We start from the raw sequence: 127653 nt of genomic DNA, 5'->3' as shown, positions 1-127653 counted from the left end.
ATATTCCAATTTCAAAGTCTTCATTTCAGAGTTAACCACTCACCACCATCAACTAACAATTTTAAAACTATTTTCTTCTAAGAAAAAAACCTTAATTTTAATTTTTTAAAATTAATTCAAATAGATTATTTTCGTTATTACTTTATCAACAGCCTTAGATTATATGTCAGGTACTAATTTATAATTTTATTTATTTTTTATTTTTAATTTGTTTAAAAAAAATTGTTGTCTATGCGTTATGTATGTGGTGAGTCAAGTGACACTCATGTAAATATATCACTGTTATGTGTCATTTTTTTTATTCAAATTATTTTTTATATTCATTTTATGATTTGATTCAATTCTAATCTTTTTTTAAAATAAAACAATGTTGCTTCTTTTTAAATTAGACTAAATTTATTATTTGTATAAATATTATACTTATATTTATATTAAAATTAATCTTTTTATTAAATATTTATAAAATTATTTTTAAATCAACATATTATTGAATTTTATTTAAATAAATTACTTTTAATCTTATAAAAAAATATAGATTAACAATATAGTAGTTTTAAATACATGCTCTTTTTAAATGAAACTTAAATTTATTTAATAAATATAATAATATTTATATGGTAAATAACAAAGTATTATCTAACTTAAAATAAAATAATATATAGAATAAATATTTCTGACTTAAAACTATTAAATTTTAAAATAAAAATTATTAAAAAAATCAATTTTTACTACATAATTAAAAAATAAAAATATACAATAATTTAAATGATTAATATCTATTGTAATATTTGTAAAGTAATTTAATATGTAATTACTTTAATTATTTTTAATTTAATAAGTTAAAAAATCAATTTTAATAAAAATATCAATATAATATTTATATAAATTATAATTTTAATTTTAATATGGAGAGGACAATATTATTCTAATTTAAAAAAGTTGTGATTGAATTGAAACAAAAATACATACATAGAAACTAAATTAAATATAAGATAGTAACCTGCAACATTAGCATTAACTTGACATGAATAATATCACAAAATAATTTGACACATGGAAAACAAAATAATTTTAAAAAGAATAATTAAAAATATTGCAAAATGACACATAATATGTATTTAGTATTGTTGGTAAGATATTAAGGAAAAATATCTAATTAATACGATTTTTCAATTGATACTTGATTAAAGAAAAAAAATCAAGTAAAAATATATTTGAATATTTTTAACCAAACTTAGAACCAAAAAATAATTAAACTAAAATATTTCTAATAACTAATATTTTTTCAAAATAGTTTTGTCATAAAATAGAAAGTATAGATAATGATGATGCAATCGAATATAAAAATTTAATTAAAATTAGGATATTTTAAATAAAAATATTGTCAAATAAAATAAAATTAGATAAGATCTGCTTATATTTTAAAAATAATTTTATTTTCTTACAAAAAAATATAACATGCAGTACCAATTTGGTTCCTTTTCTTGTCTAAAGGATTGATTATACTGGGAAATAATTTTATCTAGTAACTCTAAAATATAATCATATATAATGTTCATATAATTCATAATATATCTTTTTTTTATATATGAATAACTTGAATAAAAGCAATGCATCTATAGTTACCCATAAGTAATAACTACCTATTACTAATATATAAGATATTATTTATGTATTTGTTTAACTAAATGTATCTTTCGAATATTAAGTTTTATTTTATAATTCAAAAATTTATACAAAACATAATTTTCCAAAAAAAAAAAAACCACTAACTTTTTTTCAGTTAATTTACGAATTTGAGTGTAAGATAATTTTTTATAGATTATTTTTTCCTCCACTTTAAGAAAATAGTTCAATTTTACGATGACATCATTCTTTTTATTTTTGAAGTGCAACACTTCTTTTTGGTAATAACATTTTATATTGGAATCGAAGAATTTTTTTTTTCATATCATTAATTATATTTTTTTTAAAGAAAGTAAAATTACTATTACGTTTTCATTCAATTTTGATATGGACACATGATTCATCAATACCCTTAAAACACATAAGAAAAAGAACGAAGAAATCATTTAACATACAATCACCAATTTACAACATCAACAAGCAGAGAAAAATCAATGGATATGGGACCAATTGCATGACATGGAGCTCGTGCACAACCAACATCAAACTAAATTAAACTCTGAACATTAAATCACGACTATGACTCCATGTTAGAAAAAGAGTCTTGTAGATATGACCAACAACAACACTATAAAGTTACCATATCAACTCTATTGGATGATTTTATTGTGTAAATTTTTTATACTTCCATATGTTCAACCTTAGAATTATGAGCATCACGCTTCCTCAGAAGTGGAAATGTCTCAATATTGAAAAACACGACGATTCACCAAACTTAGGCATGCATCTGAAAGCACATATGACACAAGCAAATTTGTTTTCCAATAATTTGGAGGTGCATTGCAAGGTGTTTCCAACTACCTCAAAGGACCACCATTATAATGGTATTATTTTTTACCAACAAAATTAATAGAGTAATTTCAAACTTTTTGCACAATGTTTTCAACTCATCTTTCAAACAACAAATTCATGGTCACAAACTCAATCTCTTTGAATAGTGACACAAAGAGAAATTGAACCCTCCATCAATTATATAACTTGTTTTGCTAAAGCATCACACAACATTCTTAAACTCCACCATATATTGTCGATACATACTATGAAAACAAGTCAAATATACAAGAAGGGAAGTATGAAAACAAGTCAAATATACAAGAAGGGAAGATTGACTGTGTATTAAATTTTTTTCACGATAATTAAAAAGAGCAATGTCTAATATAATTAAAAAGAAATTAAGTCTAATAATTGATTTGGCATAATTTTTCATTGACAAGATCATTACTAAAAGGATTTTCGCAAACCTTGTAAAAAGAATATCCCTTTTACTATGAAATGTTAAAGATTACATATCTTATTATCTACTTGAGTATGAACTTATCAAACAAATACATCTAACGGGATATGATACTTAAAAAAGCAATATACTTTTATTTTTCATATTTTGTTGTAAAACACATAATGAAAATCACTTAGAGTAATGCTAGGTTTGTTGAAATATGATATAACACATGTGACCCTTACTAGACTCCAACAAGTTTATTTATGGACAATCTCTTTGCAATAGAAGGAAACATGGAAAAGTTGTGCAACCAAGAAACACAATACATAACCATCAAAGAAAATACAAAGATGAAAACAAATGATCGATGAATGGTGTCACACAACCATCTTCTTAGATGAATGATTTATAGAAATCTCAAAGAGTGAGAAATACACATACCTCATATTGAGTTTGTAGATAATATAGTAGTTCATCCTACTACTTCTCAATCACCTTTTGATATTGTTTATGTGTTTAATCCTTTAATCCTTCTATATTTATTTTCCCTTCATAAGGATATGATGTGTAATGATGTAAATGCAAGAGAAAATTTTATAAAGGAACTACATGACAAGGTAAAGAATGAGACAAAGCACTAAGAATTCTTTTCAATTCCTAAAGAGAATAAACAACAACACAAATAAATTAGATATACATGAGGAGTATGGTTTGAGTTGTGACTTTAATGTTTATGATCTCTCTCCATGTGATATATGGCTTTTGAATTTGTGGATGAATTCCCTCTTAGATTAGAAAAAAGATGTAAATAAGGATGAGAAATAGCTTGTTGAAGATAGAGAAAAGAAACATAAAGTATAAAAACAAGAAACATGTGGCAAAGAAGAATAAATACAAAAAAAAAATCAAGAAATATTTATAAAAGGAAGATTCAAATAGACGAAAGAAAAGATAAAAGACATGTAAATTTGTAGATTCATTATATTATATGATATTCATTTATTCTTTCAAAATATCCTATAATCCAAAGGAATTCTTGACTACTTATGGGTGGTTGTAACTCTTTCACTTGACCCTTTATAGTTTTGCAAGCTAATGTGTGCCTTTTGGAGAATAGTTGGTACCAGTCATAGTGAGTTCCTCCGTAAATAAAGGAACTACTTCCTTAGATTTAAGGAATAACCTATGTGCTAATCTAGATTATGAGTTAACTAAAGAGATTAAGAGAGTTAACTTAGTTAAAGTGATTGTTGTTTTTTCTTCTCCCTTAGGAAGAACATTGTCTTTATAGAAGGAGGCATCTTTCAATTGTAAATTTACTTTTGAAGATTGAATAAAATTCTTTTTGTGAGTTTAATTTGAAAGTTTTAAAAGTTATTTAAGCCTTTAGAAAGAGAATTTATCGTATCTTTTTTAAAGTTTATTTCTTATGCTCTAAGGGTATAGGCATTGCTTATTATTTTTTTTAGTGTTCAAAATATATAAGAGTAACTACTCTCTTATTGGCGGGAGTTGAACATAATGTATTTTATCTCTTTGTGATTATTACTATTCAATATATTTATTTTCCACCAGTCTTGTGTTTTATTTTTATTTTTAATTGGATGATTATTGTATGCATATTTGGTAGTACCTACTGATAGAAAAATAGTCTGGAAAACCTAATTGGGATAAGACAACTAATAGATTTTACATGCTAGACACAAATGTAAAAAGTCATTGATAACAAGTGAATCTTAAACTTAATATGAACTTATAATTAAAATTGCAAAGATGTTAGACATTTTATTATTAAAGTTTAGACTTGTTAAGACATTAATGCTTGTTTCATTTGTTTAATGCTCGAGTAGAAATTTAAAACATATTGTTTGGTTTTTTCTGTATGAAATTGGATCATAGATTGCAATCTAGATGAAATCTTTACCATATATTTCATTAATTCAATTTTATTGGTTTCTTAACTTTAGATTTATTTCATACACATAAACAATTTTTATTCTTTTAAAGTTTTTAGTCTTAATTAGTATATAAATATAATTTTTCTTAACAATGTAATGGTAAACAATATTTGAATTTATCTACTTTATTATTTATTATTTATAATACATTTATCAAATTTATAACAAGTTTTGTCTTGATTTTTATTCGGAAAACTTTATCGGATGACGAAACTTACTACACTCATCATTTGATATTTATCACACGTGACATTCTCTTCCATCTCTATGTCCCAATCCATTTTCTAATTTCTTTTACAAAATATTTTTGTTTCACATATTTTTTTCACGGGTTTTTGGTGTTATATACAAATTTAAATCACCATAACCATAAGACATGTTTTCACAAGCTTTTTTCTTTTTAAACATCTCTTAAATTTTTTATTTTTAAATTAATTGTAATAGTCAAACATAATTATGTTGCTAAAATTAGTTATCTTTATTGGTAATTATATATATCCTATTACAAGTATTACAAATTAGTAGTAGTATTACTATTATTAATTTTAGTATAACTGCTATCACAACTTTTATTATTGTTGTTAGAACTAATGATAATATTACTATAATGATTATTGTTATTATTATATTACTACTAATATTGTTATTATTCCTATTAATATTATTATTGGTAATATTATTATTGTTATTATTTATTACTATTATTATTTTACTTTTATTCTTCTTGACTCTGATCTTTTTCTATAAAAAAGCTAAAAGGTAGAGTTACTAATAAGTTTATATTTAAATTAGGAAAATGATACTTGAACAACCATTTTTGACAACATTTAGACACGCGCACACGTGTCAAAATCTGAGTGGTCCAGTTGGAAAAATTAAATGAAAATGGACCACTCAGATTTTGACACGTGTGCGCGTGTCTAAATGTTGTCAAAAATGGTTGTTCAAGTGTCATTTTTCTTTAAATTATGACCGCTAGTTCAGTCTCCATTTAAGATTTTCATAGAACAAAACTAAATTTGTTAGTTCTGGAAGTCAACGTTGAATAATGTATAACTTTAAATTCAGTTGTTTATTTTGAACTCGTTAATGATTTAACATCAAAATGGCTGTTAGCCCTTTACTTTTAGACAAAAACCTTATAAGCTTGTTTTGTACGTCATAAAAATACTTAATTATATACTGAATAGTATGTTAAATTTATACATAGAGATATACAAGCTATTTTTTAAAATAGAAAAATATATTTTTTTAAAATAAACATTAATGAGCACAAGCTAAAGTTTATTAATATTTAAAATCTGATTACGAGAGAGATATTGGAGTGCAGTGAGTATATCCTTATAATAATTGCATGCTGAGAATACAAAAACACATGTTTATCCACTCTCAATTGTTACTTTCTTCACTAAAAAGGTCATTTCAACAGGTTTCGGATTAAAGACATCCTTCAATTTTTAAGTAATATACTATCTTCCAAATCTTGGACCTCACTGAAATTAGTGTTGCTCTCAACTTTCAATCAAACCAGGCAAATTCTTTGCGCACCTCCATATTTTTCGTCTTGCTACTTATGAATATAAAAATTCCTGTTTTATTCTGTTTGGTTTGTATAACCTAGAAGTAAAAAAATCTCTTAGATTTTACAATTCCAAAATCAAGAATGACTTTTGGATTGTAAAATTCAGAAAGTAAAAATAACGTAATTTGGAAGTCACTTTTTTTTAGAAAAGACTTTCAAATTATACTTAAAACTAAAATAAGAGTTTTGGATTATATAATTTAGATGTAAAAAATAACTTATAGATCTTACAGTCCAAACACTAAAATAACTTCCAAATTATGCTAAAATTAACTTTTAGATTGAGCAACCCAAAAGTTAAAAACGATTTGAAATTGTGTAATCTAAAAGTTATTTCTTTCTTAAACTTCTCCTACTTCCAGAAGTCAATTTTAGTTTCCAAATTTAAGATTCTACACTCCAAAAGGGTTTTTTTAAAAGAAAAAATAGATTCCACATGGTGCAATTCACAAGTAAATTTTTTTTGACTTGGTGCAATCTAAAAATCTTCTTTAAAAAATGATTTCTAATTTGAAAACTTTTCGAATTGTACAGTTTGAAAATCATTCTTTATTTCAGAATTACATAATTTAAAAGGGACAAAATGATAAGTTTTATATTCAGGGAGGAGGGAAAATATGAAGGTGTGTGAAGAATTTGCCATCAAGCCATGGTCGTGATTTCCTACTTTTAAAAGCTGAAACGGATCCAGCTATCTCATTAGACCAAATCTTAAACATTTGTTTTGTTTGGATTCAGAATTATGTTTGGATTCAGTATGAGGAGGATTTTGGGTGAGTGGTTTGTTTGTTTCTCCTGTGATTGAGATTTTCTCCATGGCATTTAGAAACTTGCGCAAGTGCTTGATGTACTCAGGAAAAGCCTCAAGGTTGCAATGACCTCCACCCTTTACCCACAAAGGGTCATATTTTTCCTTCGAAAGTTCCCACAATCGTTTTCCGTGGGACCAGTCAACGATTTCATCATTAGTTCCCTGCCCATGAAACACAACCAGACAAATAAAACTACTATTTGCACGGAAAGTGCATTATTTAATCAAAGATAAGGTCTTTGTACAGACTACTCAACTCATCAATAGTCACACATAATCCAGACCCTAACATCTATGTTTGAAATTTTGACTCAAATTTTGCTACAATGATACTATGCTCTGTGGTCTTATCTAGTAAGAACTTATGTACAACAGGGTCTTATGTTGTTGCAATGTTTCACCACAACCTAAGAAAAGAAAACATGCGTTGATACTCTAAAATATATGCATTGATTAGATTATGGATAGGCTTCAAGATTAAGAAATAATAGCATGAGCAATAATAGGACAAATTGTGCTGTAAGGATCCATCCTCTTCCAATAGCAGCAGAACACAACTGACAAATAAAAGCATAATTGGAGAACTGTTTCAAATGTAACATTTCATATTAAATATTGTGCCTATGTTTCAAATTTTTATTTGAATCATTGATTGCTTTTTAAATTCAGGTTCGAATGGAAAATTTGCCTGATACCCCCCTGAAAACAAAACTTAAGATATGTTACTAACTTGTGTCTCCATTGCTAGGCTGTTTCAGTTCCAGAACTAAAATCTATTGTTTGCACTTTGTAAGAGATATTCAGCTAAACAATTGTTGTTAAGAATATGAACTGATTCACTAAAATTATTGAAACAAGATCTGAAGACTTTCTGCACACTGGTGAGAAGTATAATGGGAAAATATTTTAGTCAAATAAACTACAGTACCAGGAAAATAATTCCTTGTCGGGTTCAACCAAGTTTTCATATTTACCTAGTCGATAAATATAGCAAGCAAATATGAAATTCTATATAGAACAATTTTATCATATACTTAAAAAGTAGAAGAAACAATAATCTATTTAGGAGGGAAACCTGAAGAAAGAAACCAATGAGCTCTTTTGAACATCGCAAGAAACATGATGCAGAAACTATAATAAGAAAAATAGATAGAAAGATAACCTTACATGAATAACTAAGACTGGACAGTCAACATGCCTTATTTTGTCTATATTCTGAAATTAGTAAAGAGAAGTATGTTAATACAAAACTCTGATAAATTTCAATATAGGTACTGATTAAGAATTAGGAAGATCACTCAGAAAAAAACTTACTTTGAATATGTCAAACCAAAATGTGACCTTGACAGGGTACAAGACTCTTATCCCTGAAAGGATTCCACTGTGAATAACAACACCTCTCAAATTCCGTAACTTAGTAGCCAAGTGTATTGTGGGCCCACTACCAACTGATTGGCCATACAAAATCAACTCTTGTGGCTCAACTCCATATTCTCTCTTCAAACAATCATACACAGCCTCTATGTCAGAATATGTGTTGAACTCTGATGGCTATCAAAGTTAGAGATAATCACACATAACAGATTCAGTTAGATTGGTGTAAAGAATGGTTTGGAGAAAATGTAGAATTCAAATGGAATGGATTATCTAATCTATTAATCTTGCATCTTTATATCATATTTCATGGTATGCACAATCCCAAACCTAAGGACAATCTAGACATCTATGATCAATTCAATCCCTTGTAATTTTTTGTTTGGAAACAACCCAATAAAGTAAATAAAAGAGAAGTGAAAGTTGGGGCAAAGGAATCAGGGATGATACTTACCTTACCTGTAGAGGCTCCATATCCTGAATAATCATAGCTGCATGGTAGCATAAAGTTTCAAAATTATATGCCGAAAGGAATATTACTTATTTTACTTCAAACAAGTATGTACAATAACATTTATGAACTATTAGGGTGAACAAAAAATATATAATTCAAGACACAAACAACTGGTTTGGAAACAGACACAACCTTTATTAGAGAGGACTTAACTTTGCATTCAATAAGATTCAAAACCAAGCATCCTATTCTCTGAGGAAGGAGCAAGCACAACAACAAAATAGTAAGGCAGGATGGCAGATTTATCATGAAAGGAGTTTAAAATGAAAAAGTATAATTACACTTGAAAGGTAGTTATTATAGTTAAGAGTTAGTTAGCACAAAGAAGCCTATTAAAAAGAAGCTTAAAGGGAAAAAAGGAAGACAATTTATTTTAGACTAGAGAGAAGTGTAACTTGAATAATCCAGTGAAAAGGAAAGCGCTCCTTGGTAATACTTTTTACACTTGGTCAAATAAATTAGTTCTAATTTTCATTTCATTATTTTTCTTACAAAAATGTGGATGCTTAACAATTTTGGTTCGACGTACTGGATTTACAAGATGCGATTGTAACTGACTTTTACCTTTTTCATGTGCCACACGTGCTTCTTGGAAGTGTAATAATGAATTTTTCTCTAATTTTAGGAACTGCCGTGTGTCTCTTCCTAATTTAAAGGAATCAACCATATATGTAAGGATTAATTAAGAGTTAAGTGTTAAACATAGGAATTAGTTGAGCTAACTTTATAACTTAAGTATAGTCTTATACTTACATTTGAATTTTCTATTTTTTCTATACACTTGTTCGGGTCATTTCTTCTTCTAGGCCATTTTCTATAAAAAGAAAGTCTATGTCTCTATTTTAAATCACTCTGGAATATACGAAATCATTGTCAGATATATCTTTCAGATTCTTGAGATAGTTCTTCTTTTGTTTTGAGTCTTATCTTGAATTGTTTTTCAAATGGCCAATCCTTATACACTTATCTTTTGAGAATCATCTTAAAGGTGACATGTTCTTACTCTTTCTCAATCCATTTTATATTTCCTTTTGCAATTTGTGCTTGTTTCTATCTTGCGTTTCCAGTGTTGTGAAAATAAATCACCACGGAACCCATGTTTTCGCTACCTTTTAATGTTCTTTCATGGAGTCTCTTCTCTCCAACACCTTTTGAATTGATCAAGATCGTTTCATCTCTTAAGGATTGCATCTCATTAGTTCAAATTTTTGTGATAAGAATCCAGGAACCAATCTCGGGAGGATCTTGCAACAACACTACAAAGGAGATTTGGAAGAAAAAGTGAAGCATGGCATTTGAGCGAAGATTTCATCGAAAAATTTGAAATCTTGGTCTCACTAGCAAATGAGACATTGGAAGATCAATTTATTGGGTATTTTTCCTCATAGGATTACTCCAGAATATTCGAAATCAGGTTCGTCCACATGACCTAAAGGACCTGATTTGAGCCTTGAAAATTGTACAAGGCGTGGCGGTAGCTATGGAGGATGAGTAATATATCAATGTACCTTTGTATCAAGAACCTTATTTAGGTTTCCGTTATCAAGGTGGAAGAGGAATTATGTCTTGAATGAAACTTCGAGGAAGCACAAAGAACTTACACTGGTTCAATGAATTTAGACAAATATGGCAATGGAGTGGGGAATCGTTCTTAAGATCGTCAGTGACCAAGCCTAGTTCGGGTCAAACAATGTCAGGGATTATAGGAACCAAGAATATTCCATATCAAGAGAAGTGATATGAATCTCTATTATTGGTGTGACAAATCGTTTGGTCCAAATCATAAGTGTCAGAAAAGAGTTTGAGGGTTGTTCTTTTTGCCGTTGGTGAACTTATTAATGAGGTCGAGTAGATAGTGCAGTAATATTAGAAGAAAATATTTTTGTAGAAAAAGGGGTGGATGATAGCTTTTGCCAACTTCTTTTGAAGTTTCTCCAATAACTTCATAGTTGAACTACACCCAACCTAGAGAAACATAATTTATTTTTTATATCTTTATATTTGTAGCTTGTTTTGGACGGTCCTTGGTAATCTTTTGTTTGTCTTGATTAAGTTTCCCAAAATGGTATCAGAGTTTGGGTCATTCCAATCTTCTCCAAGAGCATCAAAGCTAAAAACGAATCCAAGAACCACGAATTAGTCCCAAACCAATAATATGTTAGAAATATATTGCTAAATCAAGAAACCGGCCTCTATTACAAGATCAGTCTCTAGAAGTTTTTTGGTCAAATTCAATTTTCTTTATTTTATATTATAATTTTACATTTTGGTTGCTTTTATTTGTTACCACTGACGTTGTTACTTGACCTAAGGAGAAAGTATGAGAACCGGTTGTGAAGAAAAAATCCACTCCATCTGTTATAAATTTAGGGTTAAACAATCTTGTAAATCAGTAAAAGACACATAAGAATATTTGTGTATTCCAAGCTCTTTAGTCATTCTTTTTCGGTCTGTGATGTCAGTGTGAAGTCATGAGCGATTGAACACCATGTTGCTAGAAGTTGATGTAACAACCTCCCACATGTAATTTATCTTATCCATTTCAACATTATTTTATTATTCGCTTAATTTTTTTTAAAACCCTATTATTAATTCTTGTTTGTCTTGATCCTCCAAAAATGATTTCATAATTTTAATTGTGATTGAAAAACCCTTTTATAAATTAATATTTAGGTAAGAACTGTGATATAGCTACAACTGAGAAAAAGGAATTTGTTTGATCTTCCTTAATTGAGCAAGACATTTTCTCACCAAAAAATTGAGTTAAAGAAAATTTTATAACAAATTTAGTTAGGATCTTAAAACTCACCCTGATTCTATACATATTTAAATAAAAACATATATTAATTTATGTGTCGAGCTAACCAACATTAATGTAATTTATTTTTAATCCTTATTAAAGCTAGTAACGCCTTACTTAATTTTAACATTTATTTAGGTCAGTGTTAGTTACATATATACTAATCTAATTATAATTAATATCTAATAATATTTAAGAATTAGCTTGTTATACGTGATATTAATGTTATTAAAATTTTAATTCAAATACTCATTTAAAAATGGTAAAACATTAAGATCTTTTTTATAATGTTCTCCTGCCAAATCTTATTTCTCTACATATTTTATTATCTCTTCTATCAAGAAATATTCATGGTTGTTGAAACTGTGAAAGTGGAGGATGTAAAAGCCTAAAATAAATAAATAAACTAACATAGAAGCAATCATGGTTTCACTGAGAGAGAAATGTAAAGAGAGGAAAAAGAAACCTCATGATATTGACGCGGAGGTGTGCCCTGAGTTCGAGGAAGAGGTCATGCATCTGACCTAAATCAGCGGCATTGCCATGGGAATAGAGCAAGGTGAACCTGGCAAAAGGATGTTTCCAAAACGTCGCAACGATCTTATTCCCACCCTTCGTTTCCAGTACGTGAGCCTCCAAGTTCTTGTCCCCGCTCACGCCGGAAATCACCACCCTCCCGTCCCGCTCCCGCGAAATCTCATACGTCGCTGGCTCCGGCGGGAAAAACGCCAATCTCGCCGCCACCGGTCCTGTAACATTGCCCATTCAACAACGCATCATTTCCAAGGATCTTCCACTCCACGATGATCTTCTTCCTTCTTCTTACAATCGCGTATGGAACAGAATTTCAACGGAAAAGTGGTTTTGTGTGACGAAATCAAATGAGATGAAAGGTGAAAATAAGTGAGGAGTCGTGGGAAATAGATCCGAGATAACCGTTACTCCTCCCCCCAAAATCTAAACTTATTATAGAAATTAAAATAAATTTATAATAATAAGAGTTAAAAATAATCTATACAGAAAATTATGATTAAAAAATTTATTTTTTAATTTATTATATAATTAAATATCCAAAATTATTTACTGTAAAATTTAATTATAATATAGTTTAAATATTTAAAATATTTATTTTTTAAATATTAAATAATTAAGAACAGTTATCAACAGTAAATAAAAGTTACTCGTCTTCTAATTCGATTTAAACTAGGCATGGTTATGTTATGAGAGATATAGGAATAGATTATTTTTGAAAAAAAAAATAATTAAATATTTGTTGATAATTAACATTTTGGTTTAAATAAATTATGGGTGCGTGTGTATATTATTGGGACAAATTACTCATCTTAACAATAATTATGAATTTAATTTTGAACTTATAATAAAATGATTACATATTTTTCTACAAATTAAATTTTATTACACTGTTTTCAACAGACTTTGAGACGACTTTTGCATTCCTTAATAATGAGACATGCATCTTCCTTTGACATACAAAGTAAAATGTGAAAATTACTTGCACATAGCGTAGAATATTATCTTATATTATACATAATATAGCAACAAAATTAGAAAGAAGTATCCACCAAAAATGCATCAAGGTCAGCTATATCAAATTGTTTCTCTGACAATATCGTCTCATGAAAATTGATGGAATTACATTAATATATTTAAAATTATATATGAATTATTATTGTTATTAATATAATAAAATGAATATATATTTTAGTATAATTATAATAAAATTAATATATATTTAAATAAATATTTTTTCGCTTTTTGCCTGATCTGTTAGGTTAATCTTGTATAGTCTAATCCTTTATTATTATGTTTTCTTCTTTTTGTTCATTTCATGTAGAATAACTTCTCCGATACTATTGCATGCTAGACAGATTGTTTCTTTTCACAAAATCATATCCATAATGGATAAAATCCAGATATATCATATTTATTACTATTTACTATTTATTAAAGGTTTCAAAAAGTATTAAGCAAAATGTTTTGATCAAAATTTTAACATTTTCTGAAAAATATTTGTTAATTATTTTTCAATAATTTTGTAATCAATAATTAAATTATTTATTTTATTTATAATTAATTTTAAAGATATATCGTGTTGAAGAAATTTATATTGCAATTGTATAACATCACAAGTAGTTATTGCAAAATAGTTATTCTTATGCATTTAAGGTTACAATATGAAAATTATCAATTGAACTTTCTTTTAAAAATTATTAAATCATTAATTTCTTGAAATAATACAAGGTGATAAAGCGTATAGTTAAATGTATTACAAATCGCTACACATTCATTTTAATAGAACATTAACAGAATATTTCTAGTAAAATAATGTTAAATTAGTTTACTAAGTTCAAAAATATCATAATATTCATGTTAAATAATTTTATGTAGTTTAGATATATCACATTATACATGTCAAATCAATTTACTCGTTCTAAAAATATTACACCATATATGTCAAATTTCATAAAACTTAATATCAAATGAAGATAATTTCTGTGATATTGGCATATTTTTTTCACTCGCTTCATATTGTGAAAATAAAATCATGTTAACACAATCAACAGATATACACAAAATATTAACTTCTATTCAATTATTTAATAATATAACTTTATTTACCGTGTAAAATATTAAATACTTACAAGTTACTGGCCCAACAAAACATGATATCTAACTAAAGAGGAATATGTTTTCCTTCATTTAGATATCAAACATGACTCTTTTTAGTGTCTTAATTTTAATTTTAATTTTTTCAAAAGTTGTTAATTATCCTTAAGCTAATAATTTCCTTTTTTAATTAAGAACTTTCATTCAAATCAAAATTTGAGAAATTGCACACTACACTACTAAATCCAGTGGTGGGCTAAAATGCAACATTGTAATGGCCTTTTGTAATGTTAGTCCAAATTATCATTTTCAACACTTTACTAGCACACTTATTAGTTGAAATTTCAATAATATAAGTAAGTTGTATTAAAAAGTTGAACGGTAATATATATCACAATTTATTAATGTCCTTAAATAAAAAAAGTAATTAATAAACTTATACAAAATATAAGTAAGTTGTATTAAAAAGTTGAATGGTAATATATATTATAATTTATCAATGTCCATAACATGCTATGATAAAGAAAAAATAATTTAACCAATACTTTAGTTAAACATGACAACATGTGCTTAAGATTCAATTGAATACATTACAATATGAAGAGTTAAATGGATCATCACAATGAAGAATAATGAAGGCAAAAAAAAAATTCCAAATGGAAAAGAGCGAAAACAATACAATGTTGTTGGTTGTCAAGATCTAAGACATTCTATCTTTTATAACATAAATATTTCAAGAAGGAGGAAAACTCTACTGACAAAGCAATCACATGGTCAAGAAAAACATTGTGTATAACCCATTGAAAGTAAATGTTGCATGAGGACGTGACAATCATCACAAAGGCCGATGATCTTAGAGTTTTCATCATCAATGCAACAAGATATCATACTTGAGTAACCATCTAGCATCTTCACATTCTTTAATGTATTAAGAAATATCCTTCTTTGTTCTCATGACATAATAAAGGAATACAATTTTAATTTTTATCTAGCTAAACGTCTTCTTTTATCCTTATATCTTTCATGTTTTTTTTTTAATAAAATACATGTCAAACATCATTATCAACTATGACATTTTAGTTAAGTTGATATCCTATAATTCATCATTTGTTATCACATGAACTAGTCCATTGAAAAGAGAGAAAAAACCAAAAACATGAGGCCAAACCAAACTCAAGCTCAAAAAATTCAATACAAACTCCTGAAAAAGGAACTAAACAACATGGAAGATATCTTTTAAATCTTGATGAACTTGAAAATGATTTTTTTTTTCATCTTTGAGTATTATATACAACAATTATCCCACATTCTTCTCAAGGTTATGACCTAAAAATTGTACTTCTAATAAGAAAGATTAAAAAATATGCTTTGTTTCTTCAATTGTTTTTCATAGGTTCCCTCTACTATTTGATTGAAGATTGTTATCAAAAGTTATGACATTAACCAATTCCATATTTTTTACACACTCATTGTTTCTTTCATTGGTTATTCCAATAGGAAACAACCATATGTTTTAACATAAGGCTATATATGTGTCGAGTAACTAGTATCTTATATTTAAATACTTTCGTTTTGCATCTATTAATTTTAAGATACTTGTTATAGAACCCAAATCCTTCTTAGTTATGGTTTTTTTACTTAATGTGACAATCATCCTTTATGCAATTGTTCATTGTTTGTCAACTCTCTTTTTTTCACTTCGTACAAACGTGAAGTAAAAGAAAGTATGACACAAATCACAACTAGTTTTCAACGGAAATTTGTCCCAAGTCAGATAATTAACACAATCCAACCAATATACAATATATGAGTTAATCGTATGCAAGAACAACATAATGACGTGCAACTCCTAATAGTTGAAAAAAAATACTTGGATCCCACTAACATAGATGATGATCATAATTGAGCCTCTAGATAACAATACGTTGACCACAAAATATCTATAGTCAGTATGGGACAACCAACTTACAGTTTTATCTACACAAGTTCATAAATATACATTTAGACTTTTGAAAGGTATTACAAATTGTACATTCCAGAAGTTAAAATTCTTCTGTATATAGTGTTTCAGTTGCACAATCTGGAAGCCAAGTTCAAAATTGTAAACTAGAGAAAAACTTCAAAACAAAAAAAAAATGAGAAACTTATCTATCCAAACTTCCCTTCCTTCACAATTCTCACTTCACCACACAATCTTGTGACAATATTCACTCTACGCTTCAAGCATCATCACCACAAACATGAAGTGTGTAAAAACACTCAACAAACAACAACACAACATCAAAACTTCAATCCCCATCTGCTGTCAAATTTAATACCACAAGGGCAGACTTGGAGAATTTATGGTGGTGCACACGGTGATTATGTGGGTGCAAAAAGAAAGGCACATGGAGGAATAGTATGTATCTCATTTCGTCCTAAAGATGTCAATTTTCGAGGTCTAGGTCATCAATAGATTATGCTTTTTACATCTCCATCACTATTAGCAAAATACAAACAAAGAATATTAAGATTTGACGTAATACGTTATGCATAACGTATTGGATATTCCTTTATGTGTAGATGAAATATACATGAGTATAAACACAAGATACTCATCGCATGTTAATTCACGAATATCAATGTCCAATATGACATCAATCACATTATCAATATATTATTAACAGTCTTACTTTTTCTTTCCTTCTTTTCTACCTTGTGCCTATTATTTCAACAAAGTAAAACAAATGAAATAGATGTTAGTAAAGTTGCTTACCAATTACAATAACCAGAAACTTTGCATTTTATTCACTTTTGATATGTAGTGACCTAAAACACGAAAGAACGAACCCCAATGACGCAACCAATGCCACCAGGTACCCAGCTATGGTTCCGTAGCTAACAGAAATTGGCCATTCCTACAAATTAAGATGAAATATAACTTAATGCTATGAAACAACAAATTAAATTAACTATTTCATTTGTGTTAAAATAAAAGAAAGAGGCATGGGTTGAATCCCTAACGTGTGTAAAGTACATAGGATTATGTATTCATGAATAAGAAAATAAAAAGAGACGGGTTTAAGCCTGTTACATCTAACAATATGAAAATTATTAAAACTGGTATTTAATCAATTTATACAACTATAACAATCTTATAGGTTTTGGTTTGGTTAATAATCATGGTATCTTGAAAAAGATAGATGATAAGAACTTAAGAACTCAAAGAACTCACCTTGAAAAGCTAACTATTATAGGAATAAACCAAAAACTCAAATACTGTGCCAAACATATCATATTACTTGCATGGGACATAGACATTCCATAATACCCAAATTCATATTGTAGCATGGTTCACAAGAGTTAGCATCTGAATGACTTTCACTCTACAACATTGGTAGAATAGTTCATCTTAGATAGACTTTATTGAAAACCTACAATCTGCTTTGTGTTATACCTAGTTTCTAGATATGACCTTTCTTTTTCTTTTCTCTTTCCTCTCATCCATTGTATTTAAACTACCAATGTCATTATATATATGAAAACATAAGCGAGGGGAATCAAGCTCCCCATTCATCTCTATTATTTTGTATTCATCTCAAGTTGGTATCAGGTTGATCCTAGTGTACTTGTTTTGAGGCTGTCTATCCTTATCCTTCATTGTTGTTGTTGTACGATGAACACCTAGTTTGCTTCATCTCATTGACATAACACATTTCCATTGTGTTTTATTGTCATTTGTTGTCTACCGTTGTTGACCCCCGTTTTTTCTTTGATGACCACCAGATTTGGTGTCTCGTCATGCGACGTCCAACCATCTTGGCCACATCCTCTGACTATTTTCCACATGCAACTTCTTTGTTTGTTGTAGCTTGGCATATCAAAGCCACACACCGCCTTCCCCTCACTGGAGCATCTTCACGTCTCCCTTAATAAGGTTTTCCAAATTCCATGCCCATGTTTCGACCCCTATTTATGTTGTCTCAACCTTGGTTGACAGGCTTATCTCTCCTTTGTCTCTCGAGCTTCATCCTCACTCATATTCCTGCTCCACCTTTGTTTGTTGTCTTTTGCAATTGGCATTGGTTGTGATATGCATGGTTATCGAATTGAAATTCGAATCGTGAATCATTTTTCAAATTTTTTTAATCGTGAAGCGAATCTGTTATGAATAGCAAGATACATGATAAAAAAATATGATATTTTTAAGTAAAAATAAGTGATATAAAAAATATTAAAAATTTCATATATTAGAATGAAGTCAAAATATTCAATTCATAAAACCAAAACATAATAACAATAATAAGATCCTATTTCCTATATTTAAATCTTACATCTTAATCTTACACTTTCATTCATCATCTTCAAGAAAAATGTCACTTAAGTCATCTTATTCCTCTAATATAAGATTCTCTTGCAGCTCATATTCATCTTCATCCTCTTCCTAAACTTCTCAACCACCTTTTCAATTTCATTATCATTTGCTCTAATAGTAAACTTTCCCTTATATAAAAAAAAACAAATAATAATAATAATGCAGTGCAGTAAACAATACTAATTTTAAAATATTCATTGAAGTATTTGCAAAAGAATAATTTTGCATATAAGAAAAAATATAAGATAACAAATAAAAGGATATAAAGTTAAAATAAAAGATCATGTGATCTAAATTCTAGATGTTTCAGAAAAAGTGGTATTAGAATTAATGTGGATTAAAGTTGATGTGAATGTGCTGCTGTTCCAGAATCAGTTAAATATTATTAAAATCATAATATAGAAACTTTCACAAAAGTGAGAGATTAAAAATACTGTGTAAGTGTGCTGTTGAGGTAGATTTAGAATATGTCTCAGTTTGAATTTGTTAGTATTCGTTTGAAATAGTGAGGGGTACATGCAAACATGTTCTCTTCTCCAACTTGTTTTCTTCTCCACTGCTGCCATCTCAGAATATTTTCATCTCTCGTATAACCTTCTTTTTTTCTCTTCTTTACACTTCATTTCCCGTGTCATGAAGCATATGCAGTGTGTGTCACTTCGTGAAGTGTATGCATAGCTGAATCGGGTGTAACAAAATTGAATCGTGAATCATACAATTCCAATCCGATTCATGTCACAATTCAAGGCATAAAACGAGTCACATTCCGATATTTATCATGGTAGAAGAATTTTGAACCGAATCGCGATACGTATTGCGATTCATATGAATCATATGATTCTAACTATATGAAGGTTGAATCATATGATTCTAACTATATGAAGGTTCGGCAAGTTCTCCTATGGACAGAAGCTTTACTACAAGATATTGTATTTTCATTGGAGGAAATATTATGTCTTGGAAAAGCAAGAAACAAAATGTTGTCATCCGCTCTACAGTTGAACTTGAGTATAGTGTAATTGGCATCTCTCCTTTGTGAACTTGTATGAACAAATGAAGATGTATTATGATAATCAAGTTCCTCTCCAAATTGCTTCAAATCTAGTATTCCAGGAGAAGACTAAACACATAGAAATCGATTATCATTTTATTTAGGAAAAGAGGCTGTCCAAAGAAATATGTACTAGTCAGTCAAATCCAATAATCAACTCGTAGATGTGTTAACAAAATCCTTGAAAGGACCTAGGATTGATTATCATTTTATTTAGGAAAAGAGGCTGTCCAAAGAAATATGTACTAGTCAGTCAAATCCAATAATCAACTCGTAGATGTGTTAACAAAATCCTTGAAAGGACCTAGGATTGAATTTATTTGTTCGAAGCTTGGGACATACAATTTCTATGCTCTTGCTTAAGGAGAGAGTGTTAGAAAAGGTCATCTTAAATAGAGTTCATTGAAAAGTTGATATGTGCTTTATCCTATGCCTAGGTTCTAGATATGACCTTTTTTATTCTTACAATTTTCCTCTCATCCATTGTATCTAAACTATCAATATCAATACAAATGTGAGAACCTAAGAAAGGGGAATCAAGCTCTCTAATTCATTTTCTATTCTTCAAATTCCTATCATAGCATCGTTCAACAGAGTCAGCTTCTCAACGACTTTTACACTATAACACTTTACTCAATGACACTTTCACTTGTTAGAACCCTATGTGGGTATCTCTTTCCAAGAAACTAACAACTAGAGTTGGCACCACCAATTAATTCACACCCAAGCACATTGGGTCTATCTTCAAAAGCTAACTACTAAGGGAAAACCAAACAATCAAATACTGCACTGAGTATTTTATAGTATTTATTGGATTGGCATTCCATGATACCCAAATCCCTATAAATAAACAAAACCAAACAGAAAAACAAATGATTTTGACTCAATATCTTAAATTACAATATTTCCACATTCTAGATTTAAGTATATTTACCTTCCTCACAATAGTATTATAAATAGGACAAAAAAGAAATATTCTCAAAGGGCTTGACAGTTGTTGTCTCTCATGCTAATGAAAATTTTCCACTCCCAAAACAAACCTTGAAGCAATGTTGTCAAAATCATCATATACCATAATTTAGTCATATCCAAATTGATATGGGATCTCCAACATATCTCCTCAAGTTGAAGACTAGACATCTCAAGTGTGGGACTAGATATTTGGGAGTGGTTCAACAACATGATAACGAGTGACATGATAGACCCAATAGATCTACTAAGGCTAGCTCTGATACCATCATAGAAAACGAACTTTAAATCCAACTCAATGTCACAAAACTGACTTACAAGACACCCACCAACATTTTATAAGTGGATCATAGCTTTAGCCGATATGGGATCTCCAATAAAGTACAAACTGGATAAAATGTTAATACTTATAGTAAAAACAAGTGAAGAGGTGAAGAGGTTGTGCATAGAGGCTTTTGAAATAACATGAATTTGGTAAGAATTGGTCTTCCTATTTGCTTAACAAAATGGTCAATGAATTTAAAGACAAAGCACTATAACAAAGAAATCAATTACCTGCCATGGCCTCTCCCAGTCAAGTGGCATTGGCCAAGCCCCAAACCAAGCCCCAATAACTGCTCCATGAGCTGGTAAACAAATCAAGTACTCTATAGATCCATTTGGCCTAAAAATATCATAAGAATAACAATAATGTAACTAAAAGTAAATAATTGAAGGACCAAATAAACCCAACACTATAAAAAAAGTATTCAACATACAACATTAAATATATTCATCAAAATCCCAATAAAGAAACTTCATACGAACAAACATGTTATGAATAAGAAATTATTAGCCAAAAGAAACCTACTTTGTTTGAGCAAATATACGTCTCCAATCAGCCCATGATGAACCAAGAACACATGATGCTGGAACTGTCTGAAATAACATCAAATGTGAATTTATAAAGTACACATAAACATGGGACCACAATTTAAAAAATGTTCATCCCAACAAAAGTTGTAAATTTGCAATTCATTCATGGAAAAGGAAGAGGACTAAATATGTAACCTTTGAAAACTAATTTCAAAACTTGAAAATATAAATTTAGTGGGTCATAATAATTGAAATGGTGTTTGTGTTAAGAATGGGTGACAAAACCAAAATGAAGTCGAAATGACCTTACAGGTCTATTATAGGAGGAACATAGAGGTTAAAATGTAGTTAGTTGTAACTGTCAAGAAAAAATACAAGTCAGGCCATTACAAGATGCAGTGTTATCAAATTTCGGCCATGGCGGAAACTGGTGACGGCTTCCCAACAAGGTGGTGGCGAAGCTGGTTTTCCATGACAACTTTTTGCATGGCTGCTGGCAGTGGTGGAATGGTGATGGCAAAAAAGTGAAGTGGATAAAGAGATAAGCAGCAGCAAGTGGAAGAGAAAATGCAGCGGCAGCTGGGAGAAGAGGCTAGGAGAAGACTGATAACGGATTTTTGGGTCGCCGATATTTTTTGATATTTGATATTGATAACATTGATAAGACGCAAATCTTATTCTCATAATTTGGCCATTCGCACCCAAGTTTGATCATGCCAAACAAGAAACTTTTGGTTTGTCTAATATAAGCTAAATAGTGAAACAAGTATTAGACAAAAACAAAAGACAGTATTAGATCATGAACAAAGAACAAGTTGTTGACAAGATGCAAGTCAACCTTAAAGTAAAAACCACAAGATCAGACTGCACAATAGACACATGTTAAACAAGGACAAGGGAGTGACACTAATGCATCAAACGTAAGAAGTGCTAATTGCCTATGTTTAAACTAGACGTCCATGCCATCAAAAGACATATTGCTCTACTAGAAGATCAAATCAGCAGAAGCAACTCTTACAAGACAAATATACAAAAGACATGAAATGTCTCGTCCAAACACCATACATGTTCAAAATAGACATAGCAAGCAAAATTACATGCATGCTACGCTAGGTGTTAAAGTAAAAAATAGATTCTTAAAAGCACAAAGCAAAAATTCATCTTTCACAAGTCAAGAAGAATAGACACACTTCTCAAGTATCTTGTACTAGACCCATCTTTATGATGTCACACCGCCTAATCTCTATGAGTTGATTATGAATGCCTTCCAAGGAAAATTCTTACAAAAAGTACCATTCATCAATATGCATAAAATTACCTCCTTTGGAGGATCAAGATCCTTTACAATGGCTGGCAAAAGTAGAATTTTTTATTTTCAAAATGCAATAAATCAAACTTACAGAATGCTTAAAGTTGGCCTTGATCAACATGGAAGGCGATGTTGTACATTGGTTTCAGTATTGGCAACGAAAAACCAAGAATCTTTTTCGGAAGGGTCTTTCAGAGGCTTTGACGAGGAGATCTAGAAACAGTGGTAGAGGCAAAAGTGATCATATTAATTGATAGTGGAGCCAACTATAATTTCGTGTTCACTAAATTGGTAAAATAGCTGGGTCTCTAAATTGAACAATACACAACCTTACTATGTTAGATTTGGGGATGGCAATAAAAAATCTACTCAAGTTACAAAAATTTGGAGCTCTATTCTTATGAGATGAAAGATATGTTTTTCCCTAGTTCAAATTAGGAGAAGTGGATGTGATTATTGGAGTAGCAAGGTTAGTGACTAAGGGGAGGAAAAGGTAAATTGGAAGGAGTTACTAGTGTCTTTTATGCATCAGTGTCAAAACATTATTATTAGAGATCCCAGTCTATCCAAAACTCTTATTTCTTCCAAATCTCTAAGGACTATGGATAGAGATAAAGTGACGTTAGTTCTATAGGAATGGAAAAATACATATCATATAGCAAGAGTTGTCTAGAGAAAGCAACTATAGGAATTGTTGCTTGAGTTTTCTGAGGGTTTTTTAGAACTAAAAGACATTCCACCTACTAGAGATATTGATCATTAGATTCCCATTAAAGTTGGAGTAGACCCTCTGAGGGTGAGATCATATAGATATCATCATTTGCAGAAGAATGAAACGAAGTCATAGGTCACAAATATGCAAGTCTCAGAGAGTTATAGGCTACAATCTGGAAACTTCTACAATTGCATTAAATGTATGGTGTACATGATCAAGAATAACAAGTAGCACCTGACAAATGGATGGGGTTTTCTTTACCTTGTAAAAGACTAAGCTGATGCCTAATGAGCAAACAAGTTCTCAAACAGATACGAAGTGGAAACCATCCAATTTTAATTATCGTATAATAGAAATAACTAATAAGTTGAAGATTTCACAAATGGTGGCTTTTTTTTTCTGTTGAAGTATAATGTCTTTATTTTATTATTAATATTTATGTTAGGGTTTTGTTAGGGGCTTCCCGCCCTTTTATCTTTCAGAACTATTGTCTTCTATAAATACAGTAGTAAGTTGTATTAGACTTGCTTAATCAAAATATAAGACTTTTCATTTTCTCTCAACTTCAAGTTGGTATCAAGAGTCAGACCCTTGTGTCTTCTTTGTCTATCGTTGGCGACATCATCTCTCTGTCATTTCCGCTGTTCGCTTTGCTGTCCGCCGCTGTCGCCGTTGCTACCGCCCAACGTTGCTTTCTCCGGCGAAGTAAAGGGTTAGGTGCTCCTTGAGAAGCGCAACCCAACCCTGGTGGTCTCGTCCTCCGAAGCCTCCGCACTAGACGCGACGCGTCGCTTCTTTCCGGCCCGTCCGCCGCTGCCGTTCAAACAGTAAAAGTGATAGGTTTCTGATTAAGAAACCTAATCAAGAACCCTCTAGTTCACCTCTCAGAATAGAAAGAAAACAAGAATGGAAACAATTCTGTGTATTATTCACAAAAGAATTCTCTGTACACTTACAGAAACAAGGGCTTAACCCCTTTCACAAGACAAAGCCTGTTAATCAATCAACTACCAAAAGTCCTTCTCTTCCTAAACACCCAACTATTTATACAACCGTTATTCCCGCCCTTCCTAACTGTAATAAGCAGTTAGGTTATTTAACTAAGTAATTCTCTTCCTTCTCTCATAAACTCTCCATCTCTTCTCATTCCTATCAAAAAAAGAAAAGAATATCCAGACAAAATGCAAAGTATCACGAAGAAAAAAAGGGCAGAATAATATGAGACAAATTGATAGGAACTTTGATACTATTGAGTGTCTAAGTCCTATATCGAGTAGTATGATATGTTTGGTGGAGCATTTAAGTGTTTGGTTCTTCCTTCCTTAATGGCTAGTTTTAAAGACTGGCTCCCCCAAAATTTTTGGGTGCTTATCACAAGTCCAATCAAAAACATCAAAACAATCTCCCAGAAGCTGTAATTGCTACAGAACAGAAATGAAATAGTCACTTACCGTGAATACCGACATCATGAGAGCCCAATTTATAGTCTTAGGAAGATACCTGTCTCAAGTAAAATTGCAAAGTCAAAACATGCTCCGGTTATTTATGGTGATCTTCAAAATAAAAAATGAAAAGCTATTTTTAATTACATAATAGAAGAGGCAACAAATTAAAGATAACACAACTTGTCTCGCTTTAAAGGAACAATAGTAATTACAAGTAATCCTTTTTCTCATCAACAACGACCTTATGTTACAAAAAGAAAAACACTGTACTGTGATGTAACTACTTTAACATACTGAAATTTAACAGGCGCCCCCAAAGCGATAGCTCCTAAAAAATTCAACAATGCCCCTGCAGAATAAAAGAGAAATATTAGAATGAATAAAAACAAATTTTCATGAAGAAGATTTATTAGTAAAATTAACTTAGGCTAAAACGCCATTTGAGTCCCTGAAAGTGTAATCTGCAAATCACTTTAGTCCATTATTAAAAAGGTTGTGACTCGTAAGAAATATTACCTTATATGTGTAAGAATTAGAGAATTATTTAATATTTTCAAGTCTCATTTGAGTGTGCTTAATTTGAGAGACTGTGGTATACAATTTCAATTTCAAGGACCAAAACAGTGTTTTACCCAGACAAACTTTCATCCTCGTCTTTAACAACTTACTATACTAAGCCTGAAGTTGAAAAATGCATCATCAAAAAGGGAAAAAAGAAGTTTAGACTCACCTACAGGCACCCCAAGAACACCTCTTCCAACAGCTCTTAGGTACTGCAAAGAATAGAAATCGCAAGAAAACAACATAAAAACTTAGAATATCCCCAGAAATCGGAGAATTATTCGGTTTCTGAGAAATTAAGGAGCACGAATTACCGAGCATTGTTGGGGATTTTGTCGATATCGACTGTATAGAAGGATCACGATCGGGAGCTCTACAATCTAAACGAAGCCATAGAATGAGAAAATGTGAAAGAAACAAAGAAAAAGTGAACGAAAATTTTACAGAAAAAAAAGAAAAAACGAATTGAAAGTACCGAGATGAGGAAGAGTGTGAGAGAAGAATGAGAAACGATGTCGATGGAGAAGGCAGTGTTGGCAGCCCAAAATGCGAAGGCCAGACCAACGACGCACAACGCGTTTACTATAAAAGCCTCAGAAACTGAGATTGAAGGTGACGCTTCCACGGTTGAGGCTTTCGACGCCGTCGTTTTCCTGCTGCTTTTCCGGCGATCCATCGAAGAAGATCTTCGCAAATTGAAATTTTGAATCGAATTGAACCAGGAAATGCGGGGGCTTCTCCAAGCACCTCTTAAAGATTCTCTCTGTAATTCTAAACTCGTAATGCCAAAACTATCCTTGTAAAAAAAATTCTCTTTCCTATAATAACCCCATTCACCTACTTTTACTCTCACATTTCTTTAACTTATCATCGCAACTCCTAGCTCCATTTTGTTCTCCAATCCCAGCACCACAACTTACTTTGTTGATGCTCTTGTGAGTTACTTAATAACACTAGCGTTTGTTCATACACGTCTACACTACACATTCATTCACTCCAAGATTACAAGGTATATATTTGTTTCGATATCTTCGTTTACATTTCATTTTAAATTATTAGAACAGTGTATATGAACTTAGAAATTGTGGATATAGGAGTAGGGTTATAGATTTGGAGAAATAGGAGGGAATTTCGAAATAGATTTTATGAAATTTTGAAATTTGATTAAAGGATTATCAAATTTATTAATTGGATTTCGATTGATAAAACTTTTTAACCGTACGTAAGTATTTATATATTTTTTTAATTTTACTTATTTATTTGTGTTATAGTTTTCTTTATTTATTCTTTTTAAATTAGTTACTTTTTACTTGTATTGGTTTTAATTTTTTATGAATTTGTTTGTTATAAAAATTATAAGAATGAGAAGTTTATCAACATATCTGACTAAAATTTTTTCACAATGTTAAGGCAAAATGAGACTTATAACATCGTGAAAGATATCGTCTTGAAAAAGTTGAAACATTAAGTGATTTTGATTTTCATGAGGAGTAAAAGATTTTTATTGAGGAGCAGGATGATATTGTTCAAGAATAACATGAAGTAGGTGGATTTCCTAGAGGTCTACATAATATATTATTATTGACTAGCTATATTGATCATGTTGCATTTGTGTTATTGTAAGGCCAGGTTAGTTAAGTAGTTGAATTTTATTTTATTTTTTTAATTTTAATGGTTGATGAGTTATTTGAACTTTATATCCAATTGTTTTGTTTAGGACTAAGAGAAAATCAACTTGGTCTAACATGGAAAAAAATTAAACAAATTTAGAATATGTCATTTGGTTGTTCAAAATTTTGTATAAATTCTGGTTTGGTGCCTCTGTGCAATATTTCTTACAGTTATGCCGATAAAGGATTGATATTGACATTCGTTGAGAGATGACATAAAGAGACAAACTCTTTTCATCTCCTTGTTGGGGAGATAAATGTCATACTAGATTATGTGTCTACGTTGCTACATCTGCATACAGTGAGATAATTATGTTTGAATGAAGTCCTATACTATGAAGCGACTCGGGATATGATCTTCAACCTATTAGGCATGGATTGGCAAGTGCTACATCTAAATTGAGATAATGTCGTGGTCTCCAAGTTAGATTGAGCTGGTTAAGAGAATTATATAACTATTGTGAGAACCAATTAAAATGACACACCAAAAGCATAATGCACTGAAAATGACAGAGAAAATGTTAGAATGAGAAAGATGAAAAAGAAAGGGTTGAGAGGAATGAGAGAGGTGAGTAAGGGTTTGGGGGTTTCTTTATTTTTTTTAGTTTTGATAATAAAAATTATTAAAATAGCCTTAACCTTAAAACTTAGAATCTATTTAGAATCTATGACATCTAAGGGTATTTTTATCTACTAAAACGCGGTATACATTATTAAAATGTACAAACTGAAAAGCGTTAGCAAACCCATATATATATATATATATATATATATATATATATATATTCAAAACTATTTATTCTATCAGTAAACTATTTATTTATTCTTAACAAATTAATAGTTTATATTTGATATTAACATTCTCGAGACCAGCTAAACGTACAAACTTAAACCTTTTCAATCTTTTTCCTTTTTTTCATTTTCAATTATATCCAATGCAAAACCTAACTCATCATGCACTCTAATTAATCATACCGATTACTTCTTCCTTTCTTCAACTTCTTAAATCACAAACCAAAAATGTCCTTTTCCTGTAATAATACTTCTCAATTCGTATTCTAATAAATATTATGTGTATTGTGTTCTGGCTTCGGAACCAAACTATGGAGAAAAGTAACATCAATTTATGGTTACTTTTTTAAGAAAAAATTAACGGTGTAGAATTTTTTTTCTTACGTACGTTAATGTTAAAAGGTATCCATTTTAATCCGACATTTCAATAAATTTAAAAAACACCCTATTTATTGTAATACATGAAAATCGGGTGAAGAGCTTATATGACAAATTGTATATGCTTGAAATTTAATAAATAATGAAACGAGGACATGCAAAAAATAACCTTGAATATGCTGATGTAGGAATTTTTTCCATTTTTATTTTTTAAAATAGTATGAAATTTACTATATTGAAAAATGTTTTATCCGTTATTAGTTACTTCTTCCATTTCCTAATTTTCATAAAGTATATTTTATAATCAAGAATATTTATTAATTAAGAGAACGTAGACAAACAATGTACTAAAATAGTATACTTGTGCTGAATTTCTAAAATGATGTGTATAAAAAATATTTATTAAGGAAATAATCTTCAAACAAGTGTATTTACTCTAAATTTAAAACTAGAAGAGTGAACGTCTATCTACTACACAACTCAACCAATCTACTTCACAACTCAAAACACGAGACAACACTGAAACTCACATCAATCACAATTCAAATTTTTTTTATCAATTTCTATACGCAAAAACTAATCCCAATTTTTTTTATCAATTTCTATAAAAAAAAGTAATATGTATTAAGATAATCATAAACCATTTTAATTCTCTTTTAAAGAGATCATAATTATTATTATCCAATAAAAATACTTTTAATTTTTATGGATAACAGAAACCAAAAGCTTGGTCAATCAAAAGATAAAGAGAAAATACTAGTATTATTAATAATTATAGATGTTCAGAACATATATTTGATAATATGTTTAATATAAAATCATGACCAGCCTCCATAAATATAAAGAGACCGTGTGAATCATAGTGTAGAACAAATATCAAAGTTCTTTCCCAATTGGCGTGGTTGGGGAAATTAATAAATTAAAAAACGGTGAGAAAAAAATATATATTTTGCTATATATATATATACCACCTAATTTGAGCCAAACTGAAGAAAAACCCCAACACACTACTTCTACTACTACAGTTTCATTTGAAAATAGTAACAAGCGCAGCAGCGATCCTCGTATGTGGTTTAATAAACTTCTTAAGGCCTTCTTCTTCTCTGCCACTCCCTCCCGGACCAAAGCCGTGTCCTGTTCTCGGGAATTTCCCACACATGGGCCCAGTGCCTCACCACTCCCTCGCCGCCTTGGCCCGCGATCACGACCCGTTGATTCACCTGCGTACCGGATTCGTCGACGTCGTCGTGGCGGCGTCCGCGTCGGTAGCCGAACAGTTTTTGAAGATTCATGACTCTAATTTCAGCAGCCGGCCACCGAACGCCGGAGCCAAATACATATCCCATAACTACCATGACCTGGTGTTCGCTCCCTATGGCCCGCGGTGGCGGTTGCTCCGGAAACTCACCTCCTTCACCTCTTCTCCGGGAAGGCCCTGGATGTATTTAGACACTTGGGTGAGGTGAATTTTCTGTTTCCACCGTGTACGTAAACTATACATACGTAAACTATACATACATATACATACATATATATACATATATACATACATATATATATATATATATATATATATATATATATATATATATATATATATATATATATCATGCATATTTCTATTTTCATGTAAAAAATTATTTTATTTTTCTTCTATGAATATTTGATTTTATAGATTTTTATGAATTTATTCATTGTGTGTATATAACAAGGGCTTTAATTCTATATAGGTTTAATAGCCAATTTAGTCCCCACTTTGGTTGAAAAATCTCAATTTAGTCCCTTGTTATAAAAGTGTTTTACATTAGTCCTAACTTTTAAAATAGTGGGTCAGATTGGTCCCTTTCGTTAAATATAAGTTAACGAAATTAATGGATGATGATGTGACACAGCTTAAAGCTGATGTGTTAGATTGGTCCCTCGTTAGCTTTAAGTTGTGTCACATCATCATCTATTAATTTTGTTAACTTATATTTAACAGAAAGGACCGATCTGACCCACTATTTTAAAAGTTAGGACTAATTCAAAACACTTTTATAACGAGGGACTAAATTGAGATTTTTCAACTAAAGTAAGGACTAAATTGGCTATTAAACCTTCTATATATATGAATTCTGTGTTTTAGTTTAGATTATACCTTTTTATGATGGAAAAAATTACATGCTAGTTTGAGGAAGTTTTATTTGGATTTGAGTGGTTTAAAATGAAGAGACGTGTATGTAAGTAAAGAAAATTAATTTTGTAAACCTTATGTGCTATTATTGTTAGTTTCTATTTTACTATTTTTTGAGTTATTATTCTTAACTCTATGTTTTTTTTTCTTCTAATTTTTTACAGAATTTAATTTAAATTACATATATTTTTTTTTATTTTTTTTCTTTCAAACCAATATCTTTTCGCTTTTGACTTTTTATTTTACTTTGTAAATTCAACTATTTCACATTATCAATGTGGAACTTGTTCTTAGTCATAAAAACTTTTCACATGATTTAAGCAATAAGTTTACTTTTTTTTTCAACCCAGATATTAAAAGTGTCGACGATTTTAATGTCAAGGCACAATTTATTTTGTAATTTATTTAAAGTAACAACCAAATCAAAGTGTGGGTTTTAATATAAGGCTAATTTAATTCATGGATATGAAAACTCTCCTTAATCTAGAAAACTCTTTTCAAAGCTTCTCAATTTAATATCACTTATTGCATATGTTTTGTTAACATTCTAAAAAAATAATTTCAAGATAGTCCCTAAAATATGTTAAAAACCCGAATTCATATTTACAGAAGTTGAAAATTATTTTTTTTCTACAGACGTACAATTTTACATTTTAGCGACGGATATCTAACCTACTAGAAAAAGACGTACAACACCATCTATACACTATTTTTTTAAGAGAAGAAAATCGAAGAAATAATATGGTTTTAATTTATTGTTCTTCGCTATAAAAATATTGATAAAAACATTTAATATTTTATCACTTTGTAATAAATATTTGAAAATAAAGTATTTTTTCAATCTATCTATTAGCATATTTAAAATAAAATAAGTTTGAAGTAAATTCAATGCTCGAAACTATTTTTTACTACAAAAATAATTACAAATATCATTAACAGTACTTGAAAAATACATGTATTAAAAAATATGTTTTGTAATGCGAAATTTATTCTATTATTATTCTTTTTTGTAATATATCTATTAGATAATAATACTCGAAAGAAGTTTTTTTTGAACTGACCCGCTACTTTAACCTAATCACAACTTTCATCCATCACAACAAAACTGTTTTCCTTTTTATGTTTACTTATTTAAGATATATTTTGCTTATCTTTATTTCATAGAGTAAAAAAGGAGAATTTTCAAGAAATAAAATAAATATCACTATATTTAAAATGTAAATATGTTTTTTTTTTCTTTACAAGATAAATATTTTCCCTAATTTAGACGAGAGAAAGTGTCAACAAACAAACCAATTTATAAAACCAACAAAAAGAAAAAAAAATTGTGCTCGGTGCATGTTAGAGACAGAAAAAAATGACAAATTACATTCATTTGACACAATTAAATAATAATATTCTCATTATAATTATATTATTTTTTATTTTAAAATCATAATATATATTATCGCAAAACGGGATGGCGAGCCGAAAACAAATGAGTTTGTAAAAAAAATTTTGGAGTTGACAACATAATTTATTATGAAAAAATTATGGAAAACCAAAAAAATAAAACATGGTCTCCGAAAATAAACTAGATTTTAGGTTCGGGAATTGGTTACGAGTAAGGAAGATATTAACACCCTAGTGCACCTGTCTAAAAGCAGCATCCTTAATTAAATGTATAAAGTTGACGTGGTTTTGATAAATGTTTAATTTTTCCTTAAAAAAAATAAAGAAACTATTAAGAAACAAAAATATTTTTTTTTTATTTTATGAACCCGACAAGGATTGACCTTACCCTACGTATATCCAATAAAGAATAAAGATTTGGTTTGACAAGATTGACATTTTTTTTGGTTTTAAAGATTTTCTATTTTTTTTATTATTTAAGAATGGTGGGAAAAAGAAAGAAACTGACCATAAGCCGACAATTACTTATAAAAAAAATTTATGATTTAAAAAAAAACATTATTAAAATAATAGCTTTAGGAAAAACTTTAGATTACAATAAAAAGAAAAAAAAAAGAATGGTGTAGAGGTGACATACCTTTTTAGCTTTCCGTAGTCTCGTATTTCTTCTTTGATGATTTGAGTTGACAGAACACTTATGGGTGAGAACCTATTTTATCAATTAATTCTTAATTCTCAAAGACATTTTGGCAAGACTGATTTTTGGTTTAATTTGTCCGATTCGACAAATGCAATTGAATTTAATTTAGTATATTTTGTACCATTTGAGTTTAACTATGATAACTCGATAATTTCACATATATTATTATATTATTAAAAGTAGAGTGAATATATATTTTTTATTCTGTGTCAAACTAACTTCTTCCTTGCAAATAATCATCGTTTCTTGCTTCATATACTGGTCATCCGGGTCTCTCTCACTTCACACATACATCAAAACTCAAACCGATTCAAATTCTCTTCGTTCATTCCTCTACTTTTATTCTCTCAATTTTCACGAATCAAACCTGAACGATAAGAAGGTACGATGTGATAATCTTCTGTATTCTTATTCCAATAAATAAATATTATAGCATTTTTAGTTTCTATTTTAAGGAACATAAAGTGGTCCATTAAGTCATTATTTTTAACTTTTAAGTGCATAGACGTTATGAAGCATTTAATGGCGAGACTTTATATAAGAGAATGAGTTACTTTTTAGTTTTGAATACTAGGCCTACTCCTCTATTCAGAAAACACACATCGAGTTTAAGTGAGTTAAGGTTTATAAAAACAAAGTTGTTTTTATAGATTGATTTAGATTTTTAAAAAGAGAACCCAACAAAGATTTGGTTTAGCAAAATTGACATTTTTTTTTGTTTTAAAGATCTCGTATTTTTTTATTATTTAAGAATGGTGAAAAAAAAAAGAAACTGGCCATAAGCGACACATACTTATAAAAAAAAATTTATGATTTAAAAAAACATTATTTGTGTGTAAGAAAAATAATATCTTTAGAAAAACTTCACCGTACAATAAAAAAAAGGAAAAATTTCAGCCTACAATAGAAAGAAAAAAAAAAGAATGGTGTCAAGGTGACATACCTTTTTAGCTTTCCGTACTCTCGTATTTCTTCTTTGATGATTGCCGTTGAGAGAACCCTTATGGGTGACAACCTATTTTTCTCTATACTCTCTTTCTCTCTTTTTATTATTTCTGCATATTTCTCCTTTAATATGAATCGTCGTTGTAATGATGCAGGCGAAGTGTTGAATCCCGACGATTTACGGACAAGACTAATGAGACTCTCAAGAGTGCTCGCAAGACAACGGTGAGCAGTGGCCACGCGCAGTACACTCCTCTCCATCTCGCACACTCTCTACTCTCCGACAAGGGGAATCTTCTCTCAAGCGCAACCCAACGCAAACGGAGAGGAATCGACGAGCGAGGCGAAGAGAGTGTTTAGCCAAGCGCTTAAGAAGTTGGCCTCGCAATCTCATCCTCCGCACATGGTTTCGGCAGCCCGAGCCTCTTCAAAGCCATCAGCAAAGCGCAATCGCTCCAGAAGAAGCGTCGCAACACGCACCTGGACGTCCACCAGCTCATCCTCGGCATACGCGACACATACTTATAAAAAATACAATAGAAAGAAAAAAAAAAGAATGGTGTAGAGGTGACATACCTTTTTAGCTTTCCGTACTCTCGTATTTCTTCTTTGATGATGGTCCTTGACAGAACCCTTATGGGTGACAACCTATTTTTCTCTATACTCTCTTTCTCTCTTTTTATTATTTCTGCATGTTGTTCCTTTAATATGAATCGTCGTTGTAATGATGCAGACGAAGTGTTGAATCCCGATTTACGGACAAGACTAATGAGACTCTCAAGAGTGCTCGCAAGACAACGGTGAGCAGTGGCCACGCGCAGTACATTCCTCTCCATCTCGCACACTCTCTACTCTCCGACAAGGGGGAATCTTCTCTCAAGCGCTATGCAACGCGGAGGGAGAGGAATTGACGAGCGAGACGAAGAGAGTGTTTAGCCAAGCTCTTAATAAGTTGGCCTCGCAATCTCATCCTCCGCACATGGTTTCGGCCAGCCCGAGCCTCTTCAAAGGCATCAACAAAGCGCAATCAATCCAGAAGACGCGTCACAACACGCACCTGGACGTCCACCAGCTCATCCTCGGCATAAACGACACATACTTATAAAAAAAATTTATGATTTAAAAAAAACATTATTTGTGTGTAAGAAAAATAATACCTTTAGAAAAACTTCACCGTACAATAAAAAGAAAAAAAAAGGAAAAACTTCAGCGTACAATAGAAAGAAAAAAAAAAGAATGGTGTTGAGGTGACATACCTTTTTAGCTTTCCGTACTCTCGTATTTCTTCTTTGATGATTATCGTTGACAGAACCCTTATGGGTGACAACCTATTTTTCTCTATACTCTCTTTCTCTCTTTTTATTATTTCTGTATGTTGCTCCTTTAATATGAATCGTCGTTGTAATGATGCAGGCGAAGTGTTGAATCCCGATTTACGGACAAGACTAATGAGACTCTCAAGAGTGCTCGCAAGACAACGGTAAGCAGTGGCTACGCGGAGTACACTCCTCTCCATCTCGCACACTCTCTACTCTCCGACAAGGGGGAATCTTCTCTCAAGCGCTATCCAACGCGGAGGGAGAGGAATCGACGAGCGAGACGAAGAGAGTGTTTAACCAAGCGCTTAAGAAGTTGGCCTCGCAATCTCATCCTCCGCACATCGTATCGGCCAGCCCGAGCCTCTTCAAAGCCATCAACAAAGCGCAATCGCTCTAGAAGACGCGTCACAACACGCACCTGGACGTCCACCAGCTCATCCTCGGCATAAGCGACACATACTTATAAAAAAAATTTATGATTTTAAAAAAACATTATTTCTGTGTAAGAAAAATAATACCTTTAGAAAAACTTCACCGTACAATAAAAAGAAAAAAAAAGGAAAAACTTTAGCGTACAATAGAAAGAAAAAAAAATGGTGTAGAGGTAACATACCTTTTTAGCTTTCCGTACTCTCGTATTTCTTCTTTGATGATGGTCCTTGACAGAACCCTTATGGGTGACAACCTATTTTTCTCTATACTCTCTTTCTCTCTTTTTATTATTTCTGCATGTTGTTCCTTTAATATGAATCGTCGTTGTAATGATGCAGGCGAAGTGTTGAATCCCGATTTACGGACAAGACTAATGAGACTCTCAAGAGTGCTCGCAAGACAACGGTGAGCAGTGGCCACGCGCAGTACACTCCTCTCCATCTCGCACACTCTCTACTCTCCGACAAGGGGAATTTTCTCCCAAGCGCTATCCAACGCGAAGGGAGAGGAATGGACGAGCGAGACGAAGAGAGTGTTTAGCCAAGCGCTTAATAAGTTGGCCTCGCAATCTCATCCTCCGCACATGGTTTCGGCGAGCCCGAGCCTCTTCAAAGCCATCAATAAAGCGCAATCGCTCCAGAAGACGCGTCACAACACGCACCTGGACGTCCACCAGCTCATCCTCGGCATAAACGACACATACTTATAAAAAAAATTTATGATTTAAAAAAAACATTATTTGTGTGTAAGAAAAATACTACCTTAAGAAAAACTTCACCGTACAATAAAAAGAAAAAAAAAGGAAAAACTTCAGCGTACAATAGAAAGAAAAAAAAAGAATGGTGTTGAGGTGACATACCTTTTTAGCTTTCCGTACTCTCGTATTTCTTCTTTGATGATTATCGTTGACAGAACCCTTATGGGTGACAACCTATTTTCCTCTATACTCTCTTTCTCTCTTTTTATTATTTCTGTATGTTGATCCTTTAATATGAAGCGTCGTTGTAATGATGCAGGAGAAGTGTTGAATCCCGATTTACGGACAAGACTAATGAGACTCTCAAGAGTGCTCGCAAGACAACGGTAAGCAGTGGCTACGCGGAGTACACTCCTCTCCATCACGCACAGTCTCTACTCTCCGACAAGGGGAATCTTCTATCAAGCCCTATCCAACGCGGAGGGAGAGGAATCGACGAGCGAGACGAAGAGAGTGTTTAGCCAAGCGCTTAAGAAGTTGGCCTCGCAATCTCATCCTCTGCACATGGTTTCGGCGAGCCCGAGCCTCTTCAAAGCCATCAGCAAAGCGCAATCGCTCCAGAAGACGTGTCGCAACACGCACCTGGACGTCCACCAGCTCATCCTCGGCATAAGCGACACATGCTTATAAAAAAAATTTAGGATTTAAAAAAAACATTATTTGTGTGTAAGAAAAATAGTACCCTTAGAAAAACTTCACCGTATAATAAAAAGAAAAAAAAAAGGAAAAACTTCAGCGTACAATAGAAAGAAAAAAAAAGAATGGTGTCAAGGTGACATACCTTTTTAGCTTTCCGTACTCTCGTATTTCTTCTTTGATGATTGTCGTTGACAGAACCCTTATGGGTGACAACCTATTTTTCTCTATACTCTCTTTCTCTCTTTTTATTATTTCTGCATGCTGCTCCTTTAATATGAATCGTCGTTGTAATGATGCAGGCGAAGTGTTGAATCCCGATTTACGGACAAGACTAATGAGACTCTCAAGAGTGCTAGCAAGACAACAGTGAAGCAGTGGCCACGCGCAGTACACTCCTCTCCATCTCGCACACTCTCTACTCTCCGACAAGGGGGAATATTCTTTCAAGCGCTATCCAACGCGGAGCGAGAGGAATCGACGAGCGAGGCGAAGAGAGTGTTTAGCCAAGCGCTTAAGAAGTTGGCCTCGCAATCTCATCCTCCGCACATGGTTTCGGCCAGCCCGAGCCTCTTCAAAGCCATCAACAAAGCGCAATCGCTCCAGAAGACGCGTCACAACACGCACCTGGACGTCCACCAGCTCATCCTCGGCATAAGCGACACATACTTATAAAAAAAAAATTATGATTTAAAAAAAACATTATTTGTGTGTAAGAAAAGTAATACCTTTAGAAAAACTTCACCGTACAATAAAAAAGAAAAAAAAAGAAAAAACCTCAGCGTACAATAGAAAGAAAAAAAAAGAATGGTGTTGAGGTGACATACCTTTTTAGCTTTCCGTCCTCTCGTATTTCTTCTTTGATGATTGTCGTTGACAGAACCCTTATGGGTGACAACCTATTTTTCTCTATACTCTCTTTCTCTCTTTTTATTATTTCTGCATGCTGCTCCTTTAATATGAATCGTCGTTGTAATGATGCAGGCGAAGTGTTGAATCCCGATTTACGGACAAGACTAATGAGACTCTCAAGAGTGCTAGCAAGACAACAGTGAGCAGTGGCCACGCGCAGTACACTCCTCTCCATCTCGCACACTCTCTACTCTCCGACAAGGGGGAATATTCTTTCAAGCGCTATCCAACGCGGAGGGAGAGGAATCGACGAGCGAGGCGAAGAGAGTGTTTAGCCAAGCGCTTAAGAAGTTGGCCTCGCAATCTCATCCTCCGCACATGGTTTCGGCCAGCCCGAGCCTCTTCAATGCCATCAACAAAGTGCAATCGCTCCAGAAGACGCGTCACAACACGCACCTGGACGTCCACCAGCTCATCCTCGGCATAAGCGACACATACTTATAAAAAAAATTTATGATTTAAAAAAAACATTATTTGTGTGTAAGAAAAATAATACCCTTAGAAAAACTTCACCGTACAATAAAAAGAAAAAAAAAAGGAAAAACTTCAGCGTACAATAGAAAGAAAAAAAAAAGAATGGTGTCAAGGTGACATACCTTTTTAGCTTTCCGTACTCTCGTATTTCTTCTTTGATGATTGTGGTTGACAGAACCCTTATAGGTGACAACCTATTTTTCTCTATACTCTCTTTCTCTCTTTTTATTATTTTTGCATGTTGCTCCTTTAATATGAATCGTCGTTGTAATGATGCAGGCGAAGTGTTGAATCCCGATTTACGGACAAGAGAAATAAGACTCTCAAGAGTGCTCGCAAGACAACGGTGAGCAGTGGCCAAGCGCAGTACACTCCTCTCCATCTCGCACACTCTCTACTCTCCGACAAGGGGGAATCTTCTCTCAAGCGCTATCCAACGCGGAGGGAGAGGAATCCACGAGCGAGACGAAGAGAGTGTTTAACCAAGCGCTTAAGAAGTTGGCCTCGCAATCTCATCCTCTGCACATCGTATCGGCCAGCCCGAGCCTCTTCAAAGCCATCAACAAAGCGCAATCGCTCCAGAAGACGCGTCACAACACGCACCTGGACGTCCACCAGCTCATCCTCGGCATAAGCGACACATACTTATAAAAAAAATTTATGATTTAAAAAAACATTATTTGTGTGTAAGAAAAATAATACCTTTAGAAAAACTTCACCGTACAATAAAAAGAAAAAAAAAGGAAAAACTTCAGCGTACAATAGATAGAAAAAAAAAAAAGAATGGTGTAGAGGTGACATACCTTTTTAGCTTTCCGTACTCTCGTATTTCTTCTTTGATGATTGTCGTTGACAGAACCCTTATGGGTGACAACCTATTTTTCTCTATACTCTCTTTCTCTCTTTTTATTATTTCTGCATGTTGCTCCTTTAATATGAATGTCGTTGTAATGATGCAGGCGAAGTGTTGAATCCCGATTTACGGACAAGACTAATGAGACTCTCAATAGTGCTCGCAAGACAACGGTAAGCAGTGGCCACGCGGAGTACACTCCTCTCCATCTCGCACACTCTCTACTCTCCGACAAGGGGAATCTTCTATCAAGCGCTATCCAACGCGGAGGGAGAGGAATCGACGAGCGAGACGAAGAGAGTGTTTAGCCAAGCGCTTAAGAAGTTGGCCTCGCAATCTCATCCTCCGCACATGGTTTCGGCCAGCCCGAGCCTCTTCAAAGCCATCAACAAAGCGTAATCGCTCCAGAAGACGCGTCACAACACGCACCTGGACGTCCACCAGCTCATTCTCGGCCTTCTGGAAGATTCTCAGATCTTAGACTTGCTCGGTGTGGCAACACCGAAGGTGAAATCAGAATTCAAGAAGCTTCGCGGCAAGGAAGGAAGGAAAGTGAAAAGTGTTGTAAAAGCTGACAATAGTAGAATAAAGATCACGAACAATATACTTCGTGAGGCGTGTAGATCACTGTCCTTAAGGACTTATCCGCGGTGTATTGCGCAAGCCCCCTAGGATACAACAGCAACTTCTCAGAATTTCTGAGGATCTCAGAGCTAGCAAGGATCTCTTAAAAAGAAAATAAATAAACCCAGAATATTTTTAGGGAAAGAGAGAGAATGAAATTAGGAGAAAATATCTCTAAGGTAGAGACTTGCGGTCCAATCTCAACTTCCTCCGCAAGTGATGACACATATCTTTGCAATATTTTATTAATAAATAATAACAGAAAGCGTCACGGGTGACAAAACCTTTCAGGTACTAAATTTAGCTTAAAGAGTTTATTCAAGAGTACTTTACCTCATCCTTATGCTTAATATGAATGCCAAATGATAAATTCGAAAAGGCATTTTGGCCAGACTGATTTTTGGTTTAATTTTTCCGATTCGATAAACGCATTTGAATTTAATTTAGTATATTTTGTACGATTTGAGTTTAAGTATGATAATTCGATAATTTCACATATATTATTATATTATTAAAAGTAGTGTGAATATATTTTTTTTATTTTGTGTCAAACTAACTTCTTCCTTGCAAATAATCATCGTTTCTCGCTTCATATACTAGCCATCCTTCCATTCTCTCTCACTTCACACATACATCAAAACTCAAACCGATTCAAATTCTCTTCGTTCATTCCTCTACTTTTATTCTCTCAATTTTCACGAATCAAACCTTAACGATAAGAAGGTACGCTGTGATAATCTTCCGTATTCTTATTCCAATAAATAAATATTATAGCATTTTCAGTTTCTATTTTAAGGAACATAAAGTGGTCCATTAAGTCATTATTTTTATCTTTTAACTGCATAGACGTTATGAAGCAGTTACTAAATTTTAAATGTAAAGCTCATTTATTTTGAATCTGTGATGGCGAGACTTTATATAAGAGAATGAGTTATTTCAGTTTTGAATACAAGTCTACTCCTCTATTCAAAAAACACACATCGAGTTTGAGTGAGTTAAGGTTTAGAAAAACAAAGTTATTTCTTCTTTGATGATTGCTGTTGACAGAACCCTTATGGGTGACAACATATTTTTCTCTATACTCTCTTTTTATTATTTCTGCATGTTTCTCCTTCTCTCTTTTTTTTCGTCCCCTTTTTCATGACAGTGTGCTGTCATTATTTTTTATCTTTTAACTGCATAGAGGTTATGAAGCAGTTACTAAATTTTAAACGTAAAGTCCATTTATTTTGAATCTGTAATGGCCAGACTTTATATAAGAGAATGAGTTACTTTCAGTTTTGAATAATAAGCCTACTCCTCTATTTAGAAAACACACCATCGAGTTTGGGTGAGTTAATGTTTAGAAAAACAAAGTTGTTTGTGTTTGGATTACAAAATTCCAATGATAGGAGGTACGCACATTATTCTTTCATATTTGCTTCCGCTGTTTTTGACCTGAATATGTTAATGTGATAATGACATTATAACATTAGGTCAATTTTATACTCTACTATTTTATCAATTAATTCTTAATTGTTAGTTGTTTTCTGTTAATGATAATCTAATATGAATCGTCGTTGTAATGGTGCAGGCGAAGGGTTGAATCCTGACGAGTTTACGGACAAGACTAATGAGGCTCTCAAGAGTGCTCGCAGCGGTGAGTAGTGGTCACATGCAGTACACTCCTCTCCATCTCGCGCACTCTCTACTCTCCGACAAGCGGGAGTCTTCTCTCAAGCGCTATCCAACGCGGCGGGAGAGGGATCGGCGAGCGAGGCGAAGAGAGTGTTTAGCCAAGCGCTGAAGAAGTTACCCTCGCAATCTCATCCTCCTCACGTGGTTTCGGCCAACCCGAGCCTCTTCAAAGCCATCAGCAAAGCGCAGTCGCTCCAGAAGACGCGTCGCAACACGCACCTGGACGTCCATCAGCTCATCCTCGGCCTTCTTGAAGATTCTCAGATCTCAGACTTGCCCGGTGTGGCGACACCGAAGGTGAAATCAGAAGTCAAGAAGCTTCGCGACAAGGAAAGAAGGAATGTGGAAAGCGCCACGGCTTCATATACTAGCCATACTTCCATTCTCTCTCACTTCACACATACATCAAAACTCAAACCGATTCAAATTCTCTTCGTTCATTCCTCCACTTTTAGTCTCTCAATTTTCACGAATCAAACCTGAACGATAAGAAGGTATGTTGTGATAATCTTCCGTATTCTTATTCCAATAAATAAATATTATAGCATTTTTAGTTTCTATTTTAAGGAACATGGTCCATTAAGTCATTATTTTTATCTTTTAACTGCATAGACGTTATGAAGCAGTTACTAAATTTTAAATGTAAAGCCCATTTATTTTGAATCTGTGATGGCGAGACTTTATATAAGAGAATGAGTTACTTTCAGTTTTGAATAATAAGTCTACTCCTCTATTCAGAAAACACACATCGAGTTTGAGTGAGTTAAGGTTTAGAAAAACAAAGTTCTTTATTATAGACTGATTTAGATTTTTGAAAAGAGAACCCAACAAATATTTGGTTTAACAAGATTGACATTTTTTTTGGTTTTAAAAATCTCGTATTTTTTTATTATTTAAGAATGGTGGAAAAAAAAAGAAACTGGCCATTAATGACACATAAGAAAAAAAAAGAATGGTGTAGAGGTGACATACATTTTTAGCTTTTCTTACTCTTCGTATTTCTTCTTTGTTGATTGCCGCGCAACCCTTATGGGTGAGAACCTATTTTTCTCTATTCTCTCTTTCTCTTTTTTTATTATTTCTGCATGTTTCTCCTTCTTTTTTTTTTTCGTCCCCTTTTTCATGAAAGTGTGTATGGTAATCTTGTCCTTAATTGTGAATTAATTGACAACGAACCCCTTTTTTTTTTTCAATTTGGTTTCAATTTTGAAAAATTAATTCAATTAAATTATTTTTTGTTATTATTTTACTAACAGTGTTAGATTATATATCACGTATCAATTTATAACTTTTATTTATTTTTAATTTGTTTAAAACTTTTTTGTCATCCATATGTTATGTACGTGGTGTGTCACCTGACATTTATGGTGCAACATATTACTGATCATGTGTCATTTTTATATTTAATTTAAATTTTATATTCGTTTTTCTGATTTTTTTTTAAATTAAACAATATTATTTTCTTTAAAACTAGACTAAATTTATTATTTGCATAAATATCATATTGATATTTATAGTAAAACTAATTTTTTAATTAAATATTTATAGAATTGTTTTTAAATCAACTCTATTGATATTATTGAATTTTATTTAAATAAATTACTTTTAATCCTATAAAAAATATAGATTAATAATATAGTAGTTTTAAATGCTTATTCTTTTTTAAATGAAACTTAAATTTGTTTAATAAATATAATAATATTTATATGATAAATAACAAAGTATTATCTAACTTAAAATAAAAAATAAAAAAATAAAATGTAGAATAAATATTTACATATCAAAATTTAAAATAAAAATAATTAAGAAAAATCAAGTTTTATATATAATAAAAAAATTAAAATATACAATAATTTAAATGATTAATATCTATTGTCATATCAATAAACTAATTTAATATGTAATTACTTTAATTATTTTAATTTAATAAATTAAAAAGTTAATTTAAATAAAAATATCAGTATACATTTATATAAATTATAAATTTGATTTCAATATGGGAAGAGTTTTTAAAAATAAAGTTGTGATTAAATTGAAAAAAAGATATATATATAAAAACTGAATTAAATATAAGATAATAATACATAATATTAACATGTCATACCATCATTATGTATATTGTAACATTAATAATACCACGTGACATATTATAGATTTGATACTTGAAAAATAAAATAATTAAAAAAAAAATAATTAGAAAAATAAAAAAATTACAAAATGATACATAACATATATTTAGTATCGTTGGTAAAATAGTAAATGAGAATACCTAGTTAAGTTGATTTTTAAAAAATTGATCCCTAATTGAAAAAACAAATTCAAGTAAAAACATACTTAAAGCTTTTGAACCAAACTTAGGACCAAGAAATAATTAAATTAGAATATTTCTAATATCCTCATATTTTTTAAAAATATTTTTGTCTTAAAATAGAAAGTACGGGTAATGATAATGCAATTGAATATAAAAATTTAATTAAAATTTTGATATTTTAAATAAAAATATTGTCCAATAAAATAAAATTAGATAAGATTTGCTTATATTTTAAAAATAATTTTATTTTCTTGCAAAAAATTACCAATTTGATTCCTTTTCTTGTGTACCAATTTGATTCCTTTTCTTGTCTAAAGGATTGATTATACTGGGAAAAGATATTCAATAGTAAAATTCGTGACCTGCTTTATTTATTTTTTTTATAAAAATTATTTGCTAATAATTTTATTTAGTAACTCTGAAATATAATCATGTATAATGGACATATAATTCATAATATATCTTTTTTTATATACTAATAAATAAGAACTACATGTTACTAATATATAAGATATTATTTATGTATTTGTTTAACTAAATGTATCTTTCAATTATTAAGTTTTATTTTATAATTCAAAAATTATGTTTTTATTTTATAAAAACATAATTTTACAAAAACAAAAATCACTCGCTTAAAAATCATATTTTTTTAAAAAATAAACGTACCGAGATGAGGAAGAGTGTGAGAGAAGGATGAGAAACGAGGTTGATGGAGAAGACAGTGTTGGCGGCCCAAAATGCGAAGGCCAGACTAAGGACGCACAACGCGTTTAATATAAAAAGCCTCAGAAACTGAGATTGAAGGTGACGCTTCCACGGTTGAGGCTTTCGACGCCGTCGTTTTCCCGCTGCTTTTCCGGCGATCCATCGAAGAAGATCTCCGCAAATTGAAATTTTGAATCGAATTGAACTTGGGGGCTTCTCCAAACTCGTAATGCCAAAACTATCCCTGTAAAAAAACAAATTCTCTTTCCTATAATAACCCCATTCACATACTTTTACTCTCACATTTCTTTAACTTATCGTCGCAACTATTAGCTCTATTTTGTTCTCCAATCCCCCCACCACAACTTTGTTCATTCTCTTGTGAATTACTTAATAGCATTAGCGTTTGTTCATACACATCACCACACGTTCATTAACTCTAAACTATATATTTGTTTAGATATCTTCCTTTACATTTCATTTAAAATTATTAAGATAGTGTATATGAACTTAGAAATTAAGACACAGTACTAGGGTTATAGATTTGGAGAAATATTTTCGAATTTTAAAATTTGATTAAAGAACTATCGAATTTGGATTATGAACTGAATTTCGAAATTCGATCAAACTTTTTATTGAATTTCGAAAGTAAGTTTTTATATTTTGTTTAGTTTTATTTATTTTTTGTCTTATAGTTTTCTTTATTTATTCTTTTTAAATTAGTTATTTTTTTATGTGTATTGATTTTAATATATTATGACTTTGTTTGATATAGAAATGGTAAGAATGTGAAGTGCATTTAGGCTAAAAGTTCTTTACAATGTGAAGTCAAAATGAGAACTCCAACATAGATCTCCAAAAGGCCTTTTATCAATGGAGGTATCTTATGTGTATATAAACTCATGTCCATCTCTTGTTTTATCTTATGTGGGACTTTGTTTGTACCCAACAGAGAGAAGATCAACTTGGTCTAACATGGAAACAAAAATTAAACAAATTTAGAACATGTCATTTGGTTGTTCAAAATTTTGTGATAAATTATGGTTTGATGCCTCTATGCGATATTTCTTACGATTACACCAATAAGAGCTTGATATTGGCATGTGTTGAGAGATGACATGAATCGTTAAACATTTTTCATGTCCTTGTCGGTGAGATGATCGTCATATACTAGTTTATGTGTATGTGTTGCTACATCTGCCTATAGTGGGACAATTATATTCGAATGAAGTCTTAGACTTTGAAGCGGCTTTGGGTATGATCCTTAACCTATTAGGTGTGGACTGTGCAAGTGCTACATCTGAGCTGAGACAATGTCATGGTCCCCAAGTTAGATTGAGCTGGTTAAGAGACATATACAGCAACTGTGTTGAGAACCAGTAGTGAGAGTACGTCGCATGGGCTACTTGTTGCATCTTGTTGGATGCACTATTTTTACAGATAAAAGTGACACCCTCATCCGTGTGTCCTACTTGTTTCTCTTAAGAGACTTGCAGTCATATGGCAAATATGTCTGAGGAGTTATTGCACTAGTCCACTTGTACGAGCAGTTTAGGTGACAATGAGGCAGATTTTCAACCGACTTGAGGCAATGGCACATTTGGATGAGTTGACATATGATAGGGTGCTGTGAGTCATTATCAATCACATCAAATTAGTCGTCCACATATGGCAATCAATATGTTTTTTGGTTGGATTAAAGTTAGTGTGATTGTACACTAGCATCTGCCTAAACGCATGTTAAGGCAATTTGAGTATGAGCAGTCCCTCTCGCACTCGTCAAATGTTGTTCTAGAGGCTGTCATAACAGTCATTGATGATTGTTGGTTGCACTTTGTTGAGCTCGTGTATGTGAGGAGAGGATTGTTGGAACAAACAATGATTGATTTTCATGATGTATACGAGGACATTATACCTTGGGGTTGTACTAATGAGACATTACAGATAATTTGTGTGTCGTGTAAAGAACACATCCACCAATAGAGGAAGTTGAAATGTTTGCGATAGACGTTCATTATCATCTGGCTAGCAACATCTTTTATTATGTATTTGATTGTTTTGAACTTGTATGTAATATTTGGAATGTCACAACTTTGTTTTTATATAATTTAAGAACTTTGGTAATTTTTACATAATTAGTATATTAATGGAGAAGATATGAGTTTTAATGTACATGAGAGTAGTACGTTTGTTAAAGAATTAACAACAACTTTGTATTTATATAATTCACCTTATTTTCTTCTTAGGTCTACCTAACAACATTCTTTTTTATGGAGGCAACACATCAGGATATGGGGTAATGTCCCACGTGTTTTTGTTGTTAATAGGATAGATAATTGATGAGTAAATTTCTTCATAAGTTGACTTCTGAAAACAAAAAGGTATCAAGTCTTCTCCATCCATATTAGAAACTTCATTGTTGTTACTGAATGACAACATGGTATTCTAATGATGTTCCATTTCCTACAAGTGCATGAATATTCGTCTATATTGACCGTAAATTTATCCCCACTTTGTGACACATGTCGAACTTCAAATAACTTGTTTGCATACCAACTTTAACAACAACCCAACATTAATAATGACATACAAAATAATGATAACAAAAATCATTACACATAAATTCAGTTTACTTAGGAATCCAATATTTAGTTAATTGTGCCTCCTTTCAACTCTACTCTGGATTTTAGGACAAATGGATGCAGAAAATGATTGTATTTTTGACCTGTTTATTGCCCATCTCTTCATTCTGTAAACCCGGATGTCCTTCAACATGGTAATGATGTGCTTAGTCCTCGTATGGATCAATACAATATTCAGTTGTGATGGTGAACCTTGATCTTGACCAATATCTACATTGAAAGATGTTGAATATAGTGAAAAACTATATTTGGATTAATCTCCCTTGTGTTGAATACACACATAGGGTTCTCTATTTATAATAGAAAAAATATGGGCTAAGCCCAAAATACAAATGAGAAATAATAACAAACTAACTAAAAGATAAAAGATATAATATATCTAACACTCCCCCTCAAGCTGGAGCATACAAATTGTATGAACTAAGCTTGGAATAGATGAACTCAGTGTTGAACTAGATGATTTGTCTTCAAGAGTGTGAGGCAAACATAAATGGACTAACAACAGCTTGTGAAACTTCAACTTCAAAAGTGGATGAAGGAGAGCAGTGGTGGACAATGACAAACTGCAAGGACTGATTCCCAATCAATGATGGATGAGTGACGGGATCAACAGTAGTAGCTGAAAGCTAAGAGCTACAAAACTGCAGGGACTACACTAAATCCTCATCAATGATGGTTGGGTGACGGGATCAACAGTAGTAGCTGAAATCTACAAAACTGCAAGGACTACACCCATATATATGTGACTTGCAGTGTCTTGGAAACGTACTCCCCCTTAGTGTGAAGGGCAGAAATGTGGAATATCACAGTTGCTGGACCACTAAAACAAAACAAAATATTAAGCTACAATGCTGAAACAAAGGCATCAAAGATTCAAAGATATGTTGGAGGTCCAAAATTCTTTGTTGGACAACTCCCAAGTGGTGATACTTAGCAGTGTATCGCAAGAAGATCGGGCTAAACTCTAGCCCAAGAAGAACTGATGCAGTTTCGTCTGTCTGAGGCGGTAGCGACTGCAGCGGCGGTTGATAGCTATAAAACTGTAGGGACTAAATTGCCATCACTGACTGATGGGGCCTGTAGTGGCTGGAAGCGACAAAACTACAGGGACTGTCATCACTAACTGACGAGGTGATGGGGCCTACAGTGGTTGGAAGCATACAGCGGCAAACGGCCGGACAGCGGCAAACGACAGGACAACGGCAAACGACCGGACATCAAAGGGACTTAGGGTTCCAAAAACGTGAGGGAGAAAACCCTAGGTATGAGCCCAAGCCAACAAAACGGAGAAACAGGAATCAAAACACACTCAAGAAGCTCCGGCGAGACGATCTGCAGTAACGCGGTGAAACTCCAACACCGGGAAGGCGGCGCGTGCAGAACACGCGGCCGAGACTGGCCGAGAAGAAGCGGCGCGTGGAGGCGTGTGGTGAGGAGTCTGGTCATCACTCCGGCGGGGTTGGCCGTCGCTCGAGGAGACGCTTCAGATCCGCTGGCCACCGATCGAAACCGTGACGGCGACCGGCGGTGGCGACGGTGGCCGGAGTTAGCAGCGACGGCAGTGGCACACTGGGTCTGGACTGGTGCTGACTGTGGCAGAGATTTAAGAAGAAAAAATGGACTGCCCACTGAGATTTTAGGGGCTGCCGGCGGCCATGGCGGCTGGCCGCCAGCAGAGACCACCAGAAGAGGATCAGAGAACTTGCTCTGATACCATGTTGAATATAGTGAAAAACTATATTTGGATTAATCTCCCTTGTGTTGAATACACACATAGGGTTCTCTATTTATAATAGAAAAAATATGGGCTAAGCCCAAAATACAAATGAGAAATAATAACAAACTAACTAAAAGATAAAAGATATAATATATCTAACAAAAGACGTTAACATAAATCATGGGCCTAATCTTTTAACATTAATGAAAACATAAATAATAGTTAATTCATAGATAAAAACCTTGGAGGAATAACTATCAAGTGTCCAAAAGCCTCTTGGTTCACCTCTTTTATATTTCTCATCTCCATCTCCCATTTTTGTGGGTGTATTGTTGTACGTGCCCTCCACATTAGACGTTTTAGATTTGTTCCAAGGTATTTCTTCCTGAAGTTGGCATACAAGTTCCTTACACAAACTCTCTAATCAACTCTAAGATGTGTATAACTGCTAATAAACCTTGTCATTCACAACATTAAGTAAGTTGCTGTCAGTTTTGACAGTATACATGTTCAAACCATGTAACGTGCACAACTTAGAGGTTGTAGATGAGATTTACCTTTTGTTAAACTGTTATAAATGTAATTGAAGAACAAACTAGAGCCCTACTAAGATCTTCAGTCAAAAGCTCTAAAAACCACCTCCAAGTGCCCTTGTTCTTCACCTCCACCATAACATATGCAACGAACTTTGGTCACTAGCATCTCGACCAACAACACTTAACAACTTCCCACCATATTTGCCTTTCAAAAAAGCTTCATCGAGGTCAATTATTGACTTGCATGACACAAAACTATCTTTGCATTCCTTGAGACATCCATATAACCTCTTGAAAATTGGTTTCCCATCATTCTCGTCAACTTTCACCTTCACTGTTGACCCTGGTTTCGAGTTAACAACTCATGGGCATAATCACATATCCTTTTACACGACATTTTTAATGAGCCATCAACCTTGTTTGAAGCAAGGGATTTCGCCCTGTAAGCCATATACCTAGATATATCAATGTTTCATTTCCTACTAATTTTCTCTCGAATTTCAACTCCCTTAACTTTAGGATTTCTCTCATTGTTTTCTCCAACTTTTTGCTCAAGCACTTCACATTAAGTAAGTGAAGGTTGTGCTCTCTACTGCATGTGTGGTTGTCTACAACAATCCTCAGCTGCCACGTATCGACTGCCTCTATATAAGCACAATATGCCATCTAGGGGCGTTGTCCTTTTGCACCCACACATATCAACCTCATTCTTCTCTTATAATTTTTAACAAATTTTAAATTTCTGCCATTTTCTAATGAATAGGTTTTTATTACATCCAAGAAATCTTATTTTTCACCAAAAATATGTTCTCAGTTCCCATTTAAAATTAACCATACTTTTCAACATAGAAAAGGTCATGAACTTCCCATAACCCTCTACCTCATTATTTTCTTCATCACTATGTGTTGCACTAATTAATTCTTCAAATTGCCATTCATTACCTGACAAACCTCTCTCATTACCACAACTTATATCGTCATCATCAAAATTGCTATCAGACATATCACTCCATGATGACCCTTCATATTCATGTGAAAGACTTTCCACTTTAATGTGCAAACTACCAGAATAATATCATTCTCTTAAGTCACACTCAACATTTATGTCAACTAGCCTCTCCATAGTATCACTATTTACATCAACATTACCATCATCACCATATCACCTAACGTACTCCAACCGCGAACATCAACTTCTTCCTATACAATTGAGGTAGGTTCATATTCATGTCATCCCTCTCTTGTGTTCAACACCATCTCCTTCGTAGTGAGGGACCTCGCCATATGTTTCAATATCACCTTTAAGACTCTCATCACATTCACCCTTGTCTTCTGACACACCAACATCTACCTCACAATTAACCACCTCTGTTTTAGTCTCACGTTCAACATCACATCACATTCAACTGTCCCTTGTGACACACCAACATCTTGTTCACACTAAGCCACCTCAGCCTGTATTTCAGTTTGACCTTCAACATCAACATGACATTGACCCCTTTCTTATGTCATACCACCATCTTCACATTCACCATCACCTACACGTACACCTTCACCACTCTCATGCAACACAAGTGCAACTTCTTCTTTAGTTATTTCATCACCAACATATTCTAGCATGTGTATCACCTAAGATTCAGACACTGTGTGAACCACAAATAAATGAACCTAACCATTTAAGCTATATAAGTTGACCATGTGCATGGCTCCAGTGTCATCACACAAAGGCTTCAACCTGTCATCGACCACAAAACCTCCTCCTACACAATACTACAACTCTTTGAATCCAACATACCTCAACCTTCTCACTAAACTTTACTACAACAAAGAACTCCAAAGGTTTGGGTCAAAACTTAAGGTATCAATTTACCTTTCATACTTCAGTCTGCCATCGTTTAAGAACTTTTCCCCATGATAGATAACTACCTCAAAATCCTCCTCCATCACACCCAACACAATATAAATATTTCTACACATATAGAATAATAATATACCAACGAAAAACAACACCTATTAAACGCAGAATGCACTGAAAATGACACACCAAAAAGAACTTTAAAAGTGGGCCGCAACACAATAAACTTAGAAAGGCATGTCAACATTGTGGGACAACCGCAATATTCATCTTTGGAAAGACAAAAGTCATACGACTACAAAAATCATTGATGAATAAATTGAAACCCAATACAACATTTACTCATCTCTGACACAATTCACCTCAAACTACCTCGCGATTGACCTACAACCATCTCGTGATTCCGAGCAACAACGTCCAAAAGATGAGGTTAAACACCTATATCTCTTCACTGAATCATAATTTCCTTCAATCATCCGTAATTTCACTCTATCAAACCTCAATGTGGATGATAGACCCCTACAGTGCATAAGTGAACCCTAATTTTACAAAATACAAATTCACTCAAAACATTCCCAATTTGATTTTAATTAAATTTCACTAAACTTTTAATGTTTAAAATGTCAAAATCCATATCATTACCCTACATCAATGTGCTAAATTTGTCACGTCTTTTAATTAATCCATGTCATTGACATTTAACATCATTCAACCAATTTAATAATAAAGGTTCAATTGCATTAATTTTTCATAAATAAGAACCCAATTAGAAAAAAAAATAAGAAACTAATTTAAGACAAGCCACCATGAATATTTAACCAAATATAATAAGAAACTTCTAAATTGAATTTCAAGTAAATAAATAATTTTATTAGAAATAAAAAATAAGAGCATGATTGTATCCGTAACGAAATTCTTCTGATCTACAATATATAATAAATTAAAATAAATTTTACAAGCAGACTGTTAAGGTTAGCTCTAGCCCTATGTTCCGCACTGTACAGAAGATTCTGCTGCACGCGTTTAGAAGTAGCCACGTCTATTGAGCAGCAGCAACTCAATTCAGGTATTGAACATCACCAACATTAAAATTCTATGGCGTGTCCCGTCTCCAAGGTGTGATTATAAATTTCATGGGGGATAAAAGTTTATCTCTTATGCCGCCTTATGTCAAATACATCTCGACACCAGCTATAGCCATTCTAGAACAAGAAATTTTTCAAAATATTTTCAGAACCTGTTTTCTTTCCCTCCTGGTCTTCTCCAGAAGAAATGTTGGATCATTATTCCCAATTCCAGAAAGGATGAATTGCAACCCATACGGTCATCCGTATTTTGCATTGGAAGTACGAATACTTTGACTGCAACTTATAATTGTTGACTGGAGAATTGTTCAGTTGAAGAAGTACGGAGAATCAAGAACCTTCTCTAAGTCAAACTCACCTCTCTTAGGCAATGAGGGGAAAGCCAATCCTGGATATGTAGACTCGAAGCCCTCGAGCAACTGCCAATAAATCAAAGTTTCATCATGAAAATAGCCTGAGTTTTGTTTGGTATAAAATGAAAAGAAGTTTTGAATTACACGGACAATATATTTTAGAGCGAGTTTTTACTTTCAACTTAGATGTTATCTAGTTTAATATTGGCCAACGATACTTTCATAATAAACATAGCATTCTCTCAATCAACATCTGTAATAGTTTGTAGTGGGATCAGCTGAGCTTTAAGTGCTCCTAGTTCACACGGAGAGTAATTTATACATACAAAGCGAATAAATAAATAGTCAAGCTTGCAACCATAAGAACAGTCTATTTCCAAGATTTAAATTCATGACCTTGTCCCTAGGCAGCAACCTTACAGTCGCCCAAGACTTGACATCAATTCCACCATAATATAAATTTAATTTAAATTTTCAGGCAGTAGAAACCTTCCAGTTCTAGCGCTTGTGTCCTCAACCAAATACCATTATAGCATAAGGCCAAATCCACGACCAATCATGTATTTAAATGGCTGTTAATGAACGTGTGCATATGATGTCTGTCTATTGGCATGTTTCAGAAAAATTAACCACATAGCAAGTTTCTTTTCCTTTGCAGTTTTGCTTTCATTTTACATAATTATATTTTAAATATAGAAAAACATCGTTTCACCCACAATTAAGGCCAACTGAAATTTGTATATGCTTGATAGTGAGAGAAAAAAAAAATAGTTTTATTCCAAGTACTTCAAGAAAGTAAGCATACAATTCTTGAGCCAGAGAAAGTACTTACATTTTCAAGTATGGGCATGTTATAAAGCTCCACAAATTTTTCTCTCAGAATTTGATTCATTTTCTCAACGTCGCAAGGGTGGGTCCAAAATGAATCATGAACCCCTGCAACAATAATTTCACAATAATTAAGCACTAAGATATCACTTCTTAACAGACATTTCTTCTACAGACACTGGCCCCAGCCCCTCCAAATTTATCGAAGTTCAGCTTAGAATGTGAATAAATGTAAATATATTTATAGAACCTGAAAGCTAAAACGGGTTTTTTATTCATAAAAATGGATTAAGGTAAGATATTTTGTGTTATTGGTATTTTACAGATTAGATGTCTTGAGCATTTCAAATGCAAGTTGATTCAACCACGGTTTCAAGAACTTTTGTATACTCACTATTCAGAACACATTTAATGAGACTGTTGAGAATCAGAACAGCATATTTTGTTTGCTAAAGCTATGTATTATTTATTTTAGAGGGAAAAATATATCCTCTCTCTTCATGCATAACTGATGTAATGAGTCTATATAAAGTCATATACGCTGTATGTTCCTACACACGGTATACAGTCTAATGTATGTTCACTATTTTAACAAAGACAAATTCAAAGGAATGAGTTACTCGAAACTAGATATGACGAAAAACCAATGAGTACAAACCTCAGTGATGTAAATTTTAATTATGAGAAAAAGGAAAAGTGCATTACAAAGAAAAAGTATATCATATAAAACTCACCCTTAGACGACGCACATATACCCAAAAAGCAGCTTTATGAAAGTTTTACAATACAATAACAACCATAATGTTAACAATGTCCTCAAGCTGGAGCACATAAATTGTATGCACCGTGTTTATAACATGTAAACTGAATTCTAGACTCTCTCAAGAACTTAGTGATTTTTGTAAGTTGGTCTTGGTGTTGATAAATCCAGTTAAAGTTCCTTGGACTAGTAATTTTTGTAAGTTGGTCTTGGTGTTGATAAATCCAGTTAAAGTTCCTTGGACAACAACTTCTCCCATGATAAAATGACTATAGATCTCTATGTGCTTGGTCCTTATTTGAAACTCAGAATATTTAGCTTCTACAATTGATCAAGCAACACAATTTTGTTTCTTGCTCTTCTAGGAGACAATATTCCCTCCAATGAATATACAATATCTTATGGTGAATCTTCTATCAATAGGACAACCAACCTAATCTACATATTGTGTTTTATGTTAATTGGGGAAACGCAAACTTTTGATATTGTTTGATATTGGTAAATATTGTTGATATTGCTTTTTAACAATATAACAATATATTCTATTTACCATATTTATGTTTGGTTGCCATATATACTTGTATCTTTCTTCGTTATAAATATATTACCATATGTGTGTTTTAAACACAAGGGAGATTAATCTTATACCTAATTTTACTATATTCAATAGTCCTCATAACAATCTTTGACCTTGAGTCAGAATGCAAACAACATCACTCCAGTAATCAGTGTGAGGATTCTGGATGAATTGACTAACAACTCCAACTACATAAGAAATATTAGGTCTTATAATATTGAGATAAATGAGTTTTTCCACCAACCTCATATAACCATCTTGATTTGACACCTAGGTCGACCTTCAACTTCCGATTTGAATTCATAGAAATATTAATACGCTTGCAATTTTCCACCCCCATCTCCTTTATGTCAAGAGTATATTTTCTTTGTGAAATAAAAATACCTTGCTCTGATTGAGCCACTTCTATGCCAAGAATATACTTCAAATAACAAAGATCTTTAATTTGAAAATGGTTGAGTAAGTGGTCCTTTAGTTTAGAGATCTTAGTGGTATCAATCCCTATGATAACCATATCATCAAAATAGACAGACTATTAGATAAACACACTTTCCAAAAGAAGTACAACAATAGAAAACTAAATGATCTATCTCACTTCATTTCAACCCAAAAACCTACACAATATGACTAAAATTACCAAATCATACTCGAGGTGATTGCTTAAGACCATTGAGAGACTTACACACTATACTAGACTCCTCTTGAGCAACAAATCCAAGAGGTTGGTTCATCTAAATTTCTTCCTCAAAATCACCATGAAGGAAAACATTTTAACAGTGAAGCTAATGAAATGGCCAATGGGCGAATAGTACCCAAAAAAAGCCTAGTTGTGGTGATCTTGGCCACATTAGAAAAAAGTATCACAATAGTTAAATCCATAAATTTGTGTATATCCTTTAGCTTCCAATTGAGTTTTAAAGAGATAAACATCACCACTTTGCACAACATAGACCCATCAGCAACCAACCTTCTTCTTTCTAGATGGGAGACACCAAGCTTCCACATGACATTTATTGCATTTCATCAATCATGGTCAATCGCCATCTAGGATGATCAAGTGCTTCATGAACAATTTTAGGAACAATGGTGATACACAATGAAAAAAAAACAGAATATGATAGAGACACACTATGGTAACTCAAAAAACTATAGGAAATGGATTATGTGTAGATTGAATACCTTCCCGAGTAATAGGCTAATCTAAAGTGGAGTCATTGAACGAGTTGATATAGAAGGATCCATAGCATGAGAGTTCGTTGGAGGAGGATATGGATCATGAGAGTTCAGAAAGAATGGGAGGAACTTTGTGCCTCGCATTGGTATGTGAAGAGAGGTGGTGGAGTTGTCAGATTGGTAATCAGTTGAGTTGGTGTTAACAAAACCAAAAATAATTAGAGGACCAAAGGTTGGAACAAGGAGAACATATTGAATGGAAATAGGGGTCTTCTTGGAGGACAAGAAAAGGGTTGTCCTAAGAATTGGTGACATCAATTGACATAGTATCTCTTGGTAGTTGGCGAATATCATTTGTACCCCCTTTTTTAAAACGAAAATATCCCCAAAATTTAATAGCCTTAGCATAAACTTTTTCTAAACCTGGAAAGACATTATGAACAAAACAAGTACAACAAAATATACTCTAGGAGAGAGATGAAATAAGAGATCATTTGGAAAAACAGCGGAGTGAGGAATTTGATATCAAGAGATGAAGAAGTCATTTTATTTATTAAAAAACAAGCACAGAGTGAATTGCATCTCACTAATGATGTACAAGAGATTTGCATTCAACATTAGAAAGCATGTAACTTGAATAGGTGTCTATTCTTCCTCTCTACATGCTGTTTTGTTATAATGTATGAGACAAGTGCACTAATGTATTTCATGGCTCTCTCTCTCCCTCCCCTCATGGAAGGCTCTCTCTATTTGTTAGCCATTGTCGCTACTCCCATTTCCTTGTGCAATTTCAGATTTAAGGCTGCAGTAGAGGGTTGAGTCACGGGTTTTAGCTTTGTTATTTTTATTGCTCTGTTTCTATGTTGGGCCTCCATTTAAAGTCCAACAACTTCGTTATTACATGTAAAGTATAATATATCATATAACCAAGTAGAGTTATGATAAAAGAATAGCGGTATTAGAAAAATATATATTTTAAAATATATATAATATGATAAACTAATAATAATATTCCAGTAAGAAAATATAAAAAGTTATTTATAGCATCATATAATATCAAATTATTATATCATTTGTGAAATCTCTCATGTTTGACAGCATTGATTATAGTGAAGCTGGTTTAAAGAAACTTCTATTGTACTAAGATTGAATTTTCTATCTCACAAAAAGAGAGCAAATAAGCAATTTTCAAAAAAAAACAAATTAATCACTTATTATACATATATCAATTCTATAAGTTTCCCTATTGATGAACTTCACCAGAAAAAAAATGGATCTGGTTAGATGTATTACAGATGTATTTTGTATATGGGTTAGGGCCATCCCTAGGTAATGCTAGTATGATATATGAATACATGTTCCTCAGCCTAGGCAACACACCAAAGGGGGATTCTATCACATGAATATAGACTATTTCTCTCTACAAATTCCATGAGAAAGGAACTCCTCTAAACGCAAGCGTCAAGAAAACTGCACTTTCTTCACAATGGTAAAAGTAATAGATTTCAACTCCATCTGTACTTCGTGGTGCAATTAAAAAACACAAGACAAAACAAACAATTCCAATACCTTTAAAAAGTATAACAAAGTACCAACTACTATTTATTAATATTTTACTCCAAAGGGAAACTTCACATATATTTGTTGTCATCTTTGGTAAAATGAGAATTTCAAACCTGCAAAACATAATCCAGCATCATTGCAGGCTAGAGCAGTCATCATCATGTGTGAACTATCCAATGAATGTACAAAGTTAGGAGGAAATGCACTTCTCTGCTTCTTGACAGATACCTGGAATACAGTCTTAATAACCAAAATAGTTCAGAAAGAAAATAAAATTGGGATATAAAGATTGTTCACACTTACAGCAGTCCCCTCCCTCTGCAAAGCCAAAAGCTGAAGAGATGTTCTTATCTGCCGTAAATGGTGAGATTCATTAGTAAAACATATGGAGATCAACCAAAAACTTAAAAATCCATATAATTTGATTGAAATATATAATTATTGGCACCTAACAATAGTTTCATATTTTCTATAATTTAAATTGGATAAATAGTCAGTTGAGTACATTAAGTATTGTCATGTTTCATTTTTTAGTGCAATAAGAAGAAAAAAAAAAGAATAGCCTTAGTACCAAAACTTTGATTCCATTAGTTTTGCTTGAACTCTGTTAATGTTTGAAGTAATTGAACATGTGTTCGGTCTTTAGTAATTGTCATGTGTGTTTATTAATTAGAATATCAACATTAATATGGAATCAAAACTCTAGATTTAGAATACATGTGAGTAGAGCTGGGATAATTGCCAGGTTAATTATCATTAATTTCTATGGCGACATTTCCCCTTCATATATTTGGTTATATTTTTAGTTGATGTGAGATCTCCAACAAATACTTTAGCATCTATGGTACCTCTAATCTTTCTAGAAATATGCACATGTTAGAGGTGGTAAGAATTTGGAATGGATCAGCAATACAACATTTAAGATAATAAGGCTGAAAAAATGGGAAATATTTGGGTGATTCTAACAAATTGAATATGTTACAGCTAATTGTTGTTGTCTTAGATCCTAGATATAAAATGAGATAAATGAAATGGACAAAAATGATCAACTTTTTGATCCAAAAAAGACAAAAGATTGTTAAAGTCAAAATTGGATATTTCTTTGAAGTTGGTGTTTGGTGAATATAAAAGTCATAAAGGGGGAACTCAATGTCACACAACAAGCACATGTAGACAAACCTAGTTACAAGAATGATCCATATGATTTGAATAAATATTTGCAAACAAGGCTAAAAACTTTTCACATAAATCCGAGCTTCAAAAGTATTTAAAGGAAGAACTTGATATAAGTGCTGATTTGTATATTCTAGATTGGTGGAAAATTAATTCATCCAGATTTCCAATCCTTTCAAACATAGCACGTGAGTTATTAGTTGTGTTGTGCCGATTTCTAAGTCTGCATTCAGCACAAAAGGAAGAGTATTTGATCCATATTGGAGTTCTCTATCACATGAAAAGGTGGAGGCATGTATTTGTACACATGATTTGCTAAAAGATTCACCTTTACCATCATTGTTAGACCTATGAATTTGAGGAGCTTCCATGTGATGACCAAAGAATGTTATTACAATATTTAAGTAACAAAAGTTTTACATATTTTTACAGAATTGGTTTCTAAACAAGACGTTGGCTGGTCAACCACTATTTCTCTTGAAGTATACTGTAGGATTTAAGATTATAGTATTTTATTTATTTTCTAGTTAAGTTGAACTAATTCAAGATTACATTTTTTCTGCCAATAGCTACGCGACAATCATTTTTCTGGTGAGGTCATTATATATGCATGCAAGTTTTAGGATGATTTTGTAAGTTAAAGAAATTAGAATTTAGAATTTAGAATTCAGTCAAATATAATCTTAAATTTAGTTAGTTTTTGACATATTAATATATTAGATAAAGTAGTTACTTCATTTTTAGAAAATATGGATTCAGTTGTCTCTTCTTTTTATAACCCATGTCTCCTGGTTTCTCTTCATTTCAACACCAAAAAAAAAAAAAATATTGATATGCTGAAGGTTCACCTGATAACGTTCACTTTTACAGTACGGTTGTACAACAGGAAGGCCAAGAGGAGTGGTCCAGCAAACAGCCTGATTTTCACTAGCAATCACCTGTAGTAGAATTGTTCAAAAATAACTAAACAGAACCGAATTCTTAAAAATTGAATTAAATTGTAAGAATAATTTATCCAAATTGAATAGAACTGAAAAATGGACCATACAGACTAATAATGTAAAATGAAGAGACAAGTAACAAAACTCTTCCTAAACATAATAGCTTTCATATTATAGCTGTCGTCTCCAACAATTTGGGCATTATAAAATCAGCAAAAATTCTATGAAACGAACAACATAAGTTGTTTTTCTATAGAAAACATTTTAGGTTTAGTGCAAGTGCACTGACCTTTTTCTATAACAAATCAGTACTGAAACTGATTTTGGAAGACAGTTCAGTTCTTTTTAAGTTACTAAAAGTTTTGATTCCAAATAATTATTTCTAGACAGCCCTAACCTGTACAAAGCTTCAAAGCCACCCTTTTCAGGAAAAGAGACAGAAAAATTGCAGAAACACATTACATACATGCATAAGCCCACAAGAAAAATGCCAAAAGTATACTGTGGGACTAATAGCATCATTTGGAATCCAACATACAGTGACAAAAGAGCTACCTTTGCACAATCCCCAAGCCAACTCATGATGCCACGTGCAGCCTCAAAAACTTCTCCAAGGGCAGCCAATGTCACCTATTGAAAATAAGTTCGAGAATTTTGATCAAAATTCCTAACATGACTCAAAAAGACAAAGAGTGTTTAAGTACATAAAGAAAATGTCTATAGAGATTTTTCTTTCTTTCCTTTTTTTGCATAAATGCTGAAATTTTAGCGAAAGCAAACTTCATTTTTCTATTCTATCAAGAATTGACTGTTCCAGGAACAAATGACCTAACAAAAAATTGTTGAACTATAGGAAAGAGACATCGAGTTGAAACAGTATGTAACTAAGACAGCACGAATACTTAATTTACAGAGACAAAGGAATCAAATACAACAAATATAAAAGATTTAATATTCCCTAATAATAAAAATATGATGTGGAAATAAATAAAAACATTCTTAATAATAGATATATTATCCAGATATTCATTATAGAACATATACTCCTTATTTCTATAATTATAATACCCCTTCTCAAGTTGGAAGATATATGTTGATGTGTGCAACTTGCTACAAATATAACTGATCTTTTGGTCCTCCTAAAAACCTGGTGATTATGTCAGCCACCTCTGCACTAGAGTTGACCAATCTAATGATGATATCTCCAAACTCAAGTTTTTTCCCTAATCAAATGACAATCCAGCTCACTCCCGTGAAAGACAGGATTAGAAGTAATGTGTGATGTTCTATGTGTTGAAATATGGGTGTAATTATTGCACATTTACTGTACAATAAATATAGATTGATTATTTAATATATAGAGAGGTTTTTGTAAGAAATCCCTAAAATTAAGGGATTGCGATTAGGAGTTTATTTGCTAGATATACTCCAAATTTAGAGTCTTTATGTCAAGAGATTTATTTCCTTTATTTTTAGGAGATTTATTTCTTTTATTTGAGGAGATTTATTTCCTTTTATTAGGATTTCATTTTTCCTTTAAATACCAATTTGTTATTTCCTTTTGAGATCAAGAAAAGTAGTTTCATAATTATTGCCTAGTGCCTTCACATTTTTCCACAATATGGGTGTCACATATAAGTAGCATTTAGGAACTTTTTTAAAATTCAAGTTCTTTGAGGAATTGTTTTACCATATAAGCTCAAAAGTGACTAATGTCATTGTTTTGTATTTTGTTTCTTACTTTTCCATGATATTAAATTACCTCGAACAGGAACCCGATACCCTAAAGTTTAATCTCCATCGCTTGGTGACCCTGCTAGTCATTGTCAAAGTACCCAACAATTTGACTATTTCTCTTATCTTTGTAAATAAGGTATTTTCCAAGAGCCTTCTTAATATACTTTAGGATTTGTATGACTACACCCTAGTGGTTTTCACAAGACACTGCAAAGACAATGTCAGGATGAGTTATAGTGATGTATTTTACCTTACCAACCAACCTTCTCTATACCACAATTAGCATGTGATTCTCTTTGGTCAGGTACAAATTTGATACTCACCTCCTTTTGAGTTTCGTTATTTTGTCACTTTTATTAATGAGTATTCATGTCATACTTAGGTTTACTTAAAGAAATATTGGTCCAAACTTTTGAATACCTGTCTTTCCTTAAAGAAATCAAAAACTAGTTTGGCCAAGGAATAAAGATCTTAAGGAGTGATAATCTCAAAGAATATTAATCTTAACTAGTTGAAACTGATCGTACCTTATTGCTTGGTGTCAATCTACCTATCTATCATTGGAGTGATGTTACTCATAGTGCTTGCTATCTTATTAATAGAATGTCCTCTTCTTCTTTGGACAATAAGGTTCCATATTCCAAGTGTTTTCAAATAAACATGGAGTGTCATCAAGTTTGGATAAAGTCTAAGGTCGAGTTACCAAATGTGTGTTTTTAGGATATGCTCGTCTTATAAGGGTTGTGGTGTCATTCCCCTGACAATAAAAAATATTATATGCCTACAAGTGTCACCTTTTTTGAATAAACTTCTTTCTTCTTTCTCCACCCAAGATGATAACTTTGTCCAATAGGTCTTGCCTATGCCTTTAGTTAATCCCTTTGTGTATCCTATTCCAAACAGTTTTCCAACTTTTCCCAATAATTCAAATTCCTCTAGCTAGCACAGCTCACTTAGACCAACGCTCCCTCCTAACACTTACCAACAATGGATTCAAATGTACATGGTGAGTCCTTGTCATCAATTTCCTCACTATCATCATTCCATACTACGAATTCTAATAATGAAGATTCAAATTGACCTAATGTAATTTGCAAAGGTACCCCTAGCTCGACACACAATCTTCATCTTATTTCCAATTTTCCAGGCTATCATTGTTTGTCTTCTTCCTATTTTTCCTTTTCTCTCCTTTGTATCTTATATTACTATTCCTAGAAATGTAATCGAGGCACCTGATAATTTTGGATGGCAACAAGCTGGTAATTGTTGAAATGCAAGCTTTGGAACATAATGATAGATAGGACTAGTTCCTTTTCCTCCTGGACAAAAGGTTTTTGGTTGTCTCTAGGTTTATGCCGCAAAAGTTGGGCCAAATCATAAAGTTGAGCACCTTAAAGCTAAATTAGTAACCAAATCATATACTTTGATCTATAACCTTGATTATGGTGATACTTTTTCTCCCGTATCCAAAATGATTATTATGCATCTCTTTTTTGCCATGATAGTTATATGTCATTTTCCTATTCATCAATTAGCAACAAAAAATGATTTCCTTCATGGTAATCTAGAAGAGAAGATTCACTTGTAGCAACCTTATGATGTTTACGGGGTGTTTGACTATGTTTGTAAGTTGCAATATTCTATGATCTCAAGCAATTCTCCTCATGAAAATGTGTTTACTTTGTCTGTGTTGATGACATTGTCACAACACAGAATGATGCTTCTAGAATCTTAAACAAACACCTATGCAATCACCTTGGATGTCTTAAATACTTTATAGGAATTGAAGTGGCTCAATAAAAAGAAGGTATTGTAGTTTCTCAAAAGGAAATATATTTTAGATACCTTGAAAGAAACAGGCATGACTGATCTAGACCAATATATAGCCCTATGGATCTAAATAAAAAACTAATGGCAGATCAACGTGAACCTCACTTTGATCTAGAGAGATATAGAAGAGAATCTGTTACTTTGATCAACGTGAACCTCAATACATAGCCCTACCATTACTATACCTGATCTATCTTTTTGCAATTGATGTTAATCAGTTTATGCAAGCAATCAACAAGTTTTCACATCTTTTGTATGAACAAATTAAGCAATTGTAGTGAAAAAGGATTTGTAGGTACACCCACTTAACCATAACCCAAATTCAGAAGTCTAAGTGGAATAGTTAGACAAGTCGACCTTCTGAATACCAACAATATAGTGTGCAAATACAAGAGAATCTGTTATGGAGGTCTTATTTATGTTCATACGATATTAAATCTCCTTTATTTATTTACTCTTCTTTCTCAATATACATAAAACATTCATATTGTCTCAGACACATGGCTTTATCTCAATTTCTCTCTTTCATATAGTTTAACATTAATGATCATAGATTAATAATGGCCCATCAAGGAAGCTATTGCAATCTCAAAAAGCTAAAATCCTAGAATATAATATTGTTGATACTCACCTTAGCTGCATAGCAAGCTGCAGCATATAAAAGTCTATCATCATCAATCAGACCTTTCTCCGCTAATCTTCTCTTAATTTGCTCCCGCGCCCCAATAAAAGTAACACCATAAACAGAAGTCATTACCGTCTGCTTGACCAGTTTCCTATCAATCTGAATATTTCCAAAAGTTTAGAATAGGAACAGATAAAAAAGACATAATCAATATCATTTAGCAATCAGCACAACCTTGAAAATTTAAATAAAGACTGACCTGATCAATCAACACCTTTGCTAACAAAGCATTTGGAAAGGTATCTGGGTCCTTGTTGCTGTCTCGTCTCATTATATCATAAACCCTACTCATATTGTAATTAAGTGACTAAAATATTAATTTTCCAAAGCAATTATGACAAGAATTAATACATGGGATGATGGACCACAAAAGTTCTGAGTTTGGATAATTTACTCAAAAGCATAGTCGGTCATGAAGTAAGATCACACAAAAATGCAACCACTCCATGAAAAGAAATAAATGTAAACATTTTTATAAGGTGAGGGAGTACGGAAGTAACAAGAAATGCTCAGAGCTGAATATACTGTAATAAGTTTAATATACCTAACAGCAATCTCTGTGTATACATCAGCAGGTTTCTCCTTAGCTACTAAGTTAACCGCTGCAGCCTCCGGCTGAGAAAGTACATTTATTCCAGTAAATAGAGTGGTAAATCAGAGATTAGAAAATAAAATCAAATAATTTATCACTTAACCACCCTAGTAATGGAAGGAAGCATATAAAAAAAAAATAAAGTAACCAAATATCTATGTGGGAAAGATTAATGAATTCTGCACTGACTACGATTATGGTAGCCATTTTAGAATGTGACAAACACCTTAATTGTCGTACAAATGTAATTATCAATCATTGCAATTGTGAAAAAAATGTATAGGCAGTAAAAAATAATTATGGAATTACTTTTCTTGATCTCAAGAAGAAACAATACATAGGTCTCTAAAGGAAAAACGAAATTCTATTAAAAGGAAATAAAACTCCTAAAATAAAAGAAATAAATTTCCACAAGTAAAGGAAATAAATTCTTGACATAAAAGCTCTAAATCTGGAGCAAACCTACCAAACAAATTCCTAATCCCAATCTCTTAATTTTAGGGATTTCTTACAAACAAATATATATTTATTATCTAATTGATATATATTTATTGTACAGTAAATGCAATATTTATACCCATATTTCAACACCCTCTCTCAAGCTGAGGAATAAATGTCCTCAATTCCCAACTTGGTTGAGATTATGGAAGTCTGAGGTATTGAGTCCTTTTGTCAGCACATCAGCCACCAATTGCCTGGACGAAGTGTATGACATGCATACTAAACCTTCTTCTAATATTTCCTTGATGAAGTGTCTATCTATTATTATATGTATTGTTCTGTCATGTTCAACGGATTTATGTGCATTGTCTATTGCTGATTTATCATCACAGCAGAGCTTCATGGGTCCCTCCAAATTAATCTTCAAGCCATCTAAGATAATTTTTATGCATAATAACTCACATAGCTCTTGTGGACCTAAATTCTGATTCAGCAGATGATATTGCCACCACATTCTGTTTTTTGCTTCTCCATGTCACTATGTTCTCACCTAGGAAAGTAACAATATTCAGTTGTTGATGTTTTATCAACAAGAGAACCTGCATAACTTGCATTAGTGTAGGATCCAAGAGTTAGTCCTCCATTTCTTTTCAACAGTATTTCCCTTTTCAGGGGCTTCCCTTCAAGTACTGTAGAATTCTACAAGCAGCTTGAAGATGAGATTCCTTCCGTTCATGCATAAACTGACTGATGATACTCACTAAATAAGCAATTTCTGGCTGTGTGTGAACCAAATATATTAATATTCGAATCAGCCTCTAATACATCTTTTTGTCTCCAGCTGATTCTTCTTCAGCCTTACATAACTTGTGACTGGGATCCATTGGAGTTGACACTAGTCTGCACCAAATTTTCTCAATTTCTACCAGCAAAAAGGTTATATATTTTTGCTGAGATTTGAAAATTCCCTGGTTAGTGTTTGCTACCTCAATACCTAAAAACTATTTTAATCTTCCCAGCTCATTTAGTTCAATTTACTGGACTAGTCTCTGTTTCAAGTCTTCCTTCTCTTTTTCATCATTTCCAGACACTATAATGTCATCAAGATAAACTAGAAGTATTGTTACCCCCACTTTCTGTGAATGTTTAGTAAATAAAGTGTATATATTCTGATTTAAATGTTTAGTAAACAAAGTATATACATTCTGATTTAAATGCTTGTAGCTTCAGGTTCAGAACTTGGATTGGATTCATGGACTTGTCACATGTTTGGTATGCTCTTCCTTTTTGTGTAGACATTGTTGAATCTTGGGACTGCTCTGACCATTCCAGTATTTTTTATGGGAATCCTTTTATGTGGATTGGATTCATGGACTTGCCACATGTTTGGTATGCTCTTCCTTTTTGTGAAGACATTCTTGAATCTTAGAAAATTATGGGTACAAACTCTTGGGGCTGCTCTGAGCATTCCATTCCAGTATTTTTTGGGAAAATTATGGGTACAAACTCTTGGAGTGCTCTGCCCTAGAATTAATTTGCTCAGTTGTAAGTTCATTTTTGTAGGCTTCTGTTAGGTTTCTAGATAGAGGAAACCAGGAAAACCACTGCAAACACCTAAACTCACTAAATAGATCTCGTATTATTGATTCTATGCAACAAGTACAGCCTGAATGCATCCAAGGGACAATGTTCCCTTCACACAGGATGGCAATGATCCAAAAAACATCCCTGCAAACAAAGACCCCCAACTATATATAGAAAGTCTCACTCAACCTAACCAACCAACAACTACTTTCTTTATACGTTTCCTCCTAACATACACATTACATATCCTATCAGCTTCAGTTAGAGCACGTGACAGAACAAAGGGTTCAAGGTGGTCATCACAATTTCCTGAAAGGACTTCTTGGGAGCCAGAATTGCAGAAAAAGATTAAGTTTCAATGAAAGTGACATAAATGGAGATATACAATTTTTAAGAAAGTTTATAACATTTGTAACCTTTTTGAGTTGGTGAATAACCAAGAAAGGCACAACTAACTGCCAGAGTATCAAGTTTGTCTCCATTGTGGTTGTGGGTATGTACCAAAGTTGACCCAAATATTCTAGGAAAGAGGCCATTTGAGATCTGGAAGTGAGGGAGATAATAGTTTTAGGGTTTCAAGTGGACTTTTGTTCTCTAGGCTATGTGAGAGAAAGCCTATTTATCATATACACAGCAGTGAAGACAGCTTCTCCCCAACAACTTTTTCAAATTTTCCCTTGAAAGAGAAGTGCTTGGGTGGTGTTAAGCAAATGCCTATTTTTCCTCTCTGTCACTCCATTCTGTTGAGGAGTATAGACACATTAAGAGTCATGAATAATCTCTTTGGAATGAAAATAAGTATACACATTTTCGTTCAAATAATTCCTAGCCTTGTGGAACCTAAATAATTTTGAAATAATTATGTGGAGCTCGAAATAATTTTGAATCATTGAATGAAAAATGGGAATAATAGTGCTCATGTTAGATTTTGTTCAAGCAAATAGTGCCAAGTAACTCTAGCACAATCATCAATAAAGGTTACAAACACAAACCAACAGCCCCAGGGATATTACATGTAGTATATGGTCTCCATATATCACTATGGATTAATTGGAAAGATTGTGAACTTCTGTTATTGTTAATGGGGAAAGACTCACAGGTGTGTTTGTTAGGTTTCTTGATAAAAGAAACCTATTTATCAGCACTCACACACAGAAAGGAATATCACACACTCCAAAACACTGAAAATACTCCGATTATTAGATTGTAGTCAACAAAACAACCTGTACAATGTTTCCAGGGACAATGTCCCCTCCTACACAGGATAGCAATAATCCTGTTCTCTATTCTTCTAAACCAGAATCCTCATTCCCAGACAAGGCTACCTCTCACTATATAGACTTTCACTGAAAGTCTCTCCCCCCTCCAAACCTCCTGACAACTACCTACAACAACCTATTTTTTAACAACCTTCCTCCTAACATATACATTCATAATCCTATCAATTTAGCCAATTCACAAGCCTCACTATGCAACTTTGAGGTGCCCAGATTTTAAAATTGAGCGGAAAACATAATTTTAAAAAACAGAAAATGATGGATTTCCTAAGCAACAATGATACAACCAAAGAGTGGCTTCATTTGATATATTGAGATGAGACATGGGTCGGTCAACTTTGGATTCTTGGAATGGTTCTAGGTAGTAGAGCCCATTTCTTTGCTGACTATGAGAAATAGAGAAGATTGGGAGAAAATATCCCTTGTGTGTTTAGCATACACATAGGGTAGTTTATTTATAATGTAAGATAAGGGTTAAACCCTAAATACAGAATGGGCTAAGCCCAATTAACATAAACACACAACTTAACATCTAACACTCCCCCTCAAGCTGGAGCATATAAATCATATGTTCCAAGCTTGTCACAAAGATAGTCAATTCTTGGTCCTCGTAAGGACTTGGTGAATATGTCTGCCAACTGGTTGCTTGAGTTAACGAACTCAGTCTTGATATCTCCGGATATGATTTTTTCTCTAATAAAATGACAATCAACTTCAATGTGCTTGGTTCTCTCATGGAAGACAGTGTTAGAGCTAATATGGAGAGCAGCTTGATTATCACATATAAATGTCATGCGAGTGACATCTCCAAATTTCAATTCACTAAGTAATTGTTTAAGCCACACAAGCTCGCAAGTAGCAGATGCCATAGCTCTATATTCTGCTTCTGCGCTGGACCTTGCCACAACACTTTGCTTCTTACTTTTCCAAGATATCAGGTTGCCACCAATAGAGACACAATATCCAGAAGTAGACCTCCTATCAGAAGGGGAACCAGCCCAATCAGCATCTGAATAGCAAACGATTTTTGTATCGTTGTATTAGAAAGTGGGTTTTTTAAGCCTAACTCATCCCCACAAAACCGGCTTGTAAGGTGAGGTTTGCACCTCACTTATATATGTGGGACTTCCAACACACCCCCTTCACGCCGAGGTATAGACATCTCATGCGTGATAGTAGAAATTGGGTGGTCCGATAACGGCCTGATAGCAGGTGGAATAGAAGAATAGAATGCCCACTCAGAACTCGCTAGGATAGACTCTAACCATGGCTCTGATACCATATTAGAAAGTGGGTTTTTTAAGCCTAACTCATCCCCACAAAACCGGCTTGTAAGGTGAGGTTTGCACCTCACTTATATATGTGGGACTTCCAACACGTTGTTAGGGCCATATAGCAAACCTTTTCCAGGTGATCCTTTAATATACTTAAGTATGCGAACAACTGCATCCCAATGGTCTTCACATGGAGAGTTTAGAAATTGACTCACCACACTAACTGCGAAGGAAATGTCAGGACGAGTAACAGTAAGATAGTTTAGTTTACCAACTAATCTTCTGTACCGTTCAGGATCTGAGAAAGGCTCCCCCTGATTTGGTAGGAGTTTGATGTTAGGATCCATAGGTGTCTCAACATATTTACAGTTCATTAACCCTGTTTCCTCCAAGATGTCTAATGCATACTTCCTCTGAGATATGACAATACCATCATTGGATTGTGCTACTTCAATACCCAAAAAGTACCGGAGTTTGCCAAGATCTTTGGTTTGAAAATGATGACAAAGGTGTTGTTTCATCTGAGAGATGCCGAGATAGTCACTTCCTGTGAGAACAATATCATCGACATACACTATTAAGTAAATACATCCAGAACTTGAGTGGCGATAGAACACTGAATGATCCGCTTCACTGCGAGACATACCAAATTGTTGAACAACACAACTGAATTTACCAAACCAGGCTCGAGGAGATTGTTTTAGGCCATATAAGGATTTGCGAAGACGACATACCAATCCAGATGACTCCCCATGAGCAACAAAGCCAGGCGGTTGCTCCATATAAATTTCTTCATGCAAATCACCATTTAGGAAAGCATTTTTGACATCAAGTTGGTAAAGAGGCCATTGTCGAAGAGCGGCCATGGCAATGAATAGGCGAACAGAGGTCATTTTTGCCACTGGAGAAAAAGTATCACCATAATCCAAACCAAAAATCTGTGTGTAGCCTTTGGCAACCAGTCGAGCTTTCAGACGATCAATTGTGCCATCAGGGCCAACCTTGACAGCATACACCCACCTGCAACCAACAACAGACTTTCCAGATGGTAATTCGACAAGCTCCCAAGTTCCACTTTTCTGTAAAGCACTTAATTCATCCAGCATAGCTTGACGCCAGCCAGGATGAGTTAAGGCATCACCCACAGATCTAGGAAGTGACACAGAAGAAATGGATGAGAGACAAGTGTAAAAAGATCGAGATAATCTGTGGTAACTAAGAACAGTATAATGGGGGGAAGGGTTACGGGTAGAGCGTATACCTTTACGGAGGGCAATAGGCAAGTCAGACTCAGTTGCTGGAGCCGGAGGAGACACATGAGGCGGCACCGGAAGTGAGTCATGAGGGAGACGATTACGGCGACTATAAACCTGAAGGGGTGGAGGTGAAGGATGATCCTGTGGTGAATGAGAGTCTAAAGAAGGAGAAGACAAAATGGGTGGAGCATCACCAGGAGGATCACATATAAGAGGAATATCAACAGTAACAGGGAGAGGTACAGAACTAGAAGATAGATGTGAAAAGTAAAAAGAAGACTCATCAAAAGTGACATCAGCAGAGATAAAATGACGATTGAGAGAAGGGGAAAAACACTTATAGCCCTTTTGTGACCGTGGAAATCCTAAGAAGACACATTTGTGAGACCTAGGAGATAACTTATCAAGACCAGGACTAAAATCATGAACAAAACATGTAGACCCAAAAACTCGAAGAGGTAATGGATGCAGAGGGTCTTGAGGAAATAAGATAGAATGAGGGATTTTGTTATCTAGGACGGAAGATGGCATGCGGTTGATAAGATAACATGCTGTGAGAACTGCATCACCCCAAAAACGTGAGGGTACTTGACCATGAATAAGAAGTGTACGAGTTGTTTCAATAAGGTGTCTATTCTTACGCTCAGCCACCCCATTTTGTTGAGGGGTATAAGCACATGAGGTTTGGTGAAGAATGCCATAAGAAGCCATAAACTGTTTAAACGGTTGAGAAAGGTATTCACGGCCATTATCACTGCGTAAAGTGCGAATAGAAACCCCAAACTGAGTTTTTATTTCATTGAAAAAAGATTGAAAAATAGAAAACAACTCAGAACGATTCTTCATGAGAAACAACCAAGTACATCTGGAATAGTCATCAATAAAGGTAACAAAATACTGAAATCCGAAAGTTGACTTGACACGACTAGGGCCCCAAATATCAGAATGAACCAATGAAAAGGGGGATGACGCTCTTTGTGAAACACTACGAGGAAAGGAACTACGAGTATGTTTACCTAACTGACAAGACTCACACGACAAACTTGATAATTTCGACAGACTCGGAACAAGTTGCTACAGTTTGGCAAGACTTGGATGACCTAACCGAGCATGAAGAAGGGATGGTGACTCCATGATTACGCCAGCATGTGGAGAAGGGCTGAGATGATATAGGCCATGAGACTCACATCCTGTGCCAATCATGTGTTTCGAACTCCGGTCCTGCAACCAAACAGAATCTTTGGTAAATGAAATAACACAATTAAGGGAACGAGTTAGACGACTTACGGATAATAAGTTAAAAGGAGACCCAGGGACATAAATTACATTATCAATGGATATGGACGGAAAAATATGAACAGTACCAATACCATGAGATGAGACTCTAGACCCATCAGCCATCGTTACCGAGGGTAAATTACCCGGACATGACAAGGAGGAAAATAAGGACTTGTTACCAGTGATATGATCGGTGGCGCCTGAGTCAAGGACCCAAGATCCGAGAGAGTGAGTCAGACCAACAAAAGGGGTACCTGTGCGTATAACAGAAGCAGATGTAGTGGAACTAGAGTGCTGACGGTCCTCATACCATCTGAGAAATTCCTGAAAGAGTACAGGGTTATTTATGGTATTTGATGAAGTAGGATGGTCTGCAAACGGTGATCGGGGAGGTGGATCAGAATTAGCCATTGCTATAGGTCGAGGAGGACGTCCATGAAGCGCATAACATCTATCAATTTTGTGGCCTAGCTTGCCACAATGGTCACATTTTGGACGTCCTTTACCTAGTTGGCGAGACCGACTCCGATCATCAAGTTGGGCAGCCATGGAGAGGGAGAAACCCTAAAAATCCAAAGTGCTCCGATTGACGCAACGACCACAGATCCAGAAAGAGGGCGAGGAGGCGATCACGGCGGTGCTGATCGGCGGCGGAAAGCTCCGGCGACACGCCGGCACGCGCGGCAGCAGCGGTGACTTTTGCGGCGGCGCGTGGAGGCGCGTGGGAGGTCCGTTCGCCGCGATCTTCGTACCACGGTGGTCGCCCGGCCGAGACGATTCCGATGGTGTGGTCGCCGGTCTATTCTGGAACTCCGGCGACGGCGACGGCGGCGGCAGCGGCGACGGCAGCGACAGTGATGGGTGCCCGGAGACCGTGGAGTTGACTGGAACTATTCCTGTGCTGTAGATACCATATGAGAAATAGAGAAGATTGGGAGAAAATATCCCTTGTGTGTTTAGCATACACATAGGGTAGTTTATTTATAATGTAAGATAAGGGTTAAACCCTAAATACAGAATGGGCTAAGCCCAATTAACATAAACACACAACTTAACATCTAACACTGACCAAGTCCAATCCTCCTCCCTGAGTCCTGCTCTTGAAAAACACACAAAGATCGGGAAAACATTTCAAAGCAATTGAGGTCATATGTTAATTTTTTGATGGAGAAAAGACTTGCCAAGAGTTTTGGAACATGGAGAACATCTTTAAGAATAGGTTTGGAGGGTAAAAGGATATCTCCAAATCCTGCAACTGTAGAAGAGTCATTGGCAACAATAATTTTCCTATTGCTTGGACATGGGGCATAAGAATGAAAGAGTTGAGATGAGTACGTCATATGATCCATGGCTACTGAATCCACAATAGCACCATACGAGACACTCATACAAGAAATGTTACCTCAGAGATCATGAGACCATGATTCAGAGAGTTTCTCATTTAACCTATACAAAGTTCTAATGCCTTGAAGTTCACCAGTCTTTTGTAAAAAATTGGAATCTTCTTTTGTTGATTTAGGATCAAACATCGTGGAGATGCAAATTAGCAACTGCCAGTCTGATGGGTGATTTTACAAAAATAAAACAGCAATAAAGGCTGTTACGATGAAATTGCAGCAACTGTAAGAAAAACCTAGAGCTTTGATACCATTATACATATATATACACACACACAAAAACATACATATGTATATACATACATGCATACAAACATACTATATACATACAGTAAATGTGCAGTATATACACCCATATTTCAACAATTATCAAATCAATATTTTGATTGGGTATGTTTGGTAAAAAGTTGTTTTAAGATCAATTTTGTTCTGATACAACATAAATAAGATTTTAAATAAGAAATTGAGCATGAATGAAGCTAAAAGAGGGAAAAAAATGTTGAAAAATAATCTGAGTGTAAATGTTGAAGAAAGCTATATAAAAACATTAAACAACAGAAAAATCATAAACAAATGAAAGAACAGATTATATAAAGAGTGATTGCAAAACAAAAAAAGTCGGACAAGTAAACCTACCTCATTTCTTCCCAGTGCTGCATAGTGTTGTAAGCCATTACAGGAACCATCCTAAAAATTCATTAGAGCAGCATTACTGAGAAATATTTTTATTCATACAGAAAAAATTATAAACTGAAAAGTAATCTCATACCATAGAGTTTTGCAACAACAAAAAGCCCACAGTGCGTTCACTTAAAGTGTTTGGGTACCAAATTTATATTTTCTTTTTTTCGTGTTTTTTGGTTTTCTCTGTGATTGCATGCTACCTTTCAGATAGTAAAACTTTATTGAAAATCTAATTTTGTCTTGAGGGTCTACACTTAGACTTGATTTGATTAATATGCAAAGAACACCAAAAAGGCACAGTTTCCTTTTTACATTGTTTAAAAGCTTGTAATGAAGAATTTACCTGATGAATTGGAAGATGTGAGATAAAAGAATTTGGTGAAGAGCTTTTTAATGCCTCTGATAGATTAATACAAGCAGTAAGGCACTGAAAAGGATCCTCAGCCGTTAACCACCAACGATTTCCATTAACAGGGTTATCAGCAGAATCAATTATATCATTAATATGATTCTCTATAAATGCTAACCGCCCGTCATAAGATAGCTTCTCAATACCACCAGCATACAAATTTGCCAGATGTATCTTCAACCACCTTAGTCCACACTTTCCCAGTGGCTTCCCTTCTGCAAATTCAAGTAGTCCTCGACACAGATCAGAACCTAAATGATTCAAGTGAGGATGCATAGGATATGCTCTGCCACGGAAGTCAAGATTGTGTGGATAATAAAAGCCTTCCTCGTCCTTCATTTTTCTTGCCACCTGTTTTAATAAATTATTTGGTTTTAATTATCACTGGTGTAGTGAATCATGGGATAGATTAAATGTATCACATGAAAGTTATTCTATAATGAGAGGGGAAATCTTACAGAAAGCTTAAGTTCAGTGTCACATCTTAGAGAATGCCTTTCCATATTAATTTTTTTTGCCTTCCTTAGACCACATTTCCACTCCTGAATTAGCTTTAAATCCTCTACAGGTGGCTTATCTGGTAAAGGAACCTACAAGTCAAACAAGAATATATGCAAAGTTGAGAATTAATTACATGATTGAATAAACAATTTCCAGGCACTTGTATGGATTTGGGCCATTTGGATGAATTTGGAAATTTATGCTGTGATTACCCCAATTCATTCTGGTCCCATCTATAACTTCAGAAAATCTGTCATATAAGGTTGTCAAATGAATGCATTTTCAGTTCATGAAAAGCCCCTTTTTACCTCACTTAGTTGGATAAGGCTTACTTTTACAGAGAATGTCTATCAAATTCAGTATATTCTGCAGTAAAAGGCAATACAAGAAGAAACAGTCTGCATCCCAAGCCTGAGATACTATTATCTTTCAAAATGAAAATCCCTATCCCAAAATTCCATTATTTCCCTATATAATAGATTTCAGTATCTGCTCTGTCCCGTAACTAACTTATACCTACAGTTCCATTTCTTACCTAAAGTGAGAATTAAGGCCTATATGTTTGAGCCTTGGAGTGTACACCTTAAGAGGCTTATCCACTTGGACCACTAACTGAAATCTATTAAGAAGTGAATTTTAAACCTAACTTAACCCAACAAAACCAAGTTGTAAGGTGAGATTTGTACTCACTTATATATATATATATATATATATATATATATATATATATATATATATATATATATCGTAAATTGACCTCATCTCTAATTAATGTGATATCTCCAATACACACCCTTCACGCCAAGACATGTACATCTCAAATGTGGAACTAGATATTTGTAGGTAGTCCAATAGCAACTCAATAATGAGCAGCACAAAAGGCTGAACAAAAAACAAAAACCACGCTAGGAAAGGCTTTGATACTATAATAAAAAGTGAACTTTATGTCTAATTCAACCCAACAAAACCAATTTATAAGGTTGTTACAAACCAACACCTTAAAAGTAAGAAGAAAAAGAAAGAAATGAAGTAAGCATTGATGTTGGATTATTTTGTTAATGGAAGCAGAATACAAAAGGATAACAAATCCCACTACCCAGAGATATGCTCCTCTAGACCAATTTTTACCAAAAAACCTAACTTCCCTTAACTAGTAGTGAAAACTACTACAAAAAGGATTCCCATTCCCCCTCTACGATTGACTTTTTCTTCTCACCCAAATTTTCTTCCCTTTCATCTAACTACTCTGCCACTATGTCATGCCACCTCAGCCATCCAATTTTTCTTTCTCAGATACACTTTTCCCCATCTTGTCTTACTACCTTCATGGGCTAGTGGTTCATGAAGCCCACTCAATCTCTAGGTCTCATCAAAGATGATGTTTTCACTCACTTATGTATTGTAAATTGACTTCATCTCTAGTCGATGTGGGATCTCCAACAAAACCCATTGGACTTAGGTTCCTATCATTTTACCACTGCTTCTAGAATCTTCTTTGTCCTCAAGCCAAGAGGGATAAATTTGTTCCATAGTGTATTCTACCTCCCATGTAGCCTCGCCTCTTCAGCTTGACATCAAAAGTGCATTTCTACATGCCAACCTTAATGAAGAAGTCTACATGAAGTAACCTCTTGGATTTTTTGCTCGAGAGAAGTCATCTATATGGTATGTTGTTTACACAGGTCCCCCTATATGGTCTTAAGTTATCACCTGAAGCATGGTCTCAGTATTTTCAAGCTACCATCCAACAATTTGAATTGATGCAAAATGGTGCTCATCATTCTCTATTTTACCAACATTTTCTCTAAAAATATATCCATCTCATTGTATATGTGGACAACATTGTTATCACAGGTAGTGATTAAGAGGGTATTGGGTAACTAAAATAAGACCCTTGCTCAAATGTTCCAAACAAAAAGACCTTGGACATCTGAGGTAATTTTTTAGTATAAAAGTGGCATAATCCAAAGATGGTTTGCCATCTTGTCGAAGAAAATATGTTCTCAACATTCTAACTGTTAGGATATTTATCCTATTTTATCATGATTATATTGTGTCTAGGGTTACTCTATTTATCATGATTATATTATGTCTAGGGTTACTCTATTTATCATGATTATATTGTGTCTAGAGTTACCCTATTTATCATGTACTCTTGTATCAATTTATTCTTATAAATAGAAGATTATGAGAGGGATCAATTAAGCCCTCTAGAATTATTTTAGAGTTTAATTCTCAAGTCTAACAAAAACCAAGATGACAAATGTTAAGCTTGTAGACACACCAATGGATCCCAAGTGTCAAATTGGTACCTAACCAAGAAAAAACCATATTATGATCCTAGGAGATACAAAAGGTTAGCTGGTAAGCTAAATTACCTCATTGAGACTCATCCTGACATCACTTTTACACTGAACATAGTAAGTAGATTTTTAAACTCTCTTCGTCAAGACAATTGCGATGCAATCACACAAATCCTCATAATAGGCCAAATTTACAAAGATAAGGGAAATACTCTAATTGTTGGGTGTTCTAAAACTAACTAGGCAAACTCACCAAGTGATATACGGTTGACTTCATGGTATTATGTTCTTGTTGAAGGTATTTCAATATCATGGAAAAGTAAGAAAAAAAATGTTATGACAAGGTCAAGTGCACAAGTGGAATATAGGACAATGGCATTAGGCACTTGTGAGCTCATACAGTTAAAACAACACCTCAAAGAGCTTAATTTTTAAGAAAAATCTTAAATGCACCATGTATGGGACAGCCAAGCAACATTACACATTGCCTCTAGTCCCATCTTCCATGAGAGGGCCAAAACTAATGAGGTGGATTGTCATTTCATAAGAGAAAAACTAGAGTCTAGAGACATCACCACTAGATTTGTGAACTCTTTGGCTAACATATTCACCAAGCCTCTAAGAGAACCAAGGAGTGACTATATTTGTAGCAAACTGCCCTACAACCTATGTGCTCTGGCTTAAGGAGGAGTGTTATAATTATAGAAATAAAGATTTGATCCTCTATAGTGGAGAATATTATTGTAATTATATAAATAAGGAATTGATCCTATATAGCAAGGAATATTTAGATTATATGTGTATTCCTAGGAACTTTTAACTAATTCTCGTATCATATATTTGTTATTGAAGAATGTCATATATTCTCTATTTATTGTATTAATTCATTTTTCTCAATATAAATAAAGCACTTGTGTTGTCTCAAAACCCTGTTCCAGCTTAATGTTTCTGTCTTCCTAGAACTTAACACACTCCTAACGAAAACACCATATATAGAAATTATTTTAAATTATGTAGTTAAAGACAATACAAGAGAAAAGAGTTAGGACCCCAATTCAATATATTATTTAATCACTATCAAATAAACCCTTGTCCCCACTATTCCTTTATTTCCCTATATAATATATTACAGTATCTTCTCACTGCTAAAATTAACTTCTCCATCCTTGCCTTATTAAGGCCCTATGTGTTTGGGACTTTAAGTGTACACCTAATGTGCTTCTTCTTATTGGGTCACTAATTGAGACCCATCAGACTTGGATTCCTATCAAGTTTAAAGCCCATTTTACATAGCTTAGTAGTCTAGCCAGCAAAAGCAATAGGTAATCAGGGGGAAATATAGATAATACAATCAATCTTTTATAAAGACTTCAACATCTGCCACATCCCCTTTTATACTTTGAAACGTGTTTATTCATTTTTTTGCAAATATAAAATATATTCATTTGCATAGATAGAAGAATTTTATAAGTAACTAATTATAATTTTTTACTTGTGCTTACGTCTTTGCAATTAACCAGTCCTGCAATGTTACCTCCTCCTGCCCAAATTGACTCAACAACTCCAAGCACTCTTTTATTTACTCGCCATTTGGTGTTTCCAAGAATATCCAAAGCCTGCATAAAACAATTATGCTTTTTGATAAGAAAACAATACACCCTTAGCAGTTAGAGATACAGTTCAGTGAATCTGAAAATGTAGAAGACTACAAAAATTGAAACTGTTCATAAACACTGGTTTGGTAATGCATGCAATGCATCAAATCTTTTAACAGATCATATTTTTACACAGTACAGTCACACACTTTCATTGAACCCAAAAGAAAAGGACTTGAAATTTACATAAACTACCTCAAAAACCTTTTGTATTTGCTCTGCATTTACACTCTTCATTACATCTTGTTGCTTTCTAGATCCATGAGTACGCATAATATAAGATGGTAAGAAAAAGTGTCCGCCCTTGTCATATCTACAAAGAGTGTGTTATAAAATGTTAGACAAACAAATGCATAAACAACTAAACTATGAAGCATTATTATTTTTTTTAAGAGTTAAAAGTTACCTGCATCCTTCACTATTCTCATATTTTGTTTTTTGCAAATTCAGGTTCATTTTTAATTTTAAAAGAAAGCTATAAGTTCATTTACTAGTTACATTTCTTTCTCCTGGATCTTGAAATTTCAAACTCCACATAATAAATCATGTTATAATGATATAAAATCAAAGAAAATTCAGGCATTTCCAAATTTCAAAATACAATACAAGAGAGACATTCATTCCATTTGTCATACCCTTTCCATTTTTTGGGAGGTACTAACATAGGCATGTAAGGTATGAACATATGCTTAGCCTGCAGAAACAAAAACTTATAAGTGAGTCAAAACCTTATGTTACACACTTTTTAGTAGTGCATGCTAACTAACTTAAATGAATTAGTATATCATGTTTAACTTAAGTCTAATTGCATGCTTAATAGCAAAAAAAATTGAGAATAACAGAACAAAGGAACAGCATTTATGGAGAAGTCCAGATTTCACTATTTCAACAAAACTTGGTGATTTTAGATAGAAAAAGACGTTTATACAGATTCATAAAAACAAAGGAGTGAGCATCTATCTTCACCTGCATCCAAATGCTAGCTCTTTTGGGAAGAGGTGAATGAAATTAAAAAATAGTTGTCACTTACAAGAATATCACACATAGAAGATGATACTGGATTTACTTTATAATCATGAAGCTATCACTTCAGGAGTTATCCTGTGAACAGAATAACTTCATCTATGACATAATATTGCTTAAGAAAAAGAAGACAGTGTCTCAACTTACACATTGTTCAAGCCCAACTAGGACTAAGGGATCACATTGTATAACACCATACTTCTTTGAAAACTTTTGCCTACAAGCAAAAAACAGTTATTTGAAATTGCAGTTTATAAACAAATGTGATAAAGGAACTTCAATTAATCCCTTACCTACTCTTTCAAGATATACAGTTAGTCAGAGTGTAAAGAATATCTACTTTGTTTTAAATACATATAGTTGAGGAGCAAGAACTGCAATGTTTATATTTCCCACTTCCCTAGATGAGTTATAGCTTGGTTTAATGCACCATAGGAAGTAGTGGTATCTAGTTCTTCTCTTTTAATATGTTGTCATAAATTACCTTTTTAAGAACATTGAAAACAAATAAATCCATTGTGCTGAGTGAGATAACTACTCAAACAAATTTGAAAAAAACTTGTTTCTCTACTAACATGTATCAAAGCTCCAAACCTATGAGTTGTGCTACCACAAATATCACAACAGGCTTCTTTACCCTAATTTTGACACAACATCGCAAAACAGTGCAATCTCTTCAAATTTGGACGTAAAATGAAACTTGACCACAACACCAAAGTTGAACACAGAGAAACCTTCTATTAGGGCTCCACTCCAGTGTGATAGTAGCACTATCACACACTATTTACTACTACGTACAAAACAAAACTATTAGTTATATTAAGTTTATGAAACCTTTATTTTATAATGAAAACAAAAAAGTAAATAGCTAAATAGAGTACATGCATTGAATGAGTGACATATACAGATGAAATAAGGAAATAGGATAAGCTCAAAGTATTTTTTTCAAATTCCCTTTCATTTAAAAATTTAAGTTTACATGACTTTTAATTTCTTTTCTTAAGAATTGGTGAAGTAAAAAACATATAAATCGTTGAATTGTAATAGGGATACAAAATTACATTGATTCATCCATATACCGTAAGATACAAAACTATTTAAGATTAATCTTGGAATACAGATTGGTAGATAGCCAAAGTGTATCAATAGTAAGATTTGAACCAAGAATAGTAAGATTCTAATAGGTATGTGTCAAACAATAAAAAATATATCAAGCAACATTTTTCAATGAAAATTATTTTACTTGGCCACACTTGAGATTGAAACTCTAAAATAATTCTCGAAAGCTTAAAAGATCCCTCTCACTCTCATTCTATATATATGAAAGTTTGATACAAAGTACATGATAAATAGAGTAACCCTAGACACAATATAATAATGATAAATAGGGTAATCCTAGACACAATGTAATGATGATAAATAGGGTACATATTCTAACACTCCTCCTCAAGCTGGAGCATACAAATTGTATGTACCAAATGTGTCTCTTAGATGCCTCAAATGTGATTATATATAACAAGATTGGAGCACATCAACCATTTAATTTATATGCAGCTTGTGGAGTGTTACTTTACCTTTTTAAGCATTGGACGCTCAAGCCATTAGGTAAGCTCTGCAACTATATTGTTAACTTGTACTCTCTTACTTAGTGTAAAGTATTTTCAGTTTCTAAAGACACATTACATATAACAATCAAATTTCTCGATCACAGAAACAACCAATCTTAACTTCCTATAACCATATAGTGTCACTTATTTGTTAGGGGGCTCAAGCCCCAGATCTTAATTATCAAGTTCTGCCCATCTCCCAGTCCCACCCTCAAAGAAAAAAGTGAAATCTCACCCTGGATGCCACGGTGCGGCTTTAAAACAGTGCCTGAAAGCCGGTCGGATATCAGGTGGAGTATCACCAAACTGGTTAACCGGAGAGTGTACATATGCTGTATCAACTAACAATTCTATTAATCGACTTCCCAGCTGCACAATACAGTTAACTTGTTAAATTCCATGTTTACAACCAAAAGAGATACTACATTTGTAACTATTAAAAGAAACCTTGGCCTGCGTGTCCCGGCTCCAAGGACTGCATTCTTCCTTTTTCAATATCATCTGCACTTCTCTCAGTCTACTTTTTTTAATCAAACTGTTCAAATGATTCCTTTGCTTTTCTTTATTACTATCCAAACTGTCTTGGTCATCAGCCTCTATCTTGTTACTCCGGCTAGTTTTTCTTCTTTCAATGAACTTATGAATCCTAACCTGAAATACAATAAGTTAATTACAACGTCTATAAAAAACCTGCCACAATTATGTTTCAGTCAAGCCAGAAATAGAGGTAAGTTTTCTACGGACTTGGAATAAGGTCCAGTTTGGGTTGATTGTAAACCCTTGTGCTAAGACTTTCCTAAAGCAAGAATTGGTGTTTTAGTTACAGTAGAAAGACTTCTAAAATACTGCAGAGCTAATTTCTTCTTTTGGTAGAATTTTAAGTGTATAAGTTAAAATCATGAAATATGTTTGACTCATTTAACTTCTTTATCCATCTTATTTCTTTTTCTCAAAGTGTTTGCTAAGAAGTTAATCCAAATTGACTCCAAAATCCAATACATTACTAAACCACTTAGGCGTTAGATGGTTATGTTGTTCTATTATTATGCATTGTCGTCACTAGTGTCTTGATACAATCAACTAACTGTGTCTTACACAAGAGTGGTTGGCCACATCAAAGTATAAGTCAACGACAAAGTGGACTTCGCCGACAAAAATGACTAATATTTCAAAAGATAGCTAAGGGGAAGATTTTACCCAACCACTACATTGATGCCCAAGGTTAGTTTCAAGCTATGCACAGTATACCAGACCTAAAACTATACCATTCTAGTAATTTGAAAACAAAACCCTGACATTACCTCCTGTTCTACCGCCATGCCAATATGAACAGCCGCATGAACAAGCTGAACGCAGCCTTCCTCATTCTCCATTACCATGGCCATCATCTTATGCATCACAATGACCGCCACCTTATCGGACGGCAAGTCGTCGACATGGGGTGCAATAGAATCCTGCTGCTTCTTGGAACGCGCACGGTGGGCTTTCTGCTCAGCCTCCACTACGGTCCTGAAAGGCTCGAACCAGCCCAATAGAAGCGCCTTAACGTGCGGCAAATTGGGCGCCAACATCTTCTGGCGCATCTCCCTCTCCAATTCCCTGTACTCCTCCACCATCTTCTGCCACGCCTCGGTCTCCGCCTCAATCTGCCTCCGCCGCAGGCAATTGTACTTTTCCCTCTCTTTCTCCTTCTGCCTCGTCTCTTCCTCCTTCCGCCTCATCTCTTCCTCCTGCATTAGCAACCCCTTCAGGAAGAGCCACGGCGGCTCCTGGACGAAAACCATCGCCGTCGTTGGACTCGCTTCCTCCTCCACCGCCGCAGCAAGGTCTTCGACCACAAAATTGCCATCGGTGGAGAGAAGGTGGTTGTGGCGAAATTGTAGGGTTGAATCTGAATATGTGAGAGGGAATGATGAACAAGAGAAGAGGAACGAGGAAGGTGAAGAAGTCGGTATTAAGAGAAAGTGGTGCGTGCGGTTAGGCTTGCGTTTTATCTGAAAGTGGCTTCTTCTGCTTGGGTTGTGGTATGCGTGAACCTGAGGAGTCGGGAATGGATAGGCCAATGTCATTGCGTTTTAGGTATTGGAGCAGCCAACAGAACGATGAAAATGGTGAAATTTGTGTTCGTCGTTACCAACACGAACCACGCTTGGTGTGAGAAGCAAAGAAATCACAGGATATGGTTCAAACCTCTCTTAAACCTTGCAATGCTATGCTCTGTGGACCCGCACCAGATATTTTTTTTATAACACATTTTCTTCATTTAACTTATTTTCTTAAAATACGAAAAACAATTTTTTTTAATTAGAATTTTGTTTTTAAAAATTAAAACTTCTAAAAACATTTATTATACACTTTCGATACTTGAGAATTTTATCTTAAGAGACATTTTACAAAATAAAAATAAGAGAAAATTTAAAATGTATTTGACTTCTACTCTTATGCGATATTATTGACGGTGAACACTAAGAATTCACTAATATTTTTAAGAATTTTTTTTTAAAACTGGAATGATATTTTAAGAATAATTGTTCTGATGAAACAGACGTTCTATCAACAAAACAAATAAATGGAAAAATGACTCAACCAAAATTCTAATCAAAAGTAAAATTTAGAATAATACTTTTAGGATGAAATTTGAATATATAGAGACTATAGATTGTTAGGTATGTTAGATTGGAAAATAATATTTCGAGTAGTATTAAAGATGTGTTGGTGACAACTGTATCTGACAAACATTATGCAGGAAAGCTAATTTTCCTTTGCTTTCACAAGATCGTGATATTATTAGTAACAATGTTGTTTGTGGTGTGTTGCGTGTGCAGTTTGGAATTGGCCTTAAAAATTTATTCGATAAAATATTGAAATCGGTATAACAATGAAGAAAGAAAAAGAAGAAAACAAAACTTGATCAAAACTGGAAAACTATGCAACAAAGAGAATGGTGCAGTGTAAGCAGAGCATGATTAAGTTGCTCTTATACCATCTTATGATTGTATGTTAACATGAATTTGATTTCTGATGAGGTTTGTAAGGAGATGAAGCTCAAAGCACCTATTGTCGTTTGTTGCATTTCTATTATATATTGTCCTCTGTTCTATAGAGAATCATATTGATTTATCTATTTAGGGGTTCTGCTATGAGAATTAGAATCTTAATTCTTTTAATTGTCCTATCTTTTCAATAATATCATATACATTTCTATTATCTATTGACCTATATTTTTTATGGAAATTAGAATCTCACTTCTGATTTTCCTATCTTTTCAATAATATCATATACATTTCTATTACCTATTATCCTCTATTGCATCTTTGGTATCCATCAATTTGGTCTGATTTACTAGATTTGTCACGCTGGTGGATGCCAAAAGGAGGAAGAAGCAAATCGTCGTATAGATCAAGAAATTAGCAGAGGAAGATAACATGGAGTTACGAGTGAATTGGTGAGCTTCAGGCTCAGGCAAAGGCATAGACAAAACTGGTGGAGGTGATCTCTCTTGGCTTGTCACAAAAAGGAACAGAGGAAGGAGATAAGTCAGTTGACTCGAATAAGAAAAAGGAAAACAAGAGTGTTTCTAGTTATGGGTTGTGCCCCCTTTAGAGGGGTGCAATGAAAGAATTTAGACAATCAGTTTGGCACAATTGTGCATGGAGGGAACAATAATTCATTTCTTCAATTCTCTAGTGAATGACAGTGAAGATTTGTCTTGGGAACAATTGAAGAAAGCAGTTATGAACAACTTACCGTGCTTAAACAACTTGGGATAGTAGAAGAATATATTAAAAGTTTTGAGTATTTGGTTGTTCAGGTATCTCGTATTCTTGATGATCAGTATTTTTCCTATTTCATTACGAGGTTAAAGGTCGATACTAGGGCATGTCTCATGAGCATACAGTCACTGATGTCATTGACGTGTAGACGTATGTTAAATGTTGCTAGAACGCTAGAAATGGAGATGACTCTGTGAAGTAAGAGTGTGGTGGGATGGGTCGTCAAGACTCTTGTTTTGAGTCTGGTAGTAAAGCCTAAGGAAGGACTCATTCAAATGGTGGGAAAAGTAATTTAGGTGTGGAATTTCAAAAGGGAGACTAAGAGGAACCTTGAAAGGGGTATATCTAATGGGTTAAGCCTAAAGAATGAGATGGTAGACAAAGGGAGACATGGGCCACATGATAAGGGCATAAGACATTTATCCTATCAAGAGCTATTTGATAAAAGGCATAAAGGATTATGTTTTAAGTATGGTGGGCCTTACCATCCTTCCCACACGTGTCCATATAAGCAAATAAAAATAATGATATTGGAAGAGGACAATGCGCAAAATGAAGGAAAAGTTGACAAATACACATTTTAAGGTAATAAGACCGACAATCGTAATTGAAGGAAACTACAACATTTTAGTCTCCAAAGTTTGGTGGAAGATAAGTTCACTCGTGCCTACACTCTGAAATTGAAAGGCAAAATTAAAGATGTGTTGATTTTGATTTTGGTTAATAGTTGGGCAACCCATAACTTTATTTCTCAGAAATTGATGGTATCTCTAGATTGGGAACATGAAAATGCGAGAAACATGAAGGTCTTGATGGGTGATGGCCATGTGACTCAAACACAAGGGTTATGTTGCGGCTTGGAGGTGGAGCACGAGGGAGGAAATTTGAAATTGGATGCCTACTTATTTAAGTTGCAAGACATCGATACGATACTTGGAGTATCGTGGCTAACATCATTGGGGGAGACATTGGTCAATTGGGGAGATCAAGTCATGAAGATCAAGATGTCGAAGGACACTCGCATCTTGAAACGACCGATGCATGCACTCTAAAATCATCCTCACTACGTTAAAGGTGATGATTGAGGACAAAGTTGAGGTGCAAGGAAAGGCCAAATTTGAACTATCTTCAAAGCAAAGTAAAGAGTTATAAAGGTTGTTGGGCCAATTTAACGTTGTCTCCCAGAACTCCAAGGGATTACCTTTAGTGCAATCAAAGGAACATGCAATCACGTTACTACCAAGGGAAGGTCCTGTCAATGTACGCCCTTATCATTATCCTTATCACAAAAAAAAATGAGATAGAAAGACAAGTTCAAGTATTGTTGGAAGATGACCACATTAGGCCTAGTCATAGTGCATCCTCTAGCCCAATACTATTGGTAAAGAAAAAATATGTTTCATGGAGTATGTGTGGATTTCAAAGCACTAAATAAGGTCACTATACCAGACAAATTCCCAATTCTAGTGATTGAAGAACTGTTAGACAAATTACATGGGCCTCGTCTTTTTTATTTTCAAAATTAAACCTGAAATATGGATACTATCAAGTGAAGATGAAAGAGGACGACATCCCAAAAATAGCTTTCAGAACCCATGAGGGCCATTATGAGTACTTGGTAATGCCTTTCGGGTTGATGAATGCCTCTTTTTGGCCCTCACGAATGAAGTTTTCAGGTAACATATGCAAAAGTATGTTTTGGTCTTTTTTGATGACATTTTAATATATAGTGTGCATTGGAAAACTCATTTTAGCCACTTGGAGGAAATTTTGGGCATCCTAAGATTCCACTAACTTTATGTTAGTACAAAGAAATGCTTATTTGGTCAAAAGAGTGTGGAATACTTTTAGGCCATATTATTTCCCAAGAAGGCATAGGAGTGGACCTATCAAAAGTCTAGAGTGTACAAGAATGGCTATATTATTCTGTGAAACCTAAATTACCAATATGATTGGTCGGAGAAAATGAAATGCACTAGGAACCCATAACGATATTGGTCATTCGTAGCATTTGGAAAGTTGGAGAGAGAGTCAATTAATAGCTCGTGCAGTGGAGTGGAAAGGCGGTTGATGAGGCCACTTGGAAAGATGAGATCGTGTTTAGGAATCAATTTCCCACTCTCAGTCTGAAGACAAGACTATTGCTACAAGTAGGGGCAATAATGAGACTCGTATGGAGATTAAACCTAGAGAACCATTGGTCCATTCTTATTGGGAGAATATGAACCCTATCAAGTAAAAAGTGTACATGAGAAAAAGGAAGAAAGACATTATGCAAGGATGTTGAGCTGACATAGGTAGTAGGATCAATTCCTTGAGACTATTGGGGGTTGTTATGGTGAGAGAAAGAGGAATTCCGTTATTGGAGAATGTTGATAAAGTGAGGGGAGAAAAATGTTTTGAGTATAAAAAATCATCCTGATTTCTTTGTTTAAGAGCTTTGTTCTAGGAATTGAAGTCTCATTCCTTTTTATTTTTCTATCTTTTTACTAATATCATATATATTTCTACTATCTTTTGTGTTATGTTCTATTTATGTATTTTTGGAATCCATCAATTTCTCTTCATGTTCCAACAAATTTATTTTTGGTATTCATTAAGTTCTCTTCATATTCCATCAATTTTTGGTATTCATCAATTTCTCTTCATGTTCCAACAAATTTATTTTTGGTATTCATCAATTTCTCTTCATATTCCATCAATTTTTGACATCCATCAAATTCTATTATCAAATTTATTTTTGTACTCATTGTAAGAACCTGTTTTTTTATATAGAATTTATTTCCTTCTCCTTCTCTCGCCATTCTTTCCTCCTCTTCTTTCTTGTTTCAAAAAACCCCTAGGATTAAGAAAGTTGTGAGTGTGAGAGAAAGAGAACGACGGGGGAGACTTCTTTTCCTCTCTACGGATGGGATCATTACATGCATGGAAGGGAAGCGTCTCCAACAGTAAGCGTGACTTCATCTCTGCGGCACAACGACCTCCGTTCGTAGGTGCGACGACAACGACATTTCATGACTTTCCTCTTTATGTTTATGGTGATTTGGGGTTAGGGTTTTGTAGGGATTTTCTTCCGACGTCTCGCACTATCTTGGGTGTGGTCGTGAAGGAGAAGAGATCTCAGGTAAGGGAAGTTAGTACTGTATTTTGTAACTAAAATCTGATTTGAATGGAGTTGTTTAGATGTGTTGGGTGTGTGGAATGTGATTGAAAGTAGAGGAGAATGAAACTAAGGGGAATAGTAGGTATTTTTGGTCAAATTAAGGGGGTTTTGGTATGTGAGTTTATGAGTTAGGGGTTAGAAAGAGTGAATTCAGTTTTAAAGCATGTTTAGAGGTGTATTAAGATTTGTTTGAGTTGTTAATTAGTCGAAATCTGATCTAGAAAGAGTTAATAGTACTTTAGTGGAGTTTTGGTTAGTTTTTTTGGTGCATTTTAGGGGTTTTAACTAGTGAGATTTCAAATTAGAAATTCTAGGCTATAGGAGATTATTTGAAATATGTTATTAAGTCTATTTGAACTTGTTCAAGTGGCTAGGATGTATAAATTTGGTGTAGAAGGTGTAAATTTGAGTTTAGGTGCTTTTGTAGTGTCAAAGAATGGTTTGATGCAACTAGTCTTGGGTCTAACGATCAAATGAATACTTATTTCCACTTATAAATGTGTTTTCCTATCAATTCTAATGCTTAAGGAACCATTTTGATCAACAAAACAAGTCCTAGGGGCATCAAAAGCCATTCTCGAGCGTGTTGTCAACTGGTTCGGGGCTTGGGCGCCCCTTGAGTGCCTTTGTTCCAGGGGTCTGGCGCCCGGGCGCCCCTTTGGGGCGCTCAACGCTATTCAACAACTTTTTTTTTTTAGTTTTAGGGATATCAAATTCGGGGTTCTGGGTATCGATTTTGGACGTTTCTTAGGTCGTTTTTGGGGTTTTGGAGCCTTCCACAGCTATTGGTGAGAGTTTCAAAGTTATTTTCCTTACCTAAATGTGAGTATCAAGATGCCATGAAGAAATTGTGTTATTATGCGATTTTTGATGACTTGTATGGGTGTTTCTATTTCTTTAATGTATGATCGGTAATCTCATGTATTGGTATACTATGTGAATGTAAAAGTGAATGGATATGTAAATGGTTTCAAATGATATCAATGGTTTCAAAGTTGTAAAAATGAGTTCCAAGGAGGAACTTCTTGGTGTTGGTTTCAAGTTTCATTAGTATGAATGTAAGAAGCTCAGTTCTTATGGGTTATCCTGACACTAATGATCATTCATGCTCAAGTAAAGAGTGATGAGTCATGTGGTGAGAGTAACAGGAGGTCTTAATCTAGGTGCTTCGAGTATGGCCTAAGACGCGGTACAGACTAACCTTGTGTGGTAGGTTTAATGGTTGTCAGTTGTTCCACCACACAAGTACATAACCCACTATGGTCCTAGCCCGAGAGCCTTTCTCCATCTAACAAAAGGGCATGTTGAAGGACTAACCTTATGTAGCAGTTTTGATGGTTGTCAGTTGTTCCACCACACAAAGGGCAGAACATGTTTTAGCTCGACATTCATTGTATATCTGGATAGTCAAGTCTAAGTCTGTTACATGTTTAGGATGAATGGTTTTGTTGTGTGAGGTGTAAAACATGTTGTAATGTTGTTTTATTATGATAAATTGTTTTACTACTAGCTTAGCCTTGTTTTTGTTTTTGTTTGTATATGTTTCTCTTTTACAATAATCACCTTAAATAGTGTGAGCTTAGGGAGGGGTTTTCTTTGGTCATCTCAGCATGAAGAGTAGGGTGAAACAACATCATAGATAAAATTTATTCTCAAAGTGTAGGATCTCCTTTCTCAATAATTTTAAAAAGTTTCTAGTAAGTTATCATCTATATAATGTTTTATTTTGGTAATTTTATTCTACTAAAATAGAAGGTTACACTCATCAACCAAATTTATTTTGTTTTTCAGAACACACTAAATTAATTCTGAAAATATTATTCCATAAGACACTCATTCCACGCCTATTCCGAAACACTCCAAAAATCCAGCCTGCCACATAGAAAATAAAAATTATTTTCTTTGTTATTTCTACTATAATTTTAGACAATCAAATTGAATATGAAGATAACTTTTAGGATGACAACAAACTGAATATGCACCAAAAATCAATGAAATTTGTCCGGCCAATGTAATTGAATATGAATATAACTTTAAACTATTGAATTCACATTTTAAAATGAGACCGGCCAACTCGATCCTTCATTTTGTGCCCCAAATACAAAGACAAACCTAAAGAGACCGATCAGGGCCACATTGCCACACTATTACAACCTCACAATAATAAAAAAAAGACTCAAAATGCCCGACAACTTCAATCATCACTGTCAAAGTAGAAGAGGAAGAAAAAAAAGAAAACACTACAAAAGAAAAGAAAAAATGCAGACAAAATTGTTTCAAAAAAGTTTTTCTAGAATACATCTAGTGTTTCAGAAAACTCTTTCCAAAAATACATTTCAAACAAGGATATTTCGAAAAACTCGTTCCGAAAAACATTATACAAGTTATGAAAAATTTGTTCCAAAAATCTTATTACGAAAAATTCATTCCACCATAGATTTCATATATTCCAAAAAGTTCTGTTCCAAAAAAAAATTGAAAATTCCAAGAAGCGTTGTCCGGAAAGTTTTCAAAACAAGTAATCTAGATGTCAATTTTTCAAAAGATAAAATGGTCATTTTAATTCTTTTAAACCCATTATTAGCCTGAATCCACCCAAAACTCGTTATCTGTTTTTCGATTGTTCAGGTTTAGGTCTTTTTTCTCAACCTTATCTAAAAACAAGGACAATTGCTGACCAAATACAACCTTAATCTAAAACAAACCATGCTTCAAAGTCAAAGCCAGTTTTTCCTCACAAAGTAATAGGGTGAACGGGATCAACTTCGTCATCAAACAAACAGAAGACAGGTGTACAGGATTTCAAGGGAAAATAAACAACTCTGTGCCCTCATTTAAGAAGAGTCTTCACAATTGATTTGACATTGAGTTTCTTGAGGTCAGTGTAAGACTGTCCACAGCCCACAAACATCACAGGAGCTCCAGAAATGTAAACCATGGAAAGTGCTGCTCCTACCTGAAAAAGGAAACCATATTAAAAAACAATGTTATTCACGAACATGTCATGTCAACTGAAAAACTCATACTTCCTTAAAAAAAATTGAATTCATGTACCTTATCATCAATGGTGTCAAACTTCGTGAGCAAGATCCCATCAATCAAGTTTGGGTTGGGTGATGTTGCAAGGTCTGCTAATTTCTGAGGTGCCATGAGACAGTTGAGGTTAAATATAGAGACAAAATAGAATTTAATTTTAATATTTTGTCAATATAAAGAAAAATCTTTACACAGTTAAACAATTATAAATCATAGTAACTATATAAGACAATACTTTCAATTTTCAATTATGTAGAACGATACGTCCTACAGATACGTGACATAGATCTAAGTATCAGTGCTTCATATGACAGCATAAAATATCTTTGTACTGTCATTATAGTTTAGTTAAATCATAAAGATAAGGGAAGAAAAAGCATTATCTGGGAAATATTGAGCAAATATGAACAATACCTGATTGAACTTTGAAAGCTGATCAACTGCGTCATTACCAACCAGTGCTTCTCCAACAAATAGGACAAGATCTGGATTGTTAAGGTAGATGAGTTTTGACAGTGCTCTCATAAGTGGTTCATTATCCTGAAACCAGCATCAACGGTTAGATGAACAAAAATACATTCAAATAAACAAACACCATCCCATATTAATGTATTGGAATTAAAAAGAAAAGAACATAAACAGGCATGTCAATTATTGGAGTTTCATAATATTTATATGCAAGCGATCTTCATATAAATGACCCAAAAATCTGATACAATAATCATATTCATGGCCAAGATAATAACTAAATCAGTACCTGCATACGACCAGCTGTGTCAACAAGAACCACATCCGAACCATTGTGTGAAGCTTCTTGAATTGCTTCTTTTGCAACAATGGCAGGATCTTTCTCGTAGCCCTTTTCAAATATAGGTATCTGAAACATGGAATTTGTAAGAAGACACGCATGCCTCTACTAAAGAACTTTGCCATGAACTAGGAAAATAAGAATATGAAGGTTATAGAACTACATCAATCCTTAAGCAGTAAAATTAACATAAACCTGAAGTCTCCGAGCATGGGTCCGCAGCTGTTCAACAGCTCCCGATCGAAATGTGTCACAGGCAGCCATCATGACACTGACCTTGTGCTGCAGAAGCCAATAAGCAACCTACACCGTGACACAAAATAAATCACCATTATTCAAGTAAAAAAAAGACATGCTGTATATATGGAATCACGATCGTATTGAGAAACAATATGGTTCACCCACCTTAGCTAGATTAGTAGATTTTCCAACACCATTAACACCAACAAATACAACAACATATGGTTTCCTTTGCTCTTTGGCAGCATGCACATCCCTCAGTATATCAATAGAACGTCTAGGAGTTAAAATTCGAATAAGAGCTTCTTCCATTGCCGCCTACAGTAGTATTTTTTTAGTATACTATTAGTATGAATGTTATACATGTAAGCTCATAAAGTAAAGGCAGTAACACATGTATATATGAAAGACTACAGAAACCAACATGCACTGTTGAAGATATCCTTGTAAATGAAGCCAGCTTTTTGCCTTCAAGACTTGCTGCAACTGATTCACAGAGTTTCTCAGCTATCTCCTCAGCCTAAAAGAGACATGGAATGCAAATAGTATTGGCGAACATAAAGAACCCAACAGATAACCATTAAGATATACAGAAAGAAAAGAAAAACAACTCTGTTGAATGTTGAGTAGAAACACATACCACATTCTTGGTCATGAGCCTATCCTTTAGAGCTTTCAAAGCTGGTTCTAAGTCTGACTTCTCCAAATTTGCCTTCCCTGCAATGCTGCACACGGGGATATGTGAAAATGTTCTAATTAGTTTCAGAGAAATGATGAAAATATAAGATAAAAATGTAAAAACTAAACAAGATATCTTTATCCTTGCCACTAAGCTTTGAAATCAAATAATGACATGTGGGTTTTTTTTCATGCAATAAATAGCCTCCATTAATAATAAGATGTAGAATTCCACATTTTGTTTATTTTCGTTTAAGAACATGATAGCAGGATATTAGGAACTTGATCCAAGTTTGGTCTTATGCTTAACCTCAGTAAACAAAAAGAAGGCCAGACTGGAGATAGGATAGCTTCCCTTGTTTATCCGCAATGAAACCAGATTCATCATGCAAGAGGGTAAACTTTCAAACTATTTATTTTGTTCCCCTCCTCTACCTCCATTCCTAAACTTTTGGGTAAAGTGATAGAACAATATAATTGCATTACAGTTTACAAAGTGAACTAAGAGGATCTCTTGACGATGGACGCATATAAACTACTAAATCTTCCATGACAGTGAGCTGATTATTCACCAACAAGGTTGCAATTACAGAAAATTTACAGAAGATAATTCTATTTGCAACACGATAATGCCGAAAAACTAGTAACACAATACTGCAAAAACCCATAGTAATAAGTTACAAATCATTTTTGAGGACTCCAGCATGCGAGAACTGTCAGACCTCAATAAACGCACCCAAAAACCCCTCCTGTCAGAATCATTAAAACGCACCCAAAAACCCCTTTGCGCGGACGCCAGATGTCAAGCAACGAGGATCAGAAATCAGATAGTGGAAGGCAGGTGTCGGCAGATGAGCGGACGCTCGTTTTGACGTGGGAAGAAAACTAATTTTTCTGAAAACTAATATATATGTGAAATTTTATATTTTAGTTATTCTTAAATACTAATCCCATAGTATCTTAGTATATTTATCAAGCCTCTTTTATATAAGTTTAGTACCACCTGGTCTTATACCAAGTGTTCGTCCTAAGCACGTGTTTGATCTTATACCAGACACTCGTTCTATCTCCTTAAACTAAATTTCTTATATGAGCGTTCGTTCAAGTTACTAGGGTCCGCTCACTATAGTGTTCAGTCTTTAACTGACATTCGTATTTCTTGATATTAAATATAATTAATCTAAGTTTCATAAACGCTCGGACACTCGTTCTATCTCCTTAAACTAAATTTCTTATATGAGCGTTCGTTCAAGTTACTAGGGTCCGCTCACTATAGTGTTCAGTCTTTAACTGACATTCGTATTTCTTGATACTAAATATAATTAATCTAAGTTTCATAAACGCTCGGTTATTCATGGAAACTCCTCTATGTATTATTCTTTGGGTCTCTTGGAGTGTCTGTGTCCCTTGGCATTCGGCCTAGAGTTTCAGTGCTGAGTATGGTCTTTTAGATGTTCGGTTAAAGCTTTTAAGAGTCAGTTCATCTAATTGACTCATTTTGTAAGTTACATTCGTTCTATTCGTTCTTCGCGATATTAGATTGTATTTGGTTTCTTTCTCAAACCGATGGTAAATATCTTGGTCTAAATTCATTCTGGAATTGGAGACCTCTCGGTCTCGCTCCAATTGTTCAAACTCTTTCTGAGTCAGGGTTGAACGTTCGGTAAATTGCATCCGAACGGATCCTTGTGTGAAATGGTTAAGTGAGATGATTATTAAAGAAAGATGAAGAAAATGAGTTATGGAAAGGGTGTGATTTATGGACGAGCGTTCCGGGGAGGAACGACTCATGTATGAATATTGAAATTGGTAAAGTATGACTGTGGGTATGCTAAGCTGGCTGTTCATCATGATGTTCCGTGAGTACTCGTCTTCACGTAGAGGAGGGTAGGTCATGTGTGGGAACGGCAGGAGGTCCTAATCCTTAGGGGTACTTTGGACAAATAGGGTTAACCTCGGGTGACAGCTGTTGAGGGCATCCCAGTTACTACATCACCCGGGTGCACGAACGCCTGTAGCTACACAGATTTCATACAGTCCGGACAGTCAGTCTAGTGATAGGCTTTGTATGATTCGTATGATGAAATTTATCTTGTGTGTTGGATTGTTTGAAATGTATGTGTATGTATGAATTAAATTTCATAAGTTTATCCTGTGTTTTTCTTGTGTTGTCTCGTTTTGTACATCCGTCCTTATTGTTGCAATGATCATCCGTGTGGATGTGAGCAGAAGGAGACGAGCTGCTGGAAGAGGCGCTAGAAGAAGAAAATTTGGTAGAAGTAGAAGTGAAGACCGAACAATAGAATGTTCGGTCAGTAGTTTAGTTTTCGTAGAAAGGCGGTCGTTCGATCACCTTCCCTTTTATTTATATTTGACCGTTCGGTAGTTCTTTTTGTGAATCGTTCGGTTAGACTTGTACTGCTGTATAGTTTAAATATGGTAACTCTCTCTGTAAGACCGTTCGGCCATGTGCGTACGTTTTCTTAGTGTAAGACTGAACTGGAATATCATTAAATGTAATTATTCGATTATATGGTTTATTGCTGTATTTTTGAAATGTTACAAGAACAAATCCACAGGTCAAGAGTAATATAGCCTACGTTAAACAACAGATCATTCCAGCAACATATTCAGACAACTTAAACAAAGATAAACAATAGCCCTAGGAAAGTCGAAAATATATGAAGTATACACACGATTGTCTTACCTCTGGAACATGGATGAAAACCAACCCTTGTTTTTGGCTTCAGGCTTTCTCTTGTTTCCGACATTCTCCTCCTCCTCTTCTTCCTCCTCACTTTCAGAACTAACTATCTCTTCTTTATCCATCATACTTTCACCTTGATCTGCAACCACAAAATCTATGTTCCTGTCCCCGTCCTCTGCAGAATGATCTGTAAAGTCCAATTTAGTTTCCGTAGTAGCAGCATCATCCCACACCCTATTTTTCTTTATGGCTTTTTTGTTTGGCTCTGCCTTGGAAGCCTTTGCAGCAGTATCTACCTTCTTCCCACCTTTGGTCCTAAGCTTCTGAAGCTTATGTACATCAAAAGCCCCAGCATTGGGACTTCCATTCTGTCTACCATTCACATCACTACTCAGGTTAGTATCTTTAGCAACAACAAAATTTTCATTGGAGTGTCCATTCTCAGACCTCCGTCCATTGCCACCGTCACCATCTTTCCCACCACCATCCTTCGCCACACCACCACTCTTCTTCTTATTCCCTCCCTCGAATTCCGATTTATTGTTCCCCTGCACCTGCTTCTTAGCATTCCCAGCAACAGGATTTGGACTCGACCGCTTCAAATCTTCGGCACGGGCCAAAGCCTCCATCTTTAGCTGCCTAAAGGTCTCATCAAAATCAGGGTAAGCAGTCCTTTTGGGATCATAGATCTGCGAAAACTCACGCTTCACCATAGCAAGCAGATCTTCCACATACAAGAGATGAAGAATCCGTTGGTAAACAGCCACAAACACAAGGCCAAGTTCATTGTGGAAGGTCCACTTGAGAGTGTAGGAAGCACCAGGAGCATCATAATTGTATGATGCCGCACCGGATCGCTCCTCCAAAAGACATGAACGAATCAAGGTATCTATAGGGGAACCTTTCAGAGCGTTCCCAAGTTCTTTACATGTCCAGAGGATTAACCCTCCTCTTGTAAATATCAGTAACTGCTCTAACATCCTTGATGACTTTCAATTTTCCTGTTGATCAATCAAGAGTAACAAAGAATGAATAACAAGAGGAAAAAATGGGATTTTTTTTCATGTTCTCAAAAACCTAAAATCTAAGACCGGCGAAACATAATCATGGGTAACACATGCCCGTGTTCGCTTTCGTTGTCGCGGTGATGATTATTACGTTGAACAAATCGAGAAAAAGGAAATTCGATTGAAAGAACACAGAAAAACATGGCCGTGAAAGGTACCTGTTGTTTCCCCGAGGTGAAGAAACGCGTTCTACTACAAGGATGCTAGAAAATTAAGATAGAAATAACTTGTTGAGTTTCTTTTGTTTTGTGTGTATCCATCTAATTTAATTCATTTAATATTATTTATTTATATATATATATATATATATATATATATATATATATGAATTTGAATAGGATTTAATTATTGTAATAACATTTTTAATTTTACCCTTTTTTTTTCTTTTAAGTTGATTGTTCAAATTATTTGAATAATAGATGTGTTTAATTTTTTATTAAATAATTATTAACATCTATCTTGTAATGTGTTTGTTAATGTTACCACCTTTTCTCCATTCCTTATAAATAATATTATTGGTTTAATATAATATTATAAATTTATTAAAATGATTAACGTCTATAATATTTATTTATATTTTCTTATTTTATTAATAATCTAAAATGTAATTCTTTAAATTATCAATGAGTATTTTTTAAATCATAAAACATATGTTTATATTATTTTTTGTATTTAACTGTTTTAGAAATATGATAATCTTTTACAAAAATTATGAATAAAAATATTATATTTATTCATTATTCAAATTAATAATTCCTTATATTTTCAATTAAAATAAATGAAATTAAATATATTCTTCTTTAATTAGAATAAATAAAAAGTTAAATATATTTCTATTATAACTGTGATCATTATAAAAATACTAAACAAATATATATATATATATATATATATACATATATATTAATTAAAATAGCATTTAAAATAAACATTTAAATATAGTTATATTATGTAGAATACGTGTTGGATAGAGATTAAAGTTATGTATTAAAAATTAATGGTATAAAAATATGTTTTATTGTTCATTATATAATTATCTATAAAAATTAGTTAACATTTTAAAGAATTGTAGTTTATATTATTAAAACATTAATTAAAATATAAAATTAACAATTTTAATAAAAGTAGAGTAAGATTTTTCATAAAAATAAATTTTTGGTGTTCATTCATGAATAACAAAAATTTTCATATTGTTCCTTTTTCTATATTAAATTAATTATCAAATACATATTAGTGATGATAAAAGAAAGAGAATGGATAAGTAATGATTTTTTAAGAATGAATTAAATACATTTATTACTTATCAATTTCAAAAGTCACTTTAATAAGACCGAAGTTTAATTCATTTACTCTAAAAGAATATATTAAATTCGGTCCTCAATTATTAATTTTTTAATTAATTTTATAGTATTTAGAATTGAAAACAAAGCTAAGTACGCTGACATAAATGGTAAATACAATAAATAATTACATATTAAACTAATATTCCCTTTGATGATGATATCATGTGGGTTTTGAATTTTTAATAATAGTGTTAAATAAATAAATAAAGAGTGTAATCTTTTTTGTAAATAAATAATGTAATATTAAATTTTGAATTTTAATTCAGTACTTAATTGTTTGAATTAATAATTGTTTTGGTTGAATTGGTTTGAGGATAGGTATTCCTTCTTTGCTCTGTTCTTTTTTTATTATTCAATCATCTTCGATTTGTCGATCTGCAAAATACACTCCGATGCTCAAGTCTATGTTTTATAAAGAGGTCTATATTTTATTATAATAGATCAAGCCGTCTTTACCTTATCATTCACCTTGCATTTGTAGGCTTTGCAATTGTTCAGCCCATTGAATGTCCATTAATGCAGTATAAATATACCCTGTCAATCATTCATAAATGTAATATATATGCATATGACACAATAATTACTCACATTAATTACCCATTAATGCCCTTAGTGTGCCTACCAGGCCGATTGGCACTTTCGTCCAGATGGTCGATCTACTATCCTCACGTCTTTGATCGATCGTCTCTGTTCAGTCTCTTGTCGGCGGATCCTGTATAATACATAAGCCCTCCAAGCCCAAGCGAGCTCTTTGTTGAAAGAGGTGCGTAGGGATTATTATGAGCTTTAAAAGAGGTAGTTCATGTTGTATTTAGAGAGTCTATCTTCGATGTGCTTTAAGTCTTCATTGCTCCTGTTCCGAACGGCGAACTCTAGGAGTTCTCTTTGGAACTGTTCCCTACCTAGACTGAATAGAAAATGCTAAGAGTTTTCTTTAAAACTTTTTCCTATACAAGAGATTTTCACTCCAAAAAATATGCGTTTAAATAAAATAAAGTAAACGCTTCAATATTTTATAATGAAAAGGCACTGGAACCTGACAAAGCTGAACCTGATGAGTAGTCGACTGATAGTTCTTTTTCGAACTTCCTGCGTTGAGCGGGGATTTCTGAAGTCCTTTTTCGGACTTCCCCCGAGCGGCTTAAGGCAGGAGTTATTTTTCTAACTTCCTGCGTTGAGCGGGGATTTCTGAAGCCCCTTTTCGGACTTCCCCCGAGCGGCTTGAGGCAGGAGTTATTTTTCTAACTTCCTGCGTTGAGCGGGGATTTCTGAAGCCCTTTTTCGGTGAAACCCTTTTTCGGACTTCACCCCGAACGGTGAACACGTTGTAGAGGATTGAATCTTCCTGTGCAAAATATTTTTACCTGTCAAGGTTGAACGTAGGACTGAATCTTCCTCTAGAGGATATTTTTACTCACAAAAATATGAGTTAAACAAGTATATTATATTTTATAAATTATGATGAAAAGTGGAAGCTGCCAAGGTTTGAATGTAGGACTGAAGCTTCCTATGCAGAATATTTTTACTCTGCAGGATATTTTTACTCAAAAAAAATGAGTTAAACAATTATATTATAATTTATAAATTATGATGAAAAGTGGAACTTGTCAAGGTTGAACGTAGGACTGAACCTTCCTGTGAGGATATTTTTACTCACAAATATATGAGTTAAACAAACATATTATGATTTATAAATTATAATGAAAAGTGGAACCTGTCAAGGTTGAACGTTGGACTGAACCTTCCTGTGCAGAATATTTTTACTCACATGAGTTAAACAAATATATTATAATTTATAAATTATAATGAAAGTACTTAGGACTGAACCTTCCTAAAAGTTCTCAAAACAAAAGACATGTCTTTAGAAATTATTACGGAATTTTTTACTCTTATTGCAAAACTTGATGTTGATCCGAAGTAGCGATGTCGAGACCGAGCGCGCGTCTGGTTCTTCGTGGCTTCATGGGGATGTCGCTCGGCCCCACGGTGGGCGCCAAAATGTTTTGGTTGAATTGGTCGGAGGGTAGGTCTGCCTTCTTTGCTTTGTTCTTTTCTGTCGACGTGCAGAAGACACTCCGACGCTCAAGTCAGATATGTTTCATAAAGAGGTGTATATTTTACTATAATAGATCAAGCCGTCTTTACCTTATCATTCACCTTGCATTTATAGGCTTTGCAATTGTCTAGCCCATTGAATGTCTGTTAATGCAGTATAAGTATACCTTGTCAATCATTCATAAATGTAATATATATGCATATGATACGATAATTACTCACATTAATTACCCATTAAAGCCCTTCAGTGTGCCTACCAGGCTGAATGGCACTTTCGTCCAGATGACCGATCTACTATCCTCACGTCTTTGATCGATCGTCTCTGTTCAGTCTCTTGTCGGTGGATCTTGTTTAGTACAATAATTAACAAATAATTGTGTTTAATTAATATTTGTAATCATAACATATATACATATATATATATATATATATATATATATATATATATATATATATATATATATTGGATATTTTAATTATGTGTAATAATCAGATATATAAACTTGAATATCTTAAGAGAAGGTATGTATATAAGTTTTTCAACCCAAAATTCGATTTGTTATTTTGAATTAGTGGATGGATGATTAATTTTTAATTGAGAATAAACTAATTTGATGATGTCAATTTATTACAATTAATTTATGGAAAGCTAAATCTTTAAATTTGTTTGGCAAGTTTTACGACTATTTGTTTGTATGAGTAATGATTAATCTATCACTGATGTTTGTATTTATGAATAATCATTTAGAAGAAAAAAAAATTATGCTTCTTGGTGAGGGATTTTGAAGCCATCCAAACATCATATGGTGATTGTCTTGTTGGTGACATAATATTCCATAAACTGACATTATGAAAAAGTTTTGTTTCACACAAAAATCTTAAGCAGTCATTAGTTAGACATTCATTTGTATCTAATATTGGTTTTATATATTTTTTTAAATAGTTTACCAAAATAAGTTCATTAAAACTTTCAAAATACGGAAGGCTTAGAAGAATGTGTTTTATGATTATATCTAAATATAAATAATTTTTGAACTAATAAAAAATGACGTATTTTGAATATTTTTTAAAATTAACTTATTTTTAAACTTAAACAAAATTAATATATATTATATTTTCAACTTTTCAAAATAAGAAAATTATGTATATAAAATATGATTACAATTAAAAGTTATTTTGAATAAATTTTTATAAAACTAAAGGTATTGACTCACAAAACATAGGTTTTTGAGAATCTTGAATTTGTTCTTCATAAACAATCAAATTATGTTGAGTGAGACATTCAATAACAATATCTTGTAGAAATTTTGAACTTGCTTTATCAAAAGTAATTGTATGAATCGAATATGAAAATATTATCGATTTTTCCTTTAAGATAAGGTTTTTAACCTCATTTCTTCTCCAAGTTCAATATTCTCAAAGAATGTGGCAATTCTCGTCTCAAAAGTTGTCCTTAATTTGGGATCATAGAATTTATAGGCCCTCGATCTTTCATAATAACCTATAAAGTAGTTACTCACTCTTTGGGAGTCCAATTTCTTTTCATTTGGCTTATAAGGCCTTGCTTCAGCTAGACACCCTCACACGCGAAAGTGTTTTAGACTAGGCTTTCGCCTAATCCAAACTCACAATGTGTTTTAGCAGTTGTCTTGATTGATACTCTATTTAAAATGTAAGTTGTAGTCTTTAATGCCTTTCCCCATAGTGACACTAGCAAAGTGGAATCAAAAAGCATGTTCCTTACCATATCCTTAAGAGTTCATTTCGTTTTTCAGTCACATCATTCATGTTAGGTGACCTCGTCATGTTGTACTATGAGATAATTCTACATTCCTCTAGGTACTTGATAAAAGGTTATAAACATTATTTTCCTAAAACTGTCATATTTGTCATAGTATTCACCATCATGATAAGACTTGATATTCTTAATTCCTTTATGAGTTGATTCTCAACTTTGACATTAAATTATTTGAATACGTCCAATGATTGAGATTTTTCAGGTATAAGATATATGTATGCGTATCTAGAACAATAATTTATGAATGATATAAAATATTGTTCTATCATTCCATAAAATTATCAATATGTTCAAATAACAACTCATCTAAAGATACATAATACAACATCAATATCAAATTTTTGGTAATATTAATTACTAGGAGTGTCTTGTTATAATGATCAAACATGAATAATAAAGCATGTCTAACAACAAATTCATCTTTGAATTGATTTATCATTGACCTGCAAAATTTCAAATTTTCACATGTTTACCATCACATAAGTTATGCAATTCGGTCAAACATTAGTTTTCTCTTAGATCCATTAATACTCACATAAGTACACATAAGTACACATAAGTACACATAAACACAAACATTTAACGTTGTGATTAATATCCAAAATAAATCACTTAATTCAATTCAATTAATTCATTTAAAAAATATTAAACTATCTTGATCACTTATAATAAAATAAATTGCTTATTCAATTGACATTCACGTAAAAGTGGGTTTTGATTTTTCAACCACTCAATTAGCAATCAAAGCACTTAATACACTTCAATAGGAACAATGACATTCGAAACGTGCATTACCCTAATTGAATTCCACTTGGAAAATGAAATTCAAACTCTTGCATAATTTGAACGTCGATTTCACTGAGAATCAAAATCTGATTAACGTAATAGGAGTGGTTAAAGGTTTTCAATTATAAGCATTATTAATTGCATTCAATTCACCACTGAAAAATGTTTTTCAACTCACTGCCCACGATTCCAATTAAATGTCAAATCATGCAATTAAGTACTATTCACGTAATTAAATTGATTTCTCAACACGCCACTTCGCAGACATTCATAAGGTGAAGTAAAATTAAAATCCCTAAAATCAATAGTTAGGGTTTCTTAAAATTCAGAAAAAACATAACAATGGAAAAGAATCATAATTTTAGATACCAATTGTTAGAGTATGTTTTCCATATGAAATCAGAATTACAGCACAATTAAATATAAATTCTTATAAACCATTTATCAATTTATGATGAAAATAGAATGCGTACTTAAATTTGTCATTTAAAATAATAAAATTAAAAATAATAAAGATGATGAATAATAAGTATATGATCTTTAAATATAAAACATCTTAAATTTGTTATTGGGTTTCTCTTCTCATGGGTTGAAAAGAAAAATATATTAGAATAATGTTTTCTCTCTAAAAATAAGAATTATAACTTTTATTTTCGTAACTTCTATTAGTTACGTTTAGAATTATAAATTTTTTAATTTGATAATATTTTTAATTTGGTTGGTCATCAAATTAAAATTATTGTTTACTATATCTACACAATTACTCTTGACATATATGTTTTTAGCTAACTGATATAAAAAATTATATTTACGAGAAGAAAATATATATTTATTGACGAAAAAAATAAATCCAAAAAAGAAAATTATTGATAAATTTTTTCGAAATTTAAGAATTTTAATTAAGGATAAATATTTTCATCAGTAATAAATCTATCAATAAAATCCTTTAAAAAATAAATTTTTTATTATTGACAAAAATATTAGTCGGTAAATTATCATGTTTATTATTGATAGATAATTCTATCTATAAATTTTGTGAGTAAAATATGCACCAAAGTTCTCGCATTGGATTTTTCGACCATGTCATGGTAAAAATTTGTTTGTAATTGATTTTTTTTAAAATTCATTGGTAATTTCGTCAGTAATAGACTTTTTGTTTAAACATTTGTTGATGATTTTTTTTTAACTTGTCAATAAATCAATCAGTAAATGTGTTTCTTAAAATTCATCGATAATTCTATCGTTATATCTAATGAAATATTTGTTATAAATTAATTGAAAATGGGTAAGAAGAATAATAAAAGGAGGAGGAGGGATAAGGAGGATGAGGAGAAAAATAATAAAAAAAAGATGACAACAATAATATCAAAGATGATGTTCATAGTAGTGGAGGTAAAGATGACGACAATAATGGAGGATGAAGAGGAAAAGAGAAAAAGGAAGAGGAGGAGAAGAATAAGAAACAAAGAGGAAGTAGAGGAGAAGGAATTGTAGGTGACAAACGTAATAACAATAATAACAATAATGATGAAAACGATTGAGGGAGAAGAAGAAAAGAAAAAAAAAGAAAAAAAATGAGAAAAAAGTAAGACAAATTTGTTATATTTACTTAATAATTTGTATCCATGACCAAAATTTATCAATAAATTTTTATTAGATTTTGGTTGTTGGTTTCTTATGTTAGTAAAATTTATTGATGAATATCAACAATTTTTTATAGTTAATAACTTTTATTTATCAATGAACTTTAATGATTACTAAGTAATTTTGGCCATTAAGTAATAATTTTAAGTAAATTATTTTCAAAATTGACATAATATATAGTTTTAAAATACAATAATCGTTTTGAAACCAAATCAACTTCAACTTGTAAACAAGATTAACAATTACAACTAAATTATATTTAGCCAATTTTAACAAAGCAAGACAATTGTAATAACTAAATTGTTTATTTTAACCTCAAGTAAATTGCAAATGAAATAAAACTAGAACCTAACTACTAAATATATTAAAGAATATGTATTACCCATTGTTGTCATACTTGCAAATGTTAAAGTTGTGTTCAAGTTTGGATGATAAGACGAATGTAGATAAAGAAAGAAAGCTATAACACAACATTTCGAGGAGAATAATCATAAACATAGTTGTTAATTTCTTGGAGTCATAATATGTGAAATTCATCTTTTCCTATTATTTGTAAAATAAGTGTAAATAGTAATTTTTGGTTTAAGTTTTGATGAGTGCATAAATAAATAAAAATAAAAAAGGTAAAAACACATTATACCCAAAGAAATACAAGAAGCATGTCAAAACAAGTAATTCTAGCTCATCAAAGTATCTGTCATGTTTATCTATACAATTCCTTGAATTCACTTTGATCTAATTGATCAATCAATCAAAATATTTAAAGATCTTTCACCCTCTCCACATCCTAATTACCTGTTGAGCAACCTATTATCCTACTCAGACTCCAAGTTTAAGGCACTGATATATCTATTTGTATTAAGATAGTCAATGATCATCTTACAGATTGATTATTATAGCACAATTAAAAATTAGTCACTTTTCTATAAGAAATAAAGTCGAAAAACTTAACCTATTACCTCTAACATATATAGATCAATTATGGATGATAGTATTTGGCCACCAACAACTTGATACAAGTTACACCACCATAAAACATAACCTATAAATGACAAGATAAAATCATGCAAGCCACAATAGAAAATATTGAAACCCATACTCCCTTCATACAATTTCTCACATATTTTATTATATTTTTACTGACTTGTTCACCTAAATCCCTTATCCAAGAGAATTTCCTCTTGAAGTTCTGCCCATTATTTATTCCATAAAGTCAAACACCCGATTTCAAACTCAAGAAACCCGAAGAATAGTTGCCTTTGATAGAACTCAACCATGAGACTTTCAGACTTTGGTAATAATAGGTTATGAAGAGAAAAGTCGTGCTTCATATGCGTACTTTACAACAATCACGTCCTTGGAATATCTGAAAAGAGATTGTTAAGAAATGCAATTCTCAATATACCACAGCATGAGTTACTATATACGTACTTTACAACAATCACTTCCTTCAATATCTAAGGAGAATCCTATGGACTAGAATATATAGCCACACTCTCATGATTTTTTTCCCCCACAGAACTGCCATAGATATATGAGCCAAAGCCCCAAATGGTGATCACTAGGGAGAGGATCTTGAATCCACTCATTGGATCATTCAGCAGAATAACAGCTGCAATGCTTGTTATGGGTGTTCTTACTGCGTTAAGTACACCAGCCAGCACAGTAGAACCCAAGAAAATAACAGCAGTGCCTCCCAAGACCCCCAACTGAAAAGTGATTGCACCCCAAATAAGAATAAGAACATAAGCAGCTCTACCACCTTTGAAAGTGGTAGCCTCATGTGTCATTCCCTGAAAATCACCACTCACAATTACCCCTACAGTGGTAAACAGAAAAGCAAATAGAGAAACCATGACTTGCTGTTCCAAAACCACGATGAAGGATCTTCTTCCCAATAACCTCACAAAGACCAGCTCTGAGAGGGCAAAAATAAGCCCATGAAGAGCAGATCCCATAACATCCCATACAAATCCCATGATGTATTCACTGTCACTGATATTGGGATATTTGTCTGAACTTGAGTCCAAGGCAATGATGGTCAATGCAGCAGTTATGATAAAAACAGCATTTACTATTGAAGCATTCACTTTGTTCTTCACAAGAAAATATCCAAATAGTGCAGAAAACACAAGGGATGATGATGCCACGAGTGAGGCAGTAGATGCAGGGAGGTAAGCATAGGCGTAAGCATACATGAGGTTGTCAGCAGCACTTAAGAAACCCAAAATGATATAAGCCAGAGTGAGTTTCAGGTTCAGAGGGGTAGGAAAGGTTTTACTGATAAAGTATGTAGGAAACAGTATTAAGGCAGTTAGGGGCCATCCAGCAACAGCCACCCAAGATATGATCCACTTGCTCTGCCCACCGTTGTCATAGTAAACACGAGACACAATGCTGGACGCAGGAAACGCCACAAGCATTGCCAAGATGCCAAGAACAAGAAAAATCCAATAATGGATTGGCTTTCTTTTGTAAGCTTCAGTGGCCAAGGTAGTAAATTTGGAAATCTGAGCCCGGAGTGAATCTGAGGGAATCGATGCTTCAGCCTCCATACTTTCTACACCATCACACAAAATAACTCAGAAAGATTGAAGTTTGTATTGTTATTTGCAAAGTGGTCTAAATGAATTTTTTTGTCAGACTGAGTTTGCAAAAACAGTAATCATTTTACTCTCATTTCAAATTAAGTTTCAAGACATAACTCAAGCAAAACTCAGTTTGCAGTTGGACCTAAGTAAAAATCAAACATAGACTGATTGCTCTTGGAACATCATCTGGATAAAAAAGGAAAATCTGAGATACTTTTTTTCTTTTGCTGTACTGGTGATAACCAAAATCAATCAACAACGGCTTTAAGTTTAAGTTATCATATTCTACAAATTTTTAATATCATATAGAGACAGAATTTCATCCATGGAACAATCAGTAGAATAACTAAATGAGATAATTAATAATTCAAGTATAGATTGGGAAATATAACGTTTTTTAATCGTACTTTATCAATATTTCAGCCCAACACCGATGCATTTAACAATCAACCAAAAGTAGCATGCACTTTCCCTGTTCATCCTTTATATTACAACCAAATCAGCATAAGATTTTTTTTCTTCTTTTTTCTAATCCTTTTTGACTTGTAGCAATCAATATATTGACTGAAAAAAATCATAGAAGCAAATTATATTCCACATTTTGTAATTGCCTGGGATAATCAAGCTAGTATTAAAATAAAACGAAGGAAAATCTAAAACCATATTGATAAGAAATTTCAAGATTGAGCCAGCAGGGCATACTGATTGGTTGGGCATTGCTTCCCATCCCACCAAATTTAACTTTATCAATTTCACTAATTTCGCGTTTAAGTTAAAAATGATATAAAACCTAACATCGTTGCTCTCAAGAAAATACTAAATTCCAGACAGAAAAATTCCGGAAAAAACAGAACAAAAATCCTTCAATACCAGTACCAGGGTCCGCACTAAAACTCTAATTTCTCCAACATTACGCAGACAATAAAGGCAAACATAGGAAAATTAAAACAATTTTCTTGTTTTTTTAAAACTTCTCAACTCACTGTAATGAATTCAAAAAGTCAAATTAAAGAGAAATTGGAGACAACAAACCAGGTGCAAGCAGTGGCATTGACATTCCGACACTGTTCCTCGGATCTCCTTAAAAAACAGGGGCAAAAAACGAGAAAGATAAAGGCACGTGTAGTGTAGTCAATGTGCGCGTCAGTCTTCCATTAAAGAAATTATAAAAACTCCAATGTCGGCCTAATGATTTTGACTCTGTGAAGTGCTGACTTTTCCACCAGCGTTCTGAACCGTTAGATAAATCTTAGGGTTATCCAAAAGGGTTTCGCCAGACAGAAGTGATAGATTCGTTAGGCTTGAGAGTGTGTTGGAGAAATTTCAGAGATCCTAAACGCGATTCTTGTAAAAAGCATCTTTTCAGGAAGATGTTTATTCACATACTGGTTAAATATAATAACAATAAATAAATAAATTATAAAAAATTAAAATGAAATGTTTTCAATGTTTATTCCGTTAAATATAATAACAATAAATAAATAAATTATAAAAAAAATTAGAATGAAATGTGAGTGGGTAAATACCAGCCACATCTTAACTAACACCAAGTCCATAGCCTATCTTTGAAATTAGAATTAGGGTTATTGATGATTAATCATTGCCAATTACATACTACTTACAAATAAATTAATTTTGTAATTTTGATAGTATAAATATATTTTTTTAAACTCATTCTATAAATATAATTAATACTTTTATTATTTTAATGAATAAATAGTTATATTGTTAGGATTACACACAAAAACATTCATCTCAATTAGCAATTAATAATAAAAGTTTTATTGAAAACCTTTCGTATTTTGATTAGAATATTGATATTTGGACGGAGTTTTAAAATAATCTATGATTGATTCAAAATTATTCTACAATCAATAATAATAATCATAAACATCAATATAAATTAATCACAAAATGACACATGTATGATGTTAAAATGTCAAAAAAATATTATCAAAATATCAATATCTTTTCTATTAAAAGGACCACAGGAATATAAAATCTTCCCCCACCTCATTTAATGAAATATTAGTTAACAAACTCTAGAATTTTGTCTTGATTATATGATGTATATGTTACTGTCATAGATATTGTAAAGAAATATTGGGAAGAGATTATATTTATTGGACATGAGAAAATAATTCTTGCATGATACATTTATGACAGAAGAGGAGGGAAAGAAACTTTAGAGTTTCAACTTATCATCTTACGGTGAAGTCCTTATACTTCTTATGTATCCAATGAAATGAAGGTGTATGCAAAAGACTTTTTCACATTCAAGTTAGTACTATCTCTAGGTAAGATAATATAAATGCATAATAAATATTTATAGTGTTCTTATAGGCTTCTTACCTTATTTTTTGCATAAACAACTGCTAAATTGTATACTTCTGATGCATGAAATTTAAAAGTATAATTAAAATTATTTAAGAAAATAATTATAAAACATTAAATTTAATATCTTCTTTTTAATATTTTTACTTTTTTTAGTTGGACGTGGTTATACCTTTTTATTATTGGTGATTTATTGTAAATCTCCTACGCATTTTTAATTTAAACGAGTAAAAAATCATTATAGTTACAATTTTCAATAGCTTTTGTGAATTTTAAGATATTTCTTTCATCTTAAAAAATATTTTTTTTCATTATGTAAATTTATTTGTGTAAATAGTTAAAGATAATGAAATCTCTTTGATTATATTATAGGCAAATTACACTTATATCATATGAAGTCTGCTTTTGCTAAATGTACTCACGTCCTTCTAGTTTTAAAATACACACTCCATTTTTCTAATAAAATAACACTCAATATTCTTGAATTATTCCTTATATTTTTAATAAATGACGTTCATCTCTTTTATTTTTTCTAACAAGTAACATTCAGTTCCATGCCTAAAGCCAAAATGAAAATTTATGAAAATTAAAAACTAAAGTTTTGAAATTTTATAAGTAAAACTCAGAATAATTTAATTAGGAAGTTACTCATCTTTTTATAAGATGTCATATTATATTCATCCTCTCAAAATTTTAAAATAGAGGTTATTAATAAATCAACACTCACTCTACTTATTTTATAATATTTCTACCTGTCCTAAAAGTAAACATAATAATAAATTAATAAATTTTATCATATATTTTATAACTATTTAGTTATATATTCCATCAATATTGCTCAAAAATATATATTTTTATACTTTTATAAGAAGACTATGTATAATGACAATGTATATTTTTTGTCCACCATATATAATTGTTTAATTATTTGTAAAACAAATTCTTTGATTTTATATTTTGCAATTTTAATTTTAATCTTTCACAAACTTTTAGTAAAGTGTTATTCAGAATAATATATAAAGACGGGAAAAACTTATTGTTAACCATTTTCTTATATTATTAAATTTCAAAACTATAAATTTATCAAAAAGTATAATAAACATATTTCAATAATTTTTAAATCAATATTTTATGCTGCTTAAAGTTATTAGATATACAATTTATTTTGAAAAAAAAATTGATACAAATTTACTCTCACATATTTAAAATATTCCTGGTATACGTTGTGAATAATATTAAACATTACACTTTCACAGTTTTTGTATCCAGTATCTACAACCAATTGTTTTTAAAACATTATTTGTCATTTTGCAGTTTAATATGTAAAAGGAAATTTGTGAAAATTATAACCTTAGCCGAGAAGTTTGTACAATCAAATTACATAGCTATTAATAAATATGATAATAACAAAAGGTAAATTTGAATGATACTTTGCTCCATTGCTTTTTCATTTTCTTTTCCTTATCCTGATAAAAAAATTACAAGTTGAAACCTACGGCCTCTAGTATTGGGGAAAAAGAAGAAAAAGTGTAATAAAACTATGGATTCCAGCATATTTAACTGGAAAAAAAAACTATTAGAAAATTTACAAAGGTAAACTTAAAAGATTTTAGATATGATACTATGGCAGAAGCCGCAAGAAATGAGTTAAAACTTGTTAGCTAAGCAGCAGGTCAGGTTCCCAAATTGGCTACTTGCTTTGTCCCCAAAGCTTATTTGATTTGCATAAGATGCGTCAAAAGGCTACTTTCTTCAACCTGGTTTTGAGAAAATTAATGAGAAAGTAATACCAGTGTGATAATGATGGTGATGAAGAAATGCATTCTATTCTATTTATGCATCGAATGCATGATAAAACATATTACAATATCTCCAAAAAGAAAATAAAATATCTGGCTCCCTATGCACCATTTCAGAAACATGTTTCTCAGGTGAAAACGGTCAATCCAAAATTTTATCAGGCAAACAACATCAGATCCAGCTAAGTGGAACAAAGGGAAATGGTCATGTTACAAGAGAATGCAACGTGGACAGATATATCCTTCCAAAAAGCATCTTCAGCAAATTTTCACTATTCTTAAAGTATGCTGACATCATCAAAGAAAGGCAGAACAAAATCAAAGACACCAAAGAATTCAAAACATTAGCAAGAGTAAGGAAAGGATATCAGAAATGGCATTCGTTTTGTTAGGTTTTTGCTACGGTAATCCTAAATGGGTTGCAGTGTAACGGAAAAGACCAAGCTATAAAGACTATTAGAAAGTGGGTTTTAAGCCTAACTCAACCCCACAAAACCGGCATCTCGTGCGTGATAGTAGAAATTGGGTGGTCCAATAGCGGCCCGATTGCGGGTGGAATAGAAGAATAGAATGCCCACTCAGAACTCGCTAGGATAGGCTCTAACCATGGCTCTGATACCATATTAGAAAGTGGGTTTTAAGCCTAACTCAACCCCACAAAACCGGCTTGTAAGGTGAGGTTTGCACCTCACTTATATATTATAAATTGGCCTTATCTCTAGTCGATGTGGGACTTCCAACAAAGACTATAAGAAAAGTTCCATGTTTCATCATTCATGAACAATAAATAACAGCAGTTCTCGGGCCACAGTGATGTACCCTTGTTACAATTAAAAACATTGAAAGAAGTGAAAAGAAAATAACACCATTAGATGCTCTCTTGTTTTAAATGTAATCGGCTAGCATTTGGACCTTGTAAGGCCAGAGGTATGTGACCTAACAATACCAACCACTTTAGCAAGCACTCTATCCTCAAAGTGGGAAGACTGGGATGGTTTATGTTGGGAAGGGGGAGGCTAGGGCAAGGAAGAAAAAGAGGGGATGCATTGTCCAGTCAGTGCTGTGAAGTAGGTATGTGGTTGGGAAGAATGAGAGAATGGAAGTATAAGGTAGACTGTAGCTGGTGTGGGGGTACAAGGATGTAGTGACATGTTGCACTGGGTGGTGTCATTAAATGGGACATTGGGAAACTTAAAGAGGTCAGTGAGCTAGGGTGGTTGTGATCTAAAGCATTCAAGGCACTTGTGTGTCTCGAAGGGGAGAGAGAAGTAATTAGTTTGGTCCTTTGAAGGGTGAAGGATGGATACATGGAAGAAGGGGTGCACATAGGAGGATAGTGAAAAGAATCGCTTGTATGTGTTGGAAGTCCCTCATCAACTAGAGATAAGGCCAATTTATAGTATATAAGTGAGTGCAAACCTCATTTTACAAACCGGTTTTGTAGGGTTAAGTTAGACTTAAAGTCCACTTCTTAACATGGTATCAAAGCATGATTAGAGCTTATCCTAGCGAGATTTGTGTGGACATATTGTTCCACCCCCTACCGGGCCACTATCGGACCACCCATTAATGTTTAGTCTCACGCTCGAGATGTATATACTTCGGCGTGAGAGTGTGTTGGAAGTCCAACATCGACTAGAGATAAGACCAATTTATAGTATATAAGTGGGTGCAAACCTCACCTTACAAGCCAATTTTGTGGGGTTGAGTTAGGTTTAAAATCCACTTCTTAACCGTATGAAATGCCACTTATATGGCAAGGCTCTTGGTAAGGCCCAAAGTAATCGGCTGATAGTATGTGGGAGGGACAAAGTTAGACGAAGTTTTGGCATAATGGTTGTAAGCATAGCCATACCCAATCGTTTGGCTGCGAAAATGTAGTTTGGGTAGTGGGTGCTTGATGAGTGCATTAATAGACTAATTTTTATCGATATTAGTTTTAAAGAATAAAATACTTGTTTGTCTCTTTTTACATTGATTGTAATTTCCAGATTAGAATTTGAATTGATTGTATTGTCTTTCAAATGTAATTGTATTTTCTTAAAAGTTGTGTTGAAAATCTCACATAGACTAGAGATATAACCAAACTTCACCTTATAAGCAGATTTTGTAAAGCTAAATTAAGCTTAAAATCCACTTTTTAAGATGATATCAAAGTTTATCCTAGCAAAGTTTGTATGACCTTACGTGCCACTTGGCATCTAGTCCCATGCTAGAAATGTTTCATCCCTTATGCAAGGAGGTGTATTGAAGATCTCTCATTGACTAGAGATATGGCCAAAGTATAGTATACAAGTACAAACCTCGTCTTACAAGTAGGCTTTGTGAGATATAGTTTGACTTAAAGCTCACTTTTAAAGAATTCATGATTGTAGTTTGGATTGAAATTGGGCTTAAATTGAAGATGGAATTCAAGCCCAATTAAGGGACATGGTTTGGCCCAAGGAGAAGAGAGAGGTCAAATAAGTATGGAAGGCAAGCTGCTCAAATAAGCAATGAGAGCGTGTATGACTCAAGTAGTTCGGTAATCATGGTGTTGGCAAGGATTTACAAGAAATCATGTTCACTCACATTGAATTTTGTAGTTCGGTACAATATTTCAAATTGGAAACCTTCTAATTTAGTTGTCTACTTCAATTGTTTGAGTGTTTTAACTTTTCGGTAAGGAGAGCATTGAGGCATTGTTGATCAACATATATTTTGAAAGGGTGCACTAACAAATATTGATGCCGCTTTTTCACTACTTCTATTATTCCATACATCTCTTGGACATACATAGAGGCTACCCGTAAGCAAGGGCACATTACTTGTTGATACTTGCGGAAAAAGGAGAGTGGAGAGTCTTCTTGGCTGAGATTGGTGTTGATGCAACAAAGGGATCGGTATCCAAAACAAATGGTAGAGCAAAATCTGGTGAAGTGAGAACTGGAAGTGTAGTCATGTGTAGCTTTAATTTTTTGAATGCTGTCTCCTTGTGTATTGACTGAAATTGAATATTGAACCTTCTAGTGTTACACAGGCTATGAAAAATAGAAATTGGGTTTCAGCTATGAAACAAGAATATGATGCTCTTATTCACAAGACTTGCGATCTGGTTTCTTTTACTCCTGACAGGAGAGCAGTTGGCTGTGAATGGGTTTTTTGGATAAGAGAAAATGTCGATGGAACGGTTAATAAATATAAAGCCAGATTGATGAGATCTGTTTCATTTGAATGTTAATGATGCCTTTCTCAATGGCACTCTTGACAAAACTGTGTATATGATTCAACTTCCTGGACATAAGGTATTAGATAAATCTTTAGTTTGCAGACTTAATAAAGCCATCTTATGGCCTGAAACAAGCCCCTAGACAATGGTTAGACAAACTTAAAACAACTCTTTTGCAGCTTGGTTCTCTGTCCAGCAAGTGTGATGCTTCTCTATTTACCTATCAGCATAACTCTAAAACAGCCTACATACTGGTATACGTTGATGATATCATAATGACTCAAATTGCACTCCAGTTTTTCTCTCAAACAGCTGGGTAAACTGGATTAGTTTTTGGGATAGAAATCAACTATCGTTCAGACAAAACTGTTGTGAAGACTCAGTAAATATATTAGAGATATTTTGCATAAAACTAAGATAATAGAAGCTCAACCTACATCATCACCCATGGTCTCATCCTGCAAACTATCTAAAACAGGATCAAATTTATTTAACGGTCCCACTTTGTACATATCCGTTTTGGAGACTTGAAGTATGCTACTCTTACAAGACTTGACATTAGTTATGCTGTCAACAAAGTTTGTAAATTCATGTCGAACCCTCTGAATGCTCAATGGACAACTGTTAAAAGAACCTTACAATATCTTAAGGGAACTTCTTATGGTCTGCATATGCTACCAGCCTCTGGATGTTAGTTTTCTGTTTTGTTTGTGTAATCTGTTAAGAAGGTTTAGAACCTATATAAGATCTACTTGTTTCTGTTTCAGATAGAGTGGAATAATATACAATTCAGCTTTCATTAAACCTTCTTTCTGCCTTCTCTTCACATCCTTCTTTGGATATAATACATCCATTTGAGCTAGTTGAGGGTATCGTCCTTCATATGAAAGGCAGTCATGGATTTGCGTTGTTCTAGGATACTTGATAAAAGGAAAAGTATTGTTCGACCCAGAAGAGTCAGTCCAAGGGATCTGGTCCTTCAAAAGTGTTGAGCTGAAGTTTTGGAGTTTAGGAAAGGAAGGTTAGGTGGCGGTGCCAAGATAGGCTTGGTAAGCGTTGGTAATCAGCAGTAATGGTATAACTGGACTGGCCAAGAGGGGTTGTCATATGTCATGTGGATGTTAGTTCCCCCAAGGGTGGGTGGGGTGAGGCGGTTTTGTGAGTCACTGGAGTAGGGGAATGGGGATGACGGGAATGGGAAGGAAATATGTTCAAGTAGTAAAGCCATTAAAGATTGCAACCGGTCATGTGGGTACCTTGGGTTTTGAGGTGGGACTTGAAGGAAGATAAACAGCCTTGGATGGACTGGAGGGTGTCATCCAAATCTTGAGTTGCTTTGGAGGTACAGAGGACGAATGAAAGCACCAAGGTTTAGATTTTTGTTGCAGCTTGTATCCGTAGGTTGGATAACATGATATTCATTCTCTTCCCGTAAACAAGTGTATAATTAAATTACCTATATCCATTACTAATAGGTATCCATCAAACGTATTCATTTGATATTCATTGCAAATATCCATGGGCACAGAATTTTTTGACATCCCTAGACAGGTGGGAGAGGCCATACCATCTCAATTTCTCTAGTGCTAGTACTTAACTTTGTGCACTTTATCTGTAATAAGGATTTCAGGATTTGATATCAAACTGATTTAGGCCTATTCCTTCAAATATTTAATACAAGCTTAGTTTTTGTTGTTACTTAAATTTACCAGTACCTCCTATCAGTACACTAATACGATTCTTAAATACAGCTTAATTTAATGTTAAACCCTACATTGAGTAAATAACATCAAATTTAAATCATTTAATGCACACAGTGATAACTGATGCTTAAAATTGAAATTTATTTGCAACTACTTTATGGTCATATGCAATATAAGATTGATTTGAGATATTTGCGAGCGTAACTCATTTTCTAGAAAACATATATCATAACTCACCTGCATAGCTGCTACTGAAGCCATTAGCATTTCACATTCGTGAAGTATGGTCTTTTCCTGAACTGCTATGACAGCAACTTCAGAAATTAAACTGTTCATGCCCTCAACCTAGCACAGTCAAAAATGCAATGGTGTGGGAACCAAGAATAGACCTTATAATCTGATCATTATAAAACTTTACAGTTGGGCCTTTAACAATATTCAATTGCTTAATTTTACAAAATTTGGAAGTCAAGGAAGAAAAAATTAAATATGAAACTTCAACCACTGAAAAAACGGAGGTTTAAATGTAAAAAGACATATTGGCTAGAATAACAGTTGTTATACACGTGCTAGGCAATGATGGAAATTATTGAAGTTAATTTGCTATATTAATCCCCACCACTGTTAATATATACTATATAAATCTTGTAGAAAACAGCTAACTCACCCGTGAGAGCAAGGAACAGATACCAGATCCCATTGCTTGCATGACATCAACTGCTTGACAGATAGCAACTTTCAAATGCTCGATATCTGCCTGTAAAAGTATATACCAATGACGTCATTGTTTCATCTTCAGTCACCAAGAAATAAAAAGCATCCTACCAGCATACATACAATTTCTCCTCCAGTTACAGGAAGACGAAGAGTGCTGGCCTCCAAGTCTTCCACGGCTCCAGATAGAGCATCAATATGGTCTCTTTCAAGTACAGCCCAATCATCAAGATAGGTCATCAGCTTCAGTCATTGTCAAAAGGCTCACATTTAAAATGCATGGCTAAGTCTTGAAATTGGAAACAATTAAAAAGACGGAGAAAAATAGAATCACACTCTGGCAAGTGAAATTGGAATCTCATCATCGTACAATACCAGATATCTAATCACAAAGATAAACCCTCTATTTCAGATATTTCTATTCTACTCCTTCCAAAACTTTAAACAAACAGAATCAAAAGCTTTGAGTTCATAAAAGATTAAACTCGTCTAAGAAGCAAACAACAATATTGCATTACTCATATTTTCATTATGAATCGTCTGAAATTAAATTATCTACAATGTCTAATCAACAATAAAGCTGGCATAAAATTAATATATTTCATAAAAAAATTACTTGATCATTCAAAACAGAATTCAGCTTAAGGTCAAGCTTTAGCTGCTGAAGATTGATCCTCTTCCTAAGCACAGACTCCCACAGGGACAAAGTAGTAATCCATACATTATAGAGAGTTTTCTGCACCATTAATTAAGGACTTTTATAAGAACAAATTGGGAAAATTATATGATATAAACCATCATATGAAAATTAATACCTCCACAATTGCATTTTGGATATAAAGAACATCCTCAGCTCTTGCATTGGCAAACCTCCATTGCAAGTATCTATTGTAGAGAAGCCGTAATTGGTGAGCATCTTCTATGTGGGATACGCCCTTTTTCCCCATTTTAAAATCAGCAATAAAGCTGAGCACTGAGATTGAATTGTTTGATCGAATGGATGAATTGGTTGGCCGAATTCGAGAAGGACTGACCCCTCTAGAAGGAGGAGTTAACGGTCTTGACCTAGATGGACTGACACCTCTTGAACTAGGAGAGGATAGCACCGAGGTCTTACTCGGTGAAGACACTCGTGATCCTGGCGTTGACATGGACTGAGATCTGACTCCAGCCAATGCAATTGTAGTTGCAGAAGCAGATTTGTGAGGTCTCAATTCACGTGGAGAGCAGTCATCAACTGATCTCACCCCGCTTCCTATTCTGCCACTTCCAACAAGTGATACCAGCCTTACAGCATCACTGGAAGACCTTTGCAAGGGTTTACGTGATTCATCAGATATAGACAACCTTCTCGGTGAAGAAACACCAGTTCCCTGAACTGAAGTGTTCAAAGCAGCACAATCAAAGCTTTTGTTCAATGCATTAGAGAATACCTTCCCACCTAACCTACTGGGCCAACGATGTTGATCTATCAACCGAGAAGACAAGCTATCAACTGGTTTTGAATTCTCAGACTGATCAGAAGCGTTCTTCCCTCTAAGAGGACTCCTCTTTCTCTCTGGCGTAGGCTTTCTTACGGTTGGAGTTTCAGCCTGCTTGTGCGCCACATTTGAAGACGGTCGCAGAGTCCGATCAGAAGCATTAGCAGCTGGCTTCTCTTTCTTGCTAACAGGTATGGAAATGGTATCTGACTGAAAAGAAACACTCAGACTTCGCATTGTGGAAGGCCATAGACTGTCTGGCAAACGGCTACCCGTGACCCTTCTGGACAACAATTTCCCATCAACAGATGCATCATTGGTTGGTGTAGAAGGTCTTCGTGCAGTTGGGGAGGGAGGAGTTGAAGGCCTCTTCCTTTCTGCAGAGAGAGACCTCTTTGGAAACAACTGTGAGGTTGAGGCAGACGTCGTTCTTGTAAGGTTTGGTGATGGGCATCTACGAGTACCAGACGGAGTAACAGGAGTGGGTGACTTATATCTAGAACTAACTTCCCTTGTTGTTGAGCGTCTGGTGGTGGCTGCTGTGGCTGCATTGTTCTTTTCTGCCAGAACCAGCGGTGGTCTTACTCTTGGGCTCTCCGCAGCTTTGCTCTTCCTTGATGCTTGCCCTGATTCACAATCATCCATTCACCCTAACTAACTTTCCCTATTGGACCACATTGATCGAAAACTTCATGGAGCTAACCAGATTCGTACCAAGTTATATACAAAGGAGATCCTTTGCGGTGCTGCAAATCTGCCACAAATGCACAGTTTAAAAGTCAGACACAAATGGAAAGCAATTCAATCGTCAAAAAAGGAAAAAGGGAGGAGAAATAAAAAAAGATAAATGCAGAAAGCGCACATCTTTACAGAGACTCAGATCTGTTGGAGAACTAATTTGCCAATCATGTCCAAGAAACTGAAGTGGGTATGCTTTTCTCATCAGATAAAGCCCAAACCCAACTAGATCGGGACACAGTAAGTAAAACCCAGAGAGGGAAAACAACATTTGGGGTAATGGGTGAGAGAAACTTGCTGAAACTGTCTCGACGTGCATTTAACGCTTATTATTATCATTAGAGGTTAGTTATCGTTTAACTGCACTAAAAAGAGGATTCAAAATGCAGTGGAAAGGGATCCCTTGAAAATTGGGGATATTGGTGGGTGGAGTAGGATAATGGGCGGTGTAAGGTACAGAGAAAGTGCGTAGGGTAAGGTACGGGCTATAAAAAAATTTCCCCTTTCGTTTATCTCACGAGAGTGCCATGGTCCTGTGTGTGCTGGCAAATGGGTTCACTCCACATAAAATCGCACCTCCCTCTGCTCTCCTTCAACATACTACTCTCATTGGGATGATGGAACCGAACTAATACATTGCATATCAGTTGTTAGCACACTTTCTTACAAAACAAACAAAAATACTAACTGTTTCATTAATGATTTTCCTATAAATTACAGCTCTTGTTTTGTTTGTAGGTTGCGCGCAATTATTATAATTTTCTTAATTTAATAACAGAAGTGGTAAGGTTCGCGGGGAGATGGGTAAAGACATGCATGTCCACGTGCAAGTGGGTTCGTTGTCCATCCCTATGAAACTAACTACATTACCTTATACAGATAAACTGATCATGTCCATCCTCTATATTTATATATTTATATTTATAACTATTTTTATATTATTTTTAAATTTATACTTCTATATTATTATATAAAGGGTATTTTCTGTTTTCTATTTTTATCCTTTAAATAATTATTTTGTCAATATAAATTTTTATTTAACCATTTTTTAAATTTAAATATCTTTTTAAAATTAAAATAAATTCACAATAAAACTATTAAAATTATTTATATTTACTTTTATAATAATAATAATAATTTTATTATTTTTATTATTTTTTGTTATCTATAAAAAATGAACTTACATGTACATATACGTGTATTTTTACCAGTTTCAATGATAACAAAAGAAAATAAAAATAAATAAAACAACTATATCAATATATATAGATACTTTTTTAGTATACATAATTTTTATTCTCATTTTACCCTTTATAAGATAATTATTAACTGATTTTCTTAAATATAATTATTAGATATCAGAAGTATATTTTAAAATATTTTTGCAAAAAATTGTCATATGTTTTTCATTTTTATTATTATATTTAGAGTTTCTACTACTAACAGTGAGTTATCTCTTATTATTTTAATTATTTTTCTCTTATATAACTTAATCAGTTAAATAATTAGTTAAAACTTTTATATATATATATATATATATATATATATATATATATATATATAAACAAATTTTAAAAGTACAAAAATTTTAAAAATGGCAGGTCAACTCGCTAGCATATCCTTCGCTAGGACACATTTGGAAGATTAGTCCATTTTGCCACATTTAATATGTAAAATTCTCTTACAAAGCAACATTCAAAATCCTAAATTGTCTACACTCAATAACATCTCTTACAAAGTGCAGTCTAACATTGATATCGTTGGTTCTCTCATTGTATATTTGATCATCAACTAGATGTATGACACTTTGACTATTACAATGAATAGTCCAAATCATCACGCCTTGACCTTCTTCAATGAGAAGTAGAAGGTTGATTCTTGTTGTTTAATGTTTCATTGTCTAGTCCCACTAAACAATTTGATACAACTCTAAAAGACTTGACCTTAACATGAACTTTCTCCTTGTGGTTCTCTATATCTCTAGACAACATGATCATTCCAATCTCATTAAATATGACATCCTTGCTTGTGAAACATCTAGCTAAATTTATAAATTGTGTAGTTATGTATTTCCTCTTGTAATTGTATGATTTTATAGAAATATTAGTTGACTAGCTTAGGCCATAATTGAGCCTTAAATTAGGCTTACAAAAGTCAACCAAAAGACTAGAAGATGACACCTAACAGTTGGACAAGAAGCTCATGGAAAAAAGTCCTACATCATGTAGAATATTGTCTTATGAGACTTTTTCTCGTCATAGGAATGAAAGAGAGCACATGAGTTTTTTAATATTAGACAAAGCACAATGTCTCACATGATCTATTGTATAAAATTTGTGCCTTACAAATGAAGTATATTCATGATTTATATTTTATTGTTTGATAGCACTTAATCAAAAAATAAATAGGTCTAATGGATTTTTCTCTAATAATGTTTGAATACATACTTTTCTACATTGTTATGAACACAAATAATGTTATTTTTCAAAAGTTAGAGGTTATAGAATTTCTTAAAAGCATAAGAGCATTAAGACTTTCTTGTAAGCATTTTCATCGTTAACCTTTCTTCTTCATAAAGATCTTTGTATAAAGTTAAGAAAAAAAAATCATTGCATATTAATTTACAACGTTGTGAGGTTATTCACCTTTAATCTTCTTTCAATTGTGTATAACATGTTCAAGTATGTAAGCAAATTAAATACTCTTCATAAACCATTAAATTCATTTGGTTTCTTTACACAAAATCTTTGGTACTGACATGACTTGTCAAACCTATTATAGGCAGCTTCTTTCCACTTTTGAGTGAAATATAAAACCTTATACAATTGGCTAACTTCATAGGATTCTCATTCCACTTTTTAAGAAAAGTCATTTGTGTGGAACAACTTAAGCATGTTTTTCAAGATATCTTGATATAAACATTTCAATGGGAGATCCTCTTGAGAAAAACAAAGAAACAAACATTTTGTGCACATACAATAAACATTATAAATCTTTGAAGTGTATTATGAATGCTTAAACTATGTATTAACTTGGTTTGTTCAACAAAAACTTATCCAACGAAATGAGTACACTTGTATTTGTTCAAATAAAAAGGCTTATCAAATGAAACAAAGCTTGCATTTGTTCATGAAGCTGTAAGAATAACATATCTGTGTAAAGTCAAATGAAACACTTGCATTTGACAAAACGTGATATTTATAAAATTATGTTTTATTTGTTGTTTAAGCACGTAATCAAAACCAAATTAAAAAAGTGTATTAAAATTGATCTAACAAACAATACTAACTATTATGTTCGTTTAGCAATAAAATATTGATGAAAAACTACATGAATACATAATATCCATCAAGTTTTGCATGTTTTATATACAACCAAACAACATCTAATACAATTTTTTTAGTCAGATTGACAATCTAACTAAACTTAGTAGTACTTAACACTTGTAATTAATTTTGTGTAGTCTTCACTAAATGATAATAATTCAGAATCAATGCATCACATATTTAACTAAAATAACTTTATTATTTATAGTTGAATAACCTCATTGTTCAAAAGTGACGTCTAATTCCTCATCTAAAAATAATTATATAATTTTCAACTTTTATTCTTATAAAACTACTTAGTATATTTTTTAAAATTTATTATTGTGATCTATATTATATGAATGCAATTTTTTAATTGTTTTTTATGTCATTTTTAATCATTCACTTTTCCTTCCTATTTAATTTAAATAATTTATTATTTAATTTAAAGTAACTGTCCTCCTATTCAAATAAAACACTTATAACTCTGAACTCTTATCTTTGTAAAAATTATTTACTTTTTATACTTTTAAATTTATATTATTTTAATATAATAGATATGTGGACACCTATATATGTTTTCACAATACTTTAGATTTAACCAAACCATATAAGTAAACCATCAAGGATAAAGTTAAAGAATTATATGTTATTGTAAATATTTTTAATTTTATTAGTTTAATAAGAGTCACGTGTTATTTTTTCAATAAGGTTCTATTTAAACTTGAAGAAGTTACATGCGTATATCTCTACATTTTTATTTTTTAATTTTAATGAAAAAAATCATTTCTATCATGTCTATTTGATAAATCAATGTTATTATAGATGTACATAACACTTATAAATAGATTGTATTATAATTGTTTTATATAATAATTATAAATTTAATTAAAATAAAAAATATTATGTATAGATGATCGTTAAAAATTGTACATGATTACACTAAAATATTAAAAATAATTACTTTTTGATTTATAGAATAAGACTAAAAAATCATATACTTTTATTTAAATAAATAATTAAATTATTAATTAAGTCAAATTAGTTTTAGTTAATTTAATAATTATCTGCTTGAATTTTTTAAATGAAATTAGAACAGGTATGTTGATAAAAAATTATTTTTTGAATTTACCAAAATACATTAAAGTATTATTAATTATTATTTCCCTTCTTTTTGTTTGATAAAATAAAATAATTAATCAAATATTTTGTATACAAAAATTAAAAAAACTATAAAGCCAATGGATATTTTTCAACGAAATATAGTCAAATTAAGAAACAATTCATCTTTTGTAGTACAATATAGTCAAATTAAGAAACAACTCATCTTTTGTATTGAAGTTGGATGTGAACAGCGGAGATTCCTCTTCTATGCTACAGCTCCTCCACCCAATATGCACACCCTCTTAATCACCATTTCAAAGAATATGCTATAAAGAAGAAGAAAGAAAAAAATAGATGGGAGCTTTTTGATCTTGAATGTCATGCACCTTTAGATAATACTGAAAAAATTATATATCTTGTGTAGTGTCCATACTCAAGTATCTATGAAAGAGGAGAAAGGGTGTAGTAGACTGTGAAGAGAATGTAAACAGCGTTATGAGGTGTGATCTAATAGGTTTGACTTAAGGTCCAAAAATACACTCATTTCACACAATATTTTAATACATTCATTTTATTATAAAATCTTGTGTCAGATAAATCTAAAATAAATGTACAGTATGTCAATTTAACACTTCCTGATTTGAGAGGTAAAATTAAGTAAACAGCAATTCGTAAATTCAAAGTGACATATTGAATTTGCACTGCTATATCATGACTCACCTAACAAGGTCAAGATCAAATATCGGAATCACAATACCTGTTCAACCAATATCTAATTATAGAATCTTCTTAATAAAAAATAATTCAAAAACTAACGAATAAGTCTTCCGTTCATTCTTTCAAATTATTAATATTTTAATTTTTAATATTATTTTTCTTTTTTTTACCTGCGGACACATATGAGAGAGCATGGTGTTTTCAAGAAATAATACTAGAACTGTAAAATAGAAATGGGAATTTCGTCTTTGACCAGTCGCATATTTTGCATTTTAATATAAATGAGTATAGACGAACGTACCAGAAGTGAAGTAAACGAAAACTTCCCCGGAAAATTTAGGAAGAAATAAGAGTTCTGAAAAGAATATTGAATCTGGATGGACGGACAGATTCCTCTCTCTTTCAGAGAACACGTTGAGTCTTTCACAACTGTGAATTTCGCAGAAACAGTACAAAATGCTAGCTCGTTGAATAATATTATTCACCACATAAACTTTCGTTGGATTCCAAAATTGAAGAACTAAACCTCAAACTGATTTGGAAAAAAAAAATTAACCATTGAAAAAAAATTCTCAGAGTAAAACACACAGTAATTTCTGCATAATGTAACTGTAAAAGCTACCTAGATCGAAAGAAGCATATAGAACGAAATCGGATAAATGAAATTAAGCAGACGAAACGAACGTTTTCTCAACTACAACAAATTTTGCAAATTCGATCGAAGCAGAATACATAACCTTACTATTCTGCCGAAGTCAAAGGAGGAAACCAGTCGCCGGAGTTGGACGGAAGGAGAACAGTCGGTGTCGGAGATGAGTTTCCCGGTGAGAGGTGTTTTTGGAATTTTGTTGCAGTGGTGATAAATTAGAAGAGGGAAAGTTCTGATGATATATTACTGCACAAAAGTTTTCTTAAAAAATAACAAAAAAAAAAGAAAAGAAATGAAAACTACTAAAAATATAATAAATTATAAGGCCATAAAAAAATAAAAAATAAATAAAAACTGTTTCAGTTAGGAATGGAGGGAGCACTACGAGAAGCAGTTGTTTTGGCGCCACCTACTCTGAAGGGGCTTTCCAATAAACTCTTCCGTTAGAAGACTTTTTTTTTAACATTTATATAAATTAATATTAACTTAAAAATAAATTGAAAATCTAATTATAGATTTTTTACAAATTTACTTATACCTAAATCCATTTTAACTATTTTTAATTTTTTTTATCTTAATTGAGTTTATAATTAATTTAGTGCAAACTTTTAATGGTTTTATACCAAAAATAAATAAAACTTAAACTTAGACACTGCATATACGAATTATAAATATATACATACAGGAAAGGATGTTACTTAACATTCCAAAGTTGAAAAGTTAGTTAGTAGCCGAAATTTTTTTAGTTGGTTTATTAAATTGTAATTTTTTTATTAGAATTATCAGTTAAAATAAATAACAAAAGTAAAATAAGAAAGTGGTGTGTTAGTTTATATCAGACTTTTATATTAAGTTAACTTCCACATTTCCCTATTCGTTTATAATATTTTGTAAATTTTAGGTTCAAATATCTATTTTACTATTTTATCAGTTTTTGCAAATTTTTATAGGTTCGGTCAATTTTAACCAAACTGATGTGTTAGGGAAACAACTGTAAAACAAGTAAAATAAATTCAAAATAAAGTCTATTTGAAAAAAAAATCATAATGTAGTTTTTTAAAACATTTTGTGGTAAGTCACTTAATTAGAAAGTTAACGGATTGGTAAAGTGTACAAACGTCATAAAAAAATTATCATTAAACGAAAGTTTGATGTAAAATCTGCATAATGAGCAGAGATAAGTGCTAAATATGAAATCAAATATTTATTTTACTGATAAAATGTATTTTGACGGCATTTTAATTAGTTTTAAAAAAATCTGTTATTTATAAACAATTTATTTTGGAATTCATTTCAAAGTCTGGTCAACTTGGTGCGGTTGTCAGTAAATATTTTTTTTAGAGTTATGATTTCTTAACACATTAAATGACTTCTAAAATAATGGTTGAATTTTAAATGGTTTAAATTTTTTTCATAACTTAAATCACTTTGTATGAACTGAGATAACTAAGGAAATATAATGTATTTTTACTTTTTCTCTGATTAAGATATTAGAATGACACTTAAGTCAGTTGAGATATTAGAGATAAATTTAGTAAGAATAGATTTTTTAGATATCATTTATTTATGAATTAATCATCTTTATATACTTGACCTCTATTTTAGAAAAGTTTAGATTCTTTCGTAAATACTAATGATTTTATGTAATTGTAATAACGATATACTAGTTGATTACTGAGTTATTATAGTTTTGACACGATATCGACATGCTTGATTGAGATGATTTCCCTTCACACGCTGAGTTTGACAGAAATGACTTTGGCAACTTATAATATATTACCAAAATGAGAGAGTACTTTTATTAAGAAGATTATAATTCAAAATTAACAAGAAAATTTTAACATTATTTTTAAAAGATATTATTCAATATAGTATCACTAAAAATATACAACTAAATATCATCCCTCAACAATTATATGGTTCTTGAAAATGTGTATGTAAAAGAAAACCAAAAACAAATCAAAATCAAAACTCATGTAATGAGGATGGTTTATATTTAGACAAATCAAACTTATTTCTAAAACATACATTATAAGATTTATCAATAAATTATTATATACGAATTTAGATACGATTTTACATATAAATTTTATTTATAGATATATAAAATTAAATTATATATATACGAATTTTATGAATTTTTGTTAAAAGTGTGATTGGTAGATAAAGTCCATAGATAAATCAAACAAATTTTACCTACGTATTTAAAATTTATCTACAAATGTAAAATTCATATATAATGTTGATACATTTTTTGCACAGATCTTTCACAGCAAAATGACCAAGTGGAGGGTATTCACAAAAGGTTTCAACCACCATGGACTTAGAGAGAATCATCTTCACGAAACCAACATCTTTGTTCTTCTGGAATTTGGGTTCTTCCTCTGACTCTTTACCAATGTCTGTCCATTTTGGTTATGAAAATATGTATCGAAAAGATGATTCCGAGACCATCCAAAAAGTTTTTTTCGGCAAGTACTTTGGATTCTCGTTTCCGGTTTGCATTTTCAGAAAAATCAACTCGACTATTATGGAATGAAATTTTTTGAAACCATATACTACAACTCCGGAATTAGTAATCCGGAAACCAGTTAACCCCTCCCACCTCTGTTTTGGATCATGTTTTCTGAAAACCTGCTCTATTTTCCAGTAACCTAGAACGTACCTCGAAAATGAAAACCATATTGTTTTCCTATATCCCACAATGTGCTTCAGTTGTACAAATCGCACCACTTCCCTTGACCTCACCAACAGCAACACATTCACCATAGTTTTCAGAGACCACACACCACAACACAGCTATGCACGGGAAAGTCTCCACAAAGCAGACAACTTCAAGTAAAAACCAGAATGATTGGAATGGAATTAAAAAACATTGATGGGGTGCAGAAAGCA

At 33.0% G+C, this 127653-nt stretch overlaps 6 protein-coding genes across 11 annotated transcripts; all 6 read right to left on the bottom strand.

Annotated features, from left to right (window-relative positions):
* Positions 1-7069: 7069 nt before the first annotated feature.
* On the bottom strand, positions 7070-12886 carry LOC148203410 (uncharacterized). Of its 2 annotated transcripts, none has more exons than XM_088106111.1 (5): positions 12411-12886; positions 9085-9121; positions 8571-8807; positions 8424-8471; positions 7070-7418 (listed from the first exon to the last, which is right to left on the bottom strand). In XM_088106111.1, the coding sequence occupies exons 1-5, from the start codon at positions 12707-12709 to the stop codon at positions 7137-7139; spliced, it is 903 nt and encodes a 300-aa protein (XP_087962237.1). In that variant the 5' UTR covers positions 12710-12886; the 3' UTR covers positions 7070-7136. The 2 variants fall into 2 exon arrangements, with proteins under 2 accessions (XP_087962237.1, XP_087962238.1); XM_088106112.1 differs by having other exon boundaries at positions 8571-8753.
* Positions 12887-16497: 3611 nt separating this feature from the next.
* LOC124820077 (PIGF/3-ketodihydrosphingosine reductase fusion protein) lies at positions 16498-26798 on the bottom strand. Of its 2 annotated transcripts, XM_088106110.1 has the most exons (9): positions 26307-26798; positions 26146-26211; positions 26001-26043; positions 25565-25619; positions 25277-25325; positions 21797-21864; positions 21502-21610; positions 17328-17469; positions 16498-17051 (listed from the first exon to the last, which is right to left on the bottom strand). In XM_088106110.1, the coding sequence occupies exons 1-8, from the start codon at positions 26505-26507 to the stop codon at positions 17356-17358; spliced, it is 705 nt and encodes a 234-aa protein (XP_087962236.1). In that variant the 5' UTR covers positions 26508-26798; the 3' UTR covers positions 16498-17051; positions 17328-17355. The 2 variants fall into 2 exon arrangements, with proteins under 2 accessions (XP_087962236.1, XP_087962235.1); XM_088106109.1 differs by having other exon boundaries at positions 16606-17469; positions 26307-26797.
* A 25376-nt stretch (positions 26799-52174) lies between these two features.
* On the bottom strand, positions 52175-83490 carry LOC124845162 (DNA-directed RNA polymerase 3B, chloroplastic-like). Of its 4 annotated transcripts, none has more exons than XM_088106105.1 (19): positions 82619-83488; positions 81765-81968; positions 81553-81686; positions 79858-79927; positions 79323-79381; positions 78883-79000; positions 78525-78648; positions 74687-74805; positions 74163-74579; positions 73772-73822; positions 64581-64651; positions 64236-64320; positions 63983-64135; positions 60340-60414; positions 59692-59781; positions 57974-58021; positions 57784-57898; positions 53602-53705; positions 52175-52835 (listed from the first exon to the last, which is right to left on the bottom strand). In XM_088106105.1, exons 1-19 carry the CDS (start codon positions 83384-83386, stop codon positions 52725-52727), a joined length of 2916 nt encoding a protein of 971 aa, XP_087962231.1. In that variant the 5' UTR covers positions 83387-83488; the 3' UTR covers positions 52175-52724. The 4 variants fall into 4 exon arrangements, 3 of the variants coding, with proteins under 3 accessions (XP_087962231.1, XP_087962230.1, XP_087962232.1); XM_088106104.1 differs by having other exon boundaries at positions 74687-74818; positions 78535-78648; positions 82619-83487; XR_015784122.1 differs by lacking the exon at positions 52175-52835 and having other exon boundaries at positions 57677-57898; positions 74687-74818; positions 78535-78648; positions 82619-83490.
* Positions 83491-90942: 7452 nt separating this feature from the next.
* LOC124839156 (uncharacterized) lies at positions 90943-97047 on the bottom strand. Its single transcript, XM_088106103.1, has 10 exons — positions 96948-97047; positions 95723-96723; positions 92978-93062; positions 92762-92857; positions 92503-92655; positions 92293-92400; positions 92047-92166; positions 91704-91829; positions 91308-91391; positions 90943-91209 (listed from the first exon to the last, which is right to left on the bottom strand). The coding sequence occupies exons 2-10, from the start codon at positions 96700-96702 to the stop codon at positions 91084-91086; spliced, it is 1878 nt and encodes a 625-aa protein (XP_087962229.1). The 5' UTR covers positions 96703-96723; positions 96948-97047; the 3' UTR covers positions 90943-91083.
* Positions 97048-105353: 8306 nt separating this feature from the next.
* On the bottom strand, positions 105354-108353 carry LOC124839147 (putative purine permease 5). The gene is made up of 2 exons (XM_088106102.1): positions 108039-108353; positions 105354-106975 (listed from the first exon to the last, which is right to left on the bottom strand). Exons 1-2 carry the CDS (start codon positions 108061-108063, stop codon positions 105885-105887), a joined length of 1116 nt encoding a protein of 371 aa, XP_087962228.1. The 5' UTR covers positions 108064-108353; the 3' UTR covers positions 105354-105884.
* Positions 108354-110754: 2401 nt separating this feature from the next.
* On the bottom strand, positions 110755-119676 carry LOC124839136 (AUGMIN subunit 8-like). Its single transcript, XM_047314873.2, has 7 exons — positions 119108-119676; positions 117580-118999; positions 117381-117500; positions 116888-117007; positions 116718-116807; positions 116288-116395; positions 110755-111097 (listed from the first exon to the last, which is right to left on the bottom strand). The coding sequence occupies exons 2-7, from the start codon at positions 118888-118890 to the stop codon at positions 111053-111055; spliced, it is 1794 nt and encodes a 597-aa protein (XP_047170829.1). The 5' UTR covers positions 118891-118999; positions 119108-119676; the 3' UTR covers positions 110755-111052.
* Positions 119677-127653: the final 7977 nt, after the last annotated feature.

Source organism: Vigna umbellata, chromosome 2, assembly GCF_029865625.1.
Source record: "Vigna umbellata cultivar VRB3 chromosome 2, Vumbellata_1.0, whole genome shotgun sequence".
Taxonomy (NCBI): Eukaryota; Viridiplantae; Streptophyta; class Magnoliopsida; order Fabales; family Fabaceae; genus Vigna; species Vigna umbellata.
The sequence above is the reverse complement of the archived record's forward strand: the minus strand, read 5'-3'. Positions and strand labels throughout refer to the sequence as shown.

What these genes read in the sequence shown, in the direction of transcription:
- LOC148203410 (XM_088106111.1), bottom strand. Translation starts at nt 12,709, where the DNA reads ATGGGCAATGTTACAGGACCGGTGGCGGCGAGATTGGCGTTTTTCCCG. An exon ending in CTCCGCGTCAATATCATGAG is followed by an intron (nt 9,122 to 12,410) that starts GTTTCTTTTTCC and finishes GCTACCATGCAG; the next exon opens with CTATGATTATTCAGGATATG. An exon ending in GTCCAGTCTTAGTTATTCAT is followed by an intron (nt 7,419 to 8,423) that starts GTAAGGTTATCT and finishes TTTCATGGGCAG; the next exon opens with GGAACTAATGATGAAATCGT.
- LOC124820077 (XM_088106110.1), bottom strand. Translation starts at nt 26,507, where the DNA reads ATGGATCGCCGGAAAAGCAGCAGGAAAACGACGGCGTCGAAAGCCTCA. An exon ending in TCATGATGTCGGTATTCACG is followed by an intron (nt 21,865 to 25,276) that starts GTAAGTGACTAT and finishes ATGTTATTTCAG; the next exon opens with ACAGTTCCAGCATCATGTGT. An exon ending in CGTATATTTGCTCAAACAAA is followed by an intron (nt 21,611 to 21,796) that starts GTAGGTTTCTTT and finishes TGATATTTTTAG; the next exon opens with GCCAAATGGATCTATAGAGT.
- LOC124845162 (XM_088106104.1), bottom strand. Translation starts at nt 83,386, where the DNA reads ATGACATTGGCCTATCCATTCCCGACTCCTCAGGTTCACGCATACCAC. An exon ending in ACACTGAACTTAAGCTTTCT is followed by an intron (nt 74,580 to 74,686) that starts GTAAGATTTCCC and finishes TTATTAAAACAG; the next exon opens with GTGGCAAGAAAAATGAAGGA. An exon ending in TACACAGAGATTGCTGTTAG is followed by an intron (nt 64,321 to 64,580) that starts GTATATTAAACT and finishes CAATATGAGTAG; the next exon opens with GGTTTATGATATAATGAGAC.
- LOC124839156 (XM_088106103.1), bottom strand. Translation starts at nt 96,702, where the DNA reads ATGTTAGAGCAGTTACTGATATTTACAAGAGGAGGGTTAATCCTCTGG. An exon ending in TTTTCATCCATGTTCCAGAG is followed by an intron (nt 93,063 to 95,722) that starts GTAAGACAATCG and finishes CCCCGTGTGCAG; the next exon opens with CATTGCAGGGAAGGCAAATT. An exon ending in AGCTTTCAAAGTTCAATCAG is followed by an intron (nt 91,392 to 91,703) that starts GTATTGTTCATA and finishes ATGGCACCTCAG; the next exon opens with AAATTAGCAGACCTTGCAAC.
- LOC124839147 (XM_088106102.1), bottom strand. Translation starts at nt 108,063, where the DNA reads ATGTCAATGCCACTGCTTGCACCTG. An exon ending in AATGCCACTGCTTGCACCTG is followed by an intron (nt 106,976 to 108,038) that starts GTTTGTTGTCTC and finishes GTGATGGTGTAG; the next exon opens with AAAGTATGGAGGCTGAAGCA.
- LOC124839136 (XM_047314873.2), bottom strand. Translation starts at nt 118,890, where the DNA reads ATGGATGATTGTGAATCAGGGCAAGCATCAAGGAAGAGCAAAGCTGCG. An exon ending in TCCAAAATGCAATTGTGGAG is followed by an intron (nt 117,501 to 117,579) that starts GTATTAATTTTC and finishes TTAATGGTGCAG; the next exon opens with AAAACTCTCTATAATGTATG. An exon ending in ATTCTGTTTTGAATGATCAA is followed by an intron (nt 117,008 to 117,380) that starts GTAATTTTTTTA and finishes CAATGACTGAAG; the next exon opens with CTGATGACCTATCTTGATGA.